Source organism: Hevea brasiliensis, chromosome 6 (genome assembly GCF_030052815.1).
Source record: "Hevea brasiliensis isolate MT/VB/25A 57/8 chromosome 6, ASM3005281v1, whole genome shotgun sequence".
In the NCBI taxonomy this organism is placed as follows: domain Eukaryota; kingdom Viridiplantae; phylum Streptophyta; class Magnoliopsida; order Malpighiales; family Euphorbiaceae; genus Hevea; species Hevea brasiliensis.
Window position 1 is genome coordinate 7309358 of NC_079498.1, and position 144179 is coordinate 7453536.

At 31.5% G+C, this 144179-nt stretch overlaps 10 protein-coding genes, 1 long non-coding RNA gene and 1 pseudogene across 31 annotated transcripts; 6 read left to right on the top strand and 6 right to left on the bottom strand.

The window, feature by feature from the left end:
• The first annotated feature begins 6078 nt into the window (after positions 1–6078).
• Positions 6079–9851, top strand: LOC110649847 (pentatricopeptide repeat-containing protein At1g02060, chloroplastic-like; annotated as a pseudogene).
• A 1216-nt stretch (positions 9852–11067) lies between these two features.
• On the bottom strand, positions 11068–12113 carry LOC110649846 (pentatricopeptide repeat-containing protein At4g38150-like). The gene has a single exon (XM_058148332.1). The coding sequence runs from the start codon at positions 12064–12066 to the stop codon at positions 11485–11487; it is 582 nt and encodes a 193-aa protein (XP_058004315.1). The 5' UTR covers positions 12067–12113; the 3' UTR covers positions 11068–11484.
• A 133-nt stretch (positions 12114–12246) lies between these two features.
• On the bottom strand, positions 12247–15804 carry LOC110649848 (DNA-directed RNA polymerases II and V subunit 8A). Of its 3 annotated transcripts, none has more exons than XM_021804572.2 (5): positions 15652–15804; positions 15105–15185; positions 13894–14051; positions 12824–12918; positions 12247–12599 (listed from the first exon to the last, which is right to left on the bottom strand). In XM_021804572.2, exons 2-5 carry the CDS (start codon positions 15178–15180, stop codon positions 12488–12490), a joined length of 441 nt encoding a protein of 146 aa, XP_021660264.2. In that variant the 5' UTR covers positions 15181–15185; positions 15652–15804; the 3' UTR covers positions 12247–12487. The 3 variants fall into 3 exon arrangements, with proteins under 3 accessions (XP_021660264.2, XP_021660265.2, XP_021660266.2); XM_021804573.2 differs by having other exon boundaries at positions 15580–15791; XM_021804574.2 differs by lacking the exon at positions 15652–15804 and adding an exon at positions 15345–15522.
• A 1080-nt stretch (positions 15805–16884) lies between these two features.
• LOC110649849 (peptidyl-prolyl cis-trans isomerase FKBP16-3, chloroplastic) lies at positions 16885–21311 on the top strand. 3 transcript variants are annotated; one of them, XM_058148331.1, is made up of 7 exons: positions 16885–17021; positions 17123–17409; positions 18254–18337; positions 19262–19311; positions 19725–19773; positions 20213–20287; positions 20375–21311. In XM_058148331.1, the coding sequence occupies exons 1-7, from the start codon at positions 16985–16987 to the stop codon at positions 20393–20395; spliced, it is 603 nt and encodes a 200-aa protein (XP_058004314.1). In that variant the 5' UTR covers positions 16885–16984; the 3' UTR covers positions 20396–21311. The 3 variants fall into 3 exon arrangements, with proteins under 3 accessions (XP_058004314.1, XP_021660267.2, XP_021660269.2); XM_021804575.2 differs by having other exon boundaries at positions 20994–21311; XM_021804577.2 differs by having other exon boundaries at positions 20453–20987.
• A 3477-nt stretch (positions 21312–24788) lies between these two features.
• Positions 24789–33399, top strand: LOC110652058 (uncharacterized). 10 transcript variants are annotated; one of them, XR_009149384.1, is made up of 6 exons: positions 27744–28309; positions 28434–28476; positions 28610–28718; positions 29177–29305; positions 31586–32849; positions 33059–33399. It is a non-coding gene; the product is annotated as an uncharacterized LOC110652058 (long non-coding RNA). The 10 variants fall into 10 exon arrangements; XR_009149390.1 differs by having other exon boundaries at positions 27772–27846; positions 28014–28088; positions 28183–28718; XR_009149389.1 differs by adding an exon at positions 24789–25241 and having other exon boundaries at positions 28183–28718.
• An 11984-nt stretch (positions 33400–45383) lies between these two features.
• Positions 45384–47651, top strand: LOC110673719 (transcription factor MYB52). The gene is made up of 3 exons (XM_021836883.2): positions 45384–45973; positions 46182–46616; positions 47214–47651. Exons 1-3 carry the CDS (start codon positions 45859–45861, stop codon positions 47390–47392), a joined length of 729 nt encoding a protein of 242 aa, XP_021692575.2. The 5' UTR covers positions 45384–45858; the 3' UTR covers positions 47393–47651.
• An 11833-nt stretch (positions 47652–59484) lies between these two features.
• LOC110673721 (uncharacterized) lies at positions 59485–68399 on the bottom strand. The gene is made up of 20 exons (XM_021836886.2): positions 68113–68399; positions 68001–68035; positions 67781–67902; positions 67361–67450; positions 67086–67205; positions 66890–66973; positions 66370–66447; positions 65130–65255; positions 64914–65003; positions 64414–64449; positions 64259–64314; positions 63083–63230; positions 61988–62429; positions 61794–61885; positions 61143–61692; positions 60822–60957; positions 60576–60617; positions 60243–60408; positions 59973–60056; positions 59485–59881 (listed from the first exon to the last, which is right to left on the bottom strand). The coding sequence occupies exons 1-20, from the start codon at positions 68397–68399 to the stop codon at positions 59675–59677; spliced, it is 2991 nt and encodes a 996-aa protein (XP_021692578.2). The 3' UTR covers positions 59485–59674.
• A 179-nt stretch (positions 68400–68578) lies between these two features.
• Positions 68579–71052, top strand: LOC110673722 (pentatricopeptide repeat-containing protein At1g62350). Its single transcript, XM_021836888.2, has 3 exons — positions 68579–68893; positions 68991–69380; positions 70706–71052. Exons 1-3 carry the CDS (start codon positions 68579–68581, stop codon positions 70733–70735), a joined length of 735 nt encoding a protein of 244 aa, XP_021692580.2. The 3' UTR covers positions 70736–71052.
• Positions 71053–71781: 729 nt separating this feature from the next.
• Positions 71782–80837, bottom strand: LOC110673729 (uncharacterized). Of its 2 annotated transcripts, none has more exons than XM_021836898.2 (10): positions 80592–80825; positions 79300–79456; positions 79022–79205; positions 77367–77437; positions 76561–76698; positions 76388–76479; positions 73428–73699; positions 72867–72952; positions 72637–72738; positions 71782–72201 (listed from the first exon to the last, which is right to left on the bottom strand). In XM_021836898.2, the coding sequence occupies exons 1-10, from the start codon at positions 80660–80662 to the stop codon at positions 72040–72042; spliced, it is 1335 nt and encodes a 444-aa protein (XP_021692590.2). In that variant the 5' UTR covers positions 80663–80825; the 3' UTR covers positions 71782–72039. The 2 variants fall into 2 exon arrangements, 1 of the variants encoding a protein (XP_021692590.2); XR_009149391.1 differs by having other exon boundaries at positions 72147–72201; positions 72637–72773; positions 80592–80837.
• A 5621-nt stretch (positions 80838–86458) lies between these two features.
• LOC110673728 (uncharacterized GPI-anchored protein At1g61900) lies at positions 86459–94265 on the top strand. Of its 3 annotated transcripts, none has more exons than XM_058148334.1 (8): positions 86459–86666; positions 87674–87823; positions 88040–88894; positions 90217–90462; positions 90578–90592; positions 91064–91204; positions 91312–91359; positions 94037–94265. In XM_058148334.1, the coding sequence occupies exons 2-8, from the start codon at positions 87790–87792 to the stop codon at positions 94105–94107; spliced, it is 1410 nt and encodes a 469-aa protein (XP_058004317.1). In that variant the 5' UTR covers positions 86459–86666; positions 87674–87789; the 3' UTR covers positions 94108–94265. The 3 variants fall into 3 exon arrangements, with proteins under 3 accessions (XP_058004317.1, XP_021692587.2, XP_021692588.2); XM_021836895.2 differs by lacking the exon at positions 94037–94265 and adding an exon at positions 91654–92014; XM_021836896.2 differs by lacking the exon at positions 94037–94265 and adding an exon at positions 91654–92014 and having other exon boundaries at positions 87683–87823.
• A 728-nt stretch (positions 94266–94993) lies between these two features.
• On the bottom strand, positions 94994–98448 carry LOC110673733 (peroxisomal membrane protein 13). Of its 3 annotated transcripts, XM_058148335.1 has the most exons (4): positions 97854–98406; positions 97430–97663; positions 96392–96484; positions 94994–96037 (listed from the first exon to the last, which is right to left on the bottom strand). In XM_058148335.1, the coding sequence occupies exons 2-4, from the start codon at positions 97511–97513 to the stop codon at positions 95852–95854; spliced, it is 363 nt and encodes a 120-aa protein (XP_058004318.1). In that variant the 5' UTR covers positions 97514–97663; positions 97854–98406; the 3' UTR covers positions 94994–95851. The 3 variants fall into 3 exon arrangements, 1 of the variants encoding a protein (XP_058004318.1); XR_009149392.1 differs by having other exon boundaries at positions 96392–97013; positions 97430–98448; XR_009149393.1 differs by lacking the exons at positions 97430–97663; positions 97854–98406 and adding an exon at positions 97095–97422 and having other exon boundaries at positions 96392–97013.
• Positions 98449–100336: 1888 nt separating this feature from the next.
• On the bottom strand, positions 100337–106760 carry LOC110673732 (protein NLP8). 3 transcript variants are annotated; one of them, XM_021836905.2, is made up of 8 exons: positions 106414–106760; positions 106087–106138; positions 104690–105947; positions 103502–103546; positions 102567–103325; positions 102240–102363; positions 100845–101919; positions 100337–100723 (listed from the first exon to the last, which is right to left on the bottom strand). In XM_021836905.2, the coding sequence occupies exons 3-7, from the start codon at positions 105635–105637 to the stop codon at positions 100853–100855; spliced, it is 2943 nt and encodes a 980-aa protein (XP_021692597.2). In that variant the 5' UTR covers positions 105638–105947; positions 106087–106138; positions 106414–106760; the 3' UTR covers positions 100337–100723; positions 100845–100852. The 3 variants fall into 3 exon arrangements, with proteins under 3 accessions (XP_021692597.2, XP_021692595.2, XP_021692596.2); XM_021836903.2 differs by having other exon boundaries at positions 100337–101919; positions 106414–106759; XM_021836904.2 differs by having other exon boundaries at positions 100337–101919; positions 106087–106261; positions 106414–106759.
• Positions 106761–144179: the final 37419 nt, after the last annotated feature.

Sequence of the window (144179 nt, forward strand, 5' to 3'; positions counted from 1 at the left end):
TAATTAATAATGCTTGCTTACTCAAAGTAAACCTAGGCTTATATATATATATAGTTGGATCAATTGGTATACCAATTAGGGATTACAGATAGCAGTACTGCCTACATGGAAAATCATGGACTAACAATATATGTTTGATATGATTATTCTACAAGCTATATGCCTACCCATTGGTCATTGTGCCTAATTATATTTCTGGCTTTAACAGCCTGCCCGCTGGCCTTGTGCCTAACATGACAGATGTATACATGATAGAATATTCCCGTGTATCCAGTCTTTATAGACTGTTATAGGTTACTTGGCATTGATATGATTTTAAAAGACTGAGAATGCACTGATATGATTTTTACATGAATAATCATTGATCGACAAAATATGTCTGATATGATTGTTCTACTGGCTTTATGCCTACCCGTTGGCCATTGTGCCTGATATGATTTCTAGCTTTATGCCTGCCCACTGGCCTTATGCCTGACATGACAGTTGTATACAGGGTAGACATATGGAGGTCTAACCAGTATACTCCCATGTATACAGCACTAGAGTCTGTTATAAGTTACTTGGGCACAAATATGAGTAATGAGTCTTAAATTTAATTAAGTACCGAAAAGATCACAGATATGAGTAATAGGCTATAAAAATCAATTGATTATATGAAGAGATCTCAATAAATTAATATGCTTCTATGGAGCAGCTAAAGTTATGAAACGACTCATAAGTAATAAGCTTTAAAAATTAAATAATTACATGAAGAGACCACTGATATGAAATTAAGAAGACTGAAAAATGGAATAAATGATTAGAAAGAATCCCGACAAGTTTAATTGCTTCTAAAATTCAGTAAACATGTAATTGACTCAGAGTTCATGAAATATGAATCTCTATATGAAATTATACATGAAATAATTATCCTTGATTATTCAGTTATTTTTATTTTAAATTATGCACCACTAAGAAATATGCTTAGCACGATGGATTGTTTCCTCACATAAGTACTAAAGATCAGACCCAGCAGTCGCCACAATAGTGCTCTGACTACACATTGACCCTGTAACGCCCTCACTTTAGATAGTTCCATACATTCTACTGTTCCGATAACCAATGGATTTCCGAAGAGCCAGAATGTCTGGAACTATAATTAAACTAGAGTGAGGAGTCATAAATAACTCAAATAACGATAAGAAAAATTTAGGAAAAATTTTAGAAATAAAATACAACAAAGATAAATGAGCCGGTGCCCCGGCGATGGGTGACCTAATGGAAAGTTGCTGTAAAAACAGCTAGTAACCCTATACCCGTAGGAAAACCCAGTGAATTAATTTTTGGGACTCCAGAGAAGAGTCATTGAGGTTTCGATGGCATTAGAATGCCAAGAAAAAGTTTAGAAAAATTTTTAAATCAGTACAGACAATTTTAGTCCATTAAGCAAAACAAAGGGCATTTTGGTCATTTCGCATTTAGAAATGATTTCTGACCAACTTGTCCAATTAAGTAAATAAATTATATGACATAAAATATGAATAAAAATTGATGAAAATTAAATTAAAAATGAGTAGAAAATGAAATGAAATAAAAATCACATTTATGACATAAGTATGATGTCATAAATGAATAAAATTAAAATCCTAACTAATGGGAAATTGCCAAGTAATTTAAAAGGGGATAAATATCATTAAATTGAGAAAAAAATAAGAAAAACAATCTGCTATCCTCCTTCCTCAAACAGCCGACTTCCATAGGTGACACTCCCATAAAAATTTTCAAGCTTGTTAGCTTGAAATTCTCCATTCTCTCACACCAAAAGCCCTAGCCACCTTCACAAAAACTTGAACCCACACCTTGGAGAAGCATTTGGCAGCCTAGAAAAAGAAAGAAAGTGAAGGAAAATTGAATATTAGCCAAGAGAAAATTCTGCTCACACAAGGTTAATGCTTATTTATGCATCTCTCTCTTTATTTCCATGTTAGGGACTTTAATTGAGTAAGAAATTGTAAGCAAATTGAAATAAAACCTATGGGTATGAACACCATGGAATTTGGCAGCCCTAAGGAAGTGAAGATGTTGATCGTTTAAATTGAATTAAATTGGTTTGATGATGGTATTTGGGATGTGTGAATGGATTGGAGATGGTAGTTCATGTGATACGCATGAATTAGGGATGGATTAGGGATTTGTAATTAGGATTGTGTGATCAAATTAGGCGTTTTGTGCTTTGAGGTTTAATTGGAGCTCTAATGGTCAATTAATGACTATTTAAGGTAAATTAATCATAAATTAAAGTGAATTATGACATTAGAAATAGTTTTGGTATGCTGCTTTATTGTTGAGATTCTGGATCCTTTGAGTCCAGAGTGTTTAGATGGTTATATCTTGAGTTAGGTTGCTCCAATTGGTGCCAGTCCAATTGGAGATGAAACTAGACACATAATGGCACAACTTGGATAAAGAAACCCTGCCCAGAAAACCATCTAAGGATGACTTAAAAATTGGCCAAATCCGGGTAACTAATTTTGGACCTAGAAAAATTGACCAAATGAATAGTGTTTGTTCATTTGGTCATAACTCAGTGTAGAAATGTCCAATTGACCTGAATTTTAAATCAATAGAAAGCTTAGACAATTTAGAACAACTTTCATGAAGAATATAACTACAAATTTTGACCAGAACTTAATGAAATTATCCATCAAAGTCAAGACACCAAAACTGCTAGAATTAGTTTCTGCCCAGAAATTCTGGGTAGATACCAATCCGGCCAGCCTTATTGAAATTTGCATAACTTGAGCTAGAAAACTCCAAATGGAATGATTCAAAAACGGAATTAAAGAAGACACAATAAGGAACAACTTTGATGAAGAAAATTTTACTAAATTCTCATTGTAGCTTAGACCAATATAACAGTAAACATAGTACATAAAAACTAAATTTTTGAAAATAGTTTTAGGAGGCTTTGAATTGCAATTGACAATTAATGCCAATAAATTTAGAACCCAAAATGTGGTATAATTATGTATCAAACATTTGTATGCATATTATGTATAAAAAAGTCAACAATTTGAGTGAATAGTAATATGTAAATAGTAACTCCAAAGACATAAGAAATAATAATAGAAATTAATACTTTGCATAATTAATGACATATGAGAAACAAAAAGAATGTTTTGACTATAATGGTTTATGAAAACCATTGCTGTGAATTGTGATGAATATGTATTATAATTTATATACATAGTGTAATGAATAAATGAATATATGAATGAGACTTTAGTTCTCATTATTGGAGAAAGGATAAGAAAAAATGCTTTGAGTACAATTACACATGAAAATAATTGTTATAAATTGTGATCAATATGAATGACATAATGAATGAATAAAATGATGAATGCATAATTTAGGTAGAATTGTATTTTAGACATTTACACTTCTGCTAGGAATAAAAATTAAAATGTTATGAATTATAATTGGAACTTGTAATGAAATAATGAAATAATAAAACAAAATATATTAACATTTAATGGTATTTATGTGCCCATGTATTGCCTAGACACGTATGTCAGATAAGATAGATTGGCATACCAATAGGGTATTATTTTAGCAGCACTGCGTAAAGCTTTATGCCTGTATTTATGGCTTTATGCCCGTACTCATGGCTTGTATGCCCGATTATCTGTTATCATGGCTTTTAGCCATACTGATCTGTTATCATGGCTTTTAGCCATACTGACTGCATACATAGTTGAAGTTCCATATTTCACGTCCCATGATATGACGGCCGGAGACACCACGGTGTCCAGTGCCCACGACCCGTTATCCAGTTTAGTCAGCCTGTCATAGGTTACTTGGGCAGTAAAATTTATTGAAACAAGTTAAGAATATTAGCAATTAAAAATATTAGAAATTAAATAAATGAGTAAGAAGACTTAAAATAAATTAGATTAGTTATTTAGTAGAAAGAATTGAAATGAACTAGACTGATGTTAAAAATTTATCTATTATTAAATGACACGGATAACTTTAATTATTATGAAATAATCTAAGATAACCTAGAAGATATTGAATTAAATGATACAAAAAGATTAGTAATAGAAATATAATTTAAATAAATATTACAAATGTACCTTTCATAATAATATTAAGTTAAGAATAATTTTATTAGAATATTAGTATATTGTATATTCTCACTGTAACTTTATGAACTAAGCACTTCCAAAGAGGACTAAATTAGGATAAAAGATATCAAATTTTAGAAACCTCATTGAAGCATAATTAAATCTTAATTATCTGAACCATGTTTTATTCCCATCTATATTTTGTATATTATTTTCTTTGTTATATTATTGCACCACTAAGCAGCAATGCTTAGCGTGATAGATTGTTTCCTTCACACAGGTATTGAAGCTAAAAACCCAGTGGACATTTGACTGGGATTTTTAGAGTCCAGATCTGCAGAAATGTCAGAAGTGTTCAAGGTTGTCACCTCCTTAGCAATGCATGTAGATAGGGCCCATATAGGTCATATTTTGTATTTTGTATAAAATGCTTAGTTATAGTATTGTAATGTAGATTATGAAAATGTAATTAATAGGTATGTGATACAAATTAATAAATTAGCTTTTTCATATGTAATTAATTTATATATCATGTAAATTATGAAATTATGTAATTATTTTGTAAATTATGTAAATTAATGAAATTTGAAAATTTTGCTTATGTAATTTGAGCATAAATGAGATTGTATGGGTTTGAAGACAGAATTGAAATATATAGATGATGCATGAAATGATGAGATTATTATTGTAAATATATTATCGAAAATTGCAAGCAGGTAAATAGCGAGATACGCCAAACAGTATTAAAATAGGAAAAACTCCGTCAGTTTCTTCTTAGAAAAAATAAATAAATAATAATAATAATTGATATTAAAAGATAATGAGTTTAAAATTATTTAAGAGTAAGTAAGATTAGATAAGGTGCTCCGATACTGAGTTTGACATGTCTTGCTCGGCTACACTGTAGACGAATAAGGGGTGTCATAGACCCTATTTGCTACAAGTTCAGAGTCACCTCAGCAGTGTTTATTTTGGTAGGGCACATGTACTTAGGTTTTGCATTTTGGTTCATGTATAATGAGATGTATATTAATTTTGAACATTATAATTAAATGAATTTATATTTTGGACTGTAAATAAAGCTTGTAATTTTTGTATATAAATTTTTATATGAATGAACTGAATTTCATTTTCTTGAAATGATATAATATGGTACATGAAAAAATAATACACATATGAAATTATTTTTAACAGGTAACTATTGAAACCCGCCAGATGCCATTAAATCAGAGAAGGCTATGCCCGAGTTTCCACAGAAATAAATTGTGATAAAAAAAAATATATTACCACATGTTTTCTACAAAGTTTAAAAATTAACAATGGACACGACCAGATAAGATAGGGTACTCCGACACCGAATGTGCACTTCTTGCTCGGCTACATTGTAGATGGGTGAGGGGTGTCACATATGGACATCCAAAGCATCTACAAAATGAACTAGGAAAAAATCATTACCCAACTCTAACATCTTTATATTACAGGGTTTCCAAAGAGCTTGCAGGCAATTAAACAGAGTTTTGTAACCCACCTTCCTCTCAAGAACTTTGACTATAATTGTTTTCTCCCATTGCCTAGCCAACTTGCATTGCAAGTCATGAAAAATAAACACTTTTGTTGCATTCCCTTCCTTTTCTACAATCACATCAGACTCAGCTATCTCTATCTCCTCATATTCATTAACCAAATCAAATCCATCTTTTCCCCCAGCCTAGAAACTTCCTTATCCCTAAAGGATAACCTAGCTCCTTCCCCACTGTCACCATTAAACCTAAGTTTCACTTTCTTTACTACTCGATTATCCTTAATCGGCGATGAAGGAAACTTCTCCAACCCATCTCTCTCTAAAAACACTGAGTTTTTCTCTAAGCTGTCGCTTGAGATCTCCATTTTTTTTCATTCACCCCAAGCCTTCACCTTATTCATTAACATTTTTATTTATGTATTTTGAGATTTATTTTTTTTAATGGCATAAATGCATTCATTACAATTCAATTTTGTCAAATGTGCTTGTAATCCCATAAAATTAGTCGCATATCATCTTTTAAATTTGCCAAATATTACTTACACCCCTTTGATTAGAAGGTATTGTATGAAGCGAAATATTGATGAGGCTTTGGTTTTTTTTAAGAGATGGCAATAAAGGATTAAAACCAAATGAAGTTACTTATAACACTGTTATTAAGGGTCTTTATAAAGCGTAGAGGATTGAAAAGATTAAAGAGATTTTGGAGGGAGCCTTAGGGGTTGGAGGATTTACTCCTGATACCTATACTTTTAATACATTGATGAATGCACATTGTAATCCAAGGAATTTGAATGAAGCCTTAAAGACGTTTGAGAAGATGATGGAATGGAAGGTCCAACCAAATTCTACTCAATATGTCAAAGAGGGGACTTTGAAAGAGCAGAGCAATTGTTTGATGAGCTATTAAACAAGGAGATTTTATTAAGAGATGATGGGTGTACACCTTTGGTTGCAGCATACAAATCCATGTTTGAATTTTTGAATAAAAATGGGAAGACTAATAAGGTAGAAAGAGTTTTCAGGTAGCTAATGAAAAAGGGAACACAAGATCCTCCTTCTTATAAGACTCTGATAATGGGGCAGTGTAGTGAAGGTACATGTGAAGTTGCGTATGAGCTCTTGGTCTTGATGTTAAGAAGAAAATTTATGCCTAATTTTGAAACCTATCAATCATTGATTGATGGTGTTTTGCATAAGGGTGAACCTCTTCTTGCCTACCAGACTCTAGAGAAGATGATAAAGAGCTCCCATGTCCCTAAAACTTCTACTTTCCATTCTATACTAGCAGGACTTCTGGAAAAGGGATGTGCACATAAATCAGCTAGATTTATATTATTGATGTTGGAGGGAAAAATTAGACAAAATGTGAATCTATCAACACATACTATTAGATTACTCTTTAGTAGTGGACTGCGAGATAAAGCATTTCATATTGTTGGGTTACTTTATGATATTGAGTATGTTGTTGGCATGGAAGATTGATTGTTTTTGTAATGACCCAACTAGGGACCATTACCAGTGTTAGGGATTGGGTCAGCTTAAGGCTACCACAACCTGTGGTAAGCTTAAAAACCTATTAATGATGAACATAATCCTGTACTCATAATCCAAGCATACTCCATACCATTACACTTTAGATTTCTCAATCATCATCATCATAAAAATCAGTTCAGAATTTGAACATTTTCATACATAAAACACTAAAGTGTAAATAGGTTCATACATACATTCTCACATGAGGAGTTAGCTTAGATTTAAAACATACATAATTACATTACTTATGCTTAATAAAAACATCTATCAAACCTAAACACTAGCACAGTAACTATTCATTTACATATTACATGTCCACTAATTGAATAATACACATTTAAACACTCCACACCTATTCTTTCTGCTCAACCTCCAAAGAACTCTTCTATTCCTGTACTCTTGCAGGAAAGGGGGTGAGCTTACACAAGCTTTATGAGTAAACTAACCACATTTAATTATCACATTCATTTCATACATATGTAATGCATCATTCAGATGAGCTTTCACATCATAAATATTTCACATAGGATAGACATGTCACCGGTGACTTCCCTAATCTAATATGCCTAGCTCATAAAGAGGTTCCTCAGGACTTTTCGCTTACTGTATCCAATATGCCTGGCTCATACGGAGGCTCCTCCGGACTTCCACTTATAACATGACATATGTCATGTACCAAGAAATATCGTAAGATCTCCTCTTGGATTTTATGGATCCATAACATAAATAACATAACATGGTCATAAACATGAGGAGAGTCAATGGGTCATCCATAATCCATCATGCACCAAAAATAATTATGCAATTATACAATATATTCGTGTTCTAGATGCATACTCCCTAAATAAATATGACATGATGCATAAGGATGATCATAATTTAAATTTAACAAGCTTACATTTATTAAGGTTAGAATTACTTATCTCTTATAGCGTATCAATCATATATCATGAACGGTAGCTAACCTCGGATCCTTAGCTTCCTGAATCCCTCAAATTTGATCCTATAATCATCAAAACCTATGAGCTATTCGAAGCTCTAGAATTCTATACACACTTCAAACATCTTATTCTAGGCTCTTGGGAATTATAAAATCATGTTTTGAAACCTTGGAATTGAACAAAAAATAATGTTGGTAGAACCAAGTTCGGATGCCAAAGTTTTGGACTTCGGTTATCGAACCTTTGATCATCAGGTGCCCATCTTATGTAGTAGCCACTGCGGCTGCCAAAGGCTTGGACTTGGGCTGTTAAACATGGAATTTCTCCACATTTTTTTGAGAAATTACATGCTTTAGCTATCGAAATAATGGCTTTCGGCAGCCAAACCTAAAAATTTTTAGAATTTCTAAGTTAAAAACTAGCAGAATTCCTCTTTCTATAACCTCCAAAACATACTCCAAAGCTCCAAATCACAATTCAAACACATAAACACATTCTCAAGGCCTAAAACAACTTGAATCTATGCTCCAAGCTCATATGCAACACTTACAAACTAAAATTCAAGTTCCATGAAACTTTCATCAACATAAAAATAAGAAATCTTTAGGTTTAACTAAGGAAACCAACCATTCTAGGTCCATAAACACTTGGACTAGACATTAACAAAAACAATACTTCATTGAATAATAAAATACCCAAAACACATCAAAAAGACATACTTTCATTCAAAAAAAACAAACTCACATGCAACCCTTTTCCCAAAATCAAAACTTAAAACCATGTAAAAATCACATGCAATTCAAAATCCAACAAACTCATATGCTTAAGTATACTTGAATTCTTCTAAAGGATCAAAAGAATGAGGAACTACCTCTTTCCTTTGAAATAGAGAAGAAAGTGCATTGACGGCTCTAACTTCAATCCATGTTCACCAAGCTTCCTGAAGAAGAAATCAAGCTTCGCCATGTGCAATAGCCAAGAAAATCTCCTTAGGCAGCCTTTTGCATGTGTACCAAGTTAAGAGAGAAAAAGGAGTGAGAAATCAAATCACTTTTAGGTCAGAAAATAGGTTGTTAGCCTTTTATACCATCACTTGTTGAGGGACCTTTGGCTGCCGAAAGTCATAGTTTCAGCTACTGGAGTCTATTATGTCTAAAATCAATTTGAACAGTAAAAAGGACTTTGGCTGTCGAAAGTCCATATTTCGGCTATCGATGTTCCTTGTGCCCAAAAGTTCTTAAAACTTTTCTTTGAGCAAAACCATTAAAACATTTTCATTTTTAAATACATTTTGAAAACAGCACACATACAAACACATGCACTTCTTATCACCATTCCCTAGCCTGTGAAAACTTCGAATTTGTTAGAATATTCCATCAACGACAGAAATTTCGACGTTGGGAAATGGCTGGTGTTATAGTCTTCCTTTCCCAAAATAGATAGTTACTAGAGGCACACAAAATGGTGCTGTTTTGTTTGGAGAAACATCAGAATGTTAATAGTGGTATATGCAATGCAGTAATTAAAGGTCTATGCAAAATGGAAAAACTTTCAGAAGCATTTAAGTTGTACTATGAATTGGTGGAGAAAGGCAATCATCAACAACTAAACTGCCTAGAAGATCTGAGAGCTACCTTAGAAGCTGGGGAAACATCAGAAGAAGTAAAGTTTCTATCTAAGAGGATGCCATATAAGTGGCATTCAGACAAACCTTCAGAAACTAGCTCCAAGGTGCAAAGACCTTAGCGCCATAGGGTCTGATTGCATCATTCAACTGAGTTGAGGAAAAATGCCCTTTAATAAAGCCCAAAATATATAAGCTTACATTTATTTAATAGCTGAAAGTATAAGTTTAATGGGCTTCATTATTTAATTAGCTCAATTAAATACTTCATAAATCCATTTAAAATCTTGAAAAATATTATATTAAGACCAATTAAATAATACAGGCTTATAGCCCTTAAAAATCTTTTATTTTTAAAACAATGAAATTAATTTTCTAAAATGTAAAATTATTTTATTTTATTAATATTCTTGTTATTCCATAGTCTTATCTGCGTTTTAAGATTCATCATTATCCAAGTGTATTTTCATCTCCTGCCTTTACAAAGCAAGCATTCCAAGGGTCAAAAAATAAGTGTCTATACCACTACCTGCAAGTTATTATCTCACGTTGCCACTAACACTACCTAACTACTACTGTCGCCATCACTACCACCACTTAGCTACTATATAACTACCACTACTACTCAACTACCAATCACTGTAATTACTACCACTTATTATTAATGCTATAAATAAATTAAATGTTAATATTAAAATTATCATTTCATTATATTATTTATATTTTTATTTTACGACCAAATATAAGAATATAATGATAATTACATTATATTAAATTACAACTTTAATTGTATTATATAATTGATTGTATTACATTGCTCTATCAAAGCATAACTTAAATTCATAGTGTGCACCTTGTTATCACAAACTAAATGATGTAATTATGAAAAGACTATCAGCGTGCTAATTAAAAATTAAAAAGAAGAGAAAAGATTATAGCAGGGACCATTACAAAACTCAATATTTTCGTTGTACAATTGAGATGTTTGATGCATTTTCGCATTGCCTTGAGTGTTTGAACACACGGCAGGTTATCCTCTTGTATGGTTTGAGCAAGTAGCATGAGAATGGCTTCACCTAGAATTATGCTTTGTAATCTTGTAATTGGTCAATTGAATAAAAAATTCAAAAATTTAGGGCTAATAACAATTATGGGTAAAATTTTTAATTTTATATATTATAACTGAACCTTCGTTGTCACAATTGTAATCAAATAGATTAAATTAAAATTAAAAAAGTTGACAGTAAATTATAGCCTTTAAAATTTTATTTGATTAATAAAATAATTTATTAATTGACTCTTTGACAACAATTATAATTACTCCTAAAATTTGGACTTTTCTTTTCAATTGGCCTAATTTGATTTGGACCTTTTTATCTTTCTTTTTTTTTTCAATTCTTCTCTAGAGATCAAATGGTTACAACTAATCTCAGTGAGTTGTAATCCATCCCTGCCAAGGAGAAATTATATATTACATCTGTGATTTCATCTTCCTGTAAAGTGTAGACGGTGTAGTGAACTATTTTTCAGAAAGTCCAGTGACGGCCCAAACACACCTACACCATCTGTAGTTGTGTTTTTTCCATGATTGTCAATCTCATTTAACAAGTCAAGAATGTAAATGAGGCAAGTTCTAAATACCTCACCTCTCTGGTTTTTCACAACCTACCGGACAGCCTTCTCATCGGGCACAAGTCCCTTATCCTTCATTTGCTACAGAAACTCCCTGGCCTTATTCACTTTCTTCTCCTCGGCCTATGCCTGGAACACTGCAGTGTACGTACCCACATTGGGACGTATTCCCTTGCTTATCATTTCCCAGATATACTTCTTGGCATCTGCCAATTTCCCATCAGTAGCAACTGCCTTAGCGGGGACGGTGTAAGTATAGGCATTGGGCGCAACTCCGCATGCCAGCATGCGCAGGAAGACCTTGGGAGCCTCCTTTGACCGGCCGGCATTGGCATAAACCTCAATGACGGCAGTATGGGCCGCTACGTCAGGCATGTGGCTCTTGTCCTTGATCTGAGAGAAGAGCTCCAAAGCCTCATGGGTAAGGCCGACTTTAGATAAAGCGTCAAACATCTTAATGGCATTGTTGATGAGGCCCTCAGATAGCATTTTATGTAAGATGAATTGAAGGTCTTTGGGGTCATCGGGCTCCCCGATGACGGGCTTCTTTGTTGAAGGGATCGCAGGGCGGAAAATTTTGTTCGGTATATTCGTGATTTTTCCTCTCATTATTATTAATATATTATTTTCATTTGTATCTGTGATAAACTTAAACTTGTAAACACAAGATATCCACCAAACTATGAAACTATAAGACCAAATCATACATGATTTTAACGGAGCAGCCTGCTCTCAACTCTCAAGGCAATAGAGAAGACGGCAGATAAGCTTAATTACCTATGCCCGCAAGTCATTGCTCATATCAATCAAACAATCAAGCCAGCCAAGCCAAATAACTCCTTTTCCACCCCCATCAGATAAAATCAACACATAACACACAAATAATGGTATAAGACAGTATTCACCATAATTTAACCTCAGTCACTGTCAGAGACAACCATCACTTCTTTTGCTTTTTAGCCACTAAGATAGAAATACACCAAACTGAGTTAAAGTTTTGCCATATGTAAATAAAGTATTGACCCTGAAGACAAGTGAAACATTCTCTGTCAAGGCAATAACTTTTGTCTTTGTAAGATTGCATCAAGAACAACTACTAGAGAGCCAAGCTAGAATGATAAGGACTTCACAACTTCCTTGTAAGAAGAAATAGCCGCTGATCAAGCTCAAAATGAGAGACATGAGAAGGATCTCCTTTCAGCATCATTAGAAGCCCACCATATGAAACATATATCTCCCTGAAGCCAAAAGCAAAAGACAATCAGGCCACTAAGTCGCAAGAAATACAAAAGTCAAATATTGATTTTAATAATAACAGCATATGCAATGGTGGCAACTGGCACATCAATTAAATCTCAACAATTGGGTCAAATGTGCTAGTAAATAAGTGAAGATCCCTAACAGTTAAAATGTATTTGAAAAAACCTGCAAAAAATAAAAATTTTGAAGTTCAGATACATACGCTTTAACTGCTTTTCCTGAACCTTCCTCAGAAATCTTGTATAATTTCCCATGCATTATGTATTCATATTTGTCAGCAAGGGTTTTCCTTGCTCCCTGCATCAGAGGAACAATTCATTAGCTAGGCAAAAATTGTCCTCCAATAGTTTGAAAATTTACTTGACAGAAACCAATCAAAATGATTTCATAAACATACAAAGCCAAAGTAATGCTATTATTTGCTTCATATTGTTGTAGAGAGTCATTATTATCTTTGTTATCATTAATGAAATATTGATAATCCCAGATAAAATATGATTCCAAAAAAAAAAAAAAGAGAGAGGGAGAGAAAGAAAGAAAGATAACAACACATACTTGACACTTGATAATATCTAAGTTAAAGAATCATACAAATATGTAATAAAAAATGCCTTGCACACATTACTTGTCTTTGTGTGGATATTAATCCTTTCTTTACCACCTCTCTCTCTCTCTCTTGTGTGCACACACACCCACACATGTGTGCATATTGACCATCAAAGAATCCTTTCTTTACCACCTAATATGTTATACCTTTAACCTAAACTGATTCAATGCTACACATAATGCAAAATCATCCACTAGCCATTGTACCTTCAACTCTTTCTTTCATTGGAAATGATGAGTTACATTAATTTGGCAATCCAAGGCTGAAACACGCACAAGGCACAACATACACATAGAAAACACATTAGACAACAGAACACTTGTATTACAGACATAAGCAAAAATCATTAAAGACAGTGATGGTCAATCAACTCAGACCAAGCTTTATGAACTGGACAAGAGAAACTGGTAAATAAACCAGTACAAACAAATAATCTACTAATTTGACTCAAAAGGGTACTGTACAGCTGGATGCATAAAATGAACAGGACACAGACCATTCTGACTTGATACAAGTAATACAAAATGTACTACAAAATAAAAGTAAATGGTTAACATGCATCTATAATCAACTGATAGGCTAAAAAAATGGGGTTCCAAACTATGTATTGCAAGGATTTTCCAAAACCAATAACTTTGAAAAACTAAAACAACCACAAGATTTACCTGAATATAATAGCCAGTGTCGGGTGTTCCATCCAAATTTAGAGTGTGTGCCAACGCCATGGTGAATTTATCACCTACAGCCATTGGGTATATTTCTGTATTCACATCTAAGTGCATGAACATGTCACAGTTCTGGCTGTGTGCTTCAATACGCGAAACTACATAAAAATACAAATAACTGGTAAATTTCCAATTTCTGCATAAACAATTAAGTATAGTTCAAAAGAAGTAAAAAAGAGTAATTACATGCACAATGCTTACAGCTTCCACAGAATCATATTTATAAGTGCTTTATGCATTCCCTTTTCTTATATAGTATTTGAAGTATCATTGCCACTGTCATGTATTTTGTCAAAAGTGATTTAATAAATAAAATATAGTGTTATGAAGGTCAAAAGGTAAATGAAGTTCAATATATTATGTCCAACAAAGCAACTTCATATCCATATTCCTATAGTTGGTGGGACAGAGGGCAAGGGTTTAACGCTATCAATAATCCTTAAATTGTAGGAACTCATTATTTTCATGAAGTTCATAATTTCTTAAACTATGTGCATGCTATGAACCACTTGTAACAGAGTTGAGGTCAAGTTCCTCCAAAGAACTTATGCATTAATATATTAAGTATTGATAAGCTTGAAAGTATAATAATACAGGATAAGAAGCACAGAATGAGAAGCAAGTGATTTTCGTATACAAGATCCAGTTCCAAAACAATTGAGATTCACAACCACACTATTAAGTATCATACATAACATAGATGATAGATCTGGCATTGATTACATCATTGTCACAAGGAAACAATAGCTTTTCAGTGTTTGATCTTCCTTATAAATCTTCCATGTTCCATATTGCCTTTCTTGAGTTTTTTATTGGCTGCATTAGTCCAATGCACCAAGCTCTCTCTATCCTCTAACCATTGCAGGATGGAAACCAGATGAAGTACAAATTTTCATCTAAAAATGAGGATTATTATTCAAACTAGCATTATAACCTTAAGCAAGGTGAAAGTTGCATGCCCAAGTCGGTAATATGTTACAACTTTCCTAGATGAAGAATCCGGCAAATCATACCATGGCTTAAATCTGTTAATCAAGAACACCAAGAGTCCCAGAAATCGGGGGAGAAACTGAAAAGGACAATTCAAGAACCACAAAAAAAAAAAGGCTTCAACCATTTATTTGGGAGATAGGGGAATTAAAAAATCATACCTTTATCAAACTTTTTGCCATCTGGATCTAGTTTATCAACCACAAAAATATCCTCGAAAAGAACTATATTCGACATGGGTACTGCAGAGTTCAACCCAAACAGTAAGTGAGTACCCACAAATATGCATGAAGAAAGAACTAGAAAAAAGGACTAGCAATGGAATATCCAAGTCAATACAAAATAACAACAGAAAAGAAAGCAATCAATACTTTCAAGTATAGCAATTAGTAAGCCCTTACAATTCTCAAACAAAGTAAAAGCTCAAAGCCTCGAAAGGCAAATTGAATAAGATTAAACCCAGAAGGTAAAAATTCCGATACAGAAACTGGATTTTCCGTTTGCTGTTTCAAAACCCAACAAGGTAAAACGATTCCTGATTCTTCCAGTTTCATAGAAACCAAACATGGAAGTAAATAAAAGAAACCAAAGCCCTTAACTACAAACCGAATTCCTAGCCATAGATAACATAATAATCTTGTTTCTGAACTCGAGATCATGTATATACGAGGTTCATATAGTGAGAGAAAGAAAGAGAGAGATGCTCACAGGAAGTGAAAAAGCTGTTTTGAAATAGACACTCTCGTTCTATGGGTTGCAGAGAAGCTGAGATAGAAGGGAAGAAGAAACAATAGACAGAAATATAGTCGCAAGGCGAAAGTATCGCGCCTATAACCCTTGAGCAACCGGACAGCCAAAAAGGGCATTAAAAATATATATATAATAATTATTTATTTAAATATTTTATATATAAAAATTTAAATATTACGTTTTAAATAAATTAATTAATAGAATTAAAAATAGCAAATTTTATAAAAAAATTACTATATAATTTCTATATTTTTAAAAATTTAATCACTTAAATTAGGTTTAATAGGATATAATGTAATGCGATATAGTTAATTATATAGTATAATTAAAATTATAATAAAAAATAATGTGTCAATTTTAATTTTAATATTTAATTTATTTATATAATATTAATAATAAGTAGAAATGATTGTTGCCATTGATAGTCAAATAATAGTTGTGATTATATGATGATGGTGATAATAAAAGTATTTTTATTTATAAAATAATTAATAATTAACGGATTAATTTAAAAATTTTTAATTTTATAAAATTAAATTAAAAATTAATAGAGTTTTATAAAAAAAATTAAAATTTAATTTTTATAAAAACACTTATAAAATTAAATAATCGAATATAATAATTATCTTTGCGTTATGTAATTACCCTTACGTCTAATAATTTTATATTATCAAACGACATAATTAAATATGTAATATAATCTTTACAACTTTATTATGTTCTACTAAATACAGTCTTAATTTCTCTATTTTTTAATTTTTTATTTTCAAAAATCTCTTAATCTTTTTTATTATTTTAAAGTATTTTTTTAACTCAGTTATTTTATTTTTATAATTTAAATAATATAATTATTTAATCTTTATAATTATAAATTTATTAATTATTCACTCCATGTCTTTAATTATTCACTTCTCTTTAATTAATTTAATTAAAATATTAATAAAAAATTAAATAATTAGAGACTAAAAATAAATTAAATAATATATTTTTAAAAATAAAAGATTAAATAATTAATTTAATTAAAATATAAAATTTAAATAATAATTTTATCAATTTTATATTGTATTAGTATTTAAAAAATGGTTATTAATTTTAATTTAATAATATTAAGATCTTTATACCGAATAAGTAAAAGGAAAAAAAAAAGTATTTACCGTAACACATTAAAACTCGGCAACGGTCAAATTTAGCCAACTAGATATCGTGTTATCCACTCAAGATTTTGTGAACGTTGCAAAGTCCTCACTTCTTCGCTGGAAGAAACAAGAAGAAGACGAACCAGAGCAAAACAATGGCTGCTTCTCTTTCATCTCTGCTTCTCCCAATTGGTACACACTTATTTCAATACCATGTCTTTGCGTTTAATCATCATGCGTTAACCTCAAACTCCCGGAAATTGTTCACACATTAGCTTAATTATGGTTGCTAGGTTCGGGTTCAGTGAACACTCTGTCTGGGATTCGCCATGGCAGTTCCTGTGATAAAGTTCGAGGTTTCGCTGTGCAGCGCTCAAATTTGGAAATCAGAGTTAGAGCTTCAAGGTCAAGAGATCAGTTCAAGGATGATATATGTTCAATTAAGCGTAGGGATGTACTTGGGTTAGTTCTTGGCGTTTCAAGCATGCTAGTACACTCTTCTGAAGCTAAGGGAGCTGGCTTGCCTCCAGAGATTAAGCCAAGGCTGTGTGATGATACTTGCGAGAAGGAGCTTGAAAATGTATGGTGAGATTACATAGCCACTTCATCAGCTACACTTCACTGCCTGAAATGTTGAGAGCTTCTATAATTAGCTTCAAAAGATTCAAATTTCAAGGCCTGTGGTTTGGGGTTCATATGCCTGGTCTTTACTGCTAATAATTAAGACCAAATGTGCTTTCATTTCTTTTTAATATTTATCAAACAGTTAAAGTACATTTCTTTCATCAAGGGTCTTCATCATATGCTATTGATTTATCTAAAACTCTTAGATACAAATTCCAATTATAATAGTTTCTGACTTCGGGTGTTAACTGGTCGAAGATGCAAAATTGGAATCAAGGAAGGAAACTTGTTCTATAGCTCCATTCTATGAGTATGAGAGTGTCATATATCCTTTATATTTTCATTTTCAGACTACATCCATCTGTCTCATCCCTTTTCTAATCTAGAGCCTGCTTTTCAATTTGTTATATTTTGACAATGATACAGTATTAGTATGTTGGTGCGCTTTGAAAACATCCTTATAATTTTTAACTTTGTTTTGCAACATACTGCTTTCCTACTTTTCAATGAACTAATTTGGATCAGTACAGTCATTACCTTGCAAACAATAGCTGTATTCTAGACATGGTTAATCTATAAGCACTTGGTGGCCACTCTATGCATATTCTTGAGATTTGCTGGAGCATCACATTGAATTAGCAATGGAGGCTTATTGTGATAAAGTCACTACTAAAGCACTTCTTGCGTTAAAATATCTGTATTCATGCATTTAATAGACCATCAGTTCTGGTTAACATTAGCTGTTTGCTTAGAAAGATGATGTTTAGTACTAAGCACAGAAGTAATTTTCTTTAATATAGGTACCCATGGTAACTACAGAGTCTGGATTGCAATACAAGGATATTAAAGTTGGAGAAGGCCCTACTCCTCCAATTGGTTTTCAGGTGCGTAAATTCCTCTTAAAATGACAAAAGAAGGAAGAAGACATATCAGCTCTAAATGTGAAGTACTTGAGGACCTATAAGATATCTATTTGATGTTCAAGTTATGTAATTATATCTTTCTTGACCTGCATTGACATTGACTATGGAAGATTGTGTCTATCTTCTAAGGTTGTGTCTATCTTCTAAGGCCTCTGTCAGTTGTATGGCCTTTTCAACTAACCTTTGAGGACTTGTTGGAAAGCTGATGAGGTTTGACATATTTTCATGACTCTCTATTGCATTTATGTCTATATGAATTGGGGTTAGCTTAATTGATACACTTAACTGTAGGTGGGAGCCATGAGTACATGTACACCAACTGGACTCTTGACCAAGATCCAAAAAGGCCTTTATTTGTTTGTGATGTCAAAAATGAAATTGCTTATTACATTAACACTGTCAAGCTTCCTAGCGCCGCCTATTTTGGCTCGCATGTTGAGGATCGCAGCATTAGTTCCTAAAATCAATCAGCTTTTGCTTTATATATTTGATCTCACTCTCTCTCTCTCTCTCTCTCTCTCTCTCTCTCTCTCTCCATATATATATATATATATATATAACAGCTTGTTTATCTCCGAAAACAAGTCCAACTAGATTGAATTGGGCTTGTACAAAATTGAAATGTTTTTTTGTCTAAGATATGTTTAAATTATTCTAGAACTGACACAAGTTTATGACCTTCATTCTTGGACTCCTGATAGCACTTTGATTCATTCAGTTTACCTGTTTCAGTAATTATGAGAATAAGGATTACCAGTCAGCCTAACATTCTTGGCCTGCCAATGACCTGGAAATTTTATTTATTTCCTTGCCTTTCTTATTCTGTCTTATCCCCTGTAACTTCTCTCCGATAGTAATTCATGCCTGTGCAAATTGTAATCACAGGTGGCTGCTAATTATGTAGCAATGATTCCATCTGGACAAATATTTGATAGGTAAGTCTTCATGAATGAAACATGTTTACTTTAACTGTTAAAATTTGAAAATATTATTGATGGTCTATTGTTGATACTTTTATATGCTTTTAAATTTGAATTTTAGTATGTAGTCATACATACGATCTACAAGCAGAAAATCTGCTTTTGAAAATAAGGACTTAATTTAAATATATGTTATCATTAATTGCTTCATTGGCGACAGATGATTTTGCCTATGTGAATTAATGATTTTCGATGTTATATTGTTGGATGGTGGAACAAGTTGGTGATGAAAAAAGTCTAGTATAGAGTCCAGTATGAGAGCAGGAAGAAACCATGATATCTTCTTTTTTTTTTTTCCTTATAAGTTATGAGGTATTGAGGAAAATATTTTTTATTATTTCATTTGTTTGTTTTGTTTTGTTTTGCAGTTCTCTGGAGAAAGGACAGCTTTATATTTTTCGTGTTGGCTCTGGTCAGGTAAGCTCCATATGCGGTTCCTCGTGAATTTTGGTTCTGAAATACTTTATTTCCCTTATCCCACAGTCAAATAATTATGGAGAAGTCTCTATCTCTGTCTATATTACTCACATAAGCTATTTTGTCGTATAATTGCTTCTCCAAATTTCAAACTTCAATTTTGTTCAATTAGCTCCGTAGATCAAGGCAATTCAGCCAACCATTTCAATAGGATTTGACTATTCCTGAATTACTTAACATTGATGACCAGAACATAAATATCTTAAACTAAACCACCGTGGTTTTTCTGGGTGAGATTATTATGTTAGCAACCATGCAGACCTTAAAATAAATCTTTAGGAAATAAGAATCAAACCTACTTTCTTTAAGCAGCAGAATGTTTTTGCCAATTGAGATTTTTTCTGTACTCTCTGATTTTCAGTTTGAATGACTAGAATAGGTGATCAAGGGACTTGATGAAGGGATTCTGAGCATGAAAACTGGGGGAAAGCGTCGGCTCTACATTCCTGGATCGGTAATTTACTCTGTCCTCTTTTAACAAGAAGAAAATAATAATAAGAATTATGATTAGATGTTATTTATTTGGCTGCCTTTGTCTCAGATTATTTGGGTCCTGAGTTAGACTGGTAAGACATTTGGCATTTGCACAATAGTGAATCACTATTCTTTTTAAGGCCAGTATTGCTGGTCTAAACAGGTGGGAGCATATTACAAAACTTTTATGGCATAGTGGCATAATGGCATAGGTTCCTCGTGCATCAATGGACTGCATTGCCATCTGGATACTTAGTTACGAGCCCAATCACTTTGTGGCCACTTGTGATTCTTCCCTTCATAGTCACATTTCCATCCATAAATTTATTTTGATAGTATTTCTTCAAGCGTTCCTACTTTAGAGGTATGTGAAGCTAAATTTCTATTAGGCGTCTATGATCCTCCCTCCAGTGCTCTGGAAGTGATCCATTATATCAAACAGATGCTTGTTAACATCTAAATTAGCATGAAAGTTTTTAGCAAATGAATTGACATATCTTTTCTGCTTTAACTTCTTTAGTTAATTGACTTCTAGATGTTGATTATATTTCTCTTAGCTCATTTGGGTTCTGAGATATCAGGAATATCCCTATGTCTTGACAGCAATCTTACAAGAAACTCTATTTTGAAGAAACTATTATTGTAACTTTCTAATTGCTTGGTTTCTGCCTCATTCTTGTCACTAGTTGGCATTCCCAAAAGGTCTCACTTCAGCTCCAGGAAGGCCAAGGGTGGCTGCAAATAGTCCTGTAATTTTTGACGTCAGTTTGGAATATGTACCTGGTCTTGAATCAGAAGAGTAGGAGCCTCGTGCATCTTCATCTCAAATTTGTCATTGGCATTCACCAATTTGAGTTACTGCATTGAGTGCCTTTCATTAATTCAATTTTTTCAAATGTTGTATAAATTGAGAAGTGTTCATTTCTTGGTATAAGTTATGAGGATTAATGTCAAGAATTTAACAACTCTTCATTACCTTCAGAAGTCCCTTCTGTTTTTCTTTCTTTTTCTTCTTTGGAAATTTGTTTTTTTTTTTTTTACACTGAGTAGATGAACTTCTGACCTGCAAGTAAACTCCTGCTAGCCCAGCCCATTGCAGAGTTCTGTTATTAGCTAACTTGGCTCTTGTTTCATGTTGTAGAACTGCAGAATCAATCCTATTATTGTTGAAGTTGCATCAGCTGAATTTTTCTAGCATAGATTCTCTTCACTCACAAAGTCTGTGGGTCCCACTCCCACTTGTTGGGCCCATAATGTGTGTGAGAGAGTAGTGTACAAACCTAATAAACTTTATTAGGGCTGGCAGCCAAAGTGGCTCCATGAGGAAAAAAAAAAAATAAAAAATAAAAAAAAGCTAATTAAATAAAAAAAATCTCTAATAGTCGCATTAATTTTAATTTTATACAAATGTTTTAATTTTAGACTTGGACTCGATTTATTTGTGAAAAATAAAAAAATATATATATTTTTTAGCACTTGAAATATTAAAAAAATACATTGAAAGAATTAATAAAAGATTAAGTCATTTTTAAGAAAAATGACTTTTTCTTTTTATTATTTTAACGTTATTTACATTTATTATATATATATATATATATATATATATGACTTTTTATTAATTTTTTTATATAATATAATATTACTATATTATATTAATTTTTAATAGTCAATAAATTTAATTATTATTGTTATAGATCTACAATTTTATGATGTCCTAAATAATGTTTGAATTAATATTATAATAAAATTATTAAAAATTAAAAAAAAATCTTTTTCTTTTTTTTATTCACGTAAGATTATATACAAGAGTATTAAAAATTATAAAAAAATAATTGTAAAATTAAAATTACATAATAATTTATAAAACAATTGTGAATAAGGTTATAATTTTAAATATTTTAAAAAAATTAAAATGAAATCAGTAAAACACAAATTTACTATCTCGTACTAATTGATATATATTACTGAATAAATTTTATATTATTTTAATTAATTGACTTGTAAAATTAATGATTTTTAAAGAACTTATAAAATTCAAGTATTTTTTAAAAAAAAATTTCTTATTTTCTAAAAATCCTTTTGATATAATTATCCACATATTATAAAAAATTGTAGTTCAAGCAGGGTTAATAGATTATAAATATTAAAATTAATAAAAAGTTAAAACATATAAAAGTTAATTACCTGTAAATTTAAATATTTTTTAAAAACTAATGCAATATTAATTATAATTGAAATAATTAATAATTAATATTAGTTATTATTGATATTAATTTATTTAATTTTTAATTCAACTTAAAAACTTTATAATTGAAATAATCTATATTCCTTAATAAAGTAGAATTTAAAATAAATAAGAAATCAATTTAACCTATTAAATTAAAGATTTTTAAGTAATACCTATAAAATTAAGATTATAGATCACTAAATTAAATAAGTAGAATTACTATTAAAATAACATTAAAATTTTAATTTATATTAATTATGATAATATTTAGAAATTAAATTATTTAGTGACAGATTTAGCCACAATAAAGTGTCGCTAAACACATTAGCGACGGATTTATTGTTGCTAAATGTTATTAGTAACAATTTTTATGAATTCGTGACAATTTATCTGTTGCAAATTTATATCAATAGCGATGAATTCATGCTTCTGTCACTATAGATATCTTTTTGTTAGTATTTATATAAATAAAATAAATTATATATATATATATATATATATATAATAAAATAAAATAAAATAAATTACTAAAAGCATTTATAATATCTTTTATGTATGCCTAAATAATTTATCCTTCTATATATTTATCAAAATTTTCATCCATATTTAGGAATCCTAGTCTTACATATATTCCTAATTTCACTAATATAATATATTATTTTTTATTCTTAAATATAATTTTGTTATAAAATTTATATTAAAATTCCTAAGCCATGGACTAATTATTTATTAACTTATATTATATTATCAATATAAGTTTCTAATGTCCAAATTAAATTTATCTTATTTTTACTAACAACAACGATTCAATATATAAAAATAATTAATAAAAGATAAAATTATTATATAAAAATGATAATAGAATTCTCATGTAACTATTGTTAAAAAAAAAGTTAAAGAGTATTTAAGTATGAGTAGAATTAAAAATTTTAAATTTACATAATTTTTAAAATAAATTTAAATAAAAAATTAAAATTAATTAATTTTTAATAGCCAATTAAATTTAGTCTTTTATTTTCATGATATAAAATTATTGTGGGCATCTTGAGCAAAACCAATATTCCCCTCATATATTTATATATGTATTTTAGATTACAAATTAATTGTATTTTTATTTTTTATTTATTAATTTTTTATTTTAATTAATTACTTTTTATAAAATTTTGTATTTACTTGAAGCTAAATATAAGCAAGATAAAAAAAATTTTAAATTTTTTAAATGAATTCTAAAATTAAAAATTTTAAATATTAAAATTAATTTAAATAATAAAAATATATTTATAGTTAATTGAAAAAAATATATGAACATGCAGTAATTGGGACATGCCTTACCACTTTGCATACTGGGAGTGTGGTACTGATATTTTTCTCAAATTATAATCTCTCATTAAGAGATCCGTATCTTAGCACTGCCCTATCATATTATTTAATTATAATATTTAATTACATAACATTCATATTATTTATAATTATTATTAAGTTTAATTTTAATTTTTTTAATCATATTGGATATATAGTTTTTCTCTTTTATTTAGTTTACATTTTCTTTTTTAGAAATCTATTTATTAGGAATAATTTTTGTTAAGTTTGTATTAGGATAGTAATTTATTTTTTATATTTTCATTCTCTTTTAAGAATTTTATGTATTGTGATTTATAAAATTCAATATTAATTTTTCATTAATATTACAATATTTTTCATTAATAATAATAAATAAAATTATAAATTCTTCAATATAACATGTTTTAAAGTTAAAATTAGATTATTGACAAATTTAGTAATATATAGTATCATTAATATCACATTAAGATTTGTTTTTTTATGTATAATCTATAATATATATAATGTATCTATATTTTCTTATAAAATTTTATATTTAATTAAAATTAATTATAAATAGAATTAAAAATTTTAAATTTATATAAATTTTAAAATTAAAAATATTAAAATTAATTTAAATAATAAAAATATAATTATAATTTATTTGAAGAATGAAGATATTATTCGTAAAAACAATGTCTCCCATCCCTTCCCTTCCCACATTTATATAAAGTACAGATAAATCATTTTCTGAATTTTAATAATCTATATTAAAATTTGTAAATATTTATTTATGTTTGATATAAATACATATTATTAATTTAATATTATAAAAAAATATTTTTTACATATAAATTATTTTTTTCAAAATTTTTATTATACAAATTATAATCAGCGATATCATTGATAAATTACATAAGTTGATGGGCCATGATTGAAATTTCGAGATGAAGATGGATGCAAATGATGAGCAAGGAGAGCAGATAGAGTGAAGAACACAGAGAATTTTAATTAATAAGAGTTGTTTGGGAGAATCCACAAGCCCATCGGTGCCTTAATGCTTAGTGCCTGCACTCATCGGCTCCGACTCTCCATCTCCAACAGCCAAAGCTGGTACATGGTAATGGCATATCTCCACTTTCCCTTCCTCCCCCCGGCAACAACTAACAATGAGAGAGAGAGAGAGAGAGAGAGAGAGAGAAAGAGCAAGTGAACAGGAAGCTACATCAAGGAACACGATTTCGGTGATTCTTTAAGGATAGGCAGCTCCACCAATGACCACCATTCAAAGAAATTGCTTCCAATAAGGACTACTTTATTCGAAGCTCTTCGCCAAACTGACCAAAGGATTACTGCTTTCCTTTCTGCTACGAGTCAGCTCTTAAAGGTGCCATTCGTATTACTTTTAATCTACATTTTCAGTTTCTAAATATTTTAATCTGAATTTCACCCTCCAATCGTGTTTGTCTGCCGGGAAGATGTGTTGCACTGGTGGCTTTTCAAATACCAATGCTTGCTACAAGGGAATCCTTTTCCTCTTTGAAGGAAACTTTTCCCTCGTCTATTTTTATTTTATTTTTCCTCTCCGCAATTCACAAATTTCTTGCCAATTGCAACATCAATTGTTACACTTGATTACAATTTCGTGAATTTCTTCTTATTTAATACGGAAATTGATATTTGAAGATTCTGCTGCTGTTGATTTGCAACTGAAAAGGAGGAGCAGCTGCATTGGGTTGCAAGCGGTTCGTTGTAAGCCGCCGGAGGGTCCAAGGGCGTCGTTTCTTCTTCACATTCGTCTAACCAGTGCTTTTCTTTAGTCTTCAAGAAGCAATGTGCTTCTCAGTGTGGCCCTTTAGTTCTTAATGCAATTTGAAAATTTTAATTCTGCACTGTTAAAGTGGCCTAATTCATTGAAGGAATCAAATAACTAGAAGTCTATATATTGTATGACCATACTGCTTTCATCAGTCTGGAATTATTACTTATAAATAGAGAATTAAAAAAAAAAAAAATCCTTAGATGATGTGAGCCTGTTTTGTGTCATTGCAAGTGTGCATTAATGGTGTTTGCTTAAGGAAGGTTAGTACTGAACCAGAAAAAACGTCCAAGTTTGAGGACTTGATTGTTCAACTTTTAAAGGTTTACGATCACATTGAAGAAACAATGCTAGTTTGAGGCTATATCTACACTTATTCCAAATTAATTTCATTATTTTTTTGCTTTATTTACCCTAAATCATTGCACATTCAAAAATCTAATACTGCATATTAGGCTAGCCTTTTCTCCATCAACTGATCCATCATATTCAATTCTAAATCCAATAGCTTGCTGCTGTTCCTGAAAGCCCGCAACCATATCTTCATTTTAAGCCTGTAAGACAGCCCTAATAAAGAACATTTTCAAGCCTTTCATTTACAAATGTTAATCATCTTTAGCTACCTTCACAAATGTTTAACCTCAAAATCTACCCAGGAATATCCCACCACATTATTCACAAAGAACACGTACTACTCTTTACTACATCACAAAACCTTGTAAAGGAAAAAAATTGAAATTAAGAACTTGGTGCAGTGGGTGTTTATTGTACTAGTATATCTTCTAAGTTATGATTAGTCTGCAATAGTTTAACTGCATAAATTGTGTTTCAGCATGGAGAGGGGATATCTGATAGAGTAAGGAACTTAAGCAAATGGAAAGAAGAGAATCTGAAATTGTATTAAGAACTTGAGATTACAGTAATGGAATTACACCAGCAATTCTCTCACTCTCCTCCCTTGTTCTCAATACAAATATAGCTAGAAAAAAAAAATCCAAACACTCTAGTTAGAATGCTTGGCCCAGCAACAATGCGGAAATAAAAGAGCTATGCCCTCCCAGCAGAAAGAATTCTGCCCCCAAGCTAGTATTAATCCTTCCAAAACTTTCTTGCTTCATCTAGAATACACCATATCCCTAATAATATCAAACAAAACAGTTGCCTGAAATCTAGACGCTTAGGAATGGATATATCATTGTCCATTTGTGAATCTTTTGTAGTATTTATCCTCCAAGTTAATCTGTTATTTTGTGTTTGCTTGCTCTAGGCAGTCACAGATATAGAAATATTAACTTCATTTTCTTTCGAATGAATGCATATCATATAAATTAATTATTAGTATATGGAAAATAGTGTGAAATCTCTTACTGCTTTTCTAAGCATGTTAAACATAAGCTGATACAATTCTCATGCCCTCTAGCGTATGAGGCACAATTATGTTATACAACAGAAGTGTCGAGCTATGATATATCAAGGTAAAAACTGGTGCATTTTGACTTGCAGTTTCCTTTTTTATTTACTCAAAAAGCTCAAAGAGGTACTAGGTTTCTCATTCCAGGTTGTGAACTTTATCTATGGTTAACTTAATGGCTTTTCTATTCTGATTAGATATTAAATTTCATAATTTCTCCTTGCTATCAACTTTTAATTTTTCCAATTGATTTCTCTAGAAATACTAATTCTCACTTTGTTAGGAAGGAATTACATGTGGATTTCCTCCATTAGAGGACAGAGACAAGTTACCCAAATTACTTGTAGGACTTTGACTTTTTCGGTGGTGGTGCACTAACAGAAGAGGAAACTGTATCCTTAATATGCATTAATTGATTTGGAGTAATGAACAGACAAACATACTCAATGCTTGAAATCTCTTGAAGTAGCTTTACTTGCTTCAATAGTTCATTCTCACATGGTTAGAAATAAAAGCTCTAAATGCCATGCTTACCTTCTTCTTCTTTTCTCTCTCCTATCTTCCTTCTTCTTCTTTCTTTTTCTTTTTTTTTGAAGGGAGGTTTTTTTTTTTTTTTTTTTTTTTTGGGGGGGGGGGGGGGGGGTTGCGTGTGTGTGGTGGGTTGGCAAAGGGTAATAGGAGTCTGCTTAATCACAATGCCATTGAGAAGGGCTATGGGACCGATGGAGATTTTTCTTGATTGTTTTGAGAGTCAACAGATAGGTATCTTATTTGTTTCTATTGAGAACTTTAGTTCTCACACATTCGATCTTTCATTTTGTTTGTATTTAAGTGTCAGATGAGGACTTTGAAATTTTTGTAGTTAGGATCTATTATTCAGTAAATGCAGTAAAGTTGCTTAAAAGTGCATATCCGGTTTTGCAATCTAGGATAACTGACCAGAGCTCATCTGTGGAAAAAAAAAAAGCAGCTTTTTTCTCTTAATTCTGTTATTGGTGATGCAGGTACATAAACAACCCCCATTATTATTTGAATTCTTTCGTACGTATTGTAAGGTAAAATGAAGGGATAAAAATATTGACTATTTCACTATTGCAGGACATTCAACTATCTGTCCAAGCGCCTTTACCAAAGTATCTAACTGGAGATCTACAGAGGCTTATTCTGGATGCCATATTTTCTAGTAAAACATGGAGATTAATATCTGTGAACTGATTGCTAGCTGGTAAAAAAAAAAAAAAAGAAACATAAACTTGCTAATCAGTTTTGGAAATGTTTCCTAAGATCTGCTCTTTCCCTTAGTATTATTGTGTGTTGATGCAATTTCTAATTGTAAGTCACTGTTACAGCCTGAAATGAAGAGCACATCCTTCACTTGCTGCAGAAACTGATGTATGCTTGGCTGTCATCTATTTCAAACACTTCTTGTTTAAACGCAGAATGAAGCATACACCCCAGAAATTATTAATTTTCATCACATCTAGTGTAGAGGAGGCCTGTCATTAATGCTTGACACTTTCTGCAGAAGATACTGATGATCCACATCTGTGCATGTTCTCTCTCTCTCCCCTCCCAACCTTCTGTTTCTTCAAACATAGTTCTGACAGATGTTATCACATGAAGCTATAAGGAAGGTTAGTATTTACTACTGAACCCAATAAAAAATATATGGAATTTAAGGACTTGATTGCTCAACTGTTAAAGCTTATGTAAACATTGAAAAAACAGGGCTAGTTTTGAGGGGTAAATCTGAACTTGTTCCAAATTTCCTTCTTTTTTTGTTTTATTTACCCCTAATAATTGCACATTCAAAACCCTAATGCTTACATGATTGCCTAGCCTTTTCTCCAGCAATTGATCCATCATATTTAATCCTAAATCCATTAACTTGGTGCTGTCCCTGAATACCTGCAATCCATATCTCCATTTCCTGCATGTGAGACAACCCTAATAAAGAACATTTTTAATCAATTTCATTTACAAATGCTAGCAATCTTTAAGCAAGTTGTGAATTCAAGCCAGAACTCCATAATTTTTTTTCCCTAATAAAGAAATGATTTGATGTGTATTTTGTTCTGATCTCTATATACAGATGTTTTTAGGTGACAAACATGAGTGGATGAGGCATTCAAATACTGAGGAGTCGATGTCACTTGTTTCAACTTTGAGTCCTTCTCAAAAGGCAATACTTTTGTAGTGTATCATCCTTGCACTCAGGAAGGTGAATTTCAGTATAATGAGTATCAAAAATCTTATAACATATTACAGATGAATATGATTCTTAAATGAAATTGGTCACACTGCACCACCTTGTTTCATTGACATTCGAGAGAGAATGATCAATGATCAAGTATGTACTTTTAATTACTATGTTATTTTCCGTGCCAAACACCATAAATTTTTGTTCTATTGTAGGTAGTTGATAATGTTTGATACTGCTCATATTGCATTTTTATTTTAGAAAGTACAATTGTTAGCAAATACCCTCCTTTTTAAAGCATATTTTATGTCTCTGTTTTCATTATGCATCCCTATGCAACAAACATCTGTATACTATTAATTAAGCAAATCTGGCACTTGATGTTAAATTCTTAATGTCTCATCATAAAATCATGATGCTTCTTCTTACTGAATTGTGGCTATAACCACTTAATGTTCCCCACTTACTTTGCCTTATTGATTAGTTAATGGAGACACACTTGGAAGCTTATCCTTGTATTTCTACTCACTTTTCTTGTCTCTCTTGTATATTTTCCTGTATGCCAGGTGTCCTGTTTGTATTATTTGTAATTCATATCAGCTAACAAACATGCTTTTCTTTTCCTTTTTCTTTTGTATCCTTCAGCATTCTCCACAAAAGTATTTCATCCTTTCTTTGTCCTAATTTTCAACTAGGGTATCCTATTTTTCAACTATTGTCCTTTTCTTTTCATTTGATTGATATCCTGCTTTTAAAATCATTCACTTGATTCTGGCTTTCTAGAATTGTTTAGTTGATCCCAGCTCATCTCATGACGCTGATGCTAATTATTTCTCATTTGGGGGGGTGGTGGTGGTTTTGTTTTCCTTCCTTTCCTTCCCTTTTATTTGAACAAAATAGAAGGATCCATCTGAACTTTCCCTACTTTTTTCCACTCATCTCTTCCTTTATTATTTTCTTCACTCCAACCATAGTCTGTATTGCACTTTACATAGTATAATCACGAAAAACAGCCTTCTTATTGGGAAAAAAAATAAAAAAGAGAGAGAGAGAAGCCAAAACAGCCTTTGGTGACACCTGGGGTGATCAAAACTATCTGGAACCAGGTTGTTCATAAAGTTTCTCAAATTATTTTTGCCCCATGTTATTGCTAGGCCCAGATTAAATGATTGTTCCTTTTTTTTAGGTTTGCTTTGTTCCTTTGTCTAGCATTTCAGTGCATAGAATTCTTTTACATAGTATATACTTTATTACTTCTACTGTTGTATGAACCCCTTGTTAAATTAAATTATTTGTCATCCACATACTTTCAATAAATTTATGGGTTGAGCATAGGGTATTACTATATTAGGATTGATCTTATGGCTAACTACCCAAAGGTATGTGTTTGTATCAAACTTTATAATTTAATTAAAGGCATCTAGTTCAGGAAGTGAAACAGAAGTTAGTCATGATTGATTAAGCTAATAAATCAATCTAGTATATCAAGAAATTTATTAACCTTCCAATCCTTTTAAATCACCAACTACCAAATATATAACGAAAGAAGTTGTCATGTCTCACTAAGTGCTTCAATTATGGTTCTTCAGTTTGCATTTAGTATCATTAGTTTTTGACTGATATGCATCAAAATAAGAGATCGTGAGGAACAGTAGACTTCTGGATATTCCTTTGTCTATATGCAGACATTATATAATGATTTCTGGCTTTGTGGAATGAACTGTTGCACAGATTTTGACAATTTGAACTCTTGAAATACTCCAATGGATAGTAATTGTGTCACCATGTAAGTGGCCTACACGATGAATGTTGCTACACTTGCGTAGTGTTCAAGATACTTGGCTCTTTTTTTTTCTTTGCGATTGTCTTAAGATAGGGTTGTTATAGAATGTGGGCTCTCTGTCATCAAGTCTAAACGCGACAAAATGTTGCCATCAACTTGGACTTCCAAGTTTATTGCTTCAATCAACACTTGAGCCGAAAGAAATGGTTCAGTGCATTTGTTCTTCATGCTATTGATATATTTTCCTACTTTAAATGCTTTCTTCAACTACACGTTCATTGTCATAGTGGGTTCTCATTCTCATAGTGGGAGCTACATATTATTGAAAACTACCTGTTGATGATGGCAGGTGCTTATTTTTTAAAACATCCCCCTCAAATACACTTTTTTGATGGTTAAACTTCAAAATAGTTAATGAAACCCTCATAGATTATAATTGTTTCTTTGGTTCATGGTGAGAGGTATATATTGTTTGAAAAGTACCTTATTGTGATGGAGGCATGTGCTAATTTCTGCAGATATCACCTTCAAGTGCACTTTTTGGATGGATGGTTCAAAACTCAAATAGTTGTTGAACCTGTCAGATAAGATCTGTTTTCCCTGTTTAAAGAAACATTAAGTTATATTCTTTGATCCCTGAAGCATACATCAAAATGCATATAGTTTCTATTAGAGAATGTAAAGGTGTTGTATTACATCATGGTTAGTACAAAAATTCATTTGAAGGAATGTATATATGCCAACAGTTGACATTTGCATCCTTGTCTTCTACCTAATACCCACAAGCTCAAAAAGTGTGTTGTACTCAAAAGAAGCATTTTCTATTTTATTTCTTAGTTTCCACAACTAAATTTTATTTTTCAAAGAACTATTTTTTATGCTCTGAAAAATAGTCAAGATTGTGGTGAGAGGTATTCATGATATCATAAAATAGGAAATGAAAATGATTGAAATAGAATATACATAAGGACAAGCATTAGCAATGGGATGTTTGTAATACTTAGTTTGGCAGGTAGGTGTACTCTTCTTGTGTTAAGATAAAGAAACTAAGGAAACCCTTTCATATGGTTCTGATGCTAGCTTTCAGCAGTTATACAGTTGAGAAGTTTAGTTAACTTGTGGCCCCAGAAATCCTTATTCTCAAATTAGGTGTCTAGGCATCCTATCATACCATATTAACTAGGAGAAGATCCAATCTTTTTCATCCGAACCTCAAACAGAAAAGGACTTTATCCGAGGGATCTGCAATGACTACATAAAGTATCTTTTCTATTTGCAGCTCTGGGTAGGTGGAGTCCCTTAGTGTGAGCTTTCCACCAATTAGATGTTAATCAGCAACAACATTAATTCCCTCTATCCTCTCCACCAATTAGATTAGGTTAAGCAGCCTTGATTAGAATATGATCACTAGACTCCTACTCGCGACCAGTCATAGGCAATTCAAAGAAATGGCAATACCTTCTCAATGGTCTTGTTCTGGTGATCAAATGGAAGGATATGTGGCCCACAAAAAAGAAAAAGAATAATATCTAAATAGAAATTATAACATTTTTCTATTGTTATCATTTTTCAATTAAGGGTATTATTATCATTTTTCAATTAAGGGTATGTTGAGAATACTTTTTCTTTTGGTATTGAATGGCAGTTGATCTCTGGCTAGGAGACTGATGCAACAAGAAATTCTAGAGCTTGAAGTTCTCATTAATGCCCACGTGTAGAAGAACTCGAAGATGAAAACTAACTCTTGGGAATCAAGAAAATCTGTGATGGCTACAAGAGTAGGTAAAACAGGTGATCTGTGAACAGTAAAGAAACTGGTATATCTATGAAACAGTATGTAGTGTGAACCTATATTTATTTTAATAACATTATTGGTGACGCCAGGACTGTGGACTTGGAGATGAAAACTCCAATTAATTTGTTCCTTTAGTCAGAGTTTTACAAGATTCGGCTAATTTACTAAAGAGGGAGATTGCCATTTGCTATTGTAGGGATTGCATTAAAAATTTCTTCAAGGTCAGAAGAAGAGATCAGAGAGAGTTTTGTTAAGAGTAGAAGAAAACGGCTGAGGGGTTAGCAGCGACAGCAACCAATCAGTTGGGAAATTGTGGGTGTAAGATGGGAGATGGCTTTCCCTCACTATTTTAACAAGCAATTTCTCCTACTTGGAGAATGGTAGGCCAACGGTCAAAAGAAGACGCACCATCTCTGATTTTTTTTTTTTTTTTTTTATTTATATACTTCACAGAAAAAAAAAAAATCTCTCTAAGGATGATGCTGTAATATTTGAGTTTTTTTTTTTTAATGTTTCAATGAATAGTTTTAAAATGTATTTAATTACTTTTAATTTTTAACTTAAAATATATTTTTCAAAAATAAGTAATTAATTGATCAATAAATTAACTTAAAAATAACTTTTAAATAATTTAAATATTTAATTTAAAAATACTTATAAATAATTTAATTAGTTAAAATTATAAAAATATACATAATTAAGAATTATGGCTATTAATATAATATAATTTTTTACTTAATTAAATAATAATTTTAAAATAAATAAATAATATATTTTCACATATATTTTTTTATTTATTTTAAATAAAATTTTTAAATTATAAGTTAAATTAAATATTAATTTATTTATAAATAAAATTATATATAATATTATTTTTATATATAAAAAAGTTGACATTATTTTTATTTTTTTATAAATAAAAAATAAAATCTAAACATTTAACTTTGGTATCTGAATCTTTATTATGCTAAAATTATAGGAAATGCCCACAGTTTTTTTTTTTTTTTTTTAATTCGTTAATATGGTTTGCCATTGGGGGATCTGAGAATGAGATTTTCTTTTTCTTTTTTTTTTTTTTAACGAACGGTGAGAAAATTGGTCGTACATAAATGCTGAATTTTTCATTTTTGTCGTGTTTTGAGTTGAAATTTAATTAATAAGAGCAGTTTGTATTATTTGAATTTTAACGTTAACAAACCTCTGAAATCATCTGATTTGAATATGTCAAGAAAAATTTTTTGAGATGATTTTCAATTAAAAATAATTTAAATTTAAATTTACTTGATTCGACTTTTATAAAAATATTCGAATAAATATCACATACAATTACTCAATTTATAATTATTTTTATAAAATTATTAAACTTTAAATTTTTTAATAAAACTCACTAAATTTTAATTTTATTTTAAAAAAGTCATTGTAATCAGAAATTAAATGTTTATGAGTTAACATGTTGGCCCATTAATCATTTTATAAATAAAATTATTTTATTTTATTAATTAAAAAAAATATGATGCATAAGTCGCATCTAATTATTTCTCCCATTGTCAAATCCCTTTCTTTTCTTTGTTTTTCTTCATCAGTAACTACTAATTTGGTTATTTTATTTATAAAATAGTTGATAAATCAGTAAATTAATTTAAAAATTTTTTTTATTTCATATCACAGTAATTTTATGAAATCAAATTGAAATTTTGAGTTCAATGAAAAATATTAAAATTTGGTGACTTTTATTAAAACACTTATGAAATTGAGTAACCGCGTATGATAATTACCTATAAATATTCTTTAAGTTGAGTGACTGCGTGTCATATTTAGGGGTGAACATTCAGTTCGAACTGAATCGAATCGAATTAAATTATAAAAAGCGAATTATGTATTTTAGAAATCAAACCGAACCGAAATAAGTAAAAAATCGAATCGAACCGCTCTATTTCAGTTCGATTCGATTTAAACCGATCGGTTTTTATTTTTAATTGATTTTTAATTTAATTTAAACTTGATTTTCAAATTATTTGATCTAATTTTGACTTTGATTTGAACCTAATAACCATTAATCAATGAAATTAAATAATTAATATATATATAATTAAATATAATTCATAAATTTCTCATAAAAATAAATCAATTCAAAAATCGATTCGGTTTTGATTTGGTTTGATTTGAACATATAAATTACTATTAGGTTCGGTTCGGTTTAACTGATTTTTCCTCTTCAAAATCGAATCGAACAGAAATAACCAAAATTTATATAATGTAAAACCGAATCGAACCGATTAAATTTCAAAATCAAACTAATTAAACCGAATTAACTCGATTCGGTTTAATTTTTTTATTTGAATCGAAATCTGCTCACTCTTAGTCATATTTACTCAACCTTTAATATTGTCTAATTTGAGTCGAAGAATATTAGTTGAACTTGTATTGTTAAAGGTTTTGCCTTTTTCTTACTAATTAATCAAAATAAAAATATTTGTTTAACAATAAACAAAACTTAAATCCAAATTTAAAATTTTGTTAAATCACATGTTATTTTTGGAATTTTGTTTTTTTTTTTTAAACTAGTAAATAAATGAGATGGAATTTTAAATGAAACAAGAACATTACAAAAGAAGAAGAAATATGATTTATATAAATATTAAATTTAAGAAAATATTTAAATATTTTATTAAAAATGAATTAAATAAGTAGTCTTAGAAAATATTTTATTTTAACAATATAAATCTTGAATTCGAGTAAAATGATAAAAAAAAAATGGAGAATTATAGATTTCATGGACCAAACATCACCTTACCAAAATGAGAGAACTTTTCAAAAAAAAAAATGTTAAAATATAAGGGTATAATAATAAATGAATTAGTTTTGTAGTGATGGGCTTTTGCCAAAGTTGGTTTAACTAATAGCCTTAATGGCAAAAAATAATAATAATATTATTATTATTATATTTTCATTTAATTTTATTAATTTAATTATAATTTTTTTTGTTAATAATAAAACTAATAAGAAAAAAAAATTTAATAAATTTTTTAAGTGTCTCAAATACTAAAAAATATATAAAACATTTCATAAGAAAATATTTTTCACAAAACAAACGATTCTAAATGTTAAAAAATATTTATAAAAGTTATTTGATTTTATTAAAAATTGTTATATGGTATACTATAAAAAATTTCGTTTTATGTGTCTAATATAAGCTCGACTTTATATAATAAGTCTAATGACAATTAAATCAAATATTAATATTAAGATTTATGTAAAATTAATTAAAAAATATATAATGAATATATAAATTTAAATACAAATATTCAATCTAATAATTATTAAATTCGTCGTCGTATAAACTCAGAGCTTTGTATAAACAAACTTAATAATCTATTAATCCTCTTTTTTAGAACTATTAATCAACTCATTTTAAATATAAAATTAAATGATTTTACTAAATACAAAATTTTATCAATGGTTATTAAATATATATATATATATAATTAATAATTATTTAGTAAAAAAATCTTAATTTAATTTTAATAAGCATATAATTATTTAAGATTTTAATAAAATTTAAATTAGACAACATAATTAAAAAAAACTTATTACTAACAAAATTTTATAATATAATTTTAAAGATATAAAATAAATATTAAATTATATTATTAAAATAAAATAATAAATAATTTGCATGATTTGTTATTTAAGTTAAATAGCACGCAAATTAGAAAATGATTGAAATATATTAGATTTTTTTTAGGAAAATAATAAATTAATTATAAATGTTCATCATCAAATTGGGGATTTTGCTGATTTATTTCTCAAATTCAGCTGGCGACAGGTTTTAAAAAATTGTTGAAATAGTATATTAATTACAATTGAAGAACAAAGATTTTAAACCAGAATCAATCAAAAGCTCATTGATTAAAAACAAGCTTTGAATCGGAAACAGTTGATACAATATTGGGTCAAAATTGTTTTTTCATTTTTTTAAATAATTTTTTTTAAAAAAAATCAATAAATTTAATCAAAACGGGGACCAAAATTAAAAAGAACCCTTCAATTTAATCCAATTAATTCTAACCCTTAAATTAAAATCGATAATTTTAATCCGAATTAGATCATCGGCCATGTCTAGTTGAGCGTATGGTCAAATATTGCCACCTAAAGTATTCAAACGTGTAAGAGATATTAAGGGAAAATCAAAACACAGGCGTTTCTGTTTAAACACCTGTTGAAGTTGAAGTTGAAGTTGAAGACTCGCTACGGATGATTTATTATTATGAATTTAAGATATAAATATATAAAATTTATATATTTATATATTTTATATTTATGATAGACTAAATTTAGATAAAAAAACTATTAAATTAAAAGCTATGAGTTTAAGAAGAAATTTTTTAAAAATAAAAAAATCGAGAGAGTGAATATTTGAATTTAATCTCACTATATATTTTATATCTTAAATTTATAATAGACTGAATTTAAATTAAAAAAAATCTATTACATTAAAAGCTATGAGTCTAAAAGGGATTTAAAAAAAAAATAAGGAGAGTGGAGATTTGAATTCACTACAAGAAATTAAAAAAATAGCTACAAAAATTACCGACCAAATATACTGAAATTTCGTAGGTAATCAGTGATTACCGACGAATTACCGACGAAATTTTTTCGTCCACAAATACTAGCGTAGGTAATTTTTACCGACGAAAAAAATGTTGTCGCTAAATTTACCGACAAATTATTTTGTAGGTAAATTTAAATTTTTTTGTAGGTAATTTCGTAGGAAATCTTGCTCTTATAAATTACCGACAATTTACCGACAAAATTTTTCGTTAGTAATTACTGACGAAAACAAATTTTCGTAGCTAATTTTTATTTAATATTTTTTAATTTAATCATTAATTTTTAATTTAATTTAATTTAATTTTTATTTTTTTAATTTAAATTAACTTTTAAATTTAATTTAATTTAAAATGTAATTTTAATTTTAATTTAATTTAATTTAAAATTTTCAAATTAATTTTTTAATTTTTTAATTTTTAATTTTTTAATTTTTAATTTTTAATTTTTAATTTTTAAATTAAATATTAATTATTAATTATTTTAATTTATAATTTTTTAAGATTTAATGGACTTAAAAAAAATTACTAGTGGAGCCCAACATAGACCCCATATATGTGACTATGCCACAATTACTCTATATTGGAGGGTAGTTCTCCTTTTATAGACAAACTCACTACCCTCAAATCTATTTTCAAACGATGTGGGAATTTCACATTTTTTGTGATTTACCGACGAATTACCGACTAAATATATTTCGTAGGTATTTTTTAAAAATTTTATTTTCAATTTCTCCTTAATATTACCTACGAAAATCGTTTCGTTGGTAATTACCGACGAAAACAATTCGTAGCTAAAATTTTTTAAGTTTTTTAGAATTTTTTTTCTTTATTTTCTCCTAAATATTACCTACGAAAAGCTTTTCGTTGGTAATTACCGACTAAAATTTTTTCGTAGGTAAAATTTTTTTAGTTTTTTTGAATTTTTTCCTATTTTCTCCTTAATATTACCTACGAAAAGTATTTCGTTGGTAATTACCGACTAAATACTTTTCGTAGGTAAAATTTTTTTAGTTTTTGGAATTTTTTTTTCTCTATTTTCTCCTAAATATTACCTACGAAAAGCTTTTCGTTGGTAATTACCGACGAAAAATTTTTCGTAGGTATTTTTTTTAGTTTTTAAGAAATTTTCTTCTCTATTTTGTCTTAATATTACCTACGAAAAATTTTTCGTTGGTAATTACCGACGACAAATTTTTCGTAGGTATTTTTTTAAAAAAATTTATTTTCTATTTTCTCCTTAATATTACCTACGAAAAGCATTTTGTTGGTAATTACCGACGAAAAAAATTCGTCGCTAAAATTTTTTCAAGCTTTTTAGATTTTTTCTTCTCTATTTTCTCCTTAATATTACCTACGAAAAACATTTCGTTGGTAATTACCGACGAAAAAAATTGGTAGGTAAAATTTTTTAGCTTTTTAGAAATTTTCTTCACTATTTTTTTCTTAATATTACCTACGAAAAACTTTTCGTTGGTAATTACCGACGAAAAATTTTTCGTAGGTATTTTTTTAAAAATTTTATTTTCTATTTTTTTCTTACTATTACCTACGAAAAGCATTTCGTTGGTAATTACCGACGAAACATTTGGTCGTTATTTTTATTATTTGGTCGCTACTTTTGCCGCTAATGTTAGGCACCACTTTTACCTACGAAATTACATCGTCGGTAAAGTTTTAGTCGGTAATTAGTCGGTAATTTCGTCGGTAAAAATTAATTTAAATTTTATTTCTCTTTTCGTCAGTAAAGCGTCGGTAATTCGTCGGTAAATTACCCACAAAATTTTGTAGTCGGTAATTTTCGTAGTTATTTTTAACTTTTCTTGTAGTGATTTGATCTCACTGTATATTTTATATTTTAGATTTATAGTAAATTGAGTCTAAATAAAATATATATATATATATATTACATTAAAAGCTACGAGTCTAAAAAGGAATTTTTTTTTAATAGAAAATGAGAGAGTGGAGATTTAAATCTGACACTAACTTGTCAATTGGGTGATATATTTTTAGTCATTAAATTAAATTAAACTAAAAAAAAAAGGAATAGTCTAACTAGTGTTTAAGGCTTAAAATTATTTATTTATTTTAATTAAAATTAAAATTAAATTTTATAACTTTAAAGATAATTTAAATATTATTAAAATTAAATTTATTAGTATTTATTAGTAAATTTTAAGATTGAAATTTTCATAAGTTTCAACTTAATAGGATCGAAATCATTTCCAGAGTTTAAGTTTAATTGAATTCAACTTGACATTCATGCTATCAAAAACAAAAAAGAAATTCACATTCACGAATATTGATTTTTTGACAAAAAATATTTAATTATTATTTGACCACAAAATGTTTTTAATCATTCTTTTCTGTCTTATATATAATTTTTCAGTTTCTTGATTTCATATCACAAGCTTCAAAATAAGAGCTAATTAATTATTTTAAAAAAATTGTATTTAATTCTTGTGAAAATGATATCTGTTAGAAATATTTCATCTACTTGATGCGAGTAAGATTAGTTTTTGATTCAATAAACTAAAGTACTTATATAATACAAAAAATAAAAAAATAAAATTTATATCAATGATAATACTCGTACAAATATTATAGAGCAAAATATTATTCAATGAATGCCCTATAATATTTGAGGGAGTATCAACAGTAATTAATTTTTTTTTATTTATCAAAAATAATAATAATTCTAAATTTTAATTAATGTAAAAACCATTAACTTCAGTCGCCTTTTATATATAATTCATGTGCCATTGATATTATGAAATGCTAATTATCATATTGATTAATTAATTCTAACAATTCTTAAGTTTATTAGATTTTTTTTTTAAATAACATACTTTAGCTTTTAATAGTTTGAATTTGATATTTATTTTTTTCCCCTATTTTTACTAACTTTTACAATTTAATTAACTTTAGCTATTTTTTAATACTTCAAAAATAATTTGAAATTATATATAGTGATTTATAAAAGAAAATAAGTGAAAGAAATCATCACCTAATATCACCTCATCATAAGAGTTTTAGGAGAAAATCTAACTTGCATGAGCTAAAAAAATTTGTCACTGCAAAAAATTAATTTATTGTTTTGTCTAATAATAATATATATATATATATATATATATATATATATATATATATATATATATATATATATAAATTAATAAATTTTTTTTTTATAAAAATAAAGAAAATATTTGATTAATTAGAAATAGAATAGAAGAGAGAAATAAAATTAATTACTCCTATAAAAGATTTAGAAAATCTAATAGTATTGACAAAGTATATAAATTGGCTAATAGTCAGATTGTATACTCTAATTTTTCCATAGTCTTTTTCAGAGCCCCATCAAATAACCTATAAATTTAGATTTATTATTGAATGAAAGATTTGCATTTCGTAAAGTATCATCTCAAAAAATAAAATATCTCAATAATAAAAAAAAAATAAAATAACTCATAGGAAAGAAAACACCAAAACACGCAAGATTTACTGAAATGACAGATCTGAAGATTTACTCACTCAAAATCAATCAATAATAATAGATTTAAAAAGATGTGCCTTAAAAAGAAAAAGAAAGGAAAAAGATTGCCGCCAATGAAAATACTTACCGACTTAATTAAAGAGAAGACTAAAGAAAGAAAAAAAGAAAAAAAAAGAATTTATTATTAATATTACCCTCCCTTCTGGTGAGTAAGACTTTTCATTTTTTTTTCTCACAGATTAATAAAATAATATTTTATTATAATAGGATCTTTCAAGTTTCGAAAAATGAAAAATAGAGTTAGTTAATTTGGTTAGAAAACTGAGACAATTTAAGGGTTGGGATATTGGAGTTAAACCTAATCAAACTATTTTTAAAAAAATAACTCAATCTTCACACTTACAAATTAAGTCCCTCTTTGATCCAATAGCATTTCACCTACATGCATGTTCAGTATCACCTTTATTAATTTTGTTAATTAATTTCTTCACTTAATTAAAATAAATGTTAATAGAATTTGACACCACACTCTAATAAAAATGCTTCAAACTCAATAATTTTCAAGGAAATTTGCATGAAAATTCATTTTTGTGTCTCTTGTGGTTTTAAGTAGTTTAAAGCTAGGGTAAAATATTTTCCTGAAAACTATATTTCACATTTTTTAGCGTTTGAGACATTTAAAAAAATAGATAAATAAAAAATACTTTTCAAGTTAACGAAAAAAATTAAGTCATTTTTTAGATTTTAACAATCTTATTAAACTGTAAAAAAATATTTATACAAATATAAGATAAATATATACAATTAGTTTAACATTATAACTAAATAATGAAAAATATTTTCATTGAAAATATTTTCTTAAAAAATAATTATCATCAAAAATAGATATATTGTTGAATATATTGATGGGTTTAATCTAAATAAAAAATTTTCTCAATCCAATAAAAATTAAGAAATCATCGACTCAAAATATAAATATGTAGAATCATATATTTAACAAGTGAGTTTCACTGTATATTTTATATTTTGAATCTACGATAAATCGAGTCTACTCAAGTCATAAAAAAGAAAACTAACACCTAAATCTAATATTTCCCTTGTTTATGATTATCAAAAGGAGATTATTTATAGACCAAGTTTATCTTGTTTTAAATGAAATAAAAATAGTCCAAATTTAATTATTCTACTCTTAACAAGATTTATGCATCATGGTAATGATGCTTAATTAGAGTCGTAAGAAATGATAAGTAATACACGAATTTCATTGGGAAATCATAGAAAAAGTTTCAACTCACATTAATTAAAAAAAAAAATCTCAATCCTTAGATATTAAACTATTAATGAGATATTCCTTACCAAGCTATTCATCAATTATTTAAATATTTCTAAACTCAATAATTAAAAACAAATCAATTCATGTTTCTATTACTTTTTTTTTAATAAATTGAGAATATTATTAAAATAAAATAAATATATATATATGTTTTGATTCTTTATAAATTCAATTATTAAATGTATTTATAAATATTAAAAATAAATGATTTATTTGTACTAATACATTTACATTAAAGGTAAAACATACAAATAGGCTCACAAAATCATTTTTCTTTTTTTACAGTTGTTACTAACATTTACTGATATATATGTCACTCAAGAAAAAAAAAATGCCACCGATTTATGCTGATTTTATTTAAAAATATAAAATATTTAGAATTTAAATAATATAAAATATTTAAATTTTCATTTTAACTAACTTCTTTTTAGTTATAAAAAAAATTTAAAATTTAAAAAAAATTTTATTAAAAAATATAAGATAAGGCCTAATTGAGTTGAAATTTTATTTTAATTTACCTTTTTTAATTATAAATTTAATTATTAGCATTGGATAATATTTGACTAAATAATTTTATTTTAATAATTATTAATATTAGATTAAAAATACATTTACACAAAAAAAAAAAGATAATAAAAGTTTCCATAAGAATAGTCATTTTCATTCATATTCCTTATCATTCAGTGACGGGTCAATAATACCAATGTTTAAAATTTTAATAAAATTTAATTTATATTTAACATAATTAAATGAAAATTTTAATATTAACAAAATTTTAATGTAATTTTAAAAATATAAATATAAAAAATAAACACTAAATTATATTATTAAAATAAATAAAAAATAATTCACGCAATGCACAAGCAATATGACTAGTTTATCATTACATTAGATTCACTTGGATTTAGCATAAGTTTTTTTTCAAAAATAGAGAGAAGTTCTTTTGTATATATCTAGTAGGTTGTGCATTTTACATTCACATTTATTTATATTTAGAGAGAATATATATATATATATATATATATATATATATATATATATATATATATATATATATATATATATCACTCCTACATTAAAATTAAATTTAAATTAATTCCATACTAAGTCAAACTTGCATACTAAGTAAAACTTAATTAAATTACAATTTTATTATCATTAGTTAAAAGTTCAGATTTTGACTTATTCAAAATTTATATATTAAAAAATAAAAAAAATATTAATGTACATTTGAATTTTAAATATTAAAATGAATATGTTTTTTCCAACCCACTTAAGAAGTTATTTAGTTATAATCTTTTTATTCATTGTAATAAATTTAAAAATAAAATGTTTATTTATTTTTTTAATATATAATTGATACTCCATAAATATTAATTAGAAGGTAGTTATTCATTTATAATTTTTTTTTATTTCATCTATTAATTATAAATGTTAAAAAAATATTTAACCTAATTTTTAAATTTTGAAAATTTAATTAAAAAAAAAGAAAATTTTAAATATAAGAAATTTAATTTTTCTTGATGCTTTTAACACACCAAACTATGAGTGTTTGAACATATATGAGAAAATAGAAAGATGAATATTGAGGATGCGTTAAAAGAGAGGTTGCTGAGTTTGGCCGCCAAGTTTTACCACAAAGAGCCATTTATATATATTAATGTAAGAGACAAATCACATACCATCCAATTCAAACTTTTATAACTTTTTTTTTTGTTAAAAATGGAATTCTAAACTACTACATCTCCTTCCATCCATGATGTTTGACTCTACTAATACTTACTAACAATCTGTTAATTGATATATATATATATATAGAGAGAGAGAGAGAGAGAGAGAGAGAGAGAGAGAGAGAGAGAGAGATGCCTCATCAGTCCTCCCACGTCCACTTCTCTCTTCTAATTAAACTTTTTTGTTAGGTCCCAAAGCTGATCATAAACCTAAATCCTATTTTATTTTCTTTATTTCCTAATTAATAAGTGTCTATTTGATACTGAGGTTGAAGGGTCAAATTTGGTTTTAAGGAAAAAAAAAACTATTTTAGATATTATTGAGAAAATCAGTTTGGAAAAAATTATTTTGTTATTTTAATGTCCTTATGACAAAAAATTATTAAATTTAATTTTAAATTATTTTTTAATACTTTTTAACTAGTATTTTATAAAAGTGTTTTTCCTCGACAATAGCTCCAATAACAATGTTAAACAGACGCCAAATAAGCCTATACTTTGTTCTTATTTTAGTCTCAGATAGTATTTGGAATAAAAGAATTTTATAAAATTTTATGAAATTTATTTGTAAATCTATAATTTTAGTGTTTAGTTTAAATGAAAATTCATTTAAAATTCTTAATAATCAATTCTATGGAATTTATTATAATTAAACCAAATTCCATCAAAATTCATAGAATTTGTAAATGAATTCTAAATTTAAAATAATATATATTTCAAGTGATAAAATTATCCTCTTATTATATATCATTTTATTTTATTTTATTTATTTTAAATATAAATTCATTTCATTTGAAATGAATCCCTTATTTAATATAAAATATACTAAATAAAAAAAATTATTTATAAATAAATTATATCATAAAATTCATTTGCAAATGAAATAAATTTTGCTATAAAATTGAATCAAATAGGGTCTTAGCAAATTTACCAACCTCTTCTCCATTTCTGTATTTTACTTTTATTTACATAACCTATTAGATTTGGATAAGGTTAGGGTTAGTAGCCTAGCTAATAATGTTAGTTAACGAGATCAATTCTAACTTTATATTCAACAAGAATCACACTAAAAATTAATAATTAGAAATTAATTATTTCATATTATTATAAGAAGCCATATGGTTCAAAGTTTAATAAATTCTCCATGAAATAAAGAGAAGAAATTAATGTATATTGATTGTCTAATCACCTTGAATTTTGATATGTATATATTTAATAAATTAAAATTGATTTTTTATTATTATTTATGATTTAATTATTGATAATAATAATATAATAAATAAAGGAGGGAATTAGATAAAAGAAATGTGCTAGGTGGGTTATAAGTAGACGTTGTAGGTTAGAAACTTGGGAAGACGTTGAAAGCAGAACGGAATTCACCCCACCAAGCAACCTCTTTATCTCTCTCTCTCTCTCTCTCTCTCTCTCTCTCTCTCTATTTCTTCCTCAGATACACACACAGATTACTTATAAGGGTTTGTTAGCCTAGACGTTGCATCAATCTCTGGTAGAGAGACCTCTTTGCCCAAACCTTCTAGCTTCTGCCCTGCTGCCTTTGCCTTTAGCTTTCTAACGGAAAACACCTCTTTATATTCTCCTTTCTCTGTCTTCTTTCTCATCATCTTCATCTTCTTCTTATCTTTTTTGCCCTTCACAACTTATTTTACGCTCTTCCCACTTCAACCCATACCTTCTTTTCTATGCTTTTGCAGAGTTTAATTGCTACCTCTTTAATTTATTTGGATCCTTGAACTAGCTAGCTAGCTAGGGTTTTCTGCTACTACTGTTTTATTTGGATTCTTTGGTCTTCTTGTATAATTAGAAAATCATCAGATGTGTACCAGAGGTCATTGGAGGCCAGCTGAAGATGAGAAGCTTAGAGAGTTGGTCGAACGCTATGGTCCTCATAACTGGAACGCCATAGCCGAAAAGCTTCAAGGAAGATCAGGTGAACATTAAATTAACCTAATTTTTCTTTTTTTTTTATGAAAATTCAAATATTTCATTTCCAAGAACAAGTAATTAATATATGGTGGCAAATAAATAAATAAATAAATAAAAGTTAGTTATATACATATATATGCTTGTAGAAAAAGAAACAATCCAAGGAAGCTAATGTATGAGCGTGACTAATAACAAACACAAATAATTATCAGGGAAGAGCTGTAGGTTGAGATGGTTTAATCAGCTGGATCCAAGAATCAATCGAAGCCCTTTTACAGAAGAGGAAGAAGAGAGGCTTCTTGCATCTCATCGGATTCATGGGAATAGATGGGCTATTATTGCAAGGCTTTTCCCTGGTCGAACAGATAATGCTGTGAAGAACCACTGGCATGTTATTATGGCAAGAAAATGCAGGGAAAGATCCAGACTTCAAGCTAAAAGAGCTGCTCAAACTTTAGTTAACGACCAAAAATTTTCCTCCTCCTCCTCCAAACAAGATCGTGTGTTGTTCAATCCTGAAACTGCCAATAATCTTGCTTCATTTGTTGATAAATACTGCGATAGATACTATAATCAGTATCCTTTCCCTCGCAACTATCTTCGGCCCTTTTGCCAAGCCAGTGAAAATAATCCCAGTCTCTGTGAAGGTATAAATGGAATTATTCTTGTTGAAATAATCAAATTTTGTTATTTTCTGTTTACTATTCTGTTAGAACTTATTTCATATTATTCCATTACTTTTTTGGAAAAATGTTCTAAACATTCTGTGTTTCTTTCTTCTTATATAAACAACATTCACTGTTCTTTAAATCTTTATTTATACCAATGAATTTATTTGAAATAAATCATTTTACCAAAAAAAAAATTCAAATAAATTCTCACACAATCTTACTTGATTTTAATTCTTTGAAAATAATTTTTTTTAGTTAAAAAAGTTAGATTCTTTCATTTCAAATGTGAAAATTGATAAAAAAAAATCAATTAAATTGATTTCTTGTAAAATTTTAAATTTCAAACAGGGGAATAAGTTTTAATTCAATGGTATTAAAATCATTTTCAGTGTTGTAAGGTCTCGAGTTCTAGTTTTCTTGGTAGGAGCTAAATGGGAAAAACTATATATTTATTTATTGTATTCCATTGCATTATGCGAAAATTTCTTTAAATATTAGACATGTTGCAATATATTTTTCTACTGATTTTCTTATGCATGTTTCACGGGCTATAATTGTTATAATAAACTGCAGGTAAAAAACAGGCGATAGAGTTTTATGATTTTCTGCAAGTAAACACAGACTCTAGCAGAAGTGAAGTGATAGACAATGCAAGAAGGGAAGATGAGGAAGTAGAACAAGAAGCCATGGAACAGCAGAGAAAAGCTGGTTTGCAATTCATTGATTTTTTATCAGTCGGGAACTCTTCGTAGCACAAGTCTCTGAGGATGATGATGATGATGATGATGAATTGACTTTAGATTATACATTGTAAGCATAACTAATTTAAGAAACATATATATAAATATGCAACAATATGTAGGTAAGCATGCAGAACTTGTATGCAAGATCATATAGAAAGCAAAAGCTTTATGTGCAAGGATGTGTTAATGTAAATCCATATACAGTATAACGTTGAACAGGCTTAAATCTTCCAATTCCACCATCTTAATTTGTTGATTATTCCATTAATGATTGTTTAATTTTCTTTCCTTCGATGTCCAGTTTATTATTAACAAATATCTCACATGATATACTCTCTTTTGTAGTGCTATTTTGGAGTATATTTGCATGGCATGGCGCTTGTGTTGCAACTTTAGTGACTGAAACATAACCTACTAAACTTCCATTCTCTGCAGCTAGCAATTGTCTTTACATAGATGCATTTGTACAGAAATTATTGCTCATATCCAATTCATCGTATATCCAAATGCAATATATACAGTGAAATTTGTATGTAAATTAATTAAATGTGATCTATATATGTTCTAAATCCATGATGAATCAAGTTTAAATAAGTTTTTCTCAAAATTTTCTTATTTAAACTTGGTTTACTACTGTCTTAAGATATAATATATATATATATATATATATATATATATATATATATATATGATGGACCAACTTCATAAATATAAGAATCTCGCATGTCTATATTTTAAGTCTATAGTAGACTCAGACAATAATTTCTTTTTTTTCTTTTGTATGTATAGGAGTTTAGCTACAATTAATAATTAACTACTCATAACATTTTAATAATGAGAAATTCTTACTTAGACCCAATATATCGTAAATTCAAGACACATATATGTATGTGGGATTCAAGAATTTAATAGGTAGGCGCATCATATATCAATTCTCCAACAATATCAATATCAATATATATAAAATGAAAGATAATTTTGTATATAGCTATTATGATGAAAAATATATAAAATAAATATATAATTACTTTTTGTTAATTTTTTATGAAATATAATGAATGATATAATTGAATATTGTACATTTCATCTCAAAATAAAGTTTAAAAAATTAAAATTTTGATATATTTTATATATATAAAAGATAATTTTGTATATAGGTATTATGATGAAGGAGACTCAAATTAATTTATCTAAATTAAGAAATATATTTATTATTAAATTAAAATTTGGAAAATAAACTTTAATGACAGCAATGTGGATATATAATATTAACCACCTACAACATTTGAATAATGTAAAAGAGAGAAAATTGTAGAGAGAGTGACGTGATTTGAGATAATGAAGAGCATGATCTTGACAGGACTTATAACCACCCTTTACTTATAATAAATTAAATTGTCATTTTAATCCCACTTCTATCATATTGCCCATCAACAATTAACAGTGCTAAATTTTTTATTTTTCTCTGCGATTTAATTAATTTAATTGTTATGACCTTTCCTAGTTGAAACGCTGAGTTAATCATTTCTCAATCTGCTTTTGACATGTGTTCTTCACATTCATTTAATTAATTAATAATAAAAGACCTTAATCATCCCTTAATTAAATATCTGCATAACATGATGAATAAGTTATTATATAAATCAGTAGCATGAAACTGATCCAATTAAATTTTATTTATAAAGTTAGGGGTTTAAATTCTGAAATTATCATTTTTAAGAGGATTTTATCTGAATATCACTCATAATTCAAAATGTATTGAGTAAAACTCTAAAATTATCAGGTTTTTTTTTTTTATAAATAGAAATTTTATTAATAATATAAGGAAAAAAAAATCAGCAAATGAATCTAACCAAAGAGCTAGCTATCATCCCACTGATTGCTATTTGAGTTCTTTGTGGGTAGTGTACATTGATTTCAGGAGCAAACAGAAAATTAATATTAAGGACCAAAATTTAAATTATAATATATAATTAATATAAGTAATAAAATTTATTTATCATATTTTTATTAAATAATAAATAACATTCACTCATTAAAATAAGCTATATGAATTTTAATAAATATTTAATTAATTTGAGACACTACAAGAAATTAAAAAAATAGCTACAAAAATTACTGACTAAATATACTGAAATTTCGTAGGTAATCAATGATTACCGACGAAATTTTTTTCGTCCACAAATACTAGCGTAGGTAATTTTTACCGACAAAAAAAATGTTGTCGCTAAATTTACCGACGAATTATTTCGTACGTAAATTTAAATTTTTTTATAGATAATTTCGTAGGAGATTTTACTCTTATAAATTACTGACTATTTACCGACAAAATTTTTCGTTGATAATTACCGACGAAAACAAATTTTCGTAGCTAATTTTTATTTAATATTTTTTAATTTAGTCATTACTTTTTAATTTAATTTAATTTTTAATTTTTTTTTAATTTAAATTAACTTTTAAATTTAATTTAATTTAAAATTTAATTTAATTTAAAATTTTCAATATAATTTTTAAATTTTTTTTAAATTTTTAATTTTTTAATTAAATATTATTTAATAATTATTTTAATTTATAATTTCTTAAGATTTAATTGATTTAAAAAAAATTACTAGTGGAGCCCAACGTAAGCCACATGTATGTGACTATGCCACAATTGCTCTATGTTGGAGAGTAGTTCTTCTTTTATAGACAAACTCACTACCCTTCAATCTATTCTCAAACGATGTGAAAATTTCATATTTTTTGTGATTTACCGATGAATTACCGATTAAATTTATTTAGTAGGTATTTTTTTTTAAAATTTTATTTTCAATTTCTCCTTCATATTACCTACGAAAATCGTTTCATTGGTAATTACCGACGAAAATAATTTGTAACTAAAATTTTTTAATTTTTTTTTAAATTTTTTTCCTATTTTCTTTTTAATATTACTTATGAAAAGTATTTCGTTGGTAATTACCGATGAAATACTTTTCGTAGGTAAATTTTTTTAATTTTTTAAAATTTTTTCTCTATTTTCTCCAAAATATTACCTACGAAAAGCTTTTCGTTGGTAATTACAACGACAAATTTTTCATAGGTAATTTTTTTTTTAATTTTATTTTTCATTTTCTCCTTAATATTACCTACAAAAACCGTTTTATTGGTAAGTACAGACGAAAATAATTCGTAGTTAAAATTTTTTGAGCTTTTTAAAAAAAATTTTCCTATTTTCTTCTTAACATTACCAACGTATCAACGAAATACTTTTCGTAGGTAAAATTTTTTTAATTTTTTAGAATTTTTTTCTCTATTTTTTTAGTTTTTTAGAATTTTTTTTCTCTATTTTCTCCTAAATATTATCTACAAAAAGCTTTTCGTTGGTAATTACCGACGAAAATTTTTTCGTAGGTAAAATTTTTTTTTTTAGAATTTTTTTCCTATTTTCTCCTTAATATTACCTACGAAAAGCTTTTCGTTGGTAATTACCGATGAAAAATTTTTCGTAGGTATTTTTTTTTAGTTTTTAAGAAATTTTCTTCTCTATTTTGTCTTAATATTACCTACGAAAAACTTTTCGTTGGTAATTATCGACGATAAATTTTTTTGTAGGTATTTTTTTTAAAAAAATTATTTTCTTTTTTCTTCTTAATATTACCTACGAAAAGCATTTCGTTGGTAATTACCGATGAAAAAAAATTCGTAGCTAAAATTTTTTCAAGCTTTTTAGACTTTTTCTTCTCTATTTTCTCCTTAATATTACCTATGAAAAACATTTCGTTAGTAATTACCGACGAAAAAATTCGTAAGTAAAATTTTTTAGTTTTTTAGAAATTTTCTTCTCTATTTTTTTCTTAATATTACCTACGAAAAACTTTTCGTTGGTAATTACCGATGAAAAACTTTTCGTAGGTATTTTTTTTTTAAATTTTATTTTCTATTTTTTTCTTACTATTACCTACGAAAAGCGTTTCGTTGGTAATTACAGACGAACCATTTGGTCGTTATTTTTATTATTTGATCGCTAATTTTGCCGCTAATGTTAGGTACCACTTTTACCTACGAAATTACATCGTCGGTAAAGTTTTGGTCGGTAATTAGTCGGTAATTTCGTCGGTAAAAATTAGTTTAAATTTTATTTCTCTTTTTCGTCGGTAAAGCGTAAGTAATTCGTCGGTAAATTACCAACGAAATTGTGTAGTCTGTAATTTTCGTAGTTATGTTTAACATTTCTTGTAGTGAGAAGAATGTTTTTGAAATATAAGAAAAAAATATTTAAGCAATATAAATTTGATAATATTTGTTCAATACTCAAATTCATTGATGTGCATACTTTAAATTAAAAAAAAAATTACAGTATCAATCAAGTAAAGAAAAATCAAAGCGTGTACCTTAATTAGCAAGCAATTCAATTTTTTAATTATTCCAAAATTAAAGATGGAAATAAAGGAATATAAACATTTACATAAATTTAAATAAAATATGCATCATTTTAGTTTTATTTCTGTCTCATCATTTTTCATGGTTCTTTTTATATTTTTATTTGCAATATTTTTTTTCTAATTTTTAAAACATTTTAAATAGTTATTTACACTTTATATATCTCAATTATTATTTTGTTCTCTTCTAAAATATTTTTTTAATATAATAATACTTCAATTTCAAAAATTTTATTATTATTATTATTATTATTATTATTATTATTATTATTATTATTATTATTATTATTATTATTATGTTAAAATTATAATATATTTAATTTTTAAATAATGTTGAATTTTTTTATTTTTAATTATTTAATAATAGAGACATCTAGGATTGAAATTCTCATTATGTTACTTTGGTCATTTTGATTTACGTTGAACTGTTGGAATTTCATCCTTGTCCATGTATGCTTATGATGGGTAGATCAGGTTTGGCCCTTGCATTTAAACTGTTAAAGCATTAAAAAAAAAAAAATCCATTTGCCATATTTCAATTTTGAAAAATGAATAATTTATAATTAGTGTCATTAATTGTGAAAACTAATTAATTAAGGCAAATAATAGAGAAATTAAAATTCACATAAATATGATTATTCATATGAATTTTTTATATCTAGATTAATTTTACTATAATTTTAAGATATAAAATATATAGTGAAACTCACTTATTAAATATATAGATTTATATATTTATATCTTAATGAGTTTATAATAGATTGAGTATAAATAAAAAATTTTCATAAAATTAAAAATATCATGATGTTAGAATTTTTCATGGTGGTGCATGAATAAAACTCCAAAGATAATAAGAACACCAATGAAGATGAAGGATTAATCATACATATGATCTCTAATTTTATATGTAGTTTCATGTCAGTCTAGTAACTTTAATTTATTATTAAAAATTATCTCAAGTTTTATTTTAACTCAAAAGGTTACTCTCCTTAGAATTCAGTGTGCTCTAACCAAACAAAAGTCATTTGTTTTATGAAAAATAATTTGAATGTAAAAGATAAATTTTATGAAAATTATTTTTTTAAAAATTATTTTTTAAAATATTTTTCATTCTTTGATTGCATTATTAAATTAATGATATGTGTTTATATAATGCATATATAAGTATTTTCATATCTTAATAGAAGTGTTAGAAAAATGACGTCTCATTTTGAAAAAAGGTATTCATTTTTCTTAAAAATATTTTCCAACAATCCATTATCTGAATACTCTAAACACTAAAAAATGTGAGTTAAAAAGAAAATCAAGTTATTTTAATTTTTTTTAAAATAGAAAGTTATTTTTCTAGATTTGGCAACGTTATTAAAATGTGAAAAACATTATAATATAAACAAATATTATTAATTTAACATTATTATCAAATACAACTCAACTCAACTTTACTTTTATCCCAAAAATTTGAGATCGGCTATATGAATTATCTTTCTCTACTCCAAACGATTTTTTGTTAAATCCTCGGAAATGTGTAATGCTTCTTGGTCATATTGTACCACTCTCCTCTAAATCAGTTTAGGTCTATCCCTTCTTTTCTTTCTATCATCTAACATAATGTGCTCTACTTAGACAACTGGAGCCTCCATATGTCTATGCTTCACATAACCAAACCACCTCAATCTTCCTTCTTTCAACTTATCCTCAATTGACACCACTCCTACATTTTCTCTAATACTCTCATTATGGACTTTATCTAGTCTAGTATGGCCACTCATCCACCTTTACATTCTCATCTCCGCAACTCTTATCTTAGACACATACGACTCCTTCAGTGCCCAACACTCACTACCATATAACATGACCGGTCGTATGGCTGTACGGTAAAATTTTCCTTTCAACTTATTGGGAATCTTGCGATCATATAAAACTTCCGTGGCACGTCTCCACTTCAACCATCCGGCTTTAATCCTATGACTAACATCCTCCTCACATCCCCTATCTACTTGAAGGACTGAGTCAAGATATTTAAAGTAATTACTTTGGGACAGTACCACTCCATCCAAACCAACTTCTTCCCTATCACCAGTTCGGCCTTCACTGAACTTGCAATGCATGTATTCTGTCTTCGTTTTACTTAACTTAAAGCCCTTTGACTCTAGAGTACTTTTTCAAAGCTTTAGCTTTCTATTGACTCCATCTCGCGTCTCATCTATCAGAACTATATCATCCGCAAACATCATGCACCAAGGGATACTCTCTGGTATATGTTTCGTTAATTCATCTAAAACTAATGTAAAAAGGTAAGGGCTTACAGCTGAACCTTGGTATAATCCAACTGAGATAGGAAAATCTCTTGTGTCCCCTCCCACTGTGAGCACAATAGTAGTTGCTCCTTCATACATATCTTTCAACACTTATATGTACCTAATAGATACTCTCTTTTGTTCTAACACTCTCCATAAGACATCTCTTAGAACACTATCATAAGCCTTCTCCAAATTGATAAAAACTATGTGTAGATATTTCTTCACATCTCTATATTTCTCCATCAAGCTTCTAATGAGAAATATCGCTTTCATAGTTGAACGACCGAGCATGAAGCCAAATTGATTGAGAGAGATAGAAGTATTATGACATTATCGATGTTCCACAACTCTCTCTCACAACTTTACAGTATGGCTCATAAGTTTAATTCTCCTATAGTTTGAGCAATTTTGTATGTCTCTCTTATTTTTGAAAATAGGAACTAAAATACTCCTCCTCCATTCATCAGGTATTTTCTTTGAGTTTAGAATCTTATTAAACAATTTAGTTAACAATGCCACTTTTATATCTCCCAAACACTTTTGCACTTTAATTGGTATTCCATCGGGTCCACAGACTTTACCCACTTTTATTCTCTTAAGTGCTTCCTTTACTTCTAAAGATCAAATCCTTCTAGTACAATTCATATTCTTTTATATTGTTCTGTAGTCTATATTCACGCTATTACTATTTTGACTATTATTAAAGAGATCATCAAAATAATTTCTCCATCTTTCTTTAATGTCCCCATCTTTTACCAACACTTTTCCTTCTTTATCCTTAAGGCACCTAACTTGATTGAGATCTTGACATTTCTTTTCTTTCCTCCTTGCTAATCTATAAATATCTTTCTCCCCTTCTTTAGTTCCAAGTTTCTCATATAACTTTTCAAAGGCCTACGCTCTTGCTTGACTAACTGTCACGACCCAACCTATGGGCCGGACCGGCACTAGGACCTGGGCCAGCCTAAAGCCCCCGAGGCCCGTAGTAAGCCTAACTATTCCTTAACCCAACTCTAAGGCCCATTTGGGCCCAATTTCAAGAAATCAACCGGACAGAGTCCGGCCATAAAGTGGACCTTTCAACGGGGAGTTTTTGACTCACCCGACCTGTAAACAAAATATATCATCAATTGGGGAGCTCAGCTCACCCTCCACATACTCAAATCAACATAAAGATAAATGGGAGCTGAGCTCCCTCATCCAGTCCATCAAACATGCATATAATAATTTTTACAGGTCCACCTGATAATTTATATTACAGACCCGAATCATTTAAATATTTCTAACACATGCGGAAATTCTAGGAGTAAATAAAATTACACAAATATTGATAAAACAACCTGCGAAGGAGAAAAGCAGGTTAACCACAATAAAATCCTCCTGTAGCCTGAAAAAATATTGAACAGGAGTGAGCGTTCGACTCAGAGAGTAAAATATCAATTTTAACCATAATCTCTATAACTATCTAAAATTAATGCACCCTGTAGAGTGAAATGCAACATCAACCACATTTTCACATCATAACATCAAAAAGGTAATTTGGAGCACTCACACACCCAGTAATATCAATCATACTATATGGGAGCTGATCCCCTATACAGCTCTCTTAAATCCAACCTGGTGCCAGCGAAGAACTCAAGCCGGACTTTCGCTTAATAAACCAAATCGGGGCTCCCAGCGAAGAACTCAAGCCGTGACTACCCCGAAGGATCGGGTCCCAGCGAAGAACTCAAGCCGTGACTACCCGTCCTATCTATAGTCCACACCACATCACACGCACGCCAACGCACGCACACTGCTCCAAATTACCACAACAACATCCATGGCACGTTAACAGTTATGAATGCAACATAAATCGTGCCTAGAGTTTAACTACATAAATATATGCATATAAGTGATGCATGGGCATGCTTGAACATATAATAATATCGAAATTACAATTAAAATTAATATTTTACTCACAGACTTAACGGTGGTCACCGAGGTGAAAGAAGAAGGTCAAAGGCTCACCTGACAATTTTATTACAATCATTTAATAAATTTGACTCAATACAAACAAAGAAAAAGACCAAATACGTCCTAAGTCGTGCCGAAAATCCGGCAGAGTCTCCCCTATACCTAGGACCTACCCAACCTGCAAAAGGGCTCAAAACACACTTCTATACTCACAATCCATATATCCACAACCCAATCACATCACACAGCCCCTTCTGGGCCCATCAAATCAATCATCCATCACAATATGTAAAATTTTAATTTAGTCCTTATAATTGATCATTTTTGCAAAAACTACCCAAATAAGCTCTAAAAATTCTTAAACTTTGCCCCGCGGTCCTTAGCAATATTACTAAACTATTGCAAAAAGAATCATAATTTTCTAAGCTACCACGAATATTTTATGGATTTTTAATCCTATTTAAGCACTAGAAAATTACGAAAAAACAAGGTTCGGGTTTACCTTTGCTGATTCCAACTTCGGGGACGCGCTCGGGACGTCTGACAATGGGTGGGGGGGGGTAGCCAAAACCTCGATCCAATTCGGAGACTTTTCCGGTAACGGGTCTGTCTGGCCGGAAATTCACAGACCCGGACAACTGTCGAATTTCTGCAAATTGAGGATACCTACACGAAGCCCATAACACGGGGGTTAGCACATAAATTTTTCAGAATTTTCTAAGCTCATTTAATGGTCAGAAAAACACTGCGAAGTTCCGTGGGACCCACCAAAAAACGGTGTCGGAAAAATTCGAAATTTATGTCGCCGCGAAGCTCTCGACGAGTGGAGCGCTCTGGTACTCTCGGTTTTCTCGTGGGGTTTACGGTTTGTGAGAAATATAGCCCAAAAGTCAAAATGGGCTAAAACTTCCCGGGCAAAAATTGGACAAACTGCTTGATGGATTTCGGTGTTCTTGGTGTCTATGGAAAGCTCTCGACGAGTGGATGAGTTTAGACACAAGACCCGGTCCGATTAGTAGCCGGATCGACCGGATTTTGGCCGGGAAGTGGAAGAGTCGCGCCCGCGTGAGCGTCGCTTCAGGAGCTGTTTTCCGGCGTTCCAGGCGGCGGCCGGCCGTGGGGGAGGGGTGAGGCGGCGCACTGGCGAGCTGAGGTGGCGGCGCGGCAAGGGGAGGAGGGAGGAGAGAGAAAAAGAGAGAGAAAGGGAAGAGGAGAAACGCGCGCGGGAGAGGAAGAAAAAGGAAGAAGAAGGCCGGTCCGATCCGGTCCGGTCCGATTCGATTCGGCCGGTTCGATTCAGAATACAAAATTTTAAATTTTTACTCTGCCTCGGGACCGAAAACGAGGTCCAAAAATTCAGAAAAAATTTCAGAAAACTCAGAAAAATTCGTAGACTCCAAATATATTTTTAGTTTTGCCACGTGGTCTTTAAATTAATTTTTAAAAATCATCAAAGTTTATATTTTCGGAAAATCGAACCCGATTTTTAAAATCCGAAAAATCTCAAATAATTTCTTAAAATTTAAATAAAATTAAAATATCAAAAATGCTCATAAAATAATAAAATTTAAAATTTTGGGGTGTTACACTAACTTTCTTTTTTGCCTCTTTCTTTGCTATCTTGTACTGTTCATATGCCTCATTATCACACTTAGGTAATTTCTTATACCATTCTCTCTTTCTCTTCACTGCCTTTTGTGCTTCCTCATTCCACCACCATCTCTCTTTTGAGAGTGATCCATGTTCTCTAGACTCTCCAAGTACTTTTCTAGCTACTTCTCTAATCTTTGATACCATCTGTATCCACATACCAGTAGCCTCCATATCCAGCTTTCATGCTTCGGACTCGAGAAGCTCATTTTTGAACTTCACTTACTTTACTCCTTTGAACTCCCACCACTTTGTTCGAGCTACACTATTTCTTCTAACCTTACTTGAATTATTCCTAAACTTGACATCCAAGACCACTAACCGATATTAACTTGTTAAAGCCTCTCCCGGAATGACCTTGCAATCATTGCATAGAGCTCTATTTATCTTCCTAGTTAAGAGGAAGTCAATTTGGCTTCTATATTGCCCACTTTTGAAAGTCACTACATGTGACTCTCTTTTTATAAAGTAGGTATTTGTTAGTATTAGGTCGTATGTTATAGCAAAATACGAGATGCTTTTCCCCTCCTCATTTCGGCTACCAAAACCAAAACCTCCATGAACATTCTCATAACTTTACCTATTACTTCCTACATGTCCATTCAAATCTCAGCCGATGAAACATTCTCTTCATTCGGTATGCTTTGCATTAGAACATCCATATCTTCCCAAAACCTTTATTTACTCTCACTATCTAGTCCTATTTGTGGAGCATAAACACTAATTACATTTATTGTTTCTCTTTCTAGTACTAGCTTTACTAGTATAATTCTATCTTCTACTCTTTTCACAGCTATTACAACATATTTCAATGTCCTGTCTATGATTATACAATTTTCATTCTTGTTTCTCTCCTTTATTTCATAAAAGATAAAAATATTTTTTTATTATTTGATAATAATTTTTTTTATTATTTGATAATAATTATTATTATCAAATACTAAAAAAATATTTTCATTTGTAAGTTATCTTTTATGAAATAAATGGAACCAATTTTGATTATTAGATTTTTATCAAAAATTTAGGATGAAATAGCTCAGCCGCTAAAATATGAACGATAATGGCTTTGGATACAATCACAACAAAACAAAGAATGAAATTTCTTTTCTCATGTTCAAAACGTTTGCTGAGTACATAATCTAACACCTTGTTTGTATTATGAAAAATATTTTCTTAAAAAATTATTTTTTATATTTTTTAGCGATTGAGTCATCCATAAAAATAAGTCAATGGAAAAATATTTTTCTAATAAAAAAAATCAAATCAATTTTAAAGATAATGTTATTTTTTATTTTTTAAATTTTGATAATCTTATTAAAGTGTGAAAATATTTATATATGCAAGATATAAATACATACAACTAATTTAACATTACAATTAAATAATAAAAAAAAATTCATAAAAAATACTTTTCATATACAAATTATTTTTCACAAAATAAACAGAATATTAAAATTTATTTAAAAAAATTAGGTGATATTTCTCATTTTATTATGAATTATTTAAATTTACAATTTTATTTTAATTATAATCAATAATTCTTTCATTAAATAAATTATTAGTATTTTTCACACGCATAAATAAAAAAATATTAATATCACTTTTTTTTTAATTTTTCATTTACTTTCTTTTTTTTTTTTATTAAAATGATAATTATCATTCATAAGATGATAAATAATCATCCATCAATTGGGGCCAATCTTGGCCTGAACACATTTTATATGGTCTGGAGACCATAGCCATGCGTAATCCAATCCTTTTTTACCCCCCTTCAAAATTGTGAAATTCTTGTGTCCGCTTTTCATAATCACTCCACAAGTTGGCTTACAGTAAATTAAAACAAAAATTAAAAAAAAAAAAATCCAAAAAGCTTCAAGAAAGCTTGCACTCCGGTGAACAAAAACGATAAAAATCAAATCAAATCAACGTGAAGAAGAACCAATTAAATTTCTAACCAGATCGAACTACTAATCTTGATAATCATTTTCTATGGCATCAACAGTGAAGCTTTTTGAGTGAAGATCTCCAGGGTATTTATTTTCAGCAATCTGATCCTGCTGTGCATCATCTTCTCCTTTACCAGAATAGAATATCAAAGCCAAGCAAATTAACACATCAGTGAGGATAAGACCCACCACATCGAAAACAAATTTTGGCGCGAACAATCCCCATACCTATTTTGCAGATAGGCAGAGAAGTAAGCAAATGGCAGTTGCTGTTAATTATATAAAGGATTAATTACTTTTGTCAAGTGGAAGTCATTACCATTAGATGCCGCCTTTGAATGGTGACACACATTATAGTGGCGGTGACTGTAGCGGTGGTGATGAGTCCAAACATCATGTACATCTGAAACATAGAAGATGATCCATTAGCCTGTGCAGATGATGGCTAGACAAACAAATCATTGTATCATCAAACTTTTAACAAACTCTTATAATGAATGTGGATAAATATTTTGGAACATCACAAAATGGAGAAATAAACAAAAATATTAGGAAGGAAGAAGTTGAAAATTCCAGGTAATAAGCTCACCGGACATAGCAGTGAGAAAATAGAACTTTTCCCATGGTTGGTCTGACCCAGTGAATATCGGCACACAGCAAGAAATGGAAGTCCAAAAATAGGAAGAACATGAGAAAAGCCAAATGACTCGATTGTAAGAAGGATTGCTTGACGAACAAGGACGAACTCATCAAACCTGAAAACATAACATAGGATCGAAATTTTTATTGACTGGAAATGATTATTAGTCCTATTTAATGGTAACATCATCACATCATCTGTAAGGGGTTAGCATAAAAATGATGATGATGATGATGATGATGATGTTAAACAAGTGCATGCATGCACATACACAAGACTCACCCAATAAATGCAGCACCATAGCGGAGGCCATCAAAAGCACACCTGAAAAGTCGTAGAAGGTTATGAAATAGAGATACATGGATTAATAAAGAAGTTGATCTTAAGAATTACTAAACTATAAGATGATCTGCTTCCAGTCTTAGGGAAGAAGCCACAATAGTGACCAACTACACCAAAGACCAAGTAGACTAGAAACAGGATCATCATACAGAAAAATCAAAGTAAATAACAAGCATCTTCACTAACCAGTGACCTGTGGCAAAAAACAGACACACAGCTAAAAGATTCCATTGTGTTACAGCAAGGGGACTGAAATTCAACATTCTCACAGAGCCATTGATGGCATCTTCTTCCATACTCTCCAGCCTCAATATGCAATACCCTGCCAGGAGAAGCTTTTATACATATGCATAATCCTTTACAAAAGGGTCAAGTGCTAATGAAATATTAACCCACAAAATATCAGAGAAGCAGGATATAACTTAAAAGAAACATGAAAAAAATTTTCATAAATTGAAGCTCATGGATGTAATCTAATTGAGGACTACAACTATAACAAGAAAGTACCTCCAATTACAGATGCTAACGCAACCAAGGAACCTTGTTGTCCTGACAGAATAATGATTGTTGAACTCCATGCAGATAACATGGCCACTGTTTTCATTATTAAGCTCCATTTTTCATCTAAAGCTTTTTCTTTAGTAAAAAGATGACCAAATGCCATTAACAATAGTTGGCCCACACCAATAGCATACACTATTCTGGGGATGTAACTTCTTCCAACTCCTTGAAGCAACAAAGGCAGACTTGATATGTTACTTTCAGATCCCCAGTGCACTGATATGAGTATATAACTTGAAATAGTTCCCATGATAACATACTTCCAAATTCCCAGACAATAGGTACCAGAAATGGTTCTGTACAGTAAACATGCTAATAAGATTAGAGCTAGAATTGGCCCAATTTCAGACATGTAAGTCCACATTGGATGGTCTGGGGCAATCCCAAGCATCCATGAGGGAGATACATTCAAAAATAAGGAAGTGGCAGCCTGCTTTGACAACCCTACTTCAATGGTGAATCGGAGAACAGAGACTAACAGAAGAAATAAAACTGCCTGCAAAGAATCACTTAAAAAGGTCAGCGTCCCTTAAATAATCTAGTGTAGATTTTCTGATCAACTCGTGATAATCAACCTTCAAGGTTACTGGCACATACTTCAAATAGCATCCTCTTTTTCACAATTGAACATCGTAACTTGACAATGCCAGTTGTGGCCAACAGAAAAATTGCCACTTTTCCCTCTTCCACTGAGCTCAAGAATGAGGAGGGAAAATGGTATGTCAGCATAAGCAAGGGGAAAAAGAGAAAAAAATGGAAAAGATTTGGAAGCATTTGAGGCCAAAACTTACAGATGTAACTATTTGAAAACAAGCTGCATGCACGTATTGCCACTATAAAGAATGCAAATATTAAATCAAAGGAAATCCTGTTATCTCCAGAAGGAAGGAGAAAAACTGTATGTGGCCTATTTGCCTGCCAAATAGCAAGAAATATGATAAGAAGTGATATTAACATAATCACAAGACCAATGCCCATCATCCTCAAATTAAACTCAGTCCATTTGGAGCGTGCTAGCGCTGAAACATTTGATAGAAAATTAAAATAAGCACCAATTTGCCTTTTAAGAACAGGCAACAAGGAGTGGCCACTTTCATTTTTATAAAATAAAGATTTCTTAGTGTGTGACCATTTCTCCTCAGCCTGATAATAAATATCTGATATGAGTAGCAAGTCTTCAGAGGAAAATCCAATCATTGATGAAGCAGAATAAACATCAATGTATCTTTTGACCTACATAAGATGAATACAGAACATCAGAAAACGATGGATAGTAAATGGAAGCAAGAGTGCCTCAAACAAAGAACTTACAGCCTGCTAAATGCAAGAAAGCCATATTAAACTTAATGTCAATTGTACAACATGTAGATCATGCATTTCTCAGAGATTTCATATTAGTACCTTAAGCTAATTTACATTCAAATGGATCCGGGGGCTGGGTTTAAATATTACCAATCCCCGCTCCCCTTGTCTTTCTCCCCCAAACCACAGGAAAGAGGGAAAAAAAAAAAAAAAAGGCAAACTGTGGTATCAACTTCAGCATCATCTGCATCCTTATGGCAAACTGATTAAAATGCCACCACCACAAATGACGGGGCTGAGAGGAAAGCCATAGTTTTACAATTTGTTGCATAAATATTCTTTCCACAATGCAGAAAGTAGAAGTCAAGGAGTAGTGACTGAGGTACAAAGAAGTGAAATCTCACCTCGAGATTTGATTAAACCACTGGAGAAAGACTTTGAACTATTATTTTCAATACCTCAGAGTTCAGACTCAGATTGTCAACATGCTTATTCCAAGTTTCCATTTCTATCAGCCTAGAACTATTGTGTATGATGTGACTTGAACATGTATTTAAAATTCAAAACCTGTAAAGAAGATATACCTGCCAAGAATTGATGCAAAGTACATTTACATAATTTTGTAACCATTCTTCCAATGTTGACTGATTTTTGCAATTTCCTTCTCCAGTGTCCTCCAAATTCCATGTACCGGCACCTAAAGCATATAGCTCAGGATTAACGCGCCCAATGCTGAAAGGAGGGGGGGAAAAACAGCCTGGTGAGCATCAATGCTGAGACAACAGTTGCAACAAGCAAGCAATATAACAATACAGCATAGTTATTAAAGGCGCGCCTCAGGCTCAAGGCTCACCAGGCTCAAACCCTAGCGCCTTATGCGCCTAGGTGTGCACCTTTGTTCCAGGCACAAGGTTCTAGAAAGGCATGCTTTCTTTATTTCTATCTTTAGCGAGCACTTTCATTAGCAAAAAAGACAACCACTTAAACTTAAACCAGCAAACCCAATTCAAGATATATGCCAAAGGAAAAAAAAGAAAAGCATCACATTTATTTGATTTTTATGAACTTTTTAAATTTTTTACTTTTGCGCCTCACCTCGCTCATGCGCGCGCTTGAGCCTTGCGCCTTGCGCCTAGGCTCCAGGACTCCTTGGCCCCTTAGTGCGCCTTAAGCCTTTAATAACTATGCAATACAGACTAAAACTAAAGAATGCAAAACCCAATAGAATTGGCATACAAGTACCTTTTACTAGAACAAAATGAAATGCATATGACTGAAGAAAATGGATATTTTTGAGTTTTTGGACCATAGATATATGAACACGAGAGAACGTGCCTTAATGTTACTAAAGAATTTCATTTCCACAGGGATACAAATTGCCATACAAAACAATGCAAAAAAAATAACAACTATATAAACAGCCAACTTTGGCAAATTCAGTTTTTTGACATTTCAGCTACAATAAATAAAAATACTAACAAGTAAAACTAGTCTGTATATTGATTTGATCAACATTTATAGTCTGAAGACATGATACAAAAAATATACCAGCCCCAATAAAGTTATTGTGTTAACTAACCTAAAGGAGATCAACTTCATAGCATAAACCATATATATACCACTGACTTGCCAAAGCATAGTAGTGACAAATTAGATTAGCAAAGCTGATGTAGTTAATCAATTCTAAAATCAACACATAAATAGACATTATATGAATAAAGTGATAATGAAGTTAAAATTCAAGGATTCTTACACGGCACCTTCCAAAAGGAAAGGAAACACCAAGTAAAGCTGACACTGTTACTGCAAAATCAAGCTGCAGAGAGTTACCTGAATAAGTACCTTACTTAAGAGCTGCATGATTTGAGTGAAATCATGAGTGAATCCCAGTCCAAAAATAAATGAACAACCTCACCTGTTGAATGGAGCTGGTACACATCTTCTTCCCGTCCTGAAGTAAGAATATGGAAAGGCAATTCACTTAGAAGAAGGATTAAGTAAAACCATGGCTCAAAAGGAGTTAACGTGATTCATTTCAATCTGTCAATCAACAATGCAGTTTTCTTCTCTTTAAAGTTAAAAGTGATAACTAAAATCAGAGCATCCATTAAAATAATCAGAAACATTGTCTAAGTATGGAGCAGATGACATATATTTGGATTGCAAAATCATATTTATGTTTTTCATCGTTTTCCTATGCATCACCCTCCTTTTCCCTTTCCCTCCAGTATTATTTTTAAATATTTGTTTTAGAAGTAACATGGTCAGACAAAGGAATAAAAACAAGGAGAAATATAGCACTCCATTAATAGAGGGGAAAGACATGATCTGTGAGAAGCAATACAAAAGAAAGTGGGAGATCATAGATATCTTAAAGCTACTAGTATGTGTGTTCACTTAAAGCAGCAACAATACCGAATCTTGCTCACAAAATGAAGTGTCAAGTTCAGATGGAATGGAAACTGGGTGCTGCTTAAAATTCATGGCAAAAATTGATGTTTCCACCTGCGAAATGTTATGCGAGTGTAAAACACTTAAAATAAATAAATGATAATAACTACAAATTAATAAAAAAATATGTGAAAGAAGAAAACCAAATCAAGTTTGTACAAGACAAGATATACAACATACCTCTTCAGCACTCCCTCCACCATGATCACCATTTAGGGTTTGTCCATGGTCACCCATCACAAGGAGGAGAGTATTTTCATGTAAGCCACCTGGCCCAGACTGACTCTCCAGCTCCCCGATTACTTTCTGAAGAAAAATATGAGGCCAAATTAAAAATATAACAACAGAGCAGAGATTTAAAAATCAGCATGTCACCACTGTAGCACCCAAGAATAAGGCATGCAGAGATATAAAAATCAGCATGTCACCTGCTATTGTAGGGTGACAGAATGTGTGAAATAGATGCATTCTCTGGCACTACAATATGGACAGGACGTGGTGCCTCTGACAACCTGATACTGGACTCATGCACACAACTTTTTTCTCTTTGACTCTTCTCTGGGCCTTAAATGTTGACACACAATTTCCAGCATTGATTCACCACCTTTGAGTCAATTTTTGTGATTCAAGCTTATCCAGATTACCCAAGAAAAATTCTTATCATTTAACCAGGATAATCTTGCTATTTTCTTCAATGTTTAATCTGATCTCTCCATAGTTTATATCAGGTTCACAATGTTTTAATCTACATCTATACTATCTAATCTTGATACCACAGAATTTCCATAGAGTTGCAATTTGTGTCCAAAATTGAGTGACAAAAACAAAAGTTCCAAGCATTCCAACATATTCACAACAAAAACTAATTATCAGTAGGCTACATTTTAATTTAATCATTATGCTTTGCTGATAAAAATTACTACTTTGGTTGACAAGCAAATGCTTTGGTTTATTTCTGTAATTTCAGGTAAACAATGACTATATTAAGTTTAATTTCCAATTCTAAATAATATAATAATATTTTTATCATAAAATATTTTACTTATAATTTATCCTTGACATTTACCAATTTTAAAAAACACAATTTAGAATTATCAAAGTTCTTTTTTGTACTATGTACAAAAAGTTTTATTCTAAAATAGCTAATAGAATTTTTTTTATTTTTTTAAAGAAAAAAAAAATGACACTAGCTATCTAATTGGTAGGTTTTGTTGAAACTTGAAACATGTCTAAAGGAAAAGAAAATAGAACCTAAAATATTAGAAGGCATCAAGTGTGGCATTTTACTATAGAAGAATGCAAAAAGTTAAATTTATCATATTGCCCACAATAGAAGGAAATTAGAAAAAAAAAAAAAAATCAGAGATGGCTTTCTGCTGCAACTTGGATGCAACTTCAATTTGAGTAAATAAGAAACTACCTCTAGAATGAGATTGTACTGCTCCAACTTTTCTATCATTTGAATAGAATCAACACCAAATATATGCCCAGCGTGATCCTGTATAACATTAGATCAAATGAATTTAGTTTCCTTATAAAAGGAGGGGCCAATAATGGTTTCTTGCATGAATCACTAAAAAGCTAGGTGAACTTCTTTTGGAAATATAAATAGCATTGATTCCAGAAGAGCATCTATTCCAGCATTAAGTCAGGACGTTGCCACAAACAATTAAACAAAAAAGAAAATAAAAAATAAAAAAAGGAGAAATAACTTAATGGCTACATGAAAAATTCAGTCTACAAATTTATAATTCTTATTATTTCTTTTAGTTCCTGAGAAACAAGCATACATGCAGAGATTAATCCCAAATTCAGTTTAGTCACCAAATTGCAAGATAACCACAAAATAATGAATACTTGCAGTGTGTCTAAATGTACTTATAACACATATACCCATACACAAATGTAGAACTTGAGTTAATAAGATACCGATATCTTACCACACCAAGAAAATGTGCAATAAGAACATCCCAATCTTCTTGATATAGGGATGGAAATAGGTGGTCAATGCATCCATTGTCTACCTGGAACATTATAATTTCACCATCATATATAAAGTGTCAATTACGAAAATGAATTAGAAAATGACAACTACTTAAAAAGGGAAAAAACAATTAACTTGTTAAAATGGCATACCGTGTGAAGATCTTTCACATTAAAAGATGGGTAAGGATAAGATTTATTAAAATGATGAGGAAACAACTGAATCCATGTGTCATCACCCATCATTACTACCCGCTTCCCATTTACAGCCAACTGCAAGTATAGTGTAATGAGAATCAAATGACAACTAAAAGGGATGATATAGCCAAAAAATATTTCAAATATAAAATATTTCAGTAACTAAAAACTCAACACGTGAGAAGAAAAGTTAGAAAGATCCAAGTCTCCAAGGGGGATTATAGGTAAACCTGGTGTATGAAGTTATCTTCAACAATTGCAGGTGCACCAAAGCTGTTTCCAACATCGATAAAAGTTGGCAGTCCACCAGTAGTCAAGCCCTGAAATTCACAAAGGACAAAAGAACGGAGGAACTTGTTTGTTAATGGAAACTAAGAAATTCACAGGCACGTACTAAGGGTCTATTTGGCATTACCATTTGAGCTGCTATAGAGAAAAGCACAATCTCCTTAAGTATTTTAGTTAGAGGCCATTAAAAATTAGTTTTAATTTAAATTTGACATGCTCCAAATCAGCTAAACAGCTTTTTCAAACTCTTTTTTTCGATAGCATTTAAATGATACTTTTCCAAAACGCAGATCGAAACCACAATCCCTACAAGGAGGCATCAAAGACAAACAAAAGGAGAGCAAAAAGAGTTATATATAGACCTTCAAACGTTGAAGACTTGTGGTAGGGGGATCTGCAATAGCTTTGAAAATCTTCGCAGATGATCCTTGTTTGAATGCTAATCTTTGTAAAACGGGGAGCTTGTCCATCCATGGCTTTTTCTCTGTACCATAAAATGAAAATCACGCGCAATCAATATTATTCAATCAAAACAAAATCAACTGCTAGAAGAGATGTGTAAGATTAGGAATTAGGATTAACCTGGAAAAAATGTGCTGGGAGCGACAAAATCAAACCTGAAAACGAGAAATAATTAAAGAAATCCACCTCAATTAATTCAAATAAAAAAAAAATAAAATGAAATCCCAATTACCTGAGAGCATCAAGAACAATGATGATAAGGCGATCCACAGCAGGTTTGGTCCAGCAGTGCTGGCCTTGATTGATATTGCTACAATTAATATCAGAATCAGAAGAAGAAGAAGAATAAGAGTTATTGTGAGAAGGTGAGAAGCAAGGAGACTGAGAAATGTCGGAGCAGCGGCTATAATAAGGAAGTTCAGTTCGAGTGAGCAAGAACCCTCTAGTGAATATCAGTATACCCACCACATGAACCACCGTTACCACCCAATAACACCATCTCCTCCGCCTTCCCTCCATTTTTTTCTGTTTTCTCCCGCTATTCTGGGCAGCTACACAAAGTCTAAAATGGCCCAACCCACAAAAGCCACGCTCCTCCGCTTACATCATATGCGTGTGGCTTTTACGTCGTCGTTTTGACCCCAGAGTTCCCATATCCTATCAACTCTCTGCCCTTTCGTACCATCTATAGGGCGGCCATGAAGTCTACTCTAATGGGTTCTCTCAAATTCCAGTTCCCTCCAATGAAAATCTGCCAAATTCCCCAGAAACTCCACTTTCAGGCATCCATTATCACTTGCAGCCTGAGAGGAGGGCCAAGGAAACCCTTATGGAGGTCAAAGAGATTATCAACAGAAGCTATACAAGCAATCCAATCTCTGAAGTTGGCCAAATCATCCAATCCCAGATTGGAAGAGGTTTTTAACAGTAAACTCTCCAGGCTTCTCAAAGCTGACTTGCTAGATACACTTGAGGTCTTGCAAAACCAAAATGAATTGGATTTGGCTCTCAAGGTGCGTTCTGCTATATTTTTCTCTTACAAATTTTTAATCTTTTTGCCCAATTTTTTAGAGGGTGTTCTTGTCTGAACTGAAATCGGTCAGGCTTTAGGTCTTCGAGTTTGTGGAAAAGGAAGTATGGTACAAACCAAATATATCCTTGTATCATAGCATGATTCAGATGTTGGGGAAGAACAAATTTATTGAAATGGCTGAAGAATTCTTTTCGAAACTAGAGAAGGAAGGTTTGAAGCCTGATACAAGAACATTTACTGAGATGATTGGGGCTTATCTACGAGTGGATATGATTGATAAGGCAATGGAAACATATGGCAGAATGAAGGCTTCAGGTTGTACCCCAGATAAATTAACCTTTACAATTTTGATTAGGAATCTTGAGGATGCTGGAAGAGAAGAGCTTGTAGCTTTTATAAAGAAAGAATGTGGTGAATATATGGATTATCCTGAGAAATTCCTTGAAGAAGTTGAGCAGAAAAAACATGTAAGTCATCCTTTTCTATGTGAAGATAATATAATTTTTGTTATTGATTTGTTTCATGTTTATGCCATCATATCTACAAAGCAAGCGAAGAATTTTCGTTTTGTTTCTTCTCCATGATATGTTAAAATAGCAAGAGGAAACAATGATCCTTTGTTTGTAAAACAGAGGAGACAAAAGTAAAGAACATATCAAGACACTTGTTTCCCTGCATGTAATGTGATGTAAACGGTAGTTCTAACTAGGAAATAATTGGCCTCTAATGTGTTCTTAAAAATTTATCAGTTAGCCATTAGATTATCATCCAAAAACATGAGAAGTGTTTGCTGGCTTCCTTAACTCTTGTATTAGATTTCAGATTAAAATGGTGTTAGAGATGATAACAGGACTACTCTTGAAAGCTACTTTTGTGCTTGTCAGAATTATGTTTTCATAAGGGTAAATTGCTGAAACTTAGCAATCTAGTCTTTGTGATTTGTTAGGTCCTGTTTGGCATTGCTGTTAAAACTGCTGTTGATAAAATCATTTTTTTAGATATACTAGTTAGAAAGTATTAAAAAATAATTTAAAATTAAATTTAATAAATTTTAGTTATAAGAATACTGAAATAATGTGCTTTTATTCATAAAAGCAATTTCAGGCCTCTAAATGCAATGCCAAACAGACACTTACTCTGCATTTTAGTCCATAATTTTAAAACTATAAGAAAAAAATCATTGCATTATAGTTCTAAAATTTTAAATTAGGACACACTTTAGCACTTGAGCCCTTCAGTCCCTATATTGTTACATTATAAAACTCTTTAGTCTCTCAAAATCCAACATTTGTCAGTGACAGTAGCATAAAGGCTAAAACTACTAGTTTTGAAACTATAGAAGCATTCATCATGGTGCTTGACTAGTTTTAACAGCAATCATGAATGAAAGAAAAGGTTATTGACTCAATCATATCACGCTAAATTGCAAGAACAAGTTGAATTTTAAAGATGACTTAAACATTAGCCCTTTCCAAAATGCACTTGCCATTTTTTTGATGACCATGAAATGTTGTTCAGATAATCTAGCATTATTCAAGATGAAATGCATCTGCATGTATCCATGAACCAGTGTTTCTCGATAGTGGTAGGGAGTTGTATTTTCTTTTATTTGCTACCAAACCATGGAGGATGGGAATTCCTTCTGGCCGAAGGGGAGGGGAAGTAGTCATCCATCCATGCTACGCTTGGTAACAAGCCCACGCTACTAGGACTAACATAGGAAGCTGTATTTAGTTCTATTGAATTTCCTTCTGTAAATATATAAATCTTTTAACTGGTATTATAATTGCAGGCCAAAAGGCGAACAATAGATCTTGTTTGAAGACTTCCAATTCTTGTGTTGCCAAGATATCATGGTTGATTGACTGCGATAGAATTTAGAAGACCAGGGACTTTGCTAAGCTCTCAGCTTTCATGAAGCACTTTTTTTATTTGAACGTCTCAAAGCCATCTAGCAGAGGAGCACTTGCACAAGAGAGTTGATGAGGCTGCAAAGAATTGTTTAACAAATTGTTTTGCATTTTGCGTACTCATGTGGTACATAAAATATGTCAATAACTGTGTTTCTGTTATATAAAAAGGCACTCACTTGATAATGTGATAATCCATTGTTCCTATGGTACTAAAATATTTTTGAAATGAATGACTGTTAGGTGCCTAAAATGGATACATTTTGGCAAGAATAGTTTTTAGGTCCTATGCTATGATTGATTAGAGGATCCTTGATTAACATGATACTTCAGGTTAATCAAACCAAACGGTTGTCTCTTCACCATCAAAAACAGCATCTATCACTAGTTATACAATGTACCGCACAACTCATGGCGAATAGGTAACCAATGGTTCATGCCTACCAAATGTAAGACAACCAAGGATACTAACAAATTCTTTCATCCGTAATCGATTATGATTGACAGATTTATGCTGCCCTGGTTCTTGTATAGCAACCAACTTTTCTTTAAGAGGTTGACTAGCTACCATCTATAAAAAGAAAAAAATATGGAAGGTTCATCTGCTGCTTCCTAATGGTTGCCTCTTTGAGATTCATGTGAAATCATCAATCAAGATGACAAAAAGGAGCAAATTCAGCCAACACACATTTGCGATCGCTTACTGGGGAATTGTGAATTGCAAGCCTCTACTCTCTCGAACCAGTGGATCCTACAAACATAATTTATAGTAAAACCTGCTAGAAAAGAGTACCATCCAGAAATATTGGATAATCTTCACCCCCACAAGATAGAAATGAAACCTGTTGACACTCAAGGGCATAAATCTACAAGGGATTTACATCTGTAAAAAATGCACTGGTATTGTTACATGATAATCTTAAGTTTTGACGCCCATTCATCAACTTCAAAAAATTGCTATAGGAAGATTCTTTTTCTTTTCTTTCTTCACTCAATGGTCAATGGTTATTGTACAATGCTTGAGAATACAAAAATATTACACAACCAAAACAGGCAAGACAGAACTGGTTGATCACCCCCTACTACAATTTGAAAACTTACATTTGCAGATGACAAACTGCTTTGAGCAACCCCAAGAATAAATACAAAAAGTTACTGAAAGGGAAATCGAATTGAGGCTGTTAATGAATAGAGAATATTACTTCCTCTCTAGCTGCTAGCTAGCCAAGTGGCTGGGGGAGCTGTTGAACATACTGTGCCACATGTATGCTCTAGAAAGTACCATCTCAAGCTCTTGGTGCGTCCAGTTGTGAGTTGGAAGGTGTTGAAGAAACATCACCATCTCTTGGAAATCAAGTTTCTGAAGCTTATCTGACCACTGGAGAAAAGGCACGGCACACTATTAAGTACTTGGTGAATAATCTTTCTATGAGTGCTCAAATTAAATCCTCTCTCTAAAACATATCAAACAATAAGTTCAAAATAGCAACAAGTGGAAGTATTTTAGAAATGAATTTGATGCTGCTATTTTTGTTAAGGGAAATCAGTCACACTGCTATTATGCAATTCACAAAAATCTGAAGTAACCCTCACTCAACATGTATATGCTGTTGATTCCTGCCTTTACCATTGAAGTTTTTATACATGCTTCCTTTAGTTTTTCATACATATAATAAACAGCAATAGAAAGACATTTCATCATTCACACAACACAAGCATTGCAGGAAGGGAGAAAAATTATTACAGCAATAGAGCATTTCAAACATGTAACAGTGTGAAGTGTTAGTGCAAAAGAAGTAACTGTGATGCTCACCGTCAAAAGAAAACTGGTGTATATGTACACGAGGAAATCTGGTAATGCATCTCCTTCAGCCAGGTATGTATCCCACAGGCGGGTAACAAGATGAAAAGGGATCTAATAAAACAACAATGTAAAATTGCTTACTCAACCTGAAAGGTTCAGGTTAGTGAACTGAATGTGAAAATTGAAGTGCAGGTTATGGAATATTTGCAACCACTAGCAGTAGAGTTAAGAAATCAAACCTCACGTATTAAAAGACAATTGAACCAACGAAAAGCAAATTGAAGAAATTCAAGCCCTTGCTCTTCCATGTGCCTTGAAACAGGTTCTGCAACAATTTTTAAAACCAAATTTTGAGATGGTGCATGCATGCTTCATAATTGAACTTACAAAGCATAAAATATACTTAAAAATAAGCCAGGTTATGCAGCCATGAGGTAACAGTGGCATTTTGAAAATACTGTGTGCATGAAAGGCAAATGTTGCAGTGATGCTAATGCATGTCTTGAGGAACATGCTGCCACTGCCAATGCAGCCAAGAAACCAATAAAGCTATCATATAGCAGTAACAAAGATTTATTCCCTGCAGACATACAAATTCAAAATATACTCTTCTGGCCCTCAACCAAGGAAAAATGAGGTGCTTGGCAGAGAGAATAAAGAATTGTTTCACCACCAACAGGGATTGGCAGTTGACATGGTAGTTGGCAGTTAATATACCTAGGAGTAATATGAAATAGAAGTCATGGATTCGAAATGCAAACCCTTTATTCAAGAAAAAAAGAGGTAGAATAAGTGTTTACCATCAATCCGCCCAACCAATTCCTTCAACTTAAACACGAGTCTCTGTATTCCAGGTTGAGCAAAAGTGTAGTGGTCTTGCATGCCATCTAGTAACTTCGACAGGCACCAATAACAATCAGCCTCTATGTCAGAGATTTTATCTGGAGATAGATCATCCATAGACCAGTTATCGATGTCTCCTTCTAAGTATTCAGACAAGAAAACAACCAGAAAGGGTGTGGCAAGATCATTTATTCCCTGAACATATCCACTTGCAGGATGCCGAATTGCCCTGGAAAGAAATCAAAAAACATAACACCTAAAGCAAAAAGAGATTACCACTAGAATAACAATAAAATACTTGAGGACATTTACAACCACATTTTTCAGCCTATAGATGCTTTGGTCACCCTATTCACCTCCAGAAATATAAAATGTGATAAGCATGTCGATTGTGGATACAGGCTGGTTTTTGGCAGTCAGCAAAGACAAGAAAGAAAATAGGATAATTTCAGCCAGCATTCTGTACATTAGGGGTTATTAACATTGATCCATGCTTTAAAACATTACAACGTCAACCCCAAAATTTATAAACCATTGCAAGTAAAGACCTTACTAAATTTTCTTTTTTAAAATTCTCATTCAGTTTCCATGAAATCTTAGAAATAAGAAACCTAAAGGAAACCCATAATAAGTAGAAACGGCTTATGTGTTCAAATTTCACATACAACATTAAGTAATCTATAATTTGATAAATAATCACAACTAAAAACCTTACTAGATTTTTTCTCAAATTCACATTTTTATCACAATGATATCTTAAAAATAAGGAACCTAAAGGACACTCTTGCTGAGTAGAAAAGGTTTAAGTGTTTAATTTTTACATCCGACACTATTTAATCTATGAATTACAGGTAAAAAGATTCCAGCTTCAATTAAAACTTCTCTCCAAGATTTCTCACACAATATTTAACTATTTTGTACAAACAGGCATCAAATCAAAATTTATTCTATGGGCATTTGAAATCCTAAACCAATTTTGTCTAACAAAAAAAAGGGTCAAGAGAAATTTCAAAAGGAAATTTTGGCAACAGCTGGTGTGAAGTCCAAACTATAGGCTAGGGTTGACACTGCAACGTTTTTAAAGCATGGGGTTCAATTTGTAAAATCCCCCAAAGTTTAGAGTGTTGAGTGTAATCATCCCGAGAAAATATTTTAGTAAGCCGCTTGATGATTACAAAGTAGCCAACTTGTTACTAGACCTTGCATAAACCCATACCGTCATGACTACAGCAACGAAAGTGTGAACAATCACAGTATGAAGAAATTAAAAAACAAATAATCAAGAGGAACTCATAATTTATGAAATAGAATATATCTAGGTAGCAAAAATTGGAAGAATATAAAGGTGAGACAGAGATTTGAGAACACTTCAGAGTTCAGATTTGTTGCAATCCCTAAAGCCAATACCCAAATCTGAGTACGTATTGAGATATGAGTTCAAATGATCAACATGACATTTCAGAGTTCATGCCTTTTCAGTGCATAAAGGATGTCAGTGTGTAAAGGTCATAACTAGGTTGAGATGGGTGGGTTCAAGCTGAGATATTTCAGTTTTGGGTCACTTTTGGTGCCACCTTTATCCAAGCTGTTTTGAGTTCAGGTCACTCAAGTTTTAAGAGCTTTCAGATTACCCAGAGATCAACTTTTGGGTATTTGTTTCAAATCATTCAGGTTATTTGGATCTATTTTGTAGTTTTTTTTTTCTTTTTTTTTTTTTTTTTTTTTAAGGGGGGGGGGGCGCTCTGTGGTATTGCAAATTCTTTTTATATTGACTTTTTCTGCGAACTTTTAAAGTAAGTTTTTATTATTAAATCCAGCCTAGGCGTTGACTTGGCTGAGAGACTGAGTTGATAGGTTACTTGTTTAAGGATCATTAAAAAAAATTAATTAACTATACACCTATTAACATAAATAAATAAGTTTAATTAACTAGTTTTTAATTTTTTTATATTAAATTTTCAACATTCATTAGTTTATATTTATATATATCTTAATGGTGTTTTTAAATTTTATATAAAAATGTTTAAATTTTAAATAGTATTATTCAATTTTTTTTATTTTCAAAATTTATAAGAAAATATGTAATAAAATAATTATTTTGAAATATATATATATATAAAAAGAGAAAACTACCAAGTAAGCTCAATTGGCTTGGTATTCAAAGGTCTCCCATGAGATATTGGGTTCAAATCTATTTACCAACACTCAAAATATCTTTTCCTTGAAGATTAAGTGACAACTTGTATTGACCAGGTCAACCTGCCGGGTCACATGGTTTTTAGTGGCTCAATTCCTTATTCAGTTCGATTATAAATCAGACCAGTTTGATGCCTGAGTCACTATTTCACTGGGTCAAATTAGCATGCGGGTTTAATAACACTGGTTCCAACCCTAAAATATCAGGTCATTTTGAGTTTAATACAAGTTTGGCTTGGCAAGTTTAAGTTAGGTAAAAAATAAGCATTTAAAAATATTTGTCCTATATACCGAGCATAATAGTTGAACAGGTGTGAGATTTACCAACTAACACTGCATTTACAGTCATTAAAATTCAATTACACATATCTAATGAATAAAAAAGCTAACTTTTTATTTAACATGTTGAACTTGTAATGAGTTTGACTCAATCCCCTTTAACAAAGCCTAGAATGAATACTTTATATTTGTGCTGCATCCAACATTTACTAGAAGATGCATCAAGGCCATAATAAAAGGCTGAGCAAGGTTTCTATCAAAAAATAATAGAGATTTGATCAATTATTAATTCAAAGAGCAAATGAGAGTTCTTTTCATATTTAATCAAATCTTCATTACCAAGACACAAGAATAATCCAACAATTCCCTTCCATAGAAATTACGAAATTATATTTAAAAAGTCCTTTATAATAAAGAAGGGAAGGTAATAATAATATCTAACCATGCATAAAGAATGCGCTCCAAGGATTTCTGAACCTGTTCTTGCTGGAAGAAAGTGACGTCCGGTACAGTTCTTGGACAATCAACAGAAATCTAACAAGGGGAGCAAAGACAAATGTCAAAAATTGGGCACATGAATTAAAAAAAAAATGTGCACATTCAATCTGTAAAAACCTGGTGAAGCATGTTAATCTCATCATCTGAACGTTCAGTATCTGGAATGTCATAAAACTGAGCAACACAATCAAGATACTCGAGCCGCTTCCTTCTCAAAACCCCCTCCCTTCTATCTGAATTAGGTGGTGCATATCCCTGTTGTCAGTTCATATTTAAAAGCAACTTGTAGTTAAAAGCATAAGAAGCAATATTAGGTTAAGCCACACTAACCAGAGGTCATGATCTGTTATAATTGCCAACCCCTTACTTCCAATCAGTAGGAAAATAAAACCAGCAAAATAACCAGATACTGGAATTTGCTGGACATATAATAAAATGAGCACGTTTCACAGCTTCCTAAGACCCAATTTGGCAGGACAAATAAACAAAAGAAACCACATGTAAAAGTTAGGTTATACCATGTGGACAACTTGTCAGCTTTTGCATCATGTTAGAACAAGTTATACCATTGTGAACAAACTCTTAGCTTTTGCATCATTCAAGGCAACTCTCTCTTGGCCACCATAATAACATTAATCCTTTCCTTAACTATGCTCTGTGTGTCCACATGTGTGTGTGAATATAAAAAACCAAAATGAGCACTCTTTCTCTCTCTCTCACACATGGCCACCATAATAACATCAATGCCTAATTATCCTTTACTATGCTCCGTATGTATGTGCAAATACATAAAAAAAAAAAATGAGGTTGTAGACCATTCAAAGGAACATCAAGTTTTTAATGCAAAGCAATTCAGACTAGTTTCAGAGGGAAAATTAATGGGAATTTCAATGGAAGGACATGTATAGCCGCATCAAGCTTACCAAGAGAAGCCTCCAAATTTTGGGGCGCATATATGGTGGTACACCACTCCAAGCTAACTCACGCAATCTCTCTGTACAATGAATTTCAAAGAAAAGTGGTAATATTCAATTAGTATTTACATTAAAAGAACATTAAGACCAGTGGATGGACAAAATAAATCAAAACCCCAAAAACCAAAGTCCATGATGTTGCAAATCATTATCAAGAAAATAATCACAGTGCATTAATTGCAAATAGAAATCTAAACTATCGAATAGCATAACCCAAAAAATTGTTGATGAACATACGTATAAATGAATAACGAAGAGAGAGGAAAATGGAGAATGTCACCACTCAATAAATGTAGAATTAAGAATGCCACATAAACACACATAAGTGCACAATAGATAGGCTATAAGTACACCAAGGATATCCAAATCACATGAAGATGTGAAAGATGAAGTCCACTGCAATGACATATCAATAAGCATAGCCAATCTAATTACTGAATTTCAGACAGTATGCATCACCAGCAACAATTATGTAGGGTCCTAGTATCCTATATTTGCACCATGGTGTCAAATGATAGTTTTTAATTAACAGATTTTGAATGCCCCATAACCATTAAAATTATGCCTTATATATAAATGGCAGAAAAAAAAATTGCAAGGGTAATGACCATAATGTTAATGGCCATTATCATGTTGTTACCAATACAATAACTATTGTTACCAATATAAAGGGGCTCTTTTTTATGGTTGCCTTTTCCAGATTTTATTCTCCAGAATCCCACTTCTCTAGCTGCTATTTCTCACGTCCTTTTTAGCCTTCTTCAACCAAAGAACATTGAAGCACCCTAGACAACTCCATCATCCCAAATGGTGCTAACTGCTATCTACAGATCCCAATCATTGTATGCACTTCAAGTTGCACCTTCCATTGTGTGATCCTTCATCTAATTAGACATCACCATCCAGTTCAGTCTTACTTTTCTTTAATAACTCTTAACTTTCCAGTAAAAGCATTGCTAACAATTATCCATTTTAGAAAATTTTTCCATTAAGTTGATTAGTAAAAAAAGCATATTTGTTGCTTTACTCAACTCAGGATGACATTAATTCAGATCATTCAAGCATTTTAATCATCATTCACTATTAGGTTTTCATGAAAATTTAAATTTTCATATCAGACATCAAGAAATGAAATAACCTTTCTTAAAACTTACTCAACTGAGTTTACCAAGATTATTCCACTCAGATCAGTAGTCAATTGGCGTTATATATAATCAGCATTTTCACGTAGACCCCAAGTGAAAAATCAGCTTGTGGTCTCAAGTGTTTTTTGGACCTTTACTTTTTCATCTCTCCTTTCAACTCCCACATCCAGTTTCCTTAAAAATCATCTCATTATGTTCATTTGCCTTTGCATATAATTGCGATAATATAAATTTTTGTTTAATATGATAGATCAACTGGTTTTCCATAGTGAAGTTAAAGATCATGTACTTTTCATGTTACTGTGATTGTGGCAACACTTATCTTCATAAACAATAAAACTTTTCTTAAGCCTAAGCATCCCTAACATATATATTCAAACTTTTTATCAATAACGTATTACCCAAAAAGTAAATAAATTAAATTTTAATAAACAAGAAGGCAAAAGCATATCAATATACCTAATATAACCGTTGTTGCAGATAGCTCTTTAGTGAACTTCATAACTCTTGCAGAATCTGTAGCTCTAGCCCCCATGGGGGACTTCTGAATGTCTTTGGAAGTAGTCTCACTATTGGAGTATGTAGGTTTCGACTTGTTTGTAGTTGCATTATTATTTATCTTGCTTGTACTCTGGGCTTCAGCCTATATGAGAAATAAGATTAATCACTAAACAGCACATTAGGAATGCTAAAAAAGCACAGCAATTGAAAATTTGAGCATTTATTGTATATGTTACCTCCCTTGACATGTCAATTCGATCACTTGTGCCAACATCATTTTCTGAGAAGCTCCTTCCAAAACTAGGAGAATGTTCTTGTAAGCTTGGATCCTCTGGTGGATCTGTTCTCCTAGTCAGTAATATTTTACCAGGAATACTGCGACCTTTAAGCAACCTTGATCACAATAAAAGATTTGAAAAGAAAAGGTCTAAGTTATTTTGAAGACAAAGTAATAGAAAATCCAAAATCCGTAGCTAGCAGCAATAAATATGATTAGAACCGCACCACCAAATCATATGAATGTCAAGATGAAGTGGCTTAACTTTAGAACTAATAAGACAATAGTTTTCAAGCACATAATCACCAAACAAACTAGTAGGCGGACATACACACATGCATTCACACCCACATAAATGAGAGGGAGGGAGGGAGGGAGAGAGCATCAGTATCATTTCGTCCAGAGACTTAATGCTATAAACCAAGGGGGAAAAGTCTCCTTCAGAACGTTTTGAAATAAGCATAAATAACAGACAGTACACTTTTATCAAGCTAGATAGGTCTAAAGTTAAAATCACACAGCTATTCCAGGAACATATCTCTCTGTCCATAAATGCATCTCTCTGAATATATCAATGTGCTCAGGGCCTTGCAGGTCATGTGTAAGCATAAAATTAAAATAACAGCATTTGGTGCATAAAGATTAAATATCTTGCTCCCATGTTAGCATTGATTATCAAACTAAAACACGGCATTTCATTTTTCAGATGTGAAAAAAATACCAATAATTGCAAGATCACCCAATTGAATTCTATAAACTCATCACAGACAACAAAACCCATATTAATATTATCATCCGCAACATTTAATTCTTGAGATCCCAATGCTACAATTGACATGAGTTTTAAACCAATTTCAAAACCACTACGGAATTTTATTCCAAGGAACATTTATACCAGATTCCTAAGCGTAAAATTAAGAGATCTGAAGCTTCTTACACAAATGTATCCTCAATTTTAAGAATAAACTATAACCAGTTAAAGCTAATAAAGGCAAATGGGAATCCTTGCCTCCTTGGGAACGTAAAACTCTTAGGCTAGCGCATAAAATGGAACCATTCTCTCAAAAACAAAGAATCAAGATTCTCAACAACTCAAATTCAAGAACTATAATGGAAATTTGAGAGATCTAAACCTTTTCTCAAATGGATTTCAAAGTCAAAAACCAAAATAAAAACACCGGCGCTAAACAATGAACAAGAATTGAGAATTGTCAAATGAGAACTGACAAGAAATGGAATTTCAATACGTACCCTTGAACATTATTGAGGGTCTGGTTGAATCTTGAATCGAGACTTGAACTACTGTTATGGTTGTTCTTCATAGCCTTCCTCTTCGTGTTCTGTTGCTGCTATTCTGCTATGGGGAAGAGCATGCTGGCTTGTTCTGTTTCGGTTTTCTTTTAACATCGGCCGAGAATCAAAATTCCAAAGAAGGATAAATTACTAACTTTCATTTTCATTATCCTATTATTTATTTTACAAAGGAAAAAAAATACAAATAATATATATTTTGAAAAATTACTAAAAATAATATTTATTATTAACATTATGCATAAATAAAAATATTTTTCCACCCATTGAGTTTATAAGTTTACAAATACATTATTATACTCTCCTATTAAATTAATCGTGATTATTATTATTGCTTTGATAAAATTAAAATAATTATATGAAAATTAATTTATATGTATAATTTATAAATTATTATTCTTGTATCCAAATAAAAAAAATATGATTTTTCTTTCCTTATCTTTTTATGATGTGAAAATAATCAATTGACACTGAAGATAATAATTAATAAGGTATTGGTGAAAATTAATATACCCAAATCTTGAATTTAAACTAGATTAATATTTTACAAATTTAAATTGGATTAAAATTAATTTTCAAAGTCATTTCAAATTCAATTATTATTACTTAAAAAATATTTAAACGTATTTAATTTTATATATTTTAATTAATAATCTATATAAAAATTTATTTTTATTAATAATTTATATTTTAAAAATTTAATAATTTTATAAAATATTTAAATTTTATTTTATTTGAAATAAAATATATAAAAATTTTATAAATGTTGTTATAAAAAAATATATATTTTATATTTAATTAAATATTTATGTAAATGAGTTTATTTCGAATCCAATTCAAACCTGTTATTTTTTAAATCTGAATCAATTCTAAATTCAATCATATATTATTTAAACTCAGATTATTAGAGTTCGATCAAATTAAATGTTCGTGAAAACTTAACCCATTAATTCTAATTGGCACAAGTAAAAAAAATAAATAATAATAATAATAATAATTCATTTTAAAACATTAAAAAACTAAATCATGCTTTCTTAGCAACACATTTAGATTATTGAAACAAATCTCATTCTCAATTATTAAAAAAAATAATCTTTATATTTCAAAAATCTTATTCACTTTAGATAATTATTTATAATTTAAAATAATCATGAAAATTTACACTTAAAAAAATTAACATTTACTTAAAATTATGTGAATTTAATATTATATATATATATATATATATATATATATATATATATATCAAACACACATTTATAGAAATTATATTTCATTTTTAAAGCAATTAAAGTTGATCTTAATGATGATAACCTTAATGATGATACAATAGCACAATTCAATGAATTGATCAAATGAAATGAATTTACTCATCATGATAATGAATGCAAACCTTAGAAATTAGAATACTATAGTATGTAGAGTAGGGTTTACTCAATAAATTAGTCTAATTGGTATTTTTTTTTATTATTAATCAAGTTTTTTATTAGATTAGGGAAAGAAGAAATCCTGCACTTTGATTTTCTTAATTTTTGATTTATGATTGAAATCTGTGCTTTTTTTTAATTGAAAATTATGGTTTATGATTTTCTTAGTTGATATATTATTATTATGATTTGGATATTGTCAAAGAAAGGAGTGAGGAGAAAAGGGAAGGAGAGAGAGTGTGGCTGTGAGTTTCAGATTTTGCAGAACAATGAAGAAAAAAAGGGAAAAGTGGGAGGGGGAAGGGGAAGGACTTAGGTGAGTGGCTATGAGTTTCAAACTTATATAGAATAATAGAGAGGGTAGTAGAATGAGAAATAAAAAGGGGTAGGAAAGAAGAGGCAAAATGAGAGATAGAGAATGGGATTGGGAGATGAAGAATTAGGGAGGAGAGAGAAAATAAACAATCGAAAAACATTTAATGCTAAGTAAAATGCAGTTTTATGAGCATTAAATTGAATTTTAATAGGTTTTATGTCAAAATAGTTCATGGATGGTATTATTATAATGTCTTAAATTTAGGGACAATGGTGAAATTTATCCCTCATTTTACTCCACCTCTCCCTCTCTTTCTATTGTTCTTCTCTCTCCCCCTTATTCCACTTTAGGGGTGTAGAGAGAAATCGCTAAACCGATCAATCAAACTAATATGAATAAATTCAAACCAAAACTAGAAGTTTTATATGTTTAAATATTGATTATGATTTAAAAATAATTATAAATCAAATTTTCAGTTTAGGTTTTGAGTTGACATAGTAAAAATCAAACCAAAGTTTAATATATAAGAATAATTTTATTTTGTTTTTTATTCTTATTTATTTTTATTGAATAATACATCTTAAGGTAATATTTTGTTCTTTAATTAATCTATGATAATATGTATATGAAAAAGATTTATTAAGAGTTGAATTATAAAAGACTAAAAATTATTAAAACAAGTAAAAACTTATAAACTAAACCCAACCTGATTAATGTGAAAACTGAACATTTTGATTTTATAATTTAATTTGTTGGTTTCGATTTAAATACTGTCAAAATCAACTTTTTTTGTTTGGTTTAGTAAAATACAATAAACCTGTCCAAACCGACCCATGTACACCCCTATTTGATCCCATCTATTCTTATCATTCCCTCTCATTCTCTCTTATTCTTTTTCATCTCTCCTTCTCATTCTCTCTTATTCTTTTTCATCTTTCCCTCTCTTACTCCCTCCTTTTACTTCTCTCTCTCTCTCTCTCTCTCTCTCTCACACACACACACACGTCCCTCTCTCCCATTCCTTCTCCCTCTAACTCATACTGCTCCATCTCTCCCTTTATGGGTATCTCATTCTCTTATCTATCTTGTTCTTCTTTTTCTAAAAGAAGAAAAAGCACAATTTCTCAATTTCACAAAATATACAAATAAAAAATTAAAACCATAAATTTCAATTGCAAATGCGTTCGATAGAGGGGAGTTATAACTCAATTACTAAACAAAATTTTAGAATTTCAACTCGACAAATTTATGGTAACGGGAAAGGAGATGGAATTGCAATCAACAAAAGGGAATAGGGGGATGGGTTCACAATCAACAATAGGAACAGGGGGACATGCTTGCTATTAGCAGGAATGGGGGAAGGGGGAAGCACTAGTGAGAAGAGAGGCAAGGGAGAGTGAGACTTGAGTGGTAGTTTTTGGAGTTGTTAAGAAAAAAATTTCCACGAATATTTATAGCATGCTAATGGTTTAAGAGAGAGATAATGAGAATTGAGAGAAATTTTATAGTATCACTATAATTCCATATTTAACATCTAACATGGAATGGTAAACAAATGATAATTCAAAAAAAAAAAAAAAACAAGGTGATTATAGATTTTTGAGACCCACCATATATACATGTTCACTTATTGGGACTCATACATATATACATGTCCACTTACTATTGAATTGTCATTATATTTACATGAAATCACTTTTTTATTATACAATTTGTTGAGGATCAAAGGTGGGTGCAAGGGGGGAGATAGGGATAGTGGACAACTACTGGGTCTTTTCATATTTTTCCTAATAATAAATTGGCAAACTTTTTTTTTTTATATTAAAGGACCAATTAGGTAATCAAATCAAACCAAATATTAAATTGTTTTAAATAAAAAAAAAAAACTAGATTATGATTATGGCCAAACCTTGGAGTCATTTAAGGGGAAATTATAAAAAAATTACCTTGTGATTTTATGCATTTTTTAAGTAGGGTCTTAAAGTTAATTTTTTTAAAAAAAATGTACTCCGAGATTACGTACTATTAGTAAAGAGGGAAAATTAACTAAATGTCATTAAGGTAAATTAAAATTTAGTTGTTAAATTTTAGTGAAACATACATATTACCCAACTCAACATACATATTAGAGGAAAGGTAGAGTGGTACCAATTGAGAATAAGTTGAAAGAAGGGAGATTGAGATGGTTTGGTTATGTAAAGCGTACATATATGGAGGCTCCAGTTAGACAAGTAGAATACATTAGGGTAGAGGATAAAAAGAAAAGAAGGAGTAAACATAAACTGACTTTGATGAGAGTAGTACAACGTGACCTAGAAGCATTACACATTTTCAAGGATTTAACCCAAAATTGTTTAGAGTGGAGAAAGAGAATTCATATAGTCGACCCCAAATTTTTAAGATAAAAGTTTAGTTGAATTGAGTTGAGTTATATACACATTAGTCTTTATATTTTTAAAACTCAATTATTTAGTTATTGATATTTTAATAAATATGCATATTTGTCTATACTTGAATGTGTATATATATATATATATATATATATATGTGAATGCGTCCAAATAATATATTTTTTTTATTTTTTTTTAATCATAAAAATATAATATATTAATAAATTTTCTAATTAAATTCTTTAGTTAAAATATTTAATATATCTAGAATATTGATAAAATAAAATAATAATATTATAATTAAAATAATAACTATTATAAAATATAGGGAATATTTTATAATAAAATATATATTATAAATTTATAATATTATTTTAGTATTTTTTTGTATAATTAATAATAAATTGAATAAAAAATTAAATTAACACACCAATATATAAATTTATTAAAATTTCAAAAATTAAATAAATGAATTTTAAAAGTACAATAACTAATTTATGGGTTTCATTAAATCTCAAACAATAAATTATAATTTAACATAATTTTTTTAACAATATCTAAACAATTTTTTCTATTTATTAAAAAAAAGCTCAAACACCTTTTTATTGCGAACTTAATTTTAGAATCCTATTTGCCAAATGCCCTAAATTATAGGGTATTAAATTATAATTTTTCATTATTTTTATTATGAAAATTGACATAGAATTAGAGAACAGATTGGGTTGCGTAGAAACGAGTAAAAATTAGTAAAATAATCATTGCGTGATTTATTTATTTTTTATTTTAATATATAATATAATATTTATTTTTATAAAATTTTATATTTTAAAATCACACTAATAATAAAATTTTTAGTTAATTATATTAAATACAATTAAAATTTTTATTAAAATTTTGAATGATTAAATCTTATTAAAATTAAATTAAAATTTTATTTTTTAGAATGATATCAATTATTTTTTTTCTAAATACTTTTTCAAAAGAATATAATAATATAATTTTTTAGAATATAAGTACATTTAAAAAAATTATATATTATTAAAAATAATTTATCTATAATAACTATAATGATAAATATGCTATAAAAAAAGTTTAAATATTATGATAATATTCAAGAAATAATAATAATAATAATAATAATATTATTATTATTATTATTATTATTATTATTATTATTTGTATTTTATTATTTTTTTTAAGTCTTAAGTTTATTTTTTTAAAATTAAATTTTTTATCAAATTAAAGGATAAAAAATTACAGCAATAATAATTTTAAATTTTAAATTTTGATAAATAATTTGTATTATATTTTAAATTAGTTTATGTATAATTAAAGATAATGAAAATGTGTAAAAAAATAAAAATATTAAAATTTTTAAAGAAGTAAAATAAACAAAAAAATAAGAATTTAAATTTTAGAATTAAAGAGATTATTTTTTATTAAATCATTAAGTCATGTGAATTAAAAAATTATGTGATTAATAAATTAAATAACTTAATTTTATGGGATCCTTTTGTGCTTTATATATATTATATACATAACTATATTGATGATTATTTTGGTTTGATTGCATTCCGAATCGAACCAACGATTTCACAGCCTCCGGTTGAGTGAGTCTAAAAGGCAAAGCAACTTTATCCCCCAGCCAAGTTTACAATCACACAGATTCACAGAAACACTTTCCTGGTTTCTACTGACTCCGCTAAAAAGCTCTGATTTAGGGTTTCTACCCCTTTTTTTTTATTTATTTATTTTTCTACCTTCTTTACCATAATCGATCCACTCAACCAAATGATCTGATTTTTGCAATTTCTTCGATCTCCATACCCTTTTAGCTTACTTGATTTCTAGTTAAAATCTTACATGGGTTCAACATCCTCAGGTACCTTTTTATTTTCTTTTCTTTTTTCCTTTTGCCCCTTCCCTTTTTGCTTTCTTTGCCTGTTTGGTAGCTGAGAAAATGCGAGAAATTAAAAGAATTAGAAGTTGGGTTTGTAGATTTACGTTTGGTAAGCTTCTGCTTAATTCAGCTTAACACGATTGTTTGGGTTGGTATGGGTCTGCCTGCTTTTTTTTTTTTCTCAAAAATTATTTAATCCTTTGTTTGGTAGCTGAGAAAATGTGAGAAGAAAGAAACTGTGTTGTGATTATTGATATGGTAATTTCTTTTATTTTCCACAATAAAGCCTCAGGATTTTCCCCGTTAATTTGTTTTAGGAAAAAGACGTCATGTCTAATCCTTTGATTAGTACCTGAGAAACTACAGTGAAATTTTTCTTGGATCTTTTCATCTTCACATTATATTTGCGCAAGACTATACTTGCTCGAATATGATGAAACAATTTAGCTCAAGTAAGGATATCATTTCACATAATCAAATATTGGTCTATGCTTAAATAGATATAACGTATGTTCTTACAGATGTTATACTTAGAAGGTGTTGTTTGCTCATATCTCAAATGGAAGAGAATGTAGCATGTATTATAATCATGGATATGAAGCTTGATTCCATGCAGAATAAACTAATCAATTCTGTATAGACAAATAAATAGTCACCAGCTGCAAAAAATTCATGGCTTGTCAGTGACATTGTAATGTGGAGTGATTTGTGTAAATGATATCTTGCAATCTCTTGTGGAATATGTCTTGTATGGTGTTCAGATGAATTAAATTCTGGGATACAGCCTATCCATGTGTGTATAAAATGTTATGAACTTCGGATGTTATTTTGGTCAAGTTTGATTGTCTATGGTATCCCATGGTAATCTTGGCATTAAAATTGGGAATCATTTGAAGTGAATTTCTTATTGTCAGCTGAAGCACTTGGTAATCTTAGTGTTTTGCCGGTGTATCTTGTTGAATTTTGTCCTAACATTGTAACATTTCAAGTTTGACCAGGTGACCTGGCATGCTGCATTGCTGTGAGCAAGTTTTGGGTGTGTATAGTTTAGCGCTGTTGGGTTTTGTTTTGTAAAACTCAATGGTGCCAGAAGGCTAGTGGAACTATGGGCTCTTTTTGGACTGTTACTCAACTTAAGGGTAAGCCACTGTAGTTCACTAATGGATGCTGAGTATTTACATAATCCACACACTATCTCTGTCTCTGTCTCTCTCTCTCTCTCTCTCTCTCTCTCTCTCTCTCTCTCTCACGTGCTTGTGGTTGTTTTCTTTTTATTATTTTCCGTACATTTTGTTATTCTTCACTATGGTGAGAATGATCTTTGTTTGTGTTGATGGCTGGATTATATGTTGCAGGTTCACTGTGGCAACGATTTTTATTACTCATTATTTGGCTATCCATTTTCCGAGATGTTGTGGCGATGCAGACTCTGCTTGAACCTAACCACATTTCTTCCACATCTGAGCTAGCGACTCCACCTATTTCTGGGCTTTTTAATCCCATAGAAATATCACCTGCTGTCTTCCCACATTACCCCTATCCTAGTGAATCTTTGCCACCTATGTACCCAACTTTTCCCACCACATATGAACCAAATTTAACTGGGAAATGCCCTGTAAATTTCTCTGCCATGTCAAATCTCATGGATAAGACAGCATCTGATTGCTCTGTACCTTTAGCAGCTCTTGTAGGAAATGTAATATGTTGTCCACAGCTTGGCAGTTTACTCCACATCTTCCAGGGTTATTACAGCATCAACTCTGATAAGTTGGTTTTGGAGAATTCAGTAGCTAATGATTGTTTTTCAGATATCATTAGTATCTTAGCCAGCAGAGGGGCCAATACCACAATACCTGCACTTTGTTCTGTAAAATCATCAAATCTTACTGGTGGGTCTTGTCCAGTAAAGGATGTTATTAGCTTTGAGAAAATAGTTAACACAAGCAAGTTGCTGGAAGCCTGTAGTGCTGTTGATCCTCTTAAAGAATGTTGTAGACCAATTTGCCAACCTGCAGTTATGGAAGCTGTTCTTCACATTTCTGGAACACAGTTAACGATCAATGACAATAAAGAATTAGTGAGCAATTCTAATCATATTGATGTTCTTAACGATTGCAAAGGTGTGGTATATGCATATCTCTCTAAGAAACTCTCAGCAGATGCTGCAAATGCTGCATTCCGAATATTATCAGCCTGCAAAGTTAACAAGGGTATGTATTTAATCCAATTACATCTCTGTTTTTGAACTTTTCTATTTTTTTGTTGGACCATTTCTGTAAGGCTCTCTTTTGATAGGTGTGCATTTGAAATGATTGAGAATTTCAATGTCTTTCAAATGAAAAATTATAAAATTTCAACATAATATCAAATTCAAATACCTCAACAACAGCAAAAACAACTAAGCCTCACCTCCAAATTAGTTGGAATCAACTATATAAATTTTTTTTTGGCCATTCAACTCTATTTGAGATCAATTCCACATCAATATTAAAAAATTGTAAATCTTTTGATACTAGCTCCCTCCACGCCGTTTTAGGTGTCCCCCTTTTCCTTCTCACTCCTTCCACCATTAACTTATCACATTTCTATACTGGGGCGTTAAATACTCTACATTGAATATGATCAAATCATCTCAATCAATTTTCTCTCATTTCCAATGTATGCTACATGCATTGTGATCATTCCTAATTTTATCTATTATCGTAATACCATACATCTATTTTAACATCCGCATTTTTGTCACACTCATCTTATGTATGTTATACCTTAGATGTCCAATATTTACTCCCTTACAACATAGTTGGCCTAACTATAATTCTATAAAACTTACCTTTCACTTTGTCAAGGATCATATGGTCACATAGCACACCAAGCGTGCTCCTCTATTTCACCTATACTATTTTGATCCTATGAGTGACGTCTTCATCTATTATTCTGTTCTTCTGGATTATGGAACTTAAATACTTGAATTGATTGCATTTTGATAGCATTCCTTCTTACTTCTACTTAGCCTAAAACCCATATTCTCAAGAGTCCTCCATAACTCCAACCTCACCATTTGAAATTCACATCTATCCAAATGGAGCCTAAATATTCCACCATGGATATGTTTGTGAATTCTTGTGAATCTGATACTTGGTGGTGAAGTTCGCTGTATTTTGCATTGTCTTATGACATAATAATGTTATTTTTGAAGAGAGGATTAGAAGTGTAGGCTTTATGTTATTGGAATAGATCATTAGCTTTCATTCACTTTTCAAATGATAATATATGTATATTTCAATTAAGATTCATCGATTTTGATAGATTTTTTTTTTCATCTTGTTAAACTTGTAGTCCTTTAGCTGTTGACATGAAGATGACTACGAGTTTTACTAAATATGTAAATTTTTTTTCTTTGCTTGTAGACACCTTTGTGTTATTTGGGTGCATCTTGCGTTGTTGTATTTCATCGAACATAGCAGCAGTAGTTGTAAATGTTTATGGAATGTTTGGTTTGTTTCACTTTTTGAAGTTATTTTTGTTTGTGCAGTTTGCCCATTGAATTTCACGCAGCCATCAGAGGTAATTAAAGCATGTCGCAATGTAGCTGCTCCCAGTCCTTCCTGCTGTAGTTCACTGAATACTTATATTGCTGGAATACAAAAGCAAATGCTAATTACAAACAAGCAAGCCATAATCTGCGCAACAGTTTTTGGGTCTATTCTTCGAAAAGGCGGGGTCATGACAAATGTATATGAGCTTTGTGACATTGACCTGAAAGATTTTAGCATCCAAGGTTTTTTCCTTGCTTTGATGTAATTTTATTAACTTCTCATTTCTGTGTTCTTCATTTATCTAATGTTGTTTATTTGATTTGTGGATTCATGTGCGGATGATGGTTGCTGTTGCAGCATATGGACAACAAGGTTTGCTTTTGTTTCTTCTCTTTCCTTCCCGCTATCTCCCTGCAATAAAATATATATGCTTATACTATAGTGAAGATAATGCCTTCTTGAAATATAGGCAGACCTGTGCTCAAAATGTCGAGTTGACAATCTGTTGCATAAAAATTTATTTTGTTCTCCTTGATGCCTTAGACCTATGGATTTCTATTATGTTGCTAGAATGTTTATTACTTGGTGAAAACTCTTGTATCTTGCTGAGTGAAAATGGTGTGAGATTATGAGGTAAGAACTAGTATGCACTAGTGAGCAAGAAATGCGGTGTTTTCTCAATTGTGTAGGGATGGAAATAAGATTTTGTCCATTTGACTGCATTAAAGAAGAGGGTGAGGATTAATTCTTATTGAAATTTTATGAGAAACTGAATTTTCCCCCTCTTTTGGGCCCTTGAACGATTTTCTTTTTTTATTAATTTTAATCTTTATTCAAATATAGGGTGTCTACTCCGAAGCTTGCCTGCAGATGTTGTATTTGACAATTCAACGGGGTTCAGCTTTACATGTGACCTGATTGACAACATTGCAGCCCCATGGCCAACATCATCCTCCATGTCATCCTTGTCTCTTTGCGCTCCAGGTAAGATACAAGGAAGAAATTCTTTTACAGTGCTTTAGATGACATGGAGAGACAAATTTTCTACATTTTAACATTGATGTCTAAGTAGTTGCTATCTAATCTTACAGAGATGTCCTTGCCTGCCTTGCCGACATCAGAGACTTTAAAAAATCCTGGTGTGCCCTGTTGCCCCCTACTTTTTGTAGCTTCTTGTTACTGTCAGCTTTAGTTGCATGATTTTTATGCGCATTTACGAAGTAGAATTGCATCTTAATAAACTAATAAATCATCCAATCAAAATATGGCACTTCCCTGATTCAATTGAAACCTAAATTTTTATGATATATTTCAATAATTTTGTGGAAGTCCAAATTTCTTAGCCAAGAGCTTATACTTGTATAAAAGCTGCTGCTTCTGTTTTTTTTTTTCCCCCTTGACTCCTAACATTTTTATGTGACCTGATAATGCAGGCAACCGTGGTGGTGGGTCGGAGTTTGTGGTTCCCATTTTTTCATTTTTTATTTTCAGTACATTGTTGTACTGAAAAAATTAATTGAGGGATGAACCAGTTTGGAATAGGTGCTTCTGGAAATAGACCTTGTCTGGGAATTTTACATGTATATTTTGGGTAGCTTCCATGTATAGCAGTTTCTTCTTTCCGTTTTTCCTCATCTTTTTTTGAGCTATTTTTGTCCCTGCCTTTCTGTCTCTCCCCCTTTTTCTTCTCTCTATAATCTTGGCTGGTTTTGTTTTGAAACTTTGGAAAGACTTCTATTTCTGAGGAATTTTGTGTGGATGTTTGGTTTGATTTATTCAAGTTTGAGTTTTTTAGGTTCTTTTTGAGGGGAGGAGAGGTTGGTTATAATCAGATGCTTGGGGAACATACATAATCAGGTGGACCCGCCCCAATCATAGCACCCATTGGTGGTGTGGGTACTCCTAACAATAGTTTGTTAAAAAGGCATATCTGACTTGACCATAAGAGCAAAGTGATGAGTGCTTGAGTGGAGCATTGGCCTTAGAACAGAAGTTTGATGAGGACATCCTTCTTATTCCAATTAATGATAATTTTTTTCTTTTTAAAGAGAGAGAAAGAGAGGATTTCATCATTAAGGGGTAATGGAGCAAGAAAGAATAATGATTCAGATGTTCAGTTGTAGAGTTCCAAGTAATATTGTTCATCATTGTGTCATTTTCACTCATCATATCTATTTTAGGAATTGTCTCATTTTTATTCTCAATTTTTAATTTGCTTTAATAAATTTTATTTTAGCAAAAGATTCACTTAGATATACTGTAGTCAGTGTAGAAGTTAAAAAAAAATAATAAAATATATATATATATATATATATATATATATATATATATATATATATATATATATATATATAATTTTGTCCCTATCTTGTAAGAAGGAAACAACCATTTTAACTCTTTATCTTTTTTCATATTCTTGAAATTTTATAGTTAATTATTTTATTTTAATAAAGTTTTTATTTATTAAATTTATTAATAAAATTGTTTAATAATTTATTAATTATTATTATTATTTTATTAATTTTAACATTCACATGGAATAATTTAATAAAATTAAAAAGAAATTATCATTAAGTTATTATTAATAATAATTACTTTCACTCGCAGTTAATTTTAAATGTTTTTTCAATATAATCATTCAATTTAATTTCTTTACTAAAACTTGCTTATTTCTAATTTAAGCTTCATTAAACATGGGTTAATTTTCACTCTCAATTTTAGATTTTTTTTTTCCAGTAAAACTAATGTCTTTGTTACTTTTAATTTTATGTTTATGGGTTACCACAAATAAAAAAATCTCCTTACGTTTCTCTTCATGCCATCTTTTCTAATCAAAGATTAATAAATTTCTTTTTTTTTTTAAAGAATAAAACTTAATAAATTTCAAATATTTTTATTAATAACAAAAAACATGTAATACCACAAAAATTTAATGAATATATAATTTATTAATTTAATTATTTTAATATTTTTAAATGTATTTTGAGATTTATTTAAAAAGTTTTAATCTAAATTTTTTACTGCATTTAGTGTAATAATATATATTTGTAATATGAAGAGATAAATTAAAATAATTATATTTTTAATATTATTGTTATTATCATTTGATAATGAATATTTAAGAATACAGAATTTTAAATTAATAAAAGATCTGTTTAGGTTTAAATTTTTTTAATTATATAATAAAAGATTTAAATAAATTTACTTTATTAATTTATTTTAGATATTTAAAATTTAATAATAAAAATAATTATTATTATATTATAAAAAAATATTTTGAAAATCGGGGGACAGCCCCCTCCTCCCTTCCCCGCCACCTTCTCTTCCCTCTCTCATTTTGCTCTAGGCAGCAAATAGACTTCACTAATGGTGAGAAGCAGCAGCCAGTTTCGCTGTAGCTCATATCTTCTTCGATGTTGCCCATCACCGCCTGGTCATCCGCTCTTATCGCAAACGGCGATCAATAAAAATATAATTATTTTTTTATTCATTCAAATTATAGCTAATTTGGGAGAAAGTTTTTGAAGGTGAGGATGAAGTTTTAAACTACTTTACTTGTTTGGGATGAAGGTCTTTTAAAGGAGGAGGTAAGGTTTTTAGAGTTTTAAAATTTCCAAAACTTTAATTTTGCTCTCAATTTGATCATAAAATTAGCTGAGGTCCTTAGGGAGTGAAATTGTGCATTGATACTCGACTAGATTAAATCATTTTAGAAATTGATAGGATTTTCCTGGATGAAAACCAGTGTTTTTTTTTTTTTTTCCCCATTTTTTGCTTCTAAATCCACTAATGATTCACTGTTGTTTCTGTCTGCAGTGGAGTGGAAAAACTGGAGTAGTAGATCGGCATTCTTTGAGCCTTTGATGGCTGCCTCAAGACTTTGTTAAAGAGATGTGAGCTGGTTGAGTAAGGAACTTGGATCAAGTCAACAAGATTGTTCAACTAAGATTGATAACAGCCTCATCAAATTTGACAGATCATTGTACAGTAAATTGGAATAGGGGAAAAATTTTAGTAATGCTAACAGCCATTATTTAGTCATTGTTACAGGTTAGCCATCTCAATCTTGCATGTTGATGGTGAAAAGAATTGTTCATTAGACATCACAAGGAACTCAAAGCCATTAAAACTCGTAAGCATCCGTGACCCGCAAAGAGAGTTGGAAGGCAGGGCTTACAGGGTCTCTTGCAGCCTATGTAGCACATGAACGAAAACACGATACAGTGAAATGCAAAAATGGATATAGAAAAACAGCATTTTCAAAATTATAAGAAATGGAAACGTGAGATAAATGCATAAATATAAAAAATATAAGAGTGTATATATGTTAAATAAAGAGAGTGTTGGATAAATTACAATTTAAATTATTTTAATTTAAATTTATATAAGTAATTAATTTATTTTACGCATTAAAATAATTAATCAACTTAATTTTATAATTTAATTATTTATATTTATCTTTTTATATTTATATTTTCCCACGAGATTTATAATCCAAAAATATATATATATATATATATATATATATATATATATATATATATATATATATATAGTCCAAATTTGAGAGGATTTTTTAATTTGTCATTTTCAGAAAAAATTATTTATGACAACTCTTAAAATTTAATTTGAGAAAAATTTAATTATGTTATATATATTTAGAGAGAAAATTAATACTAAATGTGATAAAATTATGATTAATTTATGGAAATTTTGTGATAAATTCGTTCTAGTGAGAAATTAAAAAAGATAAAATTAATAAAAGGGAAAATAAGGAATTAAATGGTAGCAAAAATTTATATAATTTCTTCCCACATAAATTACAAATCAAACGTCCAGACTAAACCATATTCAAAAACTTAAAACAATCAAAACCCATTCCAATGTAAAGCAATCAAAAAACCAAGAAACAACCAAAGCATCACAATAGGCGAGACTGCGAGGCAGGTAAGTCACTGTCAATGGAATGGAGAAGGTTAAAGGCCAGACTGCGAGAGGCAGAGAAGGGATCCCTCACTTGCACTGTCACTGCCATTGCCGTTGCCACTGTTTATCACAGCTACACCACATTGCTAGGTAAGTCTTCTAATTCTCTCCTCCTCCTCCTTTTTCTTCTTCTTCTCTTCTTTTTTGTCTTCTATTCCGTGTATTGTAATGCGGCGCAGTTTGCATTTTTAACCTAATTATTATTATTATTTTAAAAAAACGCATGTCCGTAGCTGAAAACGCATGAGAAACGTCTACGAGCTGTGTCATCTCGTTTCTATGTCGGAAACGTTTCGGACACTGGAAAACGCTACCAAGTCCCATTTCCGTGCATCGTTGTTTGTAGCCTTAGAGGATCGACGACCTTGAGAACCAGATCCATGCAACTATGTTTTTTTTTTTTTTTTTTTTTGGGATAAAGACCTACAGAGTTAATATTATTGAGAATTTTGTATAATTTCTCACTATCTCAGAATTAAAAACCAGATTTAATTTGGAGTACAATTATGAAGATTACATAAATTTGGTAGTGAAGATAATGTGCAGTTTGATGTTAGATCAAAACCTCACAAGAGTTTTCTTTCCTATCAACACTCTAAATCATATTCACTTCACAGGCACCGGAAACAATATTGCATCATTTTCTTACACACTGTCCCCAGGCCCACTGGGAGCTGCCTTTGATCCTTGAAGGTGCTGCTGATTTTCTGGTGGGGGAGGGAGTCCATTGGAAGCCCGCGGTTGAACCATTCGCGGCTTTGTTCTAAACCCCAGCAGCCTCAGTGCAAATCTGGCTAACTCTACATACAACAGAGCAGACCGATCAAAAAGCTGCAAGAAAAACAATTAAACAACTGAACTCAGTTACAATTCAGATATAAGATCCCAATAGGATGATCAACAATTTGAAACTTTGCTTCAAGAATGTGATATATAATATGTTATGATCAAATGGGTATTAGAAATCTTTCATCAACATGGATGGAATTCTTTCAAGATTAATACTTCATGCAGTGGTCATCAGTTGGAATCTGGGTGATTGTGCACATGAGTTCACAGAGACGTTTCTAATACTCTTGGAGGTTGCAGTTGGCTTTATGAATGCGGATAGAGAGATTTGGATCTGAAGAAGACACGATAAAAAACAAGATGGAAGTAATCAAATCAAGATAAAAAAGACTACACCTGAAGAAGAGCACTCATGATCATGTGAAAGGCTTGTGTATTCTGGACTATGAGAATTGATATGCGGCCAAAACAGTTCACCACACCCTGCATCTGTCATCAAGAAAATGGCAAATGGTTAATGAGCAAAAAGAAATTTAATAAATACAACATATCTTGATTGAAATTATAATGAATGCAGTTATCGATCGATCTTCCCATACTCAATGGCAAGAATCAACTAGCAAACACTTATCTGAGCCATCAATAGTTGATATTGACATGCCATTGCCTTCCTAAGCGATAATGACATGATTGTGATGTAAAGTTTTAAATGAGTTGATGCAGCCAAGAAAAATGCAGCTAAGAATCTTTAGCAGCCTTCATTTTTTTGTCAGGAACACAGGTTTCAGCCACAGAAACAGCCTATCTGCAAAGCAAGGTAAGGCTGTGTACATCAACCCTCCCAAAACCGATGAGATGTTTCGTACACTGAGTCACACTTTTATCATTTTTTGTCAATGCCCGTGACAAGAAAATATTCTTGGCCTCTTTGTGGAACTCTGCATTTGGTCTTGTAGAGGATTTTCTTTAGCAGATATCTAGAGAGATGGAAGAGCCAGATATAATAACATCAAACCACCTGAAGAAGAGGGGAAAAAAAATCTAGTTCTTACCACCCGAAGAAGTGAAATCCAAAATCCCGGTGGAGATGAAGGTGCACCATAAGGATTATTAGGATCTTGAGCTCCGTATGGACCCCTCCTGCCCATTCCATAGCTGCCCATTGGACCTCCAAAACCAACATTATGCATTCCACCACCATACACCCAGACCCATAAAGTCTCCCATAGCCTCCTCCATACATGCTATTACCATACATCCCTCCACCATACATTCCTCCAAGCCCACCATATGAAACATACATACCCAAACCATAGCCAGAGTGATAGTTAAGACTGGAATTATAACTTGGATTACATTAACAAGAGTTTTGAAGAAAAGGGTAAATAGCTCCATAAAACAAGTGAGCATATTTGCTAGTAAAGATTCATTTACCTCCATAGTTGCTGGTGCCATAGTTATGCTGCCATGGACTTGGAGGAGCAGGCCTTCCAAGGGCATTTCTGTTGACTGAGGCATTCCTGTGTAAACTTGGAACAATTTCTCCAGGTTTTGCAGTTCCTGAAGCCTCCACTACATCAATTGTGCTGCCAGATGATGGAGGTTTAAAAGGTGTAGAACCAGAAGGACCACAGGCTCGTTCCCAAGGTTTTGGAGGAGGATTATTAGCTGCAGTGTTCAAACATTATTATGTACAATAACTAACAGGAAACGTCACAAAGCAATAAATAAATAATAAAACAGAATGAGAAAGGAGGAGGAAAATGTAGATAGATGCAATGAGAGAGACATTTTTTATATAATTAATAAAGAAAATAGGTCTTCTCAGTTGGCAGGTCTATTTAGGTAAAGGAAATACCTTTAACAAAATCATCAGAAGTCTGCAAAATAGATCACAAGAATCTGAGATTTGAAAATACCCAAAAAAGAAAATCCAAATTAAATAAAAAAAATATATAAATCAATTTGAACGAATAAAAAAAAAAGGCTCCTTGACATATTCTTCAAAAAAGAAGAAGAAAAGACTTCCGTACGAATACATCATAAATCTCAAGCATATTATTCTAGCAAGACTTCCACAAGATGAAATATGAAATGCTATTGATTCTAAGAACTGCAAACCATCATTCCACATGACAAATAATCAAATGAAATAAAAATTAGAAACAATTTAAAAGAAAAGAAGAATTGAAGAAGAAGAAGAAGAAGAAGAAGAAGAAGAAAGCAGCCATATAATGTAAACCAATTAGCTTAGCTAAGGATGATGAAGAAGCGAGAGGCCATAACTCAATCCACTCCATTGACGATAGAAAAGATCGGTTAAGAAATGTATAGAATTAAAGATAATAATAAAAAAAAAGGGCAGAGCTGGTGATAATGGATATAATCTTATAAAAACCAAGAAGAAAATAAAAAGTGAAAGTAACCTGCTGCCATGGAAATTAGGGCTGACAATTTTTCACACGACTACAGGACAAGACATGTAGTTACATAAGTTTGGGTTTTGTATGAACGACTTTGGGGTCATAAATGCATCAACTCATTTATGACATGTTAAAATACTAAAAATTATCGATTTAATTAGGTTTACTCATCTAACTAAACACATAATGACCTATTTATTTAATCGAGTTAACAGATTAATTGTATTACTTTGATCCATTTAAATTTTTAATGAACTATTTTATTTTTGGAATAAGGTTTAAATTGTTTCCTGTACTTATTGAGAATGTTCAATTTAGCTCATTTTTAATTTTTGGTCCAATTTAATTCATAAATTTTGATTTATATTCAAATTAGTCTAATTAACAAAAAAAAGTGCAATTAGTTAATTATTTAATTAATATTAAAATATTATTTTTATATTATATAATTAATTAATAAAAATAAAAATATTATTTTTATCATTCAATATTATTAATTAAACTGAAATATAAAAAAAATATTTTTATATTTTCATATAATTAATTAAAATTAAAAATTATTACTATTCCAATTAATAATATTGAATAATAAAAATAATATTTTTATTTAATTAATTATAAAATAGAAAAATAATATTTTAATATTAAAAAATAATTAAATATTAAATAATTTATTTAAATAAATTATTTGATATATAAACAAATTAATTAATTAATTATACAATATAAAAATAATATTTTAAAATTAACAAAACTCATTTTTAATATTATTTAAACAAAATAATTAAATATTTTAAAAATGATATTAAAATATTATTTTGATATTGTATAATTTGTATAATTAAAATATTAAATAAATTATTTTTATATTATATTTTAATATTAAAAAATATTATTTTTGTTAATTGGACTAATTTGAGCATAAATCAAAACTTATGAGTTAAATTGGATTAAAAGTTAAAAATGAGCTAAATTAAACTTCCCCAATAAGTACATGGACCAAATTGGATCTTATTCCTTTTATTTTTATAACTAAACTAACTCATTTTACATTGTAAAACACTAAAGCACTAAAGCTTAACCTAAAAGTATATTGTAATTGTGTAATTTTAATTAATTTTATCATTTGAATAATGTTTGGATATTTGGTTGATGTTTGATTGATGTTTGAATATTTGGATATTTTTAATAGACCTTTGAATATTTGAATTATTTTTAAATATTTAGGTGATATATTTTGATAATGTTTTTTTAATGTGTTAAATAAGTTAAATGTGTCTACTAGGTTAAACATGTTATGTCATATGAAATTTATAATTATCCATTTATTGAAATTGGTTAAACATATCATCTCGTGTCGTATGACACATTAATAATCTATTTATTTACACGGATTATACAGGTTTGTATGATATAATCTGTGTCATAAATATATTCGTAATAGGATTGAACATTTTAACACGATTAATTAAACGATTATGTTCGGATTAACTATTTTCGTATTAAACGTGTAGATGACACGATCTGTTTATGATCCACGAACACGAATTGACAACCCTAATGGAAATTGAATATAGACCACATTGATTGAATGTCGTTAATAAAATAATCCTTCTCTCTATTGCCTCCTTAATTTAGTTATCTTTTAATTATTTTTTCCCTCTATCTGAATCAATAAATTGTAATTGTTTAATTGAAATTAAAAAAATAAATAAATATTAAAATATATTGTCTCACACCACCAATCCAAAATCCATTTATTCCTAAAATTTTTTTATTTATTTTCTATTTATTTAAAATCATTTTTTTTTTTTTTTTTTTAAAGGGTCAGATGATGTGGCAATAAAAAAAAAAATCAAATAAACTCATCAATTATTAGATTAGATTAAATATTTATATGTAAACACACTTTAATTAATTTATATTAAAACTTTTCCTATTTTCTCCAATTAATTAATATGTAAATTACTGTACAGACTAGAACATAGAATACAGTGCTTCAAGGATTTCTACGGCCACAAGCATTTTTGGCTACAACTAGCATGTACAAGCCTATATATCTAACATCTAATGAGCTATGGAACTTCTGAATCTGCTTTATTTCCTGTCTTTTCCTCCATCCCTGGAACTATAATAACCAATCAGAGAAAAAAGCTGCTGAACTTGGGACTAGTTCAGTCTCACTGTTTTGAACCACCGGTCATATATTCGCCCATAAACAAAGGTGTCACCTCCTTTGATTGGTTCTGAAAATTTTTGGATGTGCTGCTGAGAAATTTTGGCCATCTTACACTTCCCTTGCAACCTTCATAGTACAACATCAACTTTTAGTAGAAACCAGAATCATGCAAACTTGGAAAGCTTAATGAGCACTCAGAAAACTGCAATTGCTACCGCTTCAGCTAGACTGTTGGTTGAGCCATCACCTGAAGTGCTAGGAGCTTCCTCCTAAGAAGCAACTGCTGCTGCCCGAGCTGCCCATTGTAAAAGCTACGTCACGAACAAGGAACTTCACACTTCGTTTTCCAATATAATCCAGTATCTCAACACACTCCTGCAAGTCAGAGTCACTCACCAGCATCACCCACTCTTCTTCATCATCAAGATACTTGAGCTGGAATGTTCCATTTTGCAATTTGAACCTTTTTGCAATTTCTTCATACAATTGGAAACACCCTGCAGAAGGCTCAAACTTAAATCTAATTGTATCTTCCTTATATGTGGCTTTCACAGTAATTTTCGATCCATGATCATCACATTTGACTTTTGAATGCTTCTCCTCCTCAAAGCTTGGTGAGCTTGATGCACTGCCATGAATCATTGAACCAGAGCCATTTGAAGACTCAGTCATGCTCGAACAAGTAGGCCAGTTATGTTCAACCACTCCATCATCACCCTCCACTTTGGCATCCAACTCCTCAGTAGCACCCAGGGAGCTTGAGCTTCTAGACACAAAATGAGTGTCCGAATTGTCTAGTTTCACGCTTCCAGTGTTAAGACTTCCCTTCCCTCCTTTTGCAAATGTAGAGGAATTATCCATAGCAGCCCAAGGTCCACAGCCACCGCTACCCTTTTGACATATCCCAGCATCTGTTGATATCAATTTGGAATCTTCACTACAATCAATGACACAAGCGCTAGATTTAATTAGCAGTTCCCCACATGCATCCACACAGCATTCATCCTCTTCAACTTTAACTGAAGAATTATTGCCATCAATATGAGCTGCAGGTACAGAAACTGCATCTTCAGTGGCGGATTCAGAATTTCTAGAGGGAAGTTTTTTGTCAGGAAATAGAAAGCTTTTTTCCTGGACAATGGAGCCTGCCGCCACAAATCCCCCTGTGGTAGGGTCAAATTTTAGTCCTCCCTCCACTCCCTGAACAGAGTCAAGCACGGTCTGTATTTTCCTCAATGAGCGGTTCACCTTATTTATTTTGCGGGATGGCCATCTAGAGATCCCATGTTGTCTGCATATCCTTTTCAGTGTTGTGGGGCAAACTAATGAAAAGACAAGAAATTCGGAAGTTAAATTACAGATTCTTCTAAATAAATTAGTAAAAATTCTATACTACATTAGAAGGATAATTTGAAAAGGCGGCCTAAAAGTTGCACTACTTAAGGTCATCACTATCACTTCCTTACTAATTACTGACACCATTTGGGTTTGAACCATTAACCTCCACCAATTCCAGGAAGAACTTTACTAAATGAGTAAATGATTTTACATGAAAATATCAATGTTTATTTAAAAATATGAGTGTATCTGCAGTTGTTTCCATATTCAACACCAACACGTGAACAGATGAGATGAAGCTCACCACCAATGCTTTTGGCAGCATCCTTGAGACTTCCAGAAAAGTATTGCTGAAGGACGCTCAAGCTCACATTTTTCTCTGCTGTACTCCTCTTCTTCTCCAGCTGCCTCCTTGATCTATTCATCACCTAGCAAAGCAAAGAAAAAATTAGTGCTCAATCAAATATAGTTGCAAGTGTGAAAAAATGACTGTAAATTCCCTCCACAAAAGAATCGTGATGGTTTGTTATGCACAATACTACAAACATGTGTTCTTTAAAAGCAAGTTCTTCAATCTTTAGGAGATTAAAAGTAATCCAGTACAAAGGACAGAGACATTAGTTTAAGTCACCTGTTCATGAGGACCATCTGATTCCATTCCATCATATTTGGACCCAGCTGCATCGGAAGGTATTTTGTCGGTCAAATTTAAGTTGGCTGCAGATAATGTGGTTTGAGAGTTACTCATTGAAACAGACATTGGTGGAAAGCTGGTTATTGCTCCCTTCTGAGACTCAACTTTAGAACCTTCTCCCCCTGCTAACTCTGCATCTGAAACTGTTCTCAAACTCTTACAGATTCTCTGCATGGTACCTGAGAGGTTGTTCAACAAAAGTTGCTGTTCCGAACTCCCCTTCATATTGACAGGAAGAAAGAACTCTAATATATAATCGTCATCACCAGTATAAGTGCTTCTTAGCCTGATTGCAACTGCAGCATTCAGACCATACTTGCGTGCATGATGGACAAGTGGGTATTCAATTATATCATACGCCTTCACGTCAGGGAAGAAGAAAGGGTGATTTGATTGAAGTGCTTTTCCAGCTATACCTTGTCCTTCCTCAATATAATGTTCTGAACATGCATGTACAAATCCTTGCATTTCTCTATCATTCACATAACAAGCTGTACCCTCAATGCATAGCACAAATTTCCCAGTAGACCTTGAATTACCTTCCCTGACACGCACTTTAATTATTTCATCAACAGCTTCCTCCATATAATTGCAAGGAATCCATGTTAGAGCTAGTGGTAAGCTATGTGCATGACATACAGCTCGTAAAACATCAGTTATTTCCGTTAAGGCAGCTCTTTGATCCCTTGAGAGGCTCTGAAAAATAAAATTTCCCTTAGATGATGCACCATGCATAACTAAAAACATCTCATTTTTTTATCATCCCTTTTTTTATTTCATTTTGATGCGCATATAACCCTTTTTTTTTTTTTTTTTGGAGGGGGGAGGGGGGGGGGGGAGCGGGAAAAAAATTTAAAGGTACTGATAAATACCTGAGGAAGAAGTCGAGGAGGTGCAGTGGTTCTTAAATTTACAGCCTGCAAAGTTCAAGAAAACTTATAATATCATCTGAAATCACCATCATAAATATTTGTATATTAATTTTGAATTCTAACCAAAACAAATAGCAGGGAATGCCATGCTTTAATAACATTCACATGAATTTAAAATGTTCCTCAACAAGTTCAGACAATTTCAATGGAAGTACCAGTAAGGCATATCATGCACTTAATCAATTAAGGATATCCCTTTGTTGTATGCAACTGGTCTGCTTGTTAGTTTACAGAACGCACGAGTGGGAGTGAAATGGGACTTGGGAGGGAAGGGAGGAGAATGGAGGTGAAATATCTATCTTGTTTGTCAATTTTTTCTTTAAGGAGGGGGAAGGGAAAGGAGGATAATCACTCTCTCATTCCCTTTCTAGGAGTTGAAATTGATTACAATCCAAATTCGGTTGTAAAAAATTCAACTCCTGCTGGAGAATCTTATTACACTATTAATTTAATGATAATCCAAATTAACCCTAATTAATTTAATGATAATCCAAACTTACTCTTCCTTCCCTTTATTTACAACCCTTCCTTTCTAATCTCCTTCATTCAAACAAAATAAAAATATTTCCTCTCCCTTTCCCTTATTGATAAATTTTTAAGTTGCCAAACACAAGATAAATTTTTTCCCCTCTCCTCCCTTCCCCTCCTATTCTTATATCCATGCATAGTAACATATTAAAATTTTCTGGACTAATGCACCTTATTTGGTTCTAACTGGTTCTTGCTTCTTGTCAGGCACTAGTAAAAGCCCACCTTCTTTATCATTCTTCTTTTCCCTTGTATTCTAAAACTAAAAATATCTTGACTCTACCTCTCCACCAACTAACACCGCAAAAAGATAACAAAAACTGGAACAAAGTGAAGCCAATTCATGAAGTGATTTTGAAAATAACAAAAATTAATCCATTTTGTTGTATATATTCGGGAACTCCTCTAAGCCACTCCACAATGCAACCGTTTACATCTGAAAGCACTAATTTTTTTTCCCCTTTTTCTCCTTTTACGTTTAATTAGTAGGCATATTTCTGAATGAATTAGTGTTGCCAGGTAACTTACATAATATAGAAAGGCGAAGGCAAGAATAAGGAAACTACTCTGCAATAAAACACATGGAGAAATAAAACTAACCTGGAGGGCGAGGCAAACATTTTCCATTTCTGAATCAAAATTAGGTTTCTCCTTAATTGTGACAAGTTCCAGTACAGCACAACAGGACATCTCAGGAGGTTCAAAGATCGGCAAGGCAATAGATCCTTGGACCTTATGGTAGCGTGCGTGCTTTGCTCGCAAGTACTCAGTATTCCTATAATAAACTACATTTGAAGTCCATTCTGGAACTTTAGAGATGAACACACGACCAGGAAGCCCTAGGGGAAGGTCAGGCTTCACTTCTGCAGAGAATGTATATGTCCTCGAAACTTCACGATAACCTGCCAGAATTTGGTCAAGTAAGTACGGTTGCTCAAAAGTGGTCATGATATATTGATCTCTGTGCCTCATTGGAACCCAAACTTGTGCCAAAATGCCACCACCAGCAGATTCTTTCAACAAGGATAATGCCCTTAACATCTTTTCATCAAGTGAGAACCCAATGGGTCTAGAAATCATACAATTATCCATATCCAAGAAATCGCTCTGTTGCTGAGAACCATTACTTTGTTTGGCACCCAAATCATCAGCATCCATTAAATCTGATGCATAACTAAATTGGGAATCCGCTTGCTGAAATGCCATTTTGTCTCCAGAATTGTAAGAAGTCCCAGCAGCATTTAATACACTGCCTAAAAGAGAGGTTGGAGAATTCTGTTCTGCAAAACTTAATAAATCAAAAGATGCATAGGGTGTTGACTGGAGAGACGATAACCCATAGGAGGCAAACATCTGGTCTGTTGCTGATGGGCTGTTGCACCAACCAGCGTATGTATCAAAATTCATTATCTCGGAAAAATGGTTGAATGGGTCCTCTGAAATTGAATTCCTTGCACCACCATCTGATGGAGCCATACCATCTGTCTGTGCTCTGGGCGAAGTCCAATAACCAGTCCCCTTATCTTTCAATGAGAAGGGGTTTTCCATTTTATTTTATCTAACCAACAACTCTACCCAGTGAAGCAAGAAAACGTTAGAAAACCATTCCCAGAAATTCCCTCCTGCTATCTTCTCTCATTTGCTGATGAAGACCCTTAATTTTTATTCTCAAATCCATAAACGTTTCACTTTTAACAACTTTATCAGCGCTACCAAAGAAATCCCCTTTTCTAAACTTACTTTTCTTACCTTATAACAAGCACAAACAACTCAATTTCACCAAAGACCCCAAACTTCCCCTTTGAAATATTGCAGTGCCAACACTACTCACAGAGCAAAATCTCACTGCCCTTCAATCCTATATATAGAACACAAGGAAAAAAGAATTTAAAAATATAAATTTATCAATAACCAACCACCAAAAAAAAAAAAAGATTTACAGTCCAATGACAACTTGCCATTCTATAAATAGCAATAAAAATGTCAAAAATACTAACCTCAACAAGATGACGCCCAGAATTGTGCAGTCCCCAAAGCTGGCGCAATTTACTGCAACATAAGTCCATAGATTTCAATCATCCACAACACCACCAAATTGTCATCTTATGCCCAAAAGTTACCAACACACACAAATGTACACGTATCTATCTCTAAAATCAGCACGTATTTTATCTGGGCATTAGAAATGTAAAAAAAAAAAGAAGCAATTAATTATCCAAATTCAGTTGATATAAACCCAAATATGGCATGCAGCCCAAATACATAAATCCCCAACTGAAAACCCTAACCCTAAGGAAAAAAAAAATAAGAAAAGAAACACCGACCTAAAAATCTCAATCTCCTCGAAACTCAGCTAGGATTGTTAGAGGCCAAGAAATCTGGAGCAAGATGAGGAAATTTAAGAGGGGGTGTGAAAGTTACTAAAAACGGAAAGGGGAGATGAGGTTGGAGTATATGTGTCGGAGGAGAGAGACGATGGGGTTACTAAAAATGGAAAGGTTGTTCTGTTTTTAAGTTTTTTAATGCTTGGGGAGGTGGAGGAGAAGGAGGCCGGTGGTGGTGCGAGCCAAGAGTTGCTGTTCTCTGATTCTGTCACAGCGAGGAGTCGAGGCTGCGGACTAGAAATGAGATTTTTTTATTTTTAGATCCACAACCAAAGCAAAGCAAAGCTAAGCTAAGCTTTTAGCAAATTAGAAAATTAATATTTCAAAATTCTGAAATAGTACAAATAGATAAAATAAATAATTAAATTAATATTTAAAAATATTTATTTTATAACATTAAAAAAATAAAATTTAACTAATCAATTTTAATTTAATAATATAATTAAAATTGGAAGATTGCAAATTTAAATTTCATTTGAAATTAATTATAATAAATAAATATATAAATAAAAGGTTTAAATTTTATTTACTTGTCTTCTTTTGAGAATTTTATGTCGAGGATTGAATTGTTATATGTATTGAATTTGCATCTGTTCGTCCTCTCACAAAGGCAGCAATGTCATTCAGCTGGATTTAATTTTATGAGTATTTTTATAAAAATTATTAAATTTTATATTTTTATAAAATTTATTAAATTTTATATTTTTATAAAATTTATTAAATTTTTATTTAATTTTATAAAAATTATTATAATAAAAAATTAAAAATTTTTATTTAAAAATTATTTTATAAATAAAATTATTTTATTTTATTCATTTTTTTAAATAAAATATATAAAACATACCTTTATCATTAAATTTTTTTTTATATTTTTTTTACACCAATAATCACTAATTAGATAATTCTATTTGTGAAATAGGAGATAAATTAATAAATTAACTTAAAACTTTTTAATTTTTAATCACATTATTTTTATGAAATTAAATTAAAATTTAATAAATTTTATGAAATAAATTAAAATTTATTAATTTTTATAAAAATACTAATAAAATTAAGTGACTGCATATAAAAATTATCCTTATATTTTTTATGTACTACAATTTAATGTATTTTTTCAGATTTTTTTACTTAATATGATAGTTCTAAATTGAGTATATGGGATATACGTGTCGACTCAAATAAGTGTAGACTTATTTTATTAATTTTTTTTAAAATTTCTTTTAATTTAATTTTGATTTAAAAGAAAAATCTCCATAATTTATCTATTAGTTTTGAGTTCATATATCTATTTATTTTTAAATTAATTATTTTTTAAATAAAATTCAGAGACTATTAAAAAGGAATTTCATCTAATAATTGCATTCTAGGCCAAAAGGAGAAAAAAAAAAAGTAGGGTTTTAACATAAAGTCAGAAGCAGGGCAGTTAATGAGGTGGGCATATGTGAAAACAATAAATTGTGTAGCTGCGTATCTAATTTTCTAAGTGACAGAGCCTCTATTTTATAGACAAACAGATAAAATTGTCAAGATAATTTTTAAGAAATTCAGAAGCATTTTCGTCATTTTGTCCTTTTATTTGACTGGATGAATATCATCTGAGATAATTAATAATTTTAATAATAATTAAATTTATATCTGAAAATTTGAGTAATTTTTAATAAATTTAATAAGATTTTATTGAAACAGCTGTTGATATTCTCATTGAGTTATTTTTAACTTATAAATCAATTTTTAAATTAAATTTAAATACTTAAATCATAATATCAGAACCTATTAAATTTTAAAAGAAGGATATGAACTTAATAATTATATAATTAATATTTATAATAAAATTTATATAAAATTAATTATAATATATAAAAAAATATAAATTTAAATATAAATATTTAATTTAATAATGATCAAATCGATCCAATTATGATATTGAATTTTAAAATGTCCAACTTTTGACTCATACATAAATTTGTGGCCTCATATTTAATTTCGCCCAACATAATAAAAGCCCACCTACCTCTAAAGAAAAATCTTCCTAACCCTAATTTTAATTTAAAATTATTACTGTAAATTAATTATAGCTCTTTCCTAATTTTTTTATTTATTTTTAGTAAATTTAGATTTATTTTTTATTTTTTTATTTCTCCTCTTATATAAGATTATTTTTTATTTCTCTTTTTATATAGAGTTAAAATTTTTTTTATGTGGTTATGTTTTTCTTATTATTATCTTTATTTAAAATTTTAAAATATTAAAGAGATAATTATGATCTATCATAATATTTTTTACTTTTTTTTCACTTTTTCCTTTTGAAACAAGAAAAAAATAAATTTATTTTCCTTTCATCTAAACAAGAGCAAAAAAATAACAAACCAAAAAAATTTCTTGATTAACCTTTATTTACTTTCCCCTTAAGGCTATGTTTGGATTGGAGGGAAATAAGGGAAAAAGGAAAATTATAAAGAAAAATAAATATATTTTCTCTCTTCTCTTGTTTGAGAACGAGGAAAAATTGAAAAGAGTAAAAAATAAAGGTAGAAAATAATAAATGTATTTATTATTCATTTTCTCTTCATTTTAGAGAGAAAGTGAGTGAAAAAATCATAAAATTACTTTTTTATCCCTATAATTATTTATTTTAATTTCAAATAAAAAGAATAAAGTGAATATTTTACTATTTAAAAAGCTATTTTTCCTCTTTATTTTCTTTTTTAATATCCAAACAAGAAAAGGAAAATAACTTTTACATTATTTTTATTTTCCTTATTTATTTTCCCTCCTTTATTTTCTTTCCTCTCTAACAAAGTTCCCAAACACAGTGTAAAAGAAAATTTCAGACATTAGCCTATTCAGTAATCATTTTTAAATTAGTATTTAATATTTTGATCTCTCTTATTTATATTGATATAATATTTTTAATAATTTATAAAGGTTAAAAAAATATTTTAACCATAATTAATAATATAATATTATTATTTTTATATTTAATAATTAATTTAATAATTATTTTTATTTTAAATTATTAAATAAATAATTAATTATTAATAATTAATTTTTATTAATTAACTATTAATAAAACGATTAATAACTATTAAAATAGTTAATATTATTAAATAAATAATGATATTAGTTGGCAAAATCTAAAAAATTAAACAAATTTTCAATAACAAATATTGTAAAATATTAACAGAATAATAAAAGAAAAAAATTAAATAAAAAATATTAATTAAGAAGCATCGTTTTAATGAGGATTTTACTTTTATTTTTTTGTTATGGTAATTATTAACCTCTAACTAACTAGCAAAATTGACATCACGGTTGATTGATCTAAAAAGTCAACAAGTCCATGTCTCCTTACATCAGAAGATTGCAGTGTTTCATCATCAAATAAAGATGAGCCAGGTGTCAAATTTGGGTGATGTAATCGGAAGCCACGTGTACACCAGAGCCACAGGGAATCGCTGCTTACGTCCACACATCCACAAAATATCGTGTGATCATATAAATACCTACTTGTTTTTTTTAAACAAATAAACTAGAAGTTTCCAAGAAAAAGGATCTTTGGTTCTTTTAATAGAATTCAAAGTATAAACTGAAGCGCCAAAAATCAAATCATTGTGAAGAAATAACTAATTATTCATAGAAATATGAAAAAAAAAGAAATAATTTAAAGAAATAAAAAGAAAATTTTTTATTTTTATTATATTATTTAATTATTTTTAAATACAAAATTATTTTTTATGTTATATTCTCATTATAAACCCTTTGCAATTTGTATTATGTACTAAAAGATTATAAATGAGCTTTAAATTAGTGGTCTTGAATTATCTTTAAAGGTGTAAAGTATCGGATTTGAGACTAAATATGATTTAATTATATCAATGAAAAAGATATATTTATAATTTTTTTACATTTTATTTCTTTTTATTTTAAATTGATGAATTTTTTTTACTTTTAAAAAGAAAAGAAATTTTTAATTTTTATTTTAAAATATTATTTAAATAAAAAATAAAAAATTTATTTTTTTTCTTAAAATAAACAAAGTTTGTTATGTGACAGTTAAGATTTGAATGGCCTAATTACCTTCTTTTTTATAAATTATATGGGCAATACCTTCATTTGGATGTGTAATAGTAACGTTTGAACTTTAATTTTTAATTTTATTAACATAAAATTTCATGATAATTTTCAATTCATTTATAGATTATTTATGCTAATATGATATTTATCAAATTAGAAATTTATATTTTTGTATATTGTTAGTTTTGAATAAATATATTTTAATTATTAAAATATTAATTTATGTAATTTAAATCGTTAAACTTATTGATAAATAGATAATAAAATTAATTATTTTTTATAAATATTAAATTAATAGAGAAAAAATATAAATTTTAATATAATAAATATTATTTTAACAAAAATAGTTGGAAAATTGACTAAGAAAATTTATATTATTTAAATTAAAAATTATGAAATTTTATTTTATAATAAGGGTTATGCAATTTTTTTTTAATTATTAATTGATTTAAATAGTAAAAGGAAAAAAAAATTATATATATATATATATATATATATATATATAGTTCACCTCAGCTTTGGAATCCATTTCTCCGTCTGTCTTGCCTCAAAGATTCCATAAAGATAAAGATCCAGTCTTTCGGTATGTCCACTCTTATGCACAGGTGGCAGTCACTTGGCGCACTACTTTTCTCCGCACATTCCGTACGTGCTCAATGACTATATTACCCTTGTGAAGCTTCGGATTGTCTTTAGGAACTTATAATCAAGAAAGTGATATGCTGCTGGGAGCCCTTGTAGTTTAGTCTCAATATTAGATAGTTTGTGAAGAGAAGGAAATAGTGAGGTTAGTGGATTATTAACGGGTCACTTTGATATTTGATTTATAGATATTTAATTGAGAATAAAGAGCAGTGAAAGTAGAAATTTCTGTTATGATTTGGGCAAAATAAGTGTATTTAATTAATGATTATTTTTTATATTTATGAATAATAAATTAAGTAGTCGTTGTAATTAACTGCATGAATATTTGATATTGGGTTAATATCTCGAGACTTTTCCTTAAAATTTTGATCTTATCATTGATTGGCATTGTTGATGCTTGATACAGTTGATGCTCGACTTAGTTGTTCAGCTTATCAAGTGAACTTCTACATTCAGGGATGACTGTGGATAGAGTATCTGTGAAAATCACCTGAATCCAAACCCAATTAATATTTTAAAAACTCGAATTCGTCTCAAACCCGATTAGTATTATAAAAAAAAACTCAAATCCGAACCCATTTAATTTTTATATTTTAATTAATAATCTAAAAAAATTATTTTGGTTAATAATTTCTATTTTAAAATTTAATAATTCTATAAAATATTTAATTTCTAGTTATATAAAATAAAATATATAAAAATGTATAAATATTATTATAAAAAATATATATTTTATATTAATTAAATATTTATATGAACAAATTCGGGTAATGGATATCTAACACGTAAAACTCGAACCTATCACGGATATTATTCTTTAAACCCAAAACTGTCCTGAACCTGATTGTACACTACCCAAATATATTTTATTAAGGTTTGTTCAGATTGAATACTTATAAAAATCTGATTCACTGTCATCCCTATCTACATCTCATCAATCTTTTGCTCAGTCTGGGTTCTACTTGATTTGAGTTGCCTAAGCACCCTTTTACTTAGTCTGAGTCTTTGATTGAGCGCTAACATTTTGACTGTCACGTCAAATTCTTCATCAAGCACTAGTTATTTAGCTCGATTTTAGGTGGGTAGTATCAAAAAACATTTTTTTTTTAATTTAATCATTAAAACCAATTAATCATCTTTTAATTAATTAATTAATTATCTGTTTTTTTTTAGTTAGTTTTTTTTATTAGTCAAATTCAGTTCAAATATATGCAGTTTGAATTTAAATTTCAACAACAAAATCTTTAATAATAGTAATTTTTAATAAAAAATTTATTTTATAATATTCATTATTATCATTATAATTAGGATGTTACATTAACATCAATTAATCAAATAACATAGTAAAAGGTTAAAAATTAAAAAAGAAAAAAAATAATATTCTTTTGATAAAATATTTTCTTATAATAAATTATAAATTATATTGTTTATTTATATTATAAAATTATAATATATGAAGGATATGATGGTCAATCTAAATAGTAAAATTAATAAAAGAAGTGTAAAAAACCTTTTAAGTGCAAACTGACAAGTAATTAAATCTTCATTTAATTTAAAGAGTATATTTAATATAAAATTGAATTCGATAATGAATATAATAATTATTAAATTAAATATTTATATTTATATAAAATTAATTAAATTATATTTAATAAATATATTGATTATTAAAATCATCTTCATATGAGTTTGAGTTTTTCATAACTATACCAACATATATTATTTATAAATTATTGAGATAAAATGTTTAATTTCACACATGTATTTATTGAATAAGTTTAATTTAATTTATTTTTAATTTTTTATCTAAAATAATTTAAAATTTTCAATTTAAACTTAATTTAATCTAAGGATGTATTTGGTAGAAAGTTAAAAATTCAAAAGTTAAATATTACCCTTAAAAGTTTTAATCTTTAAAGAGATAATTATTAACCTAAGACTTTAAGATTAACATTTAACCCTTAAATCAAGCATAAATATTAATGAAGTAAAAAGTTAACCTATTTAAATATCCAAATACTATTAATGAGGGATTTAAAGTTATACTAGTAATAATTATCTCTCATTAATCTCGTACCAAATGCTCACTAAAAATTAAAATTCGAGCTAAATTTCTTAAACTCTTCATTTAGGTTACGTTTGGTAGAATGTAATGTAATGCAATGTAATTAATTATGTAATGCAATCAAAATTGTAATGTAATTGTCACTACATTCCTTTGTTTGTAAAATAAAAATATAAATGATGTAATGTAATGATAGTTTTGATTTTAATATTTAATTTATTTATATAATATTAATAATAAGTGGTAAATACTTGTGATTGGCATTCGAATGGTAATTGTGGCTATATGGTGGTGGCGTTAGTGAAAGTGATAGTTAGATAATGGTGGTAGTGGCAAGGTAAGATGGTGGTAGTGCTGACAAAATAGAGGTAATGGTGGTAGTAATAGTGGTAGCCAAATAGTGGTGATGGTAATAGTATTGATAATAAATTAAAAAAAAATTAAAACAAGTAATCAGATTATATCTATTTTTATATGTAATGATTTGTTACTTTAAGTATAATTGATTAAATTATATAATTATCATTCCACTACGTCAAATATTTTTGTGTTGCCAAATAACGTAATTAAATATATAATGTAATCACAATTACATTATAATTTTGATTAATTCTACCAAACATAGCCTTAAATCAAAAATTAAGAAATTTAATTTTTTTTAATTTTTGACTAAATTTATTAATTTTTTGATTTAAACTCAAAAATCTATAAATCAAGAAGCTCAAATTCTTTATTTTTGAGCTAAATTAAACATAAATTAAAATTATGGATTAATTTAGATAAAAAATTAAAAATATTTAATTTAATTTCTCCATTAAGTACAGAATAAAATTAAGTTTAAACCAAACTGTTAATTATTAATTCTACAAATCACACCACTGAACTTGTTAGTTTAGTAGTTAACTTGGTGAAAAGGCCTTGTCTCACACCGGTTTGACTCCTAGCACTAGCATAATGACTAAATATTGTCTCTATTTAGGAGTGCAATGGGAAGAAGTAGTGGATTGTCAAATGGTTTATCTTATTGGGTGTCACCTCGGGTTCAATGATTGGTCATTCCTATGGGATTGAGTTAAATCAAAGATGTTAACTGACGACTTTAGGCCTCGAACCTAAAAGAGCTATGACCGTCACATGGAGAGCCCTTATATATTACTTAAAAAAAAAAGTTCTACAAATCACTACACATATATTTAAAATAATAAAACTAGATTTTTTTTTCACAAAGTTATTAAAAAAAACTATGAAAATAAAGTATCAAATTCACCCTTTTGGATAAGTTTTTTTTTTCTTTAACTTTCCTAGAGTTTTTTCCTATAGCTAAACCATTCAACTTAAATGGCTTTTATAATAATAACAAAATAATATATTAATGAAAAAAAAACAACTTGGGAGGCTTCATGTCTTTAAAAATGGGAAGTCGTTTGGTCGAGCAAATATCTTCTAAAAACAATTTAGGACTAGGTAGGAGTCATTCTCATTATGAGGCTTAGGAATCAACCCATATAGCTTTGGTCCTAACTGTCACACCTTATCCCTCTGTAAAGTATAACATGATCTCGTAGAATACCTAATGAACTACCGAACTTCACCTACCAATAACTCATTAAGTATCCTACAAAGGATTTTAAAATAATTTTCTTACATTTTGGAAGTGGTGAGCATTTTGATAAGAATTAAAATTATTTATTCAAAGCTTAAATACGAGTAAAAATTTTTGTCCATTTTAATTTTGCCACAAATTTTATAAAAATTTTGACAGATTTCCGTCTGTATTTTGAGAAAGCAGTTCTTCAAATACTTATGAAAAACACTTCCAATAATTTTACACAACTCCCAATCTCCAATTAATCTCAAGTCAACTCAATTCAATCCACTTCAAAATAATTCCACAATCCAATCAAAGTTTATCATCTCAAAATATTTAATAATTTCATTCACAGTGCATAAACTATGAAATTCACACATTGCAAATCTTAATTTACAAAAAGAAGTTCCAAAAATAATATTATTACAATTTATTATACAACTGCTCAACTTTACATTGATACATAAAACATTACAATATTTACATCAAAATTAACTACAAGGGTATAAAATAATAGCTATACAAAAAGATCAGTGTAGTCCTCAATATTAGTAGCAGCTCACTCTGCTGCTTTCTCCTTGCTCTTATCTGCAACAGTAAAACAAGCTATCGCTGAGTATAAAAATACTCAGTAGTGCACAATAAAAATTTAAAATACAATACATAAATCATTCATTGATAAAACACAATTTAAATATTTCTCAATCACATTTCACAAATTATCAAAACTCATAATAACACCATTTGATTAATTAATTTAATAAATACAGTGTTGCCAATTCATACACAACTTAAGCCATGATACAAAATTTTCGATCAATGCCGTGTTGTACACCACGACAAAGTAATCTACAACCTCACTAATAGAAATCAATGAGGTAGGTGGCTAGCTAGCTAATGAGTACTCATCCGATCTACAACCTCAACTAGTAAACCAGAGAGGGAGGAAAGATAACCGATCTCACCCCATAAATGGAGGAGGAATAATAAGATACTGTCATGCTAAGTGTGAATCAAAAATCAATTTCAAACATTTTATTCAAATGATTCATGAGAAATCCAATAACTTTCCAAAGTCATAATTTCATTCACAAGATGGCAACACCATTCATAATTAACTTCAAATTTTCATTAATCACACTAAATCAATTTTTCAATGACAAAATGCTCAAATAAAGTTTATTGTGCACAAACCTGATGTGAGTCGCCTCTAGGCCTTGACTCAGTCTTTCCGAGCTTTCAAATCTTTTTCAGCTGAAACACACAGTTTCACAGTGTTTCAGTACCATAACTTAGCATAAATCCAAAAATAAATTTAACTTCACTTTTACCTAGCTCTAATGTGCTAAACTCAACGTTCTTAAAATTTTTGTGTTTCGGGTTACTATTCACTACACTATTCAAGTCAAATTGTTGACTTTCTAAGGCTTAATAAGTATGAGAATTCCAACTTTACCCACATACCACATTTTGGTCATTTTCTCAAAACTTAAGTCCTTTAGGCAAAATTGTAAATTTTCAGTTTTTGGTGTCTAGGTTGCACTGTTCCATTGGTTGTTTTACTGTTGAAATTTGGCAAAACTTTCTTCATAGAAAATGTTCCCTATTGTCTTAAGTTTATTCTCCTTTTTGAATCATTCCAATTGGAGTTTTGTAGCTCAAGTTATATCCAAATTACGGTTACTATTCATGCTACAGAATTTAGTTCTGTAGATTTATTGATCCAACTTTGTTCAGCAATTTGATCAAGTTAAGTCTATAATTTGGTCTAATTCTCTTCATATGAAATGTTCTACTATGTGTTAGGTTTCCATCGGTTCAAGAATCACCTAAATCAGAGTTTTCTAGAGAGAGTTATAGCCATTAAAACTTTACTATTCATATGATAAATCTACAGTTCTGCAAGTTCAGTGTTTCAACTTTGCTCAGTAATTTGATTGGGTTAATGACATAATTTGGGTTTGTGTTCCACATAAAAGTTTTAGATCTATATCTCATCTAACTACTGGTAAAATTTCAGGTCATTTTGACCTGCCTAGCTCGAGTTATGACCAAATGAACAAATACTGTTCATTTGGTCAGTTTGTGCAGGGCAGCCTGCAATTTTTCAACTTTGGTCAATTTGTTCACTAGGTTTTAGTCACTTTTTGGGCATGCTTCTTGAATGAAAATTGTGTCATTTAGTGCCTATTTTCATTTTCAATTGGTCCCATGTCAATTGGACTTGTAAAATTTTATTTTTGGTCCTTCAAAGTTGACTTGGTCATGCTGCAGCAGCATGACCACACTCCCTCCGAATTTAACTTTAATTCCAACACTTCTAACACACTTAATTAGGTCACAAATGACCATTTCTCACTTCACATTAGGTCAAAGACAACATTTATAAGTTTTTCACATTTTTAGTCTCTAAACCCTAATGTCCAAAACCCTAAGTTTGTCCAATCTTCACAATTCATGCAATCTAAATATACAATTCACATATATAACATCTATTCACCAAGATTTCATGTTTAACCTAACTAAATACCATCAAAATCTTAAGGTTTCATGGCTACCACATTCTCTCTTCCCTTATTTAGGCATGATTTTCTTTATTTCTAATGCAATTTCATCACACATAAACTTAATTTCATGAATTCAATAAGAATCTAACTTGCAATTGCACTTACCTCAATTTGTAAGACAAGCTTTAATGGAGTTTGCAATGGTGAGGGAAAGAGAGAGGATGAGGCGGCAAGTTTGGGATAAGGAAGACAATAATTTTTGTTTTTTTTTTCTTTTCTTTTATTTACTTATGGAAGACCCAAAAATTCCAATTAATTAGATTCACAAATTCTTATTTTTATGGCATCATGCATGAGGTCATGCATGATGTCATCACCTTTTGGCTTTTCCATTTTCTCTCTTTTTTTTTTTCTATTTATTTTTCTATTAGTTCTTTAATTTAATTCTCGATTCCGAAATTTTCTTTTCTCCGATTTTATTTGATAGTTAGGTCAGGAGTCAGCTCTTGGGCTCAATTGACCAAATTGCCCCTAGCCGGTTCAACCCGGTTTGTAAATAATTAAATATTTCTTCCGGCTCCCTGACCTAATTATTTGACTGGCTTAACAGTTCTTTTTCGTGATTTTCTTTTTTCCACTATGTTCGTAATGGTTCTAAGGACCGCAGCGTCACATTTTACGGTTCGAAATTTGAGTTTAAATCGACTTCGTAGTCATTCCCGAGAAGGTCACCCATCGCTGTGACTCTCGGCTCGTTTAACTTCTTACGTTCTGTTCTTCTTATTTATACTTAACTAATTGGCAATTACTAATTATTTGTGTTTATGGCTTCTCTAGTTGTCTTAAGTGTGGTTCTAATCTCCTTAATTGTCCGGACCGACTCCGGTCACCAGAATAGTGAAATATACCAGGCTATACAAATGGGGGTGTTACACTAACAATCCATTGTCACTGTATATGTATTTCTGACTTTGGTTTCTCCTCTTCTACTTTGCTTGATGTGCTCCCTTGCTTGCTCATCTTGCCTCTTCCTCTTGTCTCTACTAAAAATATAATAATTATTTTTCTTAATAAGAAATTAAGAAAATAAGAACTCAAACCTTCTTCTTCTCTATACTAAAAATAGTATAGAAATAATTACTTTTTTTAGTAAGGAATTAAAGAAATAGAGACTCAAACCTGAATTTATCAATTAAGTAATATATCTTTAACCACTGAATTAAGTTGTGCTAGGCAAATAATAACTTAAATTTGAGTGTCAATAGATATACCCTGTTGGACCTAGGTGTCTTAACCCATGTTTTGATGATAATAAACAATTAGTGTACTACTAATGTACTTTGGAAGTGTTTGTGTTGAGTTTGTAGGCCTTAGATTTAAAATTGTCAAATTACTTCAAATCAAGGTTAAGGAAGAGCAAAATAAGGAAGCAAACATTTATGGGACTCTACAATATGACTTTTATTTATTTTATATATTGTAAATCTTATTTTATTAATTGTGTTAGCTCAAGTCTAGGTGGTACTAAGAATATCTCGTTCAACTTAGTTTTCACCTAATTCTTCATCAAGGGAAAATTAAATAAAATTTTCAAATATACAAAAGTAATTTAGTTGTAAAATACATTGAATTAGCTTTCCAATAGTTTAAACGGATAAAAAATCCGAGTTTGAATCAAAAAGTTATGAGTTTTTTAAACTTTTAATTTCTAAGTGTCTTTGCTTATAACTTTTTCTTGACCAAGGGAGAGTAAAATAAAATTTTTACATTTGAGAAATGCAAATTCATTTTCGAAAGTGTTTTCATTGAAAATTTTATCAAATTAGCTTTCCAACGGTTCAAACGGATCGAAAATCCAAGTTCCAGTTAAAAAGTTGCGCATTTTTGAAGCCTAAGTGCCCTTTTGACACTTTCTATTCAGAGAGCACTTTGGCAGTTGAAAGTGGGAAGTTCGGCTACCGAAGTTCATTCTTTAAACTATGGTTTTGAGTGTTAAGAGTCATTTTGTCCAAAGAGCACTCCGGCAACCGAAAGTGAGAACTTTGGTAGCCGAAAGTGACTTTTGAAAAGCTATTTTTTGGCGCTCCAACCTTTGGCAGCCGAAGTAAATAACGTCGACAGCCGAACTTGGATTTTTGCAACTCGATAAGACAGAGCTTTGGGTAGTTAAACAGCTAGTTTAGCATTTATTGCACTCCCAACGGCTATTTTCTTGCAAAAACTATAAATAGGCACCATTTATGACTGGAAACAAGTTTCTTACAACAACAATCTTTTTGGAAATTTATTGTGTTCTAAAGATTTTCTTCATTCTCTCTCTCTAGAACTTGATCTACCATAGTTAATGTTGAGAACTTGATATTTGAGTTGTAAATTCTTTGTTCTAAGAGTTCATTCAAGGTTGTTGTGAGCACTTATTATAATTTTGAGTGTGATAAAGCTTTAAATAGCTCTTGAGTGTAAAGGGATTTGTAAAAGAGTAAGGGTTTGCTCTTGTGGTGATTGTAAGGGGTTTATTTTTTACCCAAAGAAGAATTTTAGTGGAGTTAACTCTCAATGAGGGCCTTGAGGAGAAGACGCAGGCTTAGGATAGCCGAACCTCTATAAATTTCTTATGTCATCATTCTTTCTCTACACTTCTTTGTGTTTAAATTTCTTTTAATCTTTAATTTTGTAATTAAAACCCAATTCACCCCCTCTCTTGGGTTGCTACAAGGGACAACAAGTGGTATCAAAGCTAGTCTCTGTCGCAAGGTGTTTTGCGGTCGCCTGGACGAACCCTCACTGAAGTGGGAAAGAGTGAGGAGTCGCCACTTTAATTTTGATGGAAATTAAAGAAAACCATTTGCGAAAATAAATTAAAATGAAACCACTTCAAAAACAGAGATTCTAGGTTCGGGGTCCGTAAACGGGTGGGGAAGGTGTTAGGCACCCCACCTCGTCCCTCAATGAGGGTAAGCAGATTTAACTTCAAGCTCTTTATAAACTAGAATTGATAGTTAGAAGGTTCGAACGGAGATGTTAATCCTCTTGGTAAAAGGGAATATTTGATTTTTCACCAATTCGGGTTACCCAGATATATAAATAAATGAGACGACCCTTAGTGAGTTACTGTTGCGTATCAGTTTTGTTTAAGGGGTGATTTCGCATATTTGTTAGAATTCGATTTGAGAATCGGATAAGAACTCTCCTCCGATCTCTTTTTAGATTGAAATTTCGATTGGAGATCGGATAAGAACTCTCCTCCGATCTTTTTTAGATATTTATTAGAATTTTTGAATTGAGAATCGGATAAGAACTCTCCTCCGATCTCTTTTAAATATTTATTAAAATTTTGGATTGAGAATCGGATAAGAACTCTCCTCCGATCTCTTTTAAATATTTGTTAGAAGAATCGGATAAGAACTCTCATCCAATCTCTTTTAAATATTTATTAGAATTTTTGGTTGAGAATCGGATAAGAACTCTCATCCGATCTCTTTTAAATATTTGTTAGAAGAATCGGATAAGAACTCTCCTCCGATCTTTTTTAAATATTTATTAAAATTTTAGATTGAGAATCGGATAAGAACTCTCCTCCGATCTCTTTTAAATATTTGTTAAAATTTTGGATTGAGAATCGGATAAGAACTCTTCTCCGATCTCTTTTAAATATTTAAGGAAATTTTGATTTGAGAATCGGATAAGAACTCTCCTCCGATCTCTTTTACTTAAATGGGAGTCGGATAAGGACTTTTCCGACCTCTTGAAATCTTATATATCGAGAGAGCCTAAAGCTAAGGGTTCTGGCATTCAAAGATGCCGGGGACCTGAATAAGACTTCTTTTGACTCATTCGTACCCCATGGCTTGACAGGGGGTACAGACCGAATTTTACCAACCTCCTGTGTAGTCGCCTCAACAGCACCTTTTAGCAAGCGATACCCGATCTGTCCCATTTGCTTATCTAAGGTTTGGTTTTACTCCGCCTTGTGACGTCTTACCCAACCGTCTTTTATGTTATTCTAGTGATTCGACTTTACTATTTTCCTGACTTATTATTCAGACCTTTTATTATTTTAAAGAAACTCTTAAGATATAGTTACCTACATTTTATCCAACTACTTATACGCTACTCGGGACTAGAACACTTGCATTTAGAAGTAACAAAGATTAACAAAAAGAATGGACTGATTAACAAAGAAGTAAACTCGAGAATAACCTTCTTCGCGTTTTTTAACGCAATATAAACTTGGTGAAAATTACAAACATAAAAAAAAACAAAGGAAATACGTAAAATAAGAACGAGCACTTGATAAAGCAGCGATATGAGCACTCACCTGTAGGGAGCCGAATCTATTGAACTAACTACGGAATCACAAAACGCAATAAGACTACGGGCTGATAGCCTGAGGGCTAAGGTTCGCCTTGAAATGAAGGATGCTTCTCTAAAATGCAGTCAGGTCAAAATAATAACCGAGTTTGAATGAAGTTGAGCTTGGACAAGGGGAGTGGAAATAAAGATAACAAAGAACTGAAAGTGTCACAGGACAATGAACGAACTGAAAATGGAGAGTTTCAGTATTCAAAAATCCCTTTTGCAAGAAAGTACTTCAGAAAACTGGTTTCTAAAGTTTTTCTTATGAAAGCTTAAAAATAGCAGAGTAACGAACTGAATTAAGTTTCAGAGTTCTTCCGCTATAGTCACCATGTAACACCCTCCCGGTAACCATTCCGTACATCCTACTGCTCTATGATCGAGGTCATCCCATGACCTAGAACGTCCGAAGAATATTCAAACTAAAGTCAGGAACCATAATTAACTCAAATATTAACAAGAAAAATTTAGTAAAAATTTTAGAAATAAAATACAATCAAGTTAAACGAGCCGGTGCCCTAGCGATGGGTAACCGGAGGGAAGTTGCGATTCTCGCAACGAGGAGCCCTAGACTCGGGGGAAAAATTATAAAATAATTTTTGGGACTCCAGAGAAGGGTAATTGAGGTTCCCATGGCATTATAATGTCAAGAAAATACCTAGAAAAATTTTTCAATCGGTACAGACAATTTTGACCCGTTAAGCCAAACGGAGGGCATTTTGGTCATTTCGCCTCCCGAGGTGATTTTTGGCCGACTTGTCCAGTTGAGTAAATAATTAATATGACATAAAATATGAAGAAATATTGCTAGAAATTAAATTGAAAATGACTAGTGGAGGAAAGAAAAGAAAAATGCAACAAATGCAAATTATGACCTCAAAGTGATGTCATTAAGGAAATGTGGACCAATCACAAATAACCCATCCTTTGACTAACAAGTTAAAGAGATAAATGAAGACTAAAGAGGACCAAAAACCAGCAGCCAACCCTCCCTCCTCTAGTGCAGCCGAAACCTATCCCTTCCACCCTCCATTGAAGCTCAATCAAGCAACCTCAAATTCCTATCTTGTTTCACTATATTTCTCTAACTTCCCTTCATTAAAGCTTTACCCCACATCCTAAACAAGCTCTTGGCAGCCAACAAGGGGAAAGAAATTGAGGTTTAGAGGTGGGAAAAATCTGCCACTCAAGGTTAGTGCTACACTTTGTTCTTACTCTTTTAATTTTAGTTAAAACACCATTTTGAGTTAAGAGATTTTTAGATAATTAAGGTAAATTACATGTGTTAAGGGCACTTTCAAATTTCAGCAGCCCTATGAGAGATTGAGTTTGATTGTTTAATAAACTTAGAGTGGTTGGAAATCATAATTAAGGTATTAATATGCATGGAGATTAAACTAAGTATGTTAATCAAGGTTTATGGATAAATTGATTTGAACCTTAGGGTTTGGAAAGGTGAAAGTGTGAATTGGCTTAGGAAATTGTTAGGGCATATTGTAATGGTCAATTAGTGACCATTTTAGATGTGTTGACCATAAATGGGACTGAAAAACACTATGGCAAGGTGAGATTGCAGCTGCCCTATGGACAGCAGCATAGGGACTGAAATTTCAGTCCCTTTGCACTGCCATAACTTGGGCAGTGGTAGTCCAATTGAAGTTTGGCCAATTGGACATGAAACTAGGCTTATAATGGCACATTTTTTCTGAAGAAACCATGTCCAAAAGACCAAAGCAAAAGGGTCAAAACTCAGCCACAATCCGGATGCCCTGCACTAAATTCTGCAGAATTTGCCAAATGAACAGTAACTGTTCATTTGGCCATAACTCACTGTAGATTTGGTCAATTGGCCTGAAAATTTTACAGCAACAAGTTAAGACATAGATAAACAACTTTCATGAAGGAACCTACCCCAAATTATGGCCAGAACCCATTCAACCAAGTGACTCAAGTTACTGTTCATGCACTGTAGATATGGTAAAATTCTGCAGACTGCATATCCGGACAGCTTGGGTTTTTGAGCCATATCTGGAGCTACAAAACTCCAAATGGAGTGATTCAAAAAAGGAAATTCAACTAGACAAAATAAGGAACAACTTTCATGTTTTACATTTCCTCCAATTCCAACAGTAACAGTGTCCAATGGAACAGTGAAGTTGACTCACCAAAAGTGAAAAATCTGTTTGTGTTGAGTTACACTTTGGAATGGCAAAAGCACTTAATGCCAACAAGTTTTAAACACCAAATGTGGTATGTTGGGAGTGCCAAAGTTGATGTACACATTTTTATTCTAAAAGTCAACATTTTTGTTGACCAATGATGAATAGTGACACCAAAAAAAAGTTGAAATTCACAAATTGACAAATTTAAGAGTTTCAAATGCCCTAGTATACCTAACAAGATTGGTTTGGATAGTTTGGCATGCCAATACGGTTCAGTTAGCGATCGCACATGGCAAAAATGCCATTCTGTGATTTCATGGCTTTTAGCCATTCGACTTTGCATTGAGACTTGGCCTTGTGCTCGATATTATTTACGACTTGTTAGCCGCTGCTGCACACCGGGAGATGCATATGTGACCGATAGTGCGACGGCCCGAGGTACTAGGTACCCAGTGCCAGTTTACCCGTTATCCAGTCCAGTCGTCTAGTGTAGGTTACTTGGGCACCCAAATGAATGAAAGTGAACAAGTTACTGAATTAATGTATACATAACCATGCTAAATAAATGAATCATACACATTCACTATATATTCGTTTCTTGATATTTTCTTTTATTATATTATTGCACCACTAAGCATTATTGCTTAGCGCGTTGCTTTTGCCACGCGTAGGTACTGGAGATCCTGATCGTGAGCCCGTGAGACCACGCATCGGGTGAGTCCATCCGCGATTCTGCACCGTGTCCGTGTCACCTCACTACCTGCAGTGCATTGGTAGGGCACTAGGTGTCATTTTGTCATTTTGATATTTTGTAGCAGATTTTTACTTTTTCATGTGTATTTAAACTCATGTAATATATTTTGATGTCCATGTAAATAATAAAAGTTATGACTATGAATGCAAAATTTGAGCATGTATTTATCGCTTGTATATGAGAAATGGATGTTTGTGAAATGAAAAGATTATTGAGAATTTGCTATTGAGAAATATTGTTGAGATTTTGGATATTGGAGTTTGAGATGATGGAATAAAAATATTAGAAGTGTTTTTAACAGGTTCCGAAGAACGGTTTTCTCCATTTTTAGCCGGTACTCCGCCGGATTTTATTTAAAATTTTCGGAACCTTAAATGAATGATACTTTTGATAAATGGTTTTAAATAAATTGTATTTCATAAATTATATGCAAAAGTATAATATAAATTAAGTGAGGAATATTAGAGTGTACCGGTACACCGTGTGGCATTACTTACTCGGGTATACTGTACACGGGTAAGGGGTGTCACATTTAGTGGTATCAGAGCCAGGTTTAGGCGTTTCTGGGCCTAGATTGAGTCCATACCATGCATTGCATTTGTAAGAGTCGAGGTGACACTAACGCAGATCTGTTTATCTTTCTTATTTTGAATAGGATATGGATCCTTCATCTCAGAGAGCCGTTGAGGAGGAAGTGGAGAGTCATGCTCCACCTGCAGCAGCTGAGACTGGGGGCATGAGAGAATGCCTCCGCCACTCAAGCAGAGCTCGCCACCTCCACAGGCCATGTTCCAACAAATGGCCGACTTCTTTAGACAGATGGCTGGGGTAATGCCAGCACCACCACCACCACCACCACCAGCTCCACAGCAAAAATCACACTTTGAAAGGCTAAGAAAGTTTGGAGCTGTGGACTTCTATGGCAAGAGAGAAGATGACTCTGTTGCAGCCGAGAATTGGTTGAACAGAACGGTAAGAGTCTTAAAACAACTCCACTGCACCCTGCAGCGTAACTTAGAAGTCGCTATATCCTTGTTACAAGACGATGCCTACGGATGGTGGGACACTGGTTCAGTGAAGTGCACTAAGTCAGAACTTGGGACTTCTTTCTCTCGAGTTCAAGAAGAAATATGTGGGTACTGTATACCGGAAGAGAGAAGAAGGGAATTCATTAACTCGAGGCGAGACAGCTTGTCATGGGCCGAGTATGAGAAGGAGTTTGTTCGGTTAAGCCGCTATGGAAGGGAAATAGTCCCTAACGGTTGAAAGGTGCAAGAGATTTGAAGAGGGACCGAATGATAATATCAAGATACACTCACCGCCTTGGGAATCACAGAATTTAGCAAGCTAGTGGAAGCTGCAATAAGGGTTGAAAAAGTGAGAATCAATGAGCGGACTGTAAGGGAGAGACAGCAGAAGAGGGGACCAGTCGCCTAGTTCCACCCCGGATTTGGGAAGAAGTTTAAGGGTCCTCCCGCACAGAGTTCGGTCAACCACGAGTTCAGTGGTCACCTCGGGCCTGTGCCACGCTCACCCCTAGGAGAGGTCACCCACACCATCGCAAGGCGCTCTCCAGGATGGGGTTCAGGGACCAGCCCAAGATCTCCTGCGTGTCCACACCGCCGAAATGGCATAAGGGGGAATGTTGGAGAGTAATCGGTGCTTGCTTTAGATGTGGGTCAACAGAGCATCGCTTGAGAAACCGCCCACGCAGAACTACTACGCTTGCTCCAACACAAGCGCATGCACTGCTCCCGCACCACCAAGGGGTAGAAGGTCCTGTAAATCCAGCCGTGGGACCATCTCGAGGCCTACATCCGAGCCACAGAGAGGCCGATAATGCACCACCCGCGAAATTATGCCCTGAGAGCTCAGGAGGAGCAAGATGCCCCGGACGTCATCAGGGGTACGTTCTCCCTCTACACTACACCTGTGCATGCATTGGTGGATCCAGGATCCACTCATTCATACATTTGCATCAACCTACCCATAGAAAGGGGGATACTAGTAGGGGAGAGTGACCAAGACATTCTGGTCACTAATCCATTGGGCCACAGTGTAGTGGTGAACAAGGTATACAAGGGTTGCCCGTTAAGGATTCAGGGGTATGAATTCTTGGCAGACCTAATTGAGTTGCCCTTCCATGAGTTTGACGTGATTTTGGGAATGGACTGGTTGTCATGTCATCAGGCAATAGTTGATTGCAAATTGAAGAGAATTTCTTTGAAAACCCCTGAAGGTAATGAGATCACAGTTGTGGGGGAAAGGACAGATTTCTTGTCCAATGTCATCTCAGCCACAGTTGCAAGAAGAATGATGAGAAAAGGCTGTGAAGCCTACCTAGCACATGTGGTGGACACTAGGCAGGCTAAGCCAAACCTGAGTAATATACCCACAGTGAGAGACTTCCCAGAGGTATTTCCAGAAGAGTTGCCTGGTTTGCCACCAGAAAGGGAAGTCGAGTTTGCTATTGAGACACTGCCGGGTACAGCACCCATTTCTATTGCTCCTTATAGGATGGCACCCACTGAATTGAAGGAGTTGAAAACTCAATTGCAAGAGTTGCTGGATAAGGGGTTCATACGCCCCAGTGTGTCACCATGGGGAGCTCCAGTGCTGTTTGTGAAAAAGAAGGATGGGACTTTGAGACTTTGTATTGATTACCGGCAGTTGAATAAAGTGACTGTGAAGAACAAATATCCGTTGCCTAGAATTGATGATCTGTTTGATCAATTGAAGGGAGCAGGAGTATTTTCTAAGATTGATCTCAGATCAGGGTATCATCAGTTGAGGTGGAAGGATGTAGATGTGCCCAAGACTGCATTCAGGACCCGGTATGGGCATTATGAGTTTCTGGTGATGCCCTTTGGCTTAACAAATGCACCAGCGGCATTTATGGACCTTATGAACCGTATCTTCCATCCATACCTAGATCGGTTCGTGGTGGTCTTTATTGATGATATTCTGGTGTACTCCAAGACCAGGGAAGAACATGATGAGCATTTGAGGATTATTCTGCAAACCCTGCGGGAAAAGAAGCTGTATGCTAAGTTGTCCAAGTGTGACTTTTGGCTGAATGAGATTGCATTCCTTGGACACATAGTGTCAGCTGATGGGATTAGGGTGGATCCCAAGAAAATAGAAGCAGTGATGGAATGGAAGCCTCCCGTAAATACAACCGAGGTCAAAAGTTTCTTGGGGCTAGTGGGTATTACGTAAGATTTGTGAAGGATTTTCCCTAATAGCCGCTCCAATGACCAAGTTGTTACACAAGAATGTCGATTTGGATGGAATGACAAGTGTCGGACCGCTTTGAGAAATTGAAGGCTATGTTGACAGAGGCACCAGCAGCACACAAACAAGGTCGTGAAAGGACTTTGTGGTCTCAAAGTGATGCCTCACATAATGGGTTAGGGTGTGTATTGATGCAAGAGGGGAAAGTGATCGCCTATGCTTCCAGACAGCTAAGGCCACATGAACAGAACTACCCTACCCATGATCTAGAGCTTGCAGCAATTATCTTCGCACTGAAGATATGGAGGCATTACTTGTATGGTGAAAAGTGCTACATTTACACAGACCACAAGAGTCTGAAATACTTGCCAACTCAGAGGGAGCTCAACCTTAGACAGAGGCGATGGATTGAGTTCCTGAAGGACTATGACTGTGTAATTGATTACCATCCTGGGAAGGCAAATGTAGTTGCTGATGCTTTGAGCAGAAAATCCATGACAGCCTTGAGATCATTGAATGCCCGTCTATCCTTGGTTCGAGATGGAGCTATTTTGGCTGAGTTGCAAGTGAGGCCAAACCTGCTACAGCAGATATTAGATGGGCAAAAGGCAGATGAGAAGTTAATGGCTATTATGAGCAAGATCTCAGAGGGAAAAGCAACTGACTATGAGGCGCAGGCAGATGGGTGTCTGTATTTCAAAGGAAGACTGTGTGTACCAGATAATGGGGAATTGAAGGCCAGTATTCTGAAAGAGGCACACACCAGTGTATATGCTATGCACCCAGGAAGTACAAAGATGTATCATGATCCAAGCTCAGATTGGTGGCCTGGTATGAAGAAGGACATAGCTGACTATGTGACTAAATGCTTGACATGTCAGCAAGTCAAAGCAGAACATCAAGTTCCATCAGGTTTGCTACAGCCTATACGCATACCTGAATGGAAATGGGATCGGATCACCATGGATTTTGTAAGTGGTCTACCTCTCACCCGGAAGAAGCATGATGCAGCATGGGTGATAGTTGATAGATTGACAAAGTCAGCACACTTTCTCGCCGATTAGGACCGACTACTCACCGGAGAAGTTAGCGATTGTATATCGCTGAGATAGTTAGAATGCATGGAATTCCACTTTACATCATATCTGATTGAGACCCAAGGTTTACATCGAGATTTTGGAAGAAGTTGCATGAATCCTTGGGTACACAACTCCATTTCAAAGATGACTTTCCATCCTCAGACGGATGGGCAATCTGAAAGAGTAATCCAGGTAAACAATTGAAACTAATGAAATTGATACAAATATTGAATTGAAATGATAACAATAACGTGAAATACTTATCAGGTCCTTGAGGATATGCTGAGGAGTTGTGTCATTGAGTTTGAGGGAAGCTGGGATAGATACCTCCCACTGGCAGAGTTTGCATACAACAATAGCTACCAAGCTAGCATTCAAATGGCCCCATATGAAGCACTGTATGGGAGAAAATGTAGAACTCCAGTGTGCTGGACTGAATTGGGCGAAGACAAACTGGTAGGGCCAGACCTGGTGAAACAAGCTGAGGAGAAGGTGAAATCAATCAAAGCCAACTTAAAGGTTGCCTCGCATGCATGTAAATCTTATACCGACCTGAAGAGGAAAGAAATAGAATATGTGGTTGGCGACAAAGTGTTCCTCAAGGTGTCACCATGGAAGAAGGTATTGAGGTTTGGAAGGAAAGGTAAGTTAAGCCCTAGGTTCATTGGCCCATATGAAATCATTGAACGTGTGGGTCCAGTGGCCTATAGGCTAGCTTTACCACCAAAGCTGGACAAGATCCACAATGTGTTCCATGTATCCATGCTCAGAAGATACCGCTCAGATCCTTCACATATCATCTCCAGAGAAGAAATTGAAATACAGCCAGATTTGACATATGAAGAAGAACCTCTACGGATCCTAGCTCGGGAAGTGAAAGAGTTGAGAAACAAGCAAATTCCATTGGTGAAAGTGCTTTGGAGGCACCACAACACCGAGGAGGCAACTTGGGAAAGTGAAGATTCGATGAGGCAACAGTTCCCCCAACTGTTTGCATCAGGTAAATTTCGAGGACGAAATTTAAATTAGAGGGGAAGAGTTGTAACACCCTCCCGGTAACCATTCCGTAAATCCTACTGCTCTGGATCGGTCGGTCCGGACAGCTAGAACGTCCGGAAAAATATTCAAACTAAAGTCAGGAACCATAATTAACTCAAATATTAACAAGAAAAATTTAGTAAAAATTTTAGAAATAAAATACAATAAAGTTAAACGAGCCGGTGCCCTAGCGATGGGTAACCGGAGGGAAGTTGCGATTATCGCAACGAGGAGCCCTAGACTCGGGGGAAAAATTATAAAATAATTTTTGGGACTCCAGAGAAGGGTAATTGAGGTTCCCATGGCATTAGAATGCCAAGAAAATACCTAGAAAAATTTTTCAATCGGTACAGACAATTTTGACCCGTTAAGCCAAACGGAGGGCATTTTGGTCATTTCGCCTCCCGAGGTGATTTTTGGCCGACTTGTCCAGTTGAGTAAATAATTAATATGACATAAAATATGAAGAAATATTGCTAGAAATTAAATTGAAAATGACTAGTGGAGGAAAGAAAAGAAAAATGCAACAAATGCAAATTATGACCTCAAAGTGATGTCATTAAGGAAATGTGGACCAATCACAAATAACCCATCCTTTGACTAACAAGTTAAAGAGATAAATGAAGACTAAAGAGGACCAAAAACCAGCAGCCAACCCTCCCTCCTCTAGTGCAGCCGAAACCTATCCCTTCCACCCTCCATTGAAGCTCAATCAAGCAACCTCAAATTCCTATCTTGTTTCACTATATTTCTCTAACTTCCCTTCATTAAAGCTTTACCCCACATCCTAAACAAGCTCTTGGCAGCCAACAAGGGGAAAGAAATTGAGGTTTAGAGGTGGGAAAAATCTGCCACTCAAGGTTAGTGCTACACTTTGTTCTTACTCTTTTAATTTTAGTTAAAACACCATTTTGAGTTAAGAGATTTTTAGATAATTAAGGTAAATTACATGTGTTAAGGGCACTTTCAAATTTCAGCAGCCCTATGAGAGATTGAGTTTGATTGTTTAATAAACTTAGAGTGGTTGGAAATCATAATTAAGGTATTAATATGCATGGAGATTAAACTAAGTATGTTAATCAAGGTTTATGGATAAATTGATTTGAACCTTAGGGTTTGGAAAGGTGAAAGTGTGAATTGGCTTAGGAAATTGTTAGGGCATATTGTAATGGTCAATTAGTGACCATTTTAGATGTGTTGACCATAAATGGGACTGAAAAACACTATGGCAAGGTGAGATTGCAGGCTGCCCTATGGACAGCAGCATAGGGACTGAAATTTCAGTCCCTTTGCACTGCCATAACTTGGGCAGTGGTAGTCCAATTGAAGTTTGGCCAATTGGACATGAAACTAGGCTTATAATGGCACATTTTTTCTGAAGAAACCATGTCCAAAAGACCAAAGCAAAAGGGTCAAAACTCAGCCACAATCCGGATGCCCTGCACTAAATTCTGCAGAATTTGCCAAATGAACAGTAACTGTTCATTTGGCCATAACTCACTGTAGATTTGGTCAATTGGCCTGAAAATTTTACAGCAACAAGTTAAGACATAGATAAACAACTTTCATGAAGGAACCTACCCCAAATTATGGCCAGAACCCATTCAACCAAGTGACTCAAGTTACTGTTCATGCACTGTAGATATGGTAAAATTCTGCAGACTGCATATCCGGACAGCTTGGGTTTTTGAGCCATATCTGGAGCTACAAAACTCCAAATGGAGTGATTCAAAAAAGGAAATTCAACTAGACAAAATAAGGAACAACTTTCATGTTTTACATTTCCTCCAATTCCAACAGTAACAGTGTCCAATGGAACAGTGAAGTTGACTCACCAAAAGTGAAAAATCTGTTTGTGTTGAGTTACACTTTGGAATGGCAAAAGCACTTAATGCCAACAAGTTTTAAACACCAAATGTGGTATGTTGGGAGTGCCAAAGTTGATGTACACATTTTTATTCTAAAAGTCAACATTTTTGTTGACCAATGATGAATAGTGACACCAAAAAAAAGTTGAAATTCACAAATTGACAAATTTAAGAGTTTCAAATGCCCTAGTATACCTAACAAGATTGGTTTGGATAGTTTGGCATGCCAATACGGTTCAGTTAGCAGTACTGCACATGGCAAAAATGCCATTCTGTGATTTCATGGCTTTTAGCCATTCTGACTTTGCATTGAGACTTGGCCTTGTGCCTGATATTATTTACAGCTTGTTAGCTGTTCTGTTGCACACCGGAGTTGATCACTGGCGAAGATTGCGAGCTTCAGCTCTCTGACCTCGCCCTCAGTATTTTCTATATCTCTGATCTTTGGGCCTTAGCAATCTCACTGACCTTTTCTTTGTGCAGGTATGACGAGCGGTGAAGCTTCCAAGGAGAGCCGAAAGCGGAAGAGGGAGGTCTCCCGGAAAGTGCGGGAGTTAAAGCGTTCCGAGCTGCTTCAGACGCCCAGGCATGATGCTGGGGAAATACAAGGGGGCTCGTCTCAACCCTCGGGACAGTCGATCCCCGACATAGAAGTGGTCCGGTCTCCTTCTCGCCAAGAAGAGCCGCCTCCACCTCCTCCAGTTGCTTCGAGTGTGGAAGGGGGCCCTTCCCAACCTCCTGTGAGGACCCTTTCCCGTGGCGCTCAAGTTCTGATCCACTTTGTAACACCCCCGTTGCATAGCCTGGTAGATTTCACTGTTCCGGTGACCGGTGTCGGTCCGGACAATTAATGGGATTAGGGCCACACTTAAGACAATTTGAGAAGCCATAAACACAAATAATTAGTAATGTTTAATTAGTTAACTATAAATAAGAAAAACAGAACATAAGAGGTTAAACGTGCCGAGAGTCACAGCGATGAGTGACCTCCTCGGGAACGACTGCGAAGTCGTTTTAAACTCAAATTTCAAACCGTAAAAAGTGACGCTGCGGTCCTTAGGACCCTTATGAACACAGTGGAAAAGAGAAAATCATGAAAAAGAACTGTTAAGCCAGTCAAATAATTAGGTCAGGGAGCCGGAAGAAATATGGAATTATTTGCAAACCGGGATGAACCGGCGAGGGGCGATTTGGTCAATTGACCCCGAGAGCTGACTCCTGACCTAACTGTCAAATAAAATCGGAGAAAAGAAAATTTCGGAATCGAGAATTAAATTAAAGAACTAATAGAAAAAAATAAATAGAAAAAAAAAAAGAAAAAGAAAAGAAAGAAGTTAGAAAAGTCAAAGATGATGTCATAAAAGATTAATTAAGTTATTTTATTAATTTGGGAATTTTGGTCTTCAAAAATGGATAAAAATAAAAATTCAAAAACATTTTTTTGCTTCTTCTTTTGCTTTTCCCGTAGCTCTCTCCTCTCCCTCTCTTCTTATGTTGTTCCACCATTTTTAAGCAAGAAAAGCTTGGAATTCTTGGTTCCTTTCCATAAATCCTCTAAATCCCAACCTAGAAATTTTATTTACCAACCATAATAACTCTCATAAGGACTTCTTTAAAGCTTGTTATTACTACTTAAGAAGGAGATTTCAAGAAGAAAGAAGAGCAAAGGTTAGGGTTTTGAAGCTTTAAGTGAGGTTAGCATATCAAACTCTTTATTTTTCCATTTAAATGCATGTTTAGGTAATTAAGTGAGCTTAGAACTTGATTTAAATGAAACAAATATGGGAGAGGGACCAAACTGAAATTTGGGCAGCTTGATAGGAGTATGATTTACATGAAATTGATGCATTAGAATGAGTTTAAAAGCTTTGATTAGTTGAATGGTTAAGGTTAAGTGCACTAGTTATGGTTAAATGCAAGAGTTAGTGAGTTTAGGGTTTCAATGCAAGGGTTTATGAATCAAAAATTGGAGAAATGCATAAATGGCATATTTGACCTATTGTGAAATGAAATAATGATCAATTAGGACCAAATAAATTGTATGGGAATGGTGGAAAATTTAGCTAAATTCGTAGGTCAATGGTCATGTCTTTGCAGCATGACCAAACCCACTGAAGGACCAAAACTCAAATTTTACAAGCCTAATGGATATGCCACCAATTGGAGATGAAAATAGACATAAAAGAGCACAACTTTCATTAAGGAACCATGACCAAAAACTGACCAAAAGTTGGTGAAACAATTGACCAAAGTGAGTTGATAGCAGTGCCTCACGATTAGATCGACCAAATGAACAGTAACTGTTCATTTGGTCATAACTCGAGCTAGGTAGGTCAAATTGACCTGAAATTTTACCAGCAATTAGATATGATATAGAACTAAAACTTTCATGAAGAACACCAACCCAAATTAGGCCATTAACCCTTTCAAAATCATTGAGCAAAATTAAATTACTGTACTGCAACTCTGCAGATTTTCAGTTGAGCAGCAAGGTTTGGATAGCTATAACTCCCTCTAGAAAACTCGGATTTAGGCGATTCTTGAACCGATGGAAACGTAAGACATAGTACAACATTTCATATGAAGAAAGTGAGACCAAATTATGAACTTAACTTGATCAAATTATTAACCAAAGTTGGACCAAAATCTGCCACCAAAATCTCGGTATGACGATTACACGTGAAGCGATAAACTTATTTTGGCCATAACTTGAGCTACAAAACTCCGATTGAGGTGATCCAAAAATGAGAATACACTTAAGACAATAAGGAACATTTTCTATGAAGGAAGTTTTGTCAAATTCCAACAGTAGATCGACCAATGGAATAGTACAACTTTGGAGAACCAAAACCGAAAATTGGCAATTTTGCCAAAATGACCTAAGCTTTAAACAAATGACCAAAACCAACAAGTTTAGTGACCAAAATGTGGTATGTGGGTGAAGTTGGAGTTCCCATACCTATTAAGCCTTAGAAAGTCAATAATTTGACTTGAATAGTGCAGTGAATAGTAACCCGAAACACAAAATTTCGAGAACGTCGAATTTAACACGTTAGAGCTAGGTAAATGTGAAGTTAAGTTTATTTTGGATTTATTTTAAGTTTTAGTACTGAAACATTAGAAAATTTCATGTTTCAGTGGAAAAGAATACCGGGACAGACCCCGAGAAGTCGAGTCAAGGCCAACAAGCGACTCTTTTGAGGTTTGTGCACAACATATACTTTTATAATCATCTTTTGCATATCGTTTTGAATAATTTGAAATATGGGATTATGGCATTCTTATGATGTTTGATCTAAATTGTTGAAAGTTATTATGTATATTTGAAAAGACAATGTTTAGCAAATTGTTAAGATAAGTTTTGAAACCACGGTGTCATGACCACATATTTGAACACCTCACTAGCACGACTAGTGGGGGTAATTAGTTTCGAATTTTGATTCCTTCTCTGGAGAAGTGTTGAGGTGTGCCAGTAGAAGAGGATGTGAATGGATATCCATATATTTGAGCTAGCTAGCCTTGTGATATGATTTCTCTTTAGCCTCTGGCTATCGAGATTCATGTGATTTCTCTTAGCCTCTGGCTATTGAGATTCTATTTGTTTCGAATGGCATGATCTAACTGTGGGTTTTATGAAATGTGTTTTGATACTTTGAAATGAACTTAGTTTACATGTAAAATCTCACAATGCATGATTGTATTTAATTTTCATGTTTAGCTAAATTTTTGAATGAATGTGCTTTAAGTTTTGCATAAAGATTATTTTAGTATATTGTGCACCACTGAGTCCTAGTACTCAGCGATAGCTTTTATTGCTGTAGCAGATACAGAGACTAGAGGAGCAGCAGACTGAGCTGCTGAGGTGTGTGAAGTCATCAACTTGAAGCCTTCGGGTATAATTTATACCCTAACTGTAAATACTTCTTTTGATGTATATATTGCACATAAATGTATGGACATGTAAAAATGGGTCTTGAGCAGCTTGTACACAAATTTGTATGAAGTTTGTAATAAAGTTTAGTTTGTGTTTCTTTTGATATAAATTTGTAAGGTTGTGTATAAATTGTTTTGTTTTTAATGAAATATGAATGATATTGATTGACAGTATTTTGAGAATTATTGGTGGTTGGGAGTTGTGAAATATGTTTGGAAGTGCTTTTTACAGGTATTTGAAGAACTGGTTTCTCAAAATACAGAGGGAACTCTGTCAAAATTTTTATAAAAATTGCGGCAAAATTTAAATGCACAAAAATTTTTACTAGTCCTTAAGCTTTGAATAAATGGTTTTTAATTCCTACCAAAATGCTCACCACTTCCAAAATGTAAGAAAATTGTTTTAAAATCCCTTGTAGGGTACTTAATGAGTTATCGGTAGGTGAAGTTCGGTAGTTCATTAAGTATTCTACGGGATCATGTTATGCCTTACGGAGGGATAAGGTGTGACACACTTGCTGGAGAAGAACCGGACTGTTCGGGAAAATCTGGGCTTGGCCAAGGTCTTGGGGGCCTCGATCTGCCTTCAAGAGGATCGGGATAGGTTATCCCCGAAAAATCTTGATGACATCCTAACCTGGACAATGAGCCTGAATGTGGAGAGTTTGGTGAACCAACACATTGTCCGGGAGAAGGCTCACCGTCTGAGTAAGGAGGTGGAGAAGATGGGTCACGAAGTGGCTTCCCTCCTATCCCAACTTTCATCCGCTCAGAACTACATATCTGAAATTGAGGGGCGAATGAAGTTCTACGAGGATATGCTGGCCGAGCAAGCTCAAGTTTTGGCCGAGCGAGCTCATGTTCTTGAAGAAGTTCGGGCGCTCCGAGCCAGTAAAGTTGCTCACCTCACTGAGGAGCTCAAAGCAAAAGAAGAAGAGGCGGTGACAAGAGAGGCCGGCACTTATGTGAACGCTCATAGGGATCTCTTAGCCGAGCTCAGGAAGCGATATCCTGAGGAGGACTTCTCTTGGATGGTGGATCTAGCTCCCCAGGACGAAGGTGAGAATAGTGAGGAGGAGGCTGAAGGTCAGAGAGGGAGCGAACAAAATGTAGAACAGGCTGGGGGTGATCCTCCAGCCGAATGACTTGTATAAACTTGAAATGAAATGAAAGTTCCCCTTTTGTTCAATGATTGGATGTGATCGGAAAGTCTCTAAATTGCATAAGCACTTGATTGTCTGAGCATATTAGAACAACAACTAAAAGTGATTATCAATCTAAGTGTAAGAGGTCGGAAAACACAATAAGCATGAAATCGGCAGGGAACCAATGCTAAACGGGACTTGATTAAAATTGAAAATTTGACTTGAACACTTAAGATCGGGATCATCATTAAACCGGATCGAAACCTTAACTTTATTATTCCCAAACTTTTAAATGAGAGATCGGCAATAAGACTGGTGGCACGAAGGCCTAATGTTGGTTCAATCTCGTTTGACAAGAAAGATCGGAAATATAATTGACTGATCAGGGGACTTGACAATTGGTCTGAGAGATCGGTGAGGCTTTAAATGATATGGGGACTTAGTATTGATTAGATTCCTTTTGAGGAGAGATCGGAAATGTGGTTAGTTGGCAAAGGGAGACTCAGTGTTAGGGATCGGTTTCAAAGTTTATTGATTTCGGGGATCGGCCAAAATATGGTGTCGACAGTCTCCATTCTATAAGATTTAATCATCTTGGAGCAAAGATCAATGGTAACCCTCAATGCACAAGAAGGCCAATCGGTAGTAAAACCCCATTTCTTTGATGGACATGATTTTCTCTATTGGAAGAATAGGGTGTATTACTTCCTTAAATCAGAAGGAGTGGATTTATGGGATATAATTGAAAATAGTCCCTTCATTCCTATCAAAGTAGCAGATGGTGAGCATGTGCTAAAGACAAAGGGTGAATGGAGTAAGCATGATAAGTATATGTTTTTTGGAATATAAGAGCTATGCATATGTTGAGAATTTCTTTAAATGATTTTTATTATGCTAAAATTTCTAAATGTTCCAATGCTAAAGATATATGGGATTCTCTTGATTCTATGTATAATTCTAACCATTGTTGTCAAGTTGATGAAGTTGAGTACACCAAAAACTATTCCTTTCATCAACAAATGGAGCAAATGCCGCAAGTGGATAATGCTCATGAACAAAGTTTCAAAGAACATTCCATGATTGACATGTGCTTAATTGCTTTGGAAGACGATGAAAAAAAATCAAGAAGAACAAGAAGTATGGAATGTTCAATATCCACAAGATATGAAGGTGAAGAGATCAATGATGAAGTTGCCAACATGTGCTTCATGGCAATGGAGGAAAGCTCCAATAAGGTAACACTAAATGATGATGTTATTGAATTTTCTTATGATGAACTAGTTAATGCACTTAAAGTTATGAATGATGAACTTGAGTTGAGTTATAAGAAAAACAAGCTCTTGAAAAAGGAAGTAGTTTGTTTGAGGAAAGAAAATGAGACCTTAACTATGGATGATAAACCTTTAGGGGATGATATGCAAGATGACCTCTCATTAGAAAATGAGAAGTTAAAAAATGAAATTATTGCGCTAAAAACTTCCCTTTCTAAATTTGCTAAAGGGAAGGACAAACTTAATGCAATTTTGGACTCTCAAAGGTCTCCAACCATCAAGTATGGACTTAGCTATAGTAAATTTGCCCAAGAATCTCCTTCTAAGACCATCTTTGTTAAAACATCTAATTCTAATGAGCCTAATCCCCAAGTGCCTAGTCCAAAGGTGTCCAATCCTAAAGGACAAAAGCCAAAGAAATCTTATGGTAATAAAACTAGAAAGACTTCATTTCATCAACATGCTTCTAGAAAAAATGTAAATAGGACATATACATCTAGGAGAGTTACATCTAGGCCAAACCTTCATAGGGGATATGCTACTAGGACTCATAACTATTATCACACTCACCATGCCTCATGGTCACATTCACATAATGAACATAAAAAGATTAGTCATATGAGACCATTTGCTCACCCTCATACACATAGAAGGTTCAATGGACATTGTCACTATTGTGGTAAGAATGGTCACACCAACTATGTGACACCCCTTACCCGTGTACAGTATACCCGAGTAAGTAATGCCATACGGTGTACCGGCACACTCTAATATACCTTAATTAATTTATATCATGCTTTTGAATATAATTTGTGAAAGATAACTCATTTAAGTCATTTATTGAAATCATAATTTATTTGAGGTTCCGAAAATTTTAAGAAAATTCGGCAGAGTACCGGCTAAAAATGGAGAAAACAGTTCTTCGGAACCTGTTAAAAACACTTCCAAATAATTTCCAAACAATCCCAACTTCAATTCATCAACAAAATCTCAATATCAAGATCTCAACAACATTTCAATTTTAGTTCTCAATCATCCATCACATGTGATGATCACGTATAAATCACAAATAAACATTTACTTTTCCATTTACAAACACCGTTTTCATCATTTACATGAACATCTAAATACATTACATAATCCAAATACATATAAGAAAATAAAATTTAATTACAAATCACCAAAATAACACATAGTGTCCTACCAATGCACTGCAGAAGTTGAGGTGACACGGACACTGTGCAGAACTGCAGGATGGACTCACCTAGTCTGCGGTCTACCGGGCTCACGATCTGTATCTCCAGAACCTACGCGTGGCAAAAGCAACGCGCTAAGCAATAATGCTTAGTGGTGCAATAATAAAATAAAAGATAACAAGAAATAAATATGTAACGAATGTATATGTTTTATTTGTTTTGAATTTGTGTATCATTAACTTTGTCCACTTTTATTCATTTGGTTGCCCCAAGTAACCTACACTAGACGACTGGCACTGGGTATCTAGTACCTCGGGCCGTCACACCATCGGTCACAAATGCATCTCCCGGTGTGCAACAGAATAGCTACCAAGCTGTAAATAATCTCAGGCACAAGGCCAAATCTCAATGCAAGGTCAGAATGGCTAAAAGCCATGAAATCACAGAACGGCATATTACCATGTGCAGTACTGCTAATTGAACCCTATTGGCATGCCAAACTATCCAAACCAATCTTGTTAGGTATACTAGGGCATTTGAAACTTTTAAATTCTTCAATTTGTGAATTTCAAGTTTTAGTGTTACTATTCACCTCATTGGTCAACAAAAATGTTGACTTTTGGATAGAAAATATGTACATTGACTTTGGCACTCCCAACATACCACATTTGGCATTTAAAACTTGTTGGAATTGGTCACCATTACCATTTCCCAACTTAAATCTAAGAGGGCAGAAATTTCAATTTTTGTGACCCAACTTTACTGTTCCATTGGGCCCTGTTGCAGTGGGAATTTGAGGAAATGGTAAACATGAAAGTTGTTCCTTATTTTGTATAGTTGAATTTCCTTTTTTGAATCACTCCATTTGGAGTTTTGAAGCTCTAGATATGGTCTAAAAACCACAGCTGGCCAGATTGCCAAAACTGCAGAGTTACCAAATCTATAGTACCATGAACAGTGACTGTGACTGCCATTTGGGTCAGGTTCTGGTCATAATTTGGGGTAGGTTTCTTCATGAAAGTTGTTTGTCTATGTCTTAAATTGTTGCTGTAAAAATTTCAGGTCAATTGACCATATCTACAGTGAGTTATGGCCAAATGAACAGTTACTGTTCATTTGGTCATTCTGCAGAATCAGTTTGCAGGGTATCCGGATTGGGACCAACTTTTGATCCTCTTGCTTTGGTCTTTTGGGCATGGTTTCTTCAGCAAAAATGTGCAATTATAAGCCTAGTTTCATGTCCAATTGGCCAAACACCAATTGGACCTACACAGCCAAAGTTATGGTTGTGTAAATGGGCTAGAATCTCAGCCACTCTGCTGCTATCCCTAGGCAGCCTACCATTCCACTTTGCCATGCCATTTTTCAGTCCAATTTATGGTCAACATACCTCAAATGGTCACTAATTGACCATTAGAATGTTCTTTAACCATTTCATAAGCCAAGTCAAATTTTCATTCCTAAACCCTAGCTAAATTTCAAAGTTTTCACAATTTCCCTAATTAACTCTTTCATTCTTTATATATATATATGTATACACTTTAAACCTAAGCTCTAGTTCACTCTAAGTCCATCAAACACTCCATTTCTATTCCTTCAATAGGGCTGCCGAAATGCATGGCATACATACACATAATTTTTTTTCATTTTAGTTACAATACCTTACTTAGTTTAAGTCCCTTAACATAGAAATAAAGAACTTTAGGTGTATATATGCACTAACCTCTTGTAGGCAGATTTTTCCCAACTCAAAACTTCACTTTCTTGCCTCTTCTTGGCTACCAAAAGCTTCCCCAAGAGATATGGTCAAGTTTTAATGAAAGGGGTTAGGGTTTAGTGGTGTAACAAAGGGAGAAATTAAGCTTTGATTGAAAAAAATCAATGGAGGTTGTCTAGGGCATGTTTCGGCTGGCTTTTGGGGAGGGAGATGGCTGCTGTATTTTTTGTTATTTTGGTCTTCATTTAGTCTCTTTTATTAGTTAGTCAAATGGTTGCTTAATTGTGATTGGTGGACAATTTTAAATGACATCACAATGATGTCACAAATTGCATATATTGTATTTTTCTTTTCTTTCCTCCACTACTCATTTCCAATTTAATTTCTAGTAATGTTTATTCATATTTTATGTCATATTAATTATTTACTCAACTGGACAAGTCGGCCAAAAATCACCTCTGAAGGCGAAATGACCAAAATGCCCTCCGTTTGGCTTAACGGGTCAAAATTGTCTGTACCGATTGAAAAATTTTTCTAAATATTTTCTTGGCATTCTAATGCCATAGGAACCTCAATGACCCTTCTCTGGAGTCCCAAAAATTATTTTATAAATTTTCCCCCGGGTCTAGGGCTCCTAGTTGCGAGAACCGCAACTTCCCTCTGGGTTACCCCTCGCTAGGGCACCGGCTCGTTTAACTTGGTTGTATTTTATTTCTAAAATTTTTCCTAAATTTTTTTTCTTATTAATATTTGAGTTAATTATGGTTCCTCACTTTAGTTTAAATATTTTTCCGGACGTTCTAGCTGTCCGGACCGACATTGGTCACCGGAACAGTAGAATGTACGGAGTTGCTACCGGGAGGGTGTTACAAACTATATGTGTGCCATTAGAAAAATCCATCTTGGATATGATAGAATATTTGATTTTAATGATGGAACTACTAACCCCCAAGGACCCAAGTACATTTGGGTACCTAAAGTAAATTGAATTATCATGTGTAGGTATGTTTGAAATCCTCAAAACTTGAAAGAAAGTGGTACTTGGATAGTGGATGTTCAAGACACATGACTGAAAATGCCAGTCTCTTCCTTTCACTTGAAAAGAAAGATGGAGGTGGGCAAGTGACTTTTGGTGATAATGGTAAAGGTAAAATTGTGGGAATAGGTAAGGTTGGTAAGGCAAAATCCCCTATTCTTGATAAAGTGCTTTTGGTTGATGGTTTAAAATATAATTTGTTTAATGTTAGTCAATTATGTGATAAGGGCTGTAGAGTTGTTTTTGAGTCCGAATCTTACTTTGTTCTAGGATTAGTGATAACAAAATATTGTTTATTGGTAAAAGAATTGAAAATATTTATGTTATTGATTTACATACTTTTTCTAAAAAAGATGTCAAGTGTTTTATTTCTGTTAGTAATGACTCCTGGACTTGACATAGAAGGCTTACACATTCTAGCATGGACCTTCTTGCAAACTTAAACAAGGATGAGCTAGTTGATGAGCTACCAAAGATCAAGTTTCAAAAGGATAAGGTGTGTAATGCATGCTAAATGGGTGAGCAAGTCAAGAGCTCTTTAAATCTATTCATAAGGTATCTACTTCTAGACCCCTCCAATTGTTGCATATGGATTTGTTTGGTCCTACTAGAGTAGCTAGCTTAGGTGGTGCATATTATGCCTTGGTAATTGTTGATGACTACTCCAGGTATACTTGGGTTGCATTCCTTTCTCATAAGGATGAATGTTTTGATATTTTTGAGAGATTTTCAAAAAGGGTTCAAAATGAAAAGGGTTTTTAGATATCTTCTATTAGGAGTGATCATGGTAGAGAATTTGAAAATGAGAAATTTGATAAGTTTTATAACTCACTAGGGATCATTCACAATTTTTCTTCTCCTAGGATTCCCCAACAAAATGGTATTGTTGAGAGAAAAAATAGAACTCTTTTAGACATGGGAAGGACTATGTTAAATGAATATAATTTGCCTACTTATTTTTTGGTGGAAGCCATTAATACGGCTTGTTATGTTTCAAATAGAGTTTTGATTGGACCTATTATAAAGAAAGCCCCTTATGAGCTATGGAATGGCAAGAAACCTAAAATAGGTTATTTTAGAGTTGTTGGTTGTAAATTCTTCATTTTGAATATCAAAGATAATTTAGATAAATTTAGCTCCAACACTGATGAAGGTATCTTCTTAGGGTACTCTACATCTAGTAAAACATATAGAGTCTTCAATAAGAGAACCTTAGTCGTTGAGGAGTCAATGCATGTTGTATTTGATAAAGCTAACCCTTTTGGTCCTAGAAAGGATATTTCTTGTGATGATGATGTTATAGGTAATCTTGATGAGTTGACTCTTGAAGATCCTTAATCTAGTGGAATTTAAGATCAACACATGGAAGATCCCTTGAAGGACTTGGGAGTTTATCAAGTTGAGCTTCAAAAGCAACAAGGTTAACCAATTCCATATCAAGAAGTTCAATAAGATCTACTTAAAAATTGGACATTTAAGAAGGATCATCCTAAAGACCTAATCATCGGTGATACATCAAAAAGGGTAACAACTAGATCCTCTCTTAGAAATATATGTAATAACCTTGCATTCATTTCTCAAATAGAACCTAGGAGCATAGATGAGGCCATTAATGATGAGAGTTGGGTACTTGCAATGCAAGAGGAGCTCAATCAGTTTGAAAGGAATAAGGTTTGGATCTTAGTTCCTAGGCCAAAGGACCATCCATCCATAGGCACCAAATGGGTGGTTAGAAACAAATTAGATGAGGATGGAAATATAAATATGAATAAAGCTAGGTTAGTAGCCAAAGGCTATAACCAAGAGGAGGGCATTGACTATGATGAAACCTTTGCCCCCGTAGCCAGATTATAAGCCATTAGAATCTTGCTTGCATATGCATCATACATGAATTTTAAGCTTTTCCAAATGGATGTTAAAAGTGCTTTTCTAAATGGTTTTATTAATGAGGAGATATATGTTGAGCAACCTCCTAGTTTTGAAAATTATGAGTTTCCAAACCATGTTTTTAAATTGACTAAAACCTTGTATGGTTTGA

Bases quoted from the DNA above. Each gene is read 5' to 3' on its own strand.
- LOC110673733 (XM_058148335.1), bottom strand. From the start codon at position 97,513: ATGCCTCAGTCAACAGAAATGCCCTTGGAAGGCCTGCTCCTCCAAGTC. The intron at 96,485-97,429 runs GTAAATGAATCT...TCTTGATGACAG, and splicing joins TGGCACCAGCAACTATGGAG to ATGCAGGGTGTGGTGAACTG. The intron at 96,038-96,391 runs GTGTAGTCTTTT...TTTTTCTTGCAG, and splicing joins TCATGAGTGCTCTTCTTCAG to CTTTTTGATCGGTCTGCTCT.
- LOC110673722 (XM_021836888.2), top strand. From the start codon at position 68,579: ATGAAGTCTACTCTAATGGGTTCTCTCAAATTCCAGTTCCCTCCAATG. The intron at 68,894-68,990 runs GTGCGTTCTGCT...GTCAGGCTTTAG, and splicing joins AATTGGATTTGGCTCTCAAG to GTCTTCGAGTTTGTGGAAAA. The intron at 69,381-70,705 runs GTAAGTCATCCT...TTATAATTGCAG, and splicing joins AAGTTGAGCAGAAAAAACAT to GCCAAAAGGCGAACAATAGA.
- LOC110649848 (XM_021804572.2), bottom strand. From the start codon at position 15,180: ATGTCGAATATAGTTCTTTTCGAGGATATTTTTGTGGTTGATAAACTA. The intron at 12,919-13,893 runs GTAAATCTTGTG...CCTCTGATGCAG, and splicing joins ACACTGGCTATTATATTCAG to GGAGCAAGGAAAACCCTTGC. The intron at 12,600-12,823 runs GTATGTATCTGA...TTTTGGCTTCAG, and splicing joins TCAGGAAAAGCAGTTAAAGC to GGAGATATATGTTTCATATG.
- LOC110649849 (XM_021804575.2), top strand. From the start codon at position 16,985: ATGGCTGCTTCTCTTTCATCTCTGCTTCTCCCAATTG. The intron at 17,410-18,253 runs GTATGGTGAGAT...TCTTTAATATAG, and splicing joins GCGAGAAGGAGCTTGAAAAT to GTACCCATGGTAACTACAGA. The intron at 20,288-20,993 runs GTAATTTACTCT...TCTTGTCACTAG, and splicing joins GGCTCTACATTCCTGGATCG to TTGGCATTCCCAAAAGGTCT.
- LOC110673732 (XM_021836905.2), bottom strand. From the start codon at position 105,637: ATGGAAAACCCCTTCTCATTGAAAGATAAGGGGACTGGTTATTGGACT. The intron at 103,547-104,689 runs GTTAGTTTTATT...TGAACTTTGCAG, and splicing joins ATGTTTGCCTCGCCCTCCAG to GCTGTAAATTTAAGAACCAC. The intron at 103,326-103,501 runs GTATTTATCAGT...TTTATTTTTCAG, and splicing joins CTCCTCGACTTCTTCCTCAG to AGCCTCTCAAGGGATCAAAG.
- LOC110673719 (XM_021836883.2), top strand. From the start codon at position 45,859: ATGTGTACCAGAGGTCATTGGAGGCCAGCTGAAGATGAGAAGCTTAGA. The intron at 45,974-46,181 runs GTGAACATTAAA...AATAATTATCAG, and splicing joins AAAGCTTCAAGGAAGATCAG to GGAAGAGCTGTAGGTTGAGA. The intron at 46,617-47,213 runs GTATAAATGGAA...AATAAACTGCAG, and splicing joins TAATCCCAGTCTCTGTGAAG to GTAAAAAACAGGCGATAGAG.
- LOC110673728 (XM_021836895.2), top strand. From the start codon at position 87,790: ATGGGCTCTTTTTGGACTGTTACTCAACTTAAGG. The intron at 87,824-88,039 runs GTAAGCCACTGT...TATATGTTGCAG, and splicing joins GACTGTTACTCAACTTAAGG to GTTCACTGTGGCAACGATTT. The intron at 91,205-91,311 runs GTAAGATACAAG...CTAATCTTACAG, and splicing joins CTTGTCTCTTTGCGCTCCAG to AGATGTCCTTGCCTGCCTTG.
- LOC110673721 (XM_021836886.2), bottom strand. From the start codon at position 68,399: ATGGAGGGAAGGCGGAGGAGATGGTGTTATTGGGTGGTAACGGTGGTT. The intron at 67,206-67,360 runs GTTTACCTATAA...CTATACTTGCAG, and splicing joins AAGATAACTTCATACACCAG to TTGGCTGTAAATGGGAAGCG. The intron at 65,004-65,129 runs GTATGTTGTATA...AACATTTCGCAG, and splicing joins GTGGAGGGAGTGCTGAAGAG to GTGGAAACATCAATTTTTGC.
- LOC110649846 (XM_058148332.1), bottom strand. From the start codon at position 12,066: ATGATTTGGTCTTATAGTTTCATAGTTTGGTGGATATCTTGTGTTTAC.
- LOC110673729 (XM_021836898.2), bottom strand. From the start codon at position 80,662: ATGAAGAACAACCATAACAGTAGTTCAAGTCTCGATTCAAGATTCAAC. The intron at 76,699-77,366 runs GTAAGCTTGATG...AACTGACAACAG, and splicing joins AAATTTGGAGGCTTCTCTTG to GGATATGCACCACCTAATTC. The intron at 76,480-76,560 runs GTTTTTACAGAT...TCCCCTTGTTAG, and splicing joins AGATTAACATGCTTCACCAG to ATTTCTGTTGATTGTCCAAG.